Below are 120,973 nucleotides of genomic sequence, written 5' to 3' on the forward strand. Positions count from 1 at the left end.
ATACCAAGAAACAATGCACAAAGCCCTCAGCGGTACTCAGTGAATTAATACGTGAGGATAATCCTTTTTTTATCTTTCAAACTGCACTTTGCCCTCAGCTCTTGGAAATGTTTTGTTGTTATTCCCCACTCCCCCTGCAGTTATATTGATTCTTTGCTCTCAAAAAAGCTCAACAACATTGGATCCCTAAAAAAAAGAAAAAAGCCAGTCAGTTCACTTCCTTCCTTGGTGAGCAGAATTTGGGAAAAATTAACGGCGCAAGGGACATGGAAGTATGAACTTTGCAAAGAAACCAGGGAGCCCTCTCAGGGCAATTGCCTGACGAAGAAGCCCACTGGAGCTGCCACTCCTTGCGTGCACAAAGGTTAGGGGGGAAATACCATTAGCATCCCACCTGAAGAAATTCCCTAAGTAACACAAGACGGGCTTGTAACTCGTTTAGACTTTGTGGTGTGGGAAAAGGTGAGAAAATGACTTGTGCCATTTCTAAAGTTTGTTCTGCCCTTACCCCTCGCCCTGTTCAACCTCTCTCTCTCTGAAACCTGTGTTTTCCAGCTTGTGGGTACATTGAAGGTATTCTGCTGTGGGTGACTTAAAAAAAAATCAATTTTGTCATAAGTATTTGTATATCTGAGAATTGTACAATGGTTTTCATTTTCTACACTACTGGTCTTGAGTAATTATTGGAGTTTGTGAATTTGGTATACAGCGGGCTGGGGGAGCATTTTTTGGTTGGATTTCAGCTCCCCTAAGTGAGGTAAATTGCATTCTGCTACCCAAGTTTATTGGCTTCCTCTAGAGCGGTGTTTCCCAACCTTGGGTCTCCAGCTGTTTTCGGACTACAATTCCAATCATTCCTGACCACTGGTCTTGCTATAACTAGGGATGATGGGAGTTGTAGTCCGAAAACAGCTGGAGACCCAAGGTTGGAAAACACTGCTCTAGAGGCAGGCCTTTTATACACCAATGTGAGGTTGCAGTCTCTGGTGGCATTTTTGGTGCCATTAAGGGACATAGACAGACCTGATCCATCACGGGCTCAGTCTGAAGGGAAGTTCTTGTAGAAGCCCAAGATATTGAAATAAATAGGCATTGTGGAAGAGAACATCTGTTTCATTTACATCAGGAGTGAGGAACCTGTGGTCCTCTACCCTTCATGACCAACAGTCAGGGAAGGTGGGATTTATAGTTCAGCAACATCTGGAAGGCACAACCTCCTACCCCTGCTTCAAATTTTCTGCCTCAGGGTTTGGTTCAGACCCAGTGTCCTGTACCACTTTGTTCCTTGCCAGAAAGTTCTAAATTCCTTGAAGATTCAGTCTTAGAATCAGTGTACGCACAATATTGAAATGTGCTTTCAAAGTTTGCTCCGATGACTTTTTGTGTTCCAAAATCCCTGCTGCCCATCTTGCCTTTTGCCGTCCATTGATTTTCTTTTAAAACACCTGTCTACTTTCCAACAGTTCAGTGGAAAAAATTAAAACTTTTTTTTCCATATAATATGTAAGAGAAGAGTATCTTAGTCTCAAAAAGATTGTGCTTTCCGGAATCAAAGCCTTTTCCCTTGTATGTAAGGACTGGATAGGTCTGCGTTTGTTTTTAAAGACTGTATTTTTTAGAAGTGTATATACAGAACTAGATACCATAGAGCAGTGGTCAGCAACAGACAAAATTGCGAGCTGACTGGCCATCAGTTACGAAGGCAAACACCAGCACCATTCTGCAGCAATGATAACTCCCATGTAAAAGTTTAGAAACCGCACACTTGCTTTCTGTTCTAGGCTCTTTAGCCCCAAAGCAAGGGCAGCTGAGCCCAGGACATGTTGGAATTCTTAAATTTATGCATTCCTATCAGTGCTGCCGCATTTTCCCTGTAGGTCTCTGAAAAGTTTGTTCTTTTGGGGAAATCTCAGAACAGAAGAGCGTCAGCATATTTGCTTGTATACTGCACAGCTGTAAGTCGCTCCCAGCAAAGGGTTGCCAGGTCTCAAGGCTTCAGCTAATGTTTCCACTTTTAAAATGCCGCATAGTCTCTCGCAGGCATAAAAAATTGGTGTATGCCTTGCTATCCTACGCAGAAGAAAATGTTAGAAGCAGGTGGCTTAACCTTCGGAACAGGAGAGCCAGACCTTTGAGAATAGCTTGCCCCCTTGACTTCTCACCCTCAAATAACTCCTTGGCTAACATCCTAAAACTTTGGGTCAAAGCGTGAGAACTGGCAATTTTGTACCTGATTAAAGACACTATACGTATCTGCCTTGCCTGGAGTGCAAACCTGGGCAGTGTGTATGGAGGTCCTGGGGTGCCCAGACAACAAGACAGCCCCCCCCATGTCACTGATGTGGTTCAAAGAAAAGGGCAATATTTGGCACCAAATTGGCCGCAGGAGTTGCTGGAAGGAGACACACAAGGCACCATCCAGCTGTCTTAGGGACTCCACTCTGGATTAGTGTAGGGTTTACTCCTTAGCCTTTTCTTCCAAAGATGTCCCTCAAGGTGGCAGAGGTTTAGGACCAGAGTTTTCCTTCTCCTAGCTGGGCTACCTTCCCAGGTTGATGAGCCCCATCTGCCCCTCACTTCCATCTACTACAGCATGCGCAGAAAATGAACAACTTCCATACACACAAAAGGAGACAATTTACTCCGAGCATTTAACTTCTTTCCTTTATATAAATTGGACCAAACATAAATTCATCAACGTTTGCAGCACGTAAAGTAGACAACAGGAGGTGGTGGGAGGCATCACTGGCGTTCTCAGATCTCCCCCTTCTTAAAGAGTTAGCAGCAGCATTTATGTGTCACTTTGCACTTCAACTGTGACAGATGTGCCAAAGTCACAAATTGACAGATTAGAGAGGTGAAAACAGGGTGATAAAACCCAAGAGCCTAGGAACAGGGTGGAGGCATGAAAGAGGAATTTCAGATTTGAGCTACGTGAGATAGATATTCATGACAATAACTACACAGCAGCTCCTTCAGCAGTGTGGCCTATTATGCCAGAGCTTTCCCACCCCTGTTGTGTTTCATTGGCTGCTATATCGCACTGGCAGGGAAACTTAACAGCATAATCAGGCCATCATATACATTCTGTATTACTAACTAGGAGAGGAGATTGTGCAGGTCTAAGTATGCTAATTGCAAGGGATCAGGGTTTTTTTTTTAAGCATGTGTGTTCATATGAGCAATCTAACCTGAATTAAACATCTCAAGTCCCACAGGTTTGCAGCAGGAGAATTAAGCAAGTATTTCAATCTTGAACTCAACAGATCTTGAAAATGCTTCCTTGTATAGCTGGGTAATGCTTGAGAATAGATGGTTTAGTTGGGGTTTTTTTTTTTTTTAAGTTCTTGCAGTTCTGCAGAGAGAATTATAACCATTGACTAAACAGCTTTGAAGAAGTAAGTTCTCACTGTATCACTAGCCTGTTCTGAACTATGCTGAGTTTCATGCTAGCCTTCAAAAAGAAAAAAGCCAAAGCAACCGGCAGGTAGGTAGACTCAAGTGATGGCAGATCTCGTAAAAGACATGGGCTCTCTTTTCTCCTTTGTCCAAAGATCTGGTCTGGCTTGAGGAGATCTGTTCCACTGCAGGTGACAGCCCTGCCCTTATAGCTGCTATAATAAAAGAGAAGGCCCAAATCTCTGTTGTACAGGTTGCTATGGATCATGGGTGGGACTTGAACAAGCTCTACATCACCATTCTACTGGCCAACCGCGTGGACCTTAACACCAAAAGATGAACAGCTTCAAGCTAAGCCAAGCCTCCACTTTCAAGCCCACATTTGGGCAGCAGTGTGAGACAGAGAAGGGGACAGCTGCAGAAGTGCTGTGGAAATTCTCCTACATATTGTGCGAAAAGGGAACAGCTTTCTACACTAGTCCCTAAGACTATAGTTTGAAGGTGTCTTGAGGTCCTTCAGAGCTTGCTGCACAGTATGAACTCTATCCAGACTGGTTAAGATAGGATTTCAATGAGGGCAGGACAAGATACTAGCTCATCCTGGCTCACAGTTAAAGCGGGTTATGGGGACCTGGCAGGAGGAAGATAGCTTATGTTCCAGGATGAACCACTAAAGATCAGAAGAAAGGAGATGGGGGAGGGCTTCATCCTTGTCAGTTACATATAAGGACAGAAACTCAGCAGTCACATTAAGACAAAATCCATTCTGGTCTTTTTCAAAAACGGGAGAGGCTCCCCAAGCAGGAAGGCTGATTCACCCAAATTAATTTAGCAAGCACCTTGTTCTCCTCACCTCCTTAAAGTGGCTCAGATTCTTGCTTATAAGGCTTCTTGTGTGTTGGCAACCCAAATCACCTTGCTGTGTTTCATCCTCTCCCCACCTACCAAGGTAATTAAACTAGAGTAGGAGGTGGAAGCAGGGAGAGCGAGAATTAAGGGTGGGCGGGCAGGTTTGGACCAGAGAAAAGAGAGACTTAAAGTATGACACAAGGTGGTCGGCTCTTGGTGATCTTCTCGAGGGGCTCCCCGTTGCCAGCCCTGCGGATGGCTTCAATGAGCTGCAAGAAGAGAAGGGAGAAACCCGGAAGTGTGAATTCTTCATATACAGCTAAAGGATCTGAATATGTTATTGAATGAAAGTCACCTGTTGAAAGAACTTCCTCTTAAGGTACTCCAGCAATACATAACCATAGAGTCATAAACACCCATATGCATACTCCTTCCTTCCTTCTCCATAAGCTCACCTCTAGAAACTGAAGTTAGTTTTTGCAACTAATGCTGCACACTTTAGCAGCTGATCAATCAACAGGGTTGTTTCCAACTAAATTTTACTCAGAGTAGACTCAGAGATTAATGGACCTAAGTAATCTATTTATTTAAATGGTGAAGCCCAGAATTAAGAGCATACTAGTTTTTCTATTTTGCTTTTAGGGGATTTTTTAAAAAATCAAATATTAAAGCTGTCTTCATTTTCTAAAAAAAAATTGGAAGTTAGAAAAGCTTATTTTTATTAAGCTGGGACTTATTTCAAAGAGGCACCAATACAGAACTTTTGGTGGCACACAAAGCTATTTAAGTTTAATGAGCTGTCTGCCTTTTAAGATTTTGAAACACCACTTATAATACTCCAAAACTGTGACAGATCTTTAGACCAAGGGAGCCCGATTAAGAGTGCAGCTGTCTTTTTAACAAAAACAAGCATCTTCAAGATGTAACAGATCTTAAAGATGTCAGGAGAAGCTGCAACTACTTGGATTAGGTTCAGCTTTGTATTCTTGTTATAAAAAAGCATGCCTAGACAACCCGTTGCTGTGCCCATAACCCAGGTTTAAGGTGCCATTTAGCTCCTAGCTTTCATATTTCAGTTCCTAACACTGCACGGTGCAGCTGTTACCATAGTGGCTGAAACATCCTCCCCAAACTGTGGACTTGAACTGCTGCAGGGGGTGGGGACTTACATCTTTCTCATAAGGGAATCCTCCATTTTCAAGTTTGGAGAAGATCAACTGCCCATTTATTTCTATTTCAAAAGCACCTGTAAGGGGGGCAAAAAAAAGACAATATAGCACGAGGAGAAACGTTGCTCCAGCTTTATAGCAACCGCTCATCGCCATTTAATTGCCCAGGTATTGGGCAGTATATTAAGAGGACAAAAATATCACAAAGCAAAGACCAAACCCATAGAAGCCACGTGGCTTGAAGAGCAAGAAGGTCCAAGTTGGCAGGGGTGAAAATAGGCTCTTTTTCACCCAGGTCAAAAACCCAGTTTGGAAAAACAAAACAAAACAAAACCGCGCGTGTTTGCATACACATACATACGCACACAGAGGCTGGGAGCTTCAATTTCACCCCTCTGGAGGCTTAACCCGGGGCAGAAACCTAGCTAGCCCACTCCACTCCACCCCACCCCACCCAGCTACAGCTCTGCTAGATGGCACACTAGGAAGTGAGCCCAAGCCACATGGGAAATGAGAAGGCACACCATCTCTCTCCTGTCATTTGGGCTGCGTACACACTACGCCTTTAAGGCACATTTGAAGCACCATTCCGCCCATCAAATAATTCTGGGCACTGTAGTTTGTTAAGGGTTGCTGGGAATTTTAACTCTAAACTACAATGCCCAGAATTCTTTGGGAGTGCAAACGTGCTTCAAATGTGCTTTAAAGGTATAGTGTTCACACTGCCCTACTCTCTCCTTTTGGTTACGAAACTCCCAACTCCCAGGGAGGCCATAGGTTAGGAAGCTTCAGACTGTGTTCCTGAGATGCCTGGGGTTCCGCAATGAGAAGATTAGCAACGGTCGACAAAGGGATCTGAAATACTGCTGGTGCCCATTGCAACTGAGCTTCCTTTGCTAATGGGCAGCCACAGGGGGGAAAAAAGGTTGATTATATTCTAGGGCACAGGTCTTCAGCTGGCGGGTCAACAGACAGATCCCGTCAGATCTGTATGGCTGCCTCCACAACTGGAACCCAGCGATGCTAACAGAACCAACCCATTTCTAGAGCATTATTGAGCACACTTATGAGGCTAACATCCCACACAATCCTCATTTTAACCTCACAGGAATTCTGAATGATGTTCACCCTCATCATACTATGAATGGGGTTCTTACTCACTGCTGCTACTGTCAGCATGGAAAGTTTCAGAGACCATACCTGTCCCTCCAAGCCGGGATTCGATCTCCACATCAGGAAATTCTTCTTTTACTGCACTTTCCAGCTCTAGGTAGGCAGACTCAAAGCCACAAGGTTTGCTAGGAAGAGAAATTTGGTTAGGTTGCCAAATGGAAGCTGAAGATCGCAACAATGAACGGAGAGGAGGACTTGTGAATGGAGTCGGGGGGGGGATAAAATATTTGCTATTTGTATGTGACTGCTTTTGTTTAAAGGCAGCACTGAAGTGGAACACCTGTTCAGATGTGACTGGCCTTTGAAAAAGGCAAAAACTTGCACAAAGAGCTTGATCCTGGCCCACATTCTGCAGGATCCCTGGTTGTGTACCTTTGTAACAGAACAGTGCTGAATGACTTCAGGACAGATCCTGAAGCTGAGGCTCCAATACTTTGGCCACCTCATGAGAAGAGAAGACTCCCTGGAAAAGACCCTGTTGTTGGGAAAGATGGAGGGCACAAGGAGAAGGGGATGACAGAGGAAGAGATGGTTGGACAGTGTTCTCGAAGCTACCAACATGAGTCTGACCAAACTGCGAGAAGCAGTGGAAGACAGGAGTGCCTGGTGTGCTCTGGTCCATGGGGTCACGAAGAGTCGGACATAATGACTAAACAACAACAACAAAAGTGCTGAATGAAGTACAGTTGTGGAGTCTGATCTGAAGTTTCAGGGCTTCTTCCTTCTTCCCAACAACTCCGGAAAAGTAAAATACAATGCAGTGAGCCCAAACCAAGAGGGCAGGCTACCTGTTCCTTGTCTTGTTGAGGGTTCTGCCACTGGCTTCCCCGTCACCCCACCCTCAATCTATACATCATTGGAAGCACCAGGCACTAGGCTAAGCTTTTCTACTGGTTTACATGAGTCATCCTACTCTTGCTAGCTTAGTCCACTTTGTCTGCCCCGTCCACACATTGATCTGCCAGTGAGACTAGACCAAGTGAAGCCAGAATCCATCCATTCTAGCTTTGTCCCCCAACTCTACCTTCTGGCCAAGTTATGTAAAGGCAACATTGATGCTTAGGGCAATGAAGGTGACGTGCAGTGCCAACCCTGGGCTGTTGATAAGCAGGAAGACAAGCAAGTAGCAGGTTAACAAAGGGCAGGCTGAGGTTGGTGGGGCTGTACTCCTGTTCTCCATAATGGACCAGCTTTCCCTGACTTAAGGCTCCCTTTGGTTTTTTCCTAGGGGCAGCCTCAAGTTCATCCTGACTAATGGCAGCCTGTTGATAGCTCTGTCAGGAGAGCATAAGACTACTAATCTCATGGTTGCATGTTGAAGCCCCATACTGGGCAAAAAGACTCCATCATGGATGGGGGCTGGACTAGATGACCCTCACGGTCCCTTCCAATTCTATTATTTTTATTTTTTGGAAGGGGTGAGTGACAAATAAAGGTGTAACACTCGCTTTGGAAGCTTTTCTGGGCAGGCCTTTGTCCTCCTGGTTGCGAGGAGTCTTTCAACCTTGGCTCCCCAGGAGTTGCAGGCAGGGCTGGATTTAGGTTGGATGAGGCCCTAAGCTACTGAATGGGGCCTTTTTATGTCCAGCTGTCCTTTGTAAACAACAAATTGTCGCTGTTTTTGTGTTGAATATATGCTATATGGTAATTTATGGACCTAATAGGTTTCTAAAGCCATTTGCACATAACAAAATATGTATTTTATCAAAGTAATTGTTGAACTGAAATACAATGGAGCCCTAAGCTATAAACTTGTTTAGCTTATACGTAAATTTGGCACTGCTGGACTTCAGCTCTTGTCCCCCCCGTCCCCCCACTCGCCACCATCTAACGCTGAAAAGCGCAGAGGAAGAAAAGAGTGCAACGAGGGAGGGGCGTGGCTAAATCGAAGCTGGGCGGGGCCAAGCAGTCAACCGCGGAGTCTTTCAAAAAGAGTGGGCGTGGCCCGAGACGGAAAGTGGGCGTGGCCATGCACTCCCGAGCCTCCTTGCTTCTTCCTCTCTCACCAGTATTCCACCACGATCCGAACTCCCGCTCCGGTGGCTGCCGGGGCTTCCGCAGCTGGCTCGCCGGATCCGCTCATCGCGCCGCCTCCCAGGGAGCCAGCCAGCAGGCCCAGTCAGTCCCTCCCAAGCCGCAGCGTCGAGAACGTGAGGCGCGCTTCCGTCGGGTGCGGCGTCACGTGCGTGGGGCGGGGAGAGAGGCCGGGTGAGACGAGGGCTTCCGGGTTTCCGCCTCTCGGCGGGAGGTCGGGTTGTGACGCACTCGGGCGCGCCGGCGATCCTCGCGTCACGCGGAAGGGGCGGTTTCCAAGGTTTTCCTCCCCCTCCCCTCTACACGCACGCACGCACATCTTGCTCTCGCGTTCTCTTCCGCCTCCCGCGAAGAGAGCGCCGAGCGTTTTGGTGCCCCCTGGTGGCTCTTAGCGGGAAGTGCAGGCTGCTTTGCCTCGCCCTCTCGCCTTCCACAGGTAGCTACCATGGGTCTGACCCTTTCACTTTGTAGGGTCTGGGTTCTCCCCCCCCCCCACAGACCACTCTTCCCACCCCACCCCCCACAACGGAGTTCAGGCAGGTGCTCCTGCACCGTGAAGGGTTGTGCAAAAGAAGAATTCAACAGGTGTAGCTTGCAAGGCGAGCTGCACCTGACGAAATTCCTTCTGACACGCGCTGTTTGGAAACTGGTCCCCTTAGGCAGGTTCCCTCCTTTCCTTGGGTTCCCTACTCCCATCATCCATGACTACAGGTCCTGCTAGCAAGGGATAATGGGAGTTGTAGTCCAACGACAGTTGAAGACCCAAGTTTAAGAAACACTGATAGGTCCTATGCACCCTTACCAGGGAATAATTCGAGTTGAACTCATTGGGCTTACTTTTGAATAGACACAGATAAGGACGCACAATAAAACCTCATACCTTGGCATAAGCTCTGTTAAACGGTTGTACATACTTAAAGCATGCAATAGTGTCACTCCATATGAGTAATGCAAAACACATGCAAGTGACCATATGCAATGAAACGTGATCTTTAAATTCACAGATGTACAACCATTTGAGATGATATGTGCAGCAAGTTCCATGGTAGACCCATGCTAGACATGTCAGGAGAGGGGTAAGTAAACCAGTATTAAAAATTATTACATGTAAACGTAATCATGGAGACTTCTTCCCTCCCCAATAAATCAGATGCTTAAGAGTCTAGTATTAGGCTACTTCTACACTATGAAATGATTGTAGCCTTAAAGTAGCTTCACTAGTATGTGTTCACCCATGGGAATTTTATAAGGCTGCATAGACAAACAGATTTCTGGCCTTTCCACCAAACTAAACTTTTTGGTACTCCTTGAGAGGAAGGAAGCCATGGGAGATGGGCCAAACAATTGTTACACAGTATTCCAATCTCCACTGAGCATTGTGCAAGATGTCAGGGGTTCCAGGTACTTACTCAGAGTCCGTGTTTCCTTTGGGGAATAAGGCACAGCAGAGACTGTGGTGTCTTTATGATGTATGGTTTATTTACACATATAGTGGTACCTCAGGTTACATACGCTTCAGGTTATATACTCCGCTAACCCAGAAATAACGCTTCATGTTAAGAACTTTGCTTCAGGATAAGAACAGAAATCGTGCTCTGGCGGCGCAGCGGCAGCGGGAGGCCCCATTAGCTAAAGTGGTGCTTCAGGTTAAGAACAGCCCTCCGGAACGAATTAAGTACGTAACCAGAGGTACCGCTGTATATGCTACCTGAGCCTATGGCGGAGGGAGTTCTGAGCAACACATCCCAGGCAGCACCAGCTTCTTCCAAAGGCAACAACACCCCTGCCCTGCAGTCACCATTCTGCATACCAACACAGCTTACAGCCCAAGATGATGAGTTTCCATGACATTTTAAAGCTAGGATGCAAGCCTTGGTACCAGAGCTGCATTATCCAAAGCTTTATTCATTTCCCCTTGTACTCCTGAGGCACGAAGCAGTTTTCAGAAACACGCAAATGCACCTGTAAACCTTTAACACTATTTATTATTTATCTCCCCGAGATTTCTCGCCATTCGCCTTCTCCCTCCAGACTGTCCAGTTTTTCCTCTTTCCCTTTAACTGTTTATTGTCAGAGGGTAGCAATCCTCTTCCGCAAGTGTCAAGCCAGGGCAGAAGAAGGGGTGCAGCATCTCTTGAAAGTCGCCCGTGACCGTGCAGATTTTCACCATGTTCTCTGCACTGTAAAACCCAACCTTGCCGTTTTCGTAGTCTAGGAGCACTCCAACCTTTGAGGGGCTGTGGCTGGGAGCCAGAAGCACCGGGGTTGAGCTCAAGGCATAGAAATGGTCTCCTGGCGCTTTCTTGAGGACCCAGTATCCATTTTCAGGAGTGAGGTTCTCCACTGCCTTGCGGTTGACGCGGCAGCTGGCTACCCCAAGGACCCAGTTGGTTTTCTGCCCAACGCTCACCTCCCAGTAATGCTTACCTGACTGGAAGCCCTGTGAGCAGAGGACATAGAGGCAGGGCTGAAAACGCCATAGGCTGTTCGGGACTGCCTGGCAGCGAGGGCTCAGCTTGACCGATTTCAAGTCTGCAGAAACAATCAGGTGAGGGTGGGCGCTGCTGTCATCAAGGGTGAGGTCCTGCAGTGCGCAGTGCGCTGCTCTCTTCAGCATCTGCCTGCAAATGGAATACTTTAGGGGTGGGCTACACAGCACATCTGGTCCACAGAACCTCATCTCCCTGCTGTGCTTGGCCACCTGCATCCGTAGTTGCTCCAGTCGGATCTCGGTCATGCGCATGTAGTTTCCGCTGGTGTTGTCGGCCACACTGAGGTTGTCCGCCAGTTCCAGAGCAGAGGATGCTGCCTCGGCAACATCCATCAGCTTGTTCTCCAGGAAGCACAGGTGTTTCTCTTCCTCTCGGTCTATTTTGGCCATAAGAGACGACTCCTCATCGTACAGGAAGTCATGCAGCTCCTTGAATCCCGTTGCCACTTTCTCTTGGAAGCAATGCAGAGCTTTCAGAGTAATTTGGATCTTCTCTTTGTAGCCACTGCTGAGTTTTTCTGCTTCCTCATGCAGGCCCAGGGCATTCTGAACCACCTCTTCTGCTTCCTTTCCGCTGTCGGCACCTGCTGTCGGTGATTCCATTGTGGAGGCTGGCGGTTCTTTTTAGCTTCAGGAAAGCTGTTGGAAACAGTGGCGTTAATATAATCAGAAGGATTTTATTAGCTCCTTCTCTAAACCCAGAAAACCGGCCACTTTTTCGAGGTTTCTTCTGACACTTATCTTCTGGCCTTTTATAATCAGCTGAGGAATAAATAGGTTTCCTTTTCCCAGGGTTAATGTCCACACCCAGGTCAGAGTTTCGTTTTCTTCTTCCTGCCCCTCCCCGTAGAAAAGCTTCTTTTACATTCTCAAGCTACATGTTGCTCATTTCAAATGCATATTTTCCTCCACCTGCTTTTGTACTTTAAAATGTCTTAGGCTTCTGAGTGGAGAAAACTGGGCAGATGAAACAATATACATAATCAAAATACAACTTTACATAAACAAAATACAACTGGCTGACTGACCGAACCCAAAGGGTACTCATTAACGGCTCCTCTTCATCCTGGAGAGAAGTGGCTAGTGGTGTGCCACAGGGTTCTGTCTTGGGCCCAGTCTTATTCAACATCTTTATCAATGACTTGGATGATGGGCTTGAGGGTATCCTGATCAAGTTTGCAGATGATACCAAATTGGGAGGGGTGGCTAATACCCCAGAGGACAGGATCACACTTCAAAATGACCTTAACAGACTAGAGAACTGGGCCAAAGCAAACAAGATGAATTTTAACAGGGAGAAATGTAAAGTACAGGATGGGTGACACCTGGCTTGAGAGCAGTACATGTGAAAAGGATCTAGGAGTCTTGGTAGACCATAAACTTGACATGAGTCAACAGTGTGATGCAGCAGCTAAAAAAGCCAATGCAATTCTGGGCTGCATCAGTAGGAGTATAGCATCTAGATCAAGGGAAGTAATAGTACCACTGTATTCCGCTCTGGTCAGACCTCACCTGGAATACTGTGTCCAGTTCTGGGCACCACAGTTCAAGAAGGATACTGACAAGCTGGGACGTGTCCAGAGGAGGGCAACCAAAATGGTCAAAGGCCTGGAAACGATGCCTTATGAGGAACAGCTTAGGGAGCTGGGTATGTTTAGCCTGGAGAAGAGAAGGTTGAGGGGTGATATGATAGCCATGTTCAAATATATAAAAGGGTGTCATATGGAGGAGGGAGAAAGGTTGTTTTCTGCTGCTCCAGAGAAGTGGACACGGGGCAATGGATTCAAACTACAAGAAAGAAGATTCCACCTAAACATTAGGAAGAACTTCCTGACAGTAAGAGCTGTTCGACAGTGGTATTTGCTGCCAAGGAGTGTGGTGGAGTCTCCTTCTTTGGAGGTCTTGAAGCGGAGGCTTGACAGCCATCTGTAAGGAATGCTTTGATGGTGTTTCCTGCTTGGCAGGGGGTTGGACTGGATGGCCCTTCTGGTCTCTTCCAACTCTATGATTCTATGATTCTAACTTCCCTCTTTTGTCCTTTTCTGCCTCAAAAATCGCTTCCTTATCTTTATCACACAGCTTGAAGAGGGTGATTTGCAGCTGGAAAAGGGACAGGAAGGGAAGGGTTAAACAACCACCTGCCACCTGCCCTCCTCCAGGCAGAATTTCACTGAATGTTTAAGAAGAGGGTTGTGGTGGTTTACAGGAGAGGGAAAGGGATGTAGGTGGAGGCCAGGCTGTTTGCAAACAGTTGTGGGGAATCATTTGCAAACCTTCCTGCTGCAGAATTTCTGTAGGCATGCAAAAACCTGTAAGATGCAGTGCAAGATGTTTTTCTTCCATCTAAAATGAAAGATGAAACACGGATAACTCAGGAAAATGATGTTTGAAGCACCTGCTCATTGTTAAATGGCAAACCCAACCCTCTACAGGGAGACTTTTTGGAATTCCCTTCCCCTGGAAATTTGTATTGCTTCTATATTACAAGCTTTCCAGCAATCTGTAATGACTGTTTTCTATTACAGGTATTTGACCTTTGGTTTTGGATTATTATTATTTTTTGCTTTCCTGCTCTGTTGTTGTGATTTTGTAATTCAGTGTTGGTTTTCTGCTCTTCTGCGCTAGAGAAACGTATAGCTTTGTTCACTACGCTTTTGCTTTGCAAACTGCTTGGAGCCGCCTTACAAATTACATTAAACAGGCAGAGGAATCAAAACCCCCCCGTCTACTACTCCAGACAGGGTTCGTATAGGGGCAGAGATGTCCCTTGGCGCAGCCCTGTCTGCTTCCACTGGTCTCTGCTGTTGACAGGCAAGCAAGGAGCGTCCCAATGTGCTCTCCAAAATGGCAGGTGGAAGCTACCGCCAGCGCCAGCGCTGCTGCTGGTAGCTAAGGGAAACCCCAGAGATGAGGCGTTTCAGGGGCAGGGCTGGCATAGATTCCACTGGATGCCATGCAGACCTTTCTCCTATCATGTGATGGCAGTGAGCCTGATCCAGACCATTTCACCACTGGGAGTAGATGCAGAGAAGGGGCCATTCCCCCTCCTTCCCACACCACACCTTCTCCCAGCTGGTGTGAGTGCTGGGCCAGAACCGTGGATGCAACAGGGACTGCTCTGCCCTGTCAAGTCCCACCACTGCCAGCCAGGAGTTAGGATTGCAGCCTAGGTTCCTCTGAGTTCACTAGACTTTACTCCCTTGGGGAATATGCAACCTTTGTTCTCATGTTTTCCCACAGGACGGATGCATATGGGCAGATCTGTTTTACCTAGTGCTGGTGCAAATGTGGGCAGCCTGGTCTGACTGTTATAGGAAAATCCTTGGGCTCACTTGGATTACCAAACAAACAAAGTCACCAGCCAGGAATATAGGAGCAAAACAGCAGCCAGCAGGCCTGGTCTTTATTCAAACAACTGTTGCAGCAGGACTTCCACCACATGGGAGAAACAGGAAGAAGCCCAGAACAAAGGATGGCTCCCACTTTTATCAGTTTCACAAAGATACCCACAACACCCCTAAAATTACATCATGCATACATCACAAATCCATCACACGTTGGGAGGGTCTGGCAACAGAAACCTGAGCGTCAGGGTTTGCCCTCCCCCCTTCCCTTGACCTCCACCATACACCCATCAAGTGATACAAAAGAGATATTTACACTGTTTGTCTTGATCTGGGTTTGCTGTTTTTTCTGGAATGGCTACCTGTCTGGCACTCAGGTATCAGGATGCCAGAGATTATCGCTCAGGCAGAGGGGCTGCAGAGTACTTTAGGGATTATGGCTGCCCCCATTCATGTCTCAAGCTCCCCTCTCGGTAGCCGTTTCCTTCCCAAACAGAACAACGTTGGAAATTGTGTGGTGTCGTGCGTTATGTGGTGCTTTGAGGAGACATTGTGTGTGTGTGTGTGTGTGTGTGTGTGTGTGAACAAAGGGGGGTGCACACTGCGTGCTGGAGGGGCAACCCCCCCATCATTATAAAAATTCCTGTAACACTGACCGAAAACCCTAGCTGTGGGGCAGAAGTGAGGGCAGAAAGCCTCGTAAGCTCATGGAAGCCATTTTGGATTCCCAGATCGAAGCTTTTGTTTATCCCACGTTAAGTCTTGTATTCCCCTTCTCTCCCACCTTTCCTTTTCTTAAAAAAAAAGTCTCCGCTGCACCTAATTAAAAGGAATAGGTTCTACTCCTGCATCACTCAAATCTTAAATCAGTTTGACTCGGTCTAATTATGGCAAAGTCATCAATCATAGCTACCATATTGTGCCTCGAGATTGGGAGACTTGTCGCCTGTTCATTCAGACGGGATAGTTTCCTTCCCTCTTTGGCTGCACCAACCCCTCCCCCTGCTGCCCCAAAGGCCGAGAGCGAAATGCAGCCAGTCTCTCTCTCTCTTTTTTGCAAGAACCATAATAAAAAAGCACCTCCCCGGATAAAGCGGGCATGTTCCCCTTGTTAAAAGTTTATCCGCTGAGGCCTGGTTTGGGAGAGATTTTGTTAACCCTCCCCGTGCCGGAGCAAACGTGGCTCACTGGAGAAGCACGAATGTGCGGCTAAGTGGCCTCGGGTTGCCTGAGCAGCTGGGTCTTTCTTCAAAAGCTGATCAAAAGTCCTGGTTGGCAAGGAAGCCCTCTCTCTCCCTCTCCCTCTCCCCCCACTCTCCTAGCCTGTAGTCCATGCTTGGCCTGACTTGGCCCTGCCAGCCTCAACCTCGAGGCAGACAGAAATAGCTTGGCACCATGTGGCTTTTGAGTCACTCAGCATCTCCAGACAGCTTCTGCTCCATAAGGATACCCAGGCAGATTCTGCCCTGCAGGCCACGCAGCCGACGTCACCGATGCCTTCTTCCCCAGATGGATCCTCCAGGCCGAGCTTGTGCAACGGGGACCGGGGAGCACGAAAACAGAAGTGGGTATGTTTAAGAAAGCAGGAGGAAGGGGCTGCTACAGAACGAGCCGTGCCGCCGGATGGGTCCCCTGCTAAGTCATCGCTATTCCGAACATCCAGCCCTGTCATCTTAGCCGAGTGTGAAGCATATGGGAGGACCAAGCGGGGAGGTGGAACCAGGGGGCGTGGAAAGAGCCCCTTCTGCGCAGCTGCGTGCCGAGTCACTTCGGAGTAAGGTGGGAAGCAGTCGTGGAGTCCCGGGGCCAGCCAATGGGGTGGCTCAGTTAAAGAGGATGACCTGGAGGCTCTCGCTTGTGGACCGCAGTATGCAGGAGACCCGGGGCTTGCGCTGGAGGAGAGCTGTGGGGGTTGTCTTCTGCTGCACCTGCCTGCGGAAGCGTGGCTCCCCAGGCGAGGGGCTTGCCTGCCCCCATCAGAAGAGAAGTCGCAGCTTTGCTCCCTGCTACAAGGTAACTCCCGATTTTTCGGAACTGGTGGCTGGTGTCTTAAAGAGGGTGAAAAAACCAGGTGCGGAAGCCATTCCCTTAAATTTGGAAGCCAACCTAGATGATTTGAAGGGGCTGCCTGTAATAACTCTGGGGTGAAGCAAAAAAGTTTTTGTATCTCTCCTTGCCAGGATGGAATTTGTTCCTTTTCTTAGGCAGTGGGTAATTCTTAAACGGGGTGGGGTGTTGGGACTCAATAGGGCGCCCTAAGCTGAGCTATGTGCTGGGCTGCGGCTGCTGAGATGTGAGGGGACAGCACTTTGCACATGCACAGCGACAGTCTCTTTATTCCAGGCTTGAACCTCAACACAAAATGCAAAGCTAAGGTCCTAAGTCATGCTAAGACTCACAAGAGTTTTAATAATGAGTGTGCACAAAATGACTTCTGTGGAGCACAGAGATTGTTCCCTATTCTGCTTACAGATCCCGAGAGTACTGTATATGAAGCTGCTCTTTTGAGGCAGACGTCAGCCATGAATTTGCATGTTGTCATACCTCTGATAATGTGAGTGGTTGCACATACGCAAGTTTGTCTAGAACGGAGGGGGTCGCAATTCAGCCAAAGAACACAGCTTTGTATGCAGGAGGTCCAAGATTTAATCTGCTCCATAAGTCTTCCTTGAAAAATGTGTTGTGTAACCGTGCTGGGAAAGACCTCTGCTTCAAGGCCTTGGGAAGGTGATGCTAGTTGGTGGTGCTGGCACTGGGCTGAATGGACTAGTGGTCTGCTGCCTATAAGGCAGATTCATACTTTTGCATCTTTGTGTATCTGTGTGGGGAAGTGTGCCAGTGTGGGAGCTGCTGTATGTCTGGGTGGAATTCAACTGAATGCTATGACGAATATTTCGTCTGTGCAGGCGTTGTAACTTGCCATATGAAACAATCCCCCCCTCCCCTCGCTGTTTGGGGGGAGGTTCTCCTGACACTCCCACCCCAAGCCAGTTTTGAGAGGCATGGAGGGGAGGGGGGAAGCCCCCTTTCACAAGTGGAAATCCTTGTGCAATGGATGAAGACTTATTAGGTGAATCCTGCCCCATGGGTTCTAATGAATTATGTCCACCTGTGTAATAGGTCGTGTTGACTGATCTTGCATATTCACGTATTTGCGAATGAAAACATGCTTTCTGTTTTGAATATAGATGCCTCCCCGCTTGCATGTGGTCAGCACACGTGCTTCCGCTGACACGCGTGCCAAAAATGGCGCCAAAAGGGGTGCTTGTTTAGTACCAAGAAACTACACATCTATGCTTTGTTGCTGGCTTATGAACTTTGGCTCGTTCTAACTATGGTCTAGCATTACGTGCAAACCCAGCTCCTTCCTTTAACCATGGTTTGTTTGGCCACCCCCTGCAAACAATGGCCAAGGTAAACAGGCATGAGGCAACAGCTGCTGCAAAACAAACTAAACTTTTTTGGGGGGGAAACGAGACATGGTTTGCTTGATTGCTGGCGCAACAACTTGTGGTTTGTTTAACAAGCTTAGTGTTAAATAACCTTAGTGTTACGCGGGAGCCAGTTTGGTGCCTCTTCCTCCAAATTCTATGCTCAAGCTGTGCATTTCCCTAGTTTTATTTTTGGCATTTTATTTTTTGCTCAAAAATGCATGGCTCGTCCACCATTCCGTTTGGCCTGTGACTTCTAGGGCTGGGTCTGAGAAGTTTTCCTTTTGTTCCTCTGTTTTCCTAGGGTGAATTCTCTGTTTACTGCTGAATTGGAGCAAACATCAACTGGGTTTTCTGCATACTGGTGTTTGATTCAGCAGTAAGCAGTGGGTTTTCCCAGGGAAAGTGGTAGGACAAAAGGAAAACCTCTGGGGCCAGTGCTGAAAAGTCACAGGCCAAACAGAAGAAATTGCGGGACAAATGGAAGTCAAAATGAGTCATTAGGAGGCACTAGGAGGCATACAGGTATGTCAGTGGTTGCTGAGCTAATATGGTACCTGCACATGTTTCAAAGGAGCCAGGCTTGTCACCTTTTTTCCCTCTTGCGGCAGACAGCAATGCAACAGGTGAACTTTCCCCAGCATGTGAGATGAAAAACCTAATTTGTTTAATTTCTGCCTGTATTGCAGCTTGGAATAATAGAATTGTAGAGGGGGGGGACCACGAGTGTCTTCTAGCCCAAACCCCTGCAATGCAGTAATATTTTTGCCCAACATGGGGCTCAAACCCACAACCCTGAGATTAAGAGTCTCATGCTCTACCGATGGAGCTGTCCCAGGGGAAAGCACTGCCTTTGGGGGGAAATGTAGTGACTCTGAGGAAAGGTGGGGGTGGGGATGTACCACAACAGAACCACGAGAAACAACCCTCAAGGTGATGCTATAATGTAGGAAGGCTTATTTTTGCAGCATGAAAACTGGTAGAAGCCCAGTGAATTTTGCAACCTGAAATTCTCTTCCTTCAAAGTGATCATTAATCATAATGTACTGGGTTTTTTAAAATTATTGCCAGCCATAGGGAAAAGCGGACCTGACCTTAATTACACACATACACACACACACACAGAGAGAGAGAGGTTATCTGAAAATGAACTACAGTCATACCTTGGAAGTCAAACGGAATCCGTTCTGGAAGTCCGTTCGACTTCCAAAATGTTCGGAAACCAAAGTTCAGCTTCCGATTGGCTGCAGGAAGCTCCTGCAGCCAATTGGAAGCTGCGGAAGCCCCATCGGACGTTTGGCTTCCAAAAATAGTTCGCAAACCGGAATAGACACTTCCGGGTTTGCGGCATTCGGGAGCCAAAATATCCGAGTACCAAGGCGTTCGGGATCTAAGGTACGACTATTGTAATGCTCTCTACATAGGATTGCCTTTGAAGGGACTACAGACACTTCCACTTATGCAAAACTCCACCACCACAGTGCTTGTGGGGACTAGGCAGTTGGTCACATCACACCAGTTTTGCACCAGTTACATTGATTACTTATTCATTTTCATTTTAACTGCTAGTACTAACCTTTAAAGGGAATTTTGGAGGACTGCCTGGACCTATATGAACCTGCCTGTGCCCTAAGAGCCAGTGTGGTGTAGTGGTTAAGAGCAGTAGACTCCTAATCTGGGGAACCGGGTTCGCGTCTCCACTCCTCCACATGCAGCTGCTGGGTGACCTTGGGCTAGTCACACTTCTTTGAAGTCTCTCAGCCCCACTCACCTCACAGAGTGTTTGTTGTGGGGGAGGAAGGGAAAGGAGAATGTTAGCCGCTTTGAGACTCCTTTGGGTAGTGAAAAGCGGGATATCAAATCCAAACTCTTCTTCTTCTTCTTCTTCTAAGAGGCTGTGCTCAGAGAGGCCCTGCTCTCTGGCCCACCATGACCCCTTTTTAGTGGTGACCCCACACGTGAGAATTCCCCACCACAGGAGGTGTGTATGGCCTCTTCTCTTGTGATCTTAAAGAACCCCCAATTTAGTGTTATCATTCAGCCAAGCTTGATCTTCTTGGTGCCCCCATATATGATGTTTTTGTTGTGTTTATTCAATTGCGTCCATGCGTGTGTTTAGTGTTGTTGTTTTTTTAATTTAACTTTGCCTTAAAGAGCAGGGTAGAAATACCCTAAGTAAAGACGTAACTAAAACCTCATATCATTCGGCATAGCGCAGAGAATGTTTCCGTGGGCTCGGGTGGCACGCTTCAGGGAAGAAAGCGAGGCTGTTTCTTGGTGGTTTTGCCAAAGCTTTGGGTTACTGCTGACTTCAAATCCGAGCAGCGAGTGCAGCCAGCCCATCACTTCAGCTCCAGGATGACACAGCATTTCAACACTCTAGCAAGGCCTTTGCAGCTGTCTTGGCCTTGGAACCATCATCAGATTTATGTGTCGGCTGCATCGCTAGCAGATGCTGCCCCTCTGCTCCCTTCCATTCTCAAAACACATAAGATCTCATTCTTGGGCAGCCCATTTTTGCACCCAGTACCACACTGGCTGCCAGATCACCTTTTTCCAGGCAGCCACAGATCCCAGCTGTCAATTTCTCCCCCAGCCAAGCATCCCCCTTCCCGCTTTTAACATTTTGGGTGTACGGCATGTTCCTGCGGCTTTTGCTCCTGCTGCTTGGAAAGGATTCCGGGAAGAGGCTCCTTGTTCCTGGAAATCTCGTGTAACCTCAGCACTTTTGGCAACCAAACATCTGAGGGGTGCTGTAAATCAACAGCCATAAAAGGGTTTCTGAGGGAGAGGGAGTTGTTGAATGTGGGGCAAAGATAAACTGGTGTCTTTTCCCTTCGCTTGGTGCCCCTCTCATTTGGTCCTGCCTTCTCAGAGACGCAAGAAACAGGCTTTATGGAATCACTGAGCTGAGCAGAATGAGAAGGCTACAACAGAGAGCCTGGGCAGTCGGTTTGACTCCAGAAGTCCTGGACGCTTATCTCCGAATGACACCAGTGCCAACTTCAGATGTTTCAGTGCCTGAAATGAAACTTTTGACCCCTCTCCCGAAGTTGGCTTCTAGGAACTGGTGGCAGAGGGCAGCAGTAGTGTATTAGAGCGCAGGTTTGGGGCATGAACTGAGACGCTGTTGGTTCAGTGGTTGAGTACATAGTTTGCATGCAGAACATCTCTTATTCAGTCTCCAGCATTCTCCAGTTACAAGGAGATTAGGGATGATCGCTGGGGAAGTCTCCTGCCAGAGATCTTGGAGAGTCACTGCCATGCGGCGTCTGTAAGTGCTAAGCTAAATGGACCGATGATCTGACTCGTTTTAAGGCCAGACGGTCTGCGTGCCAAACGTCCTCTGTGTACACATCGCAAGCTCAGCATGACCTGAGGCACAGAAGTGCCACACTGCCTTTTATCCACAGAGCAAGTTTAAGCTCTGTGAAATGTCACCGGTGGGATGTTGGCGTGTTGTAGGGAGGGCTCCGTCCCTTTCCCTACCCATCACTCATGTGGTAGGGAGCCATGCGTGGCCCAGGGTGAATTTGTACAGCCGTCCATCTCTGTGCAAGGTGGTTGGAGAAGAGAGCTTCCTGTGAAGAGTTCAGTGTGGGAACTTTCCAGTGCCTCAGCTTTTCATCACCTTCAAGTGTGTCTTAAGAGTCTTGTGCCGAAACCTGAATCTTGCACCAGGGAGCTGGGGTTCACAAATGGATTGCCGCAGGCTATAGGAGTATGGATGTTGGAGAATTGCAATGCAAAAGGAAGCAGAAACTGCTGCATTTTGTATGTTCGTCCGTGGTCAGGAATGGAAATACCCCAGCGAATATTCGTTCATCAGGAATGGAAATAAGTCCAGCGAATATTCACTGTTGTTTATTAAGTCTGCATACAATGTCTAACTAACGACATGGGGTTTTAAAATTCTGATGATATGATAAAACAGAAAAGCAAATAAAACATTTTAAAAATTAATAATAATACTGTTTTGATTTTTGCACTGAAATGAACATAAGCTTACATGGGTTATGTAAATAGTTACATTACCTACGTACCTTCCGTCTAATAGCAGACAGCAAGGCAAATAACATCGTATTTGGTGAAAACCAAACAGTTGCAATGAAGACGGACCAGAATGGAAACTGCTGCCGCCTTGCACCCCTAGCTGTGCGCCTCAGTGGGCAGGCTTTCCCCCACAGCCACTTTAAAATGAAGTGGTTTTAGATACTCTTTCTCAGGTCTTACCCAGTGGTTTGCTAAGTAAGCAACAAAGCTTGGGGTTTAAACCAGGTTCTGGAGCATTGCACCAGCGAACTTCCATTTTAGTTACATCATGGAAACATACCTAAGCAGACCTTACTGTAAGACAGTGTGACTGGTTTTCCAAGTGTTTGGTTTCTTTTAAAAAAAAGAATCTGAATTTTTATTGAAAGTTTTCAACATACAATACAATAAAAACCAAACTAATCTAAATAAAAATAGAGAAGACAACAAGCAAAGAAAACAGTAAGAAATAAAAGAAAAATGGGGGAGATTAAAATACAGAGCCCTTTATCGGGTAGATCTTAACTCTTATCTCACATAATATGGGATGGGCCCTCCCAGCTCTCACCTGGGAGCTTCTTTTCCCAGCCTCCCACCCTGGGAGTTCTTCCCTTCCCTGCCTCCCATGCAGGATCTTTCATCAGTCATCTTCCTGTATTAGTTAAAAGTTTTGTTGCTCTGGCAGCCTGTTCTGATAAGATAGCTCTTCAAGAGATTACTGCTCACTCCCAAATCAGGGTGCTCTAGCTGAACCTTCTGTTTCCTTCGTCAGGAGAACGTGGGATCGGTTGCGTCGGGACTCCCACTTCTGGAATGGATCCACAGGGGATCGCGCTTTGATATCCAGAGGCCAGGGAAAGGTAGGAGATCCCTTGCGATTATTCCTTCCAGGCCCAAGGCTCACAGATGGGCTCCCTTTCAACTGAAACGTGCTTCAGCAATAACTTTCAAACTCTGCCCGTAGCTGACGACTTATACAATAAAGTTTGTACAGTCTAAAAGGGAGAATATTCATGAAGTAGTGCTTAAATGAACAGTGTTTTCACGCAGAGCTATAATATGTTGTGTTCGCTGCGGGTTGCATTCGGTACGGGTTACGAACGCGCCAAACCCGGAAGTACCAGAACTGGTTACTTTCGGCTTCGGCAGTTTGCGCATGTGCAGACGCATGCAATGGCGTCATGCACAGACACACTGAATCGCAACCCACACGTGTGCAGAAGCGGCACTACGGGTTGCGTTCTGCTCATGATGCGAACGGGGCTCCGAAACAGATCCCTTTCGCATCCAGAGGTACCACTGTATAGTGTATAGAGAGAGAGATCTGTATGTGTGTGTGTGTGTGTGTGTAGATATAAATATGTATGTATTGATCAAAAATATGTATTTTGAGAGTCAGAAAGCTTCTTAAGGGCAATAAACACAGTCAGTCCTCACTTGGCTGCTTTCCCCCTTAGGGTCCCTACACCAGTGTTTTTCAACCTTTTTTTGGGCAAAGGCACACTTGTTTCATGAAAAAAATCACGAGGCACACCACCATTAGAAAATCTTAAAAATTTTAACTCTGTGCCTATATTGACTATATATAAAGTAATTCTCTTGAATTTTTCAATTTTTCCCACGGCACACCAGGCAACATCTCGCGGCACACTAGTGTGCCGCGGAACAGTGGTTGAAAAACACTGCCCTACACACACACACACACACACACACACACACTGATGTGAGGTGAGAATATTCTCTGGAGAATATTCTCGAGAATGAGAATATTCTTGAGTATATTCTCTGCTAGAAAATTCTCCAGAGAATATTCTCCACAAACTGTCAATTCTAATGTAAGAACCAGTTTTACAACCCACATTAAAAAAATCTAGTACCGGTAAATAAAAAGTCAAGGTGTGATATTGCCAGTGTAAGTAATGAATAATGTTTTTTTTTTTTGTTGACCCAGTTACATTACTGGGCATTGTGTCATTCACTATTGGCAGTTCTGAAATGTGAGCTACAAAAAACTTTTTTTTTTTTAGTTTTAAAAATGCTATTCAATTAATTTGATGAACATTTGAATTCATATGTATTTCAACTGTATGTAATAGAAGTGCCAGGAAAAAGTAGGTAAATATTTCCACTGCTGGTGGACTTGCGTAAAAATTAGAGAATACTGGAATATAATATATGAGAAAATGAAAAAGATGTTAAAAATTACTTTTAAGAAAACACCGGAAGCACTCTTGTTGAGCATGCTTCCGGGAGAAGTACCAGAGGATAGAAGAAATGTTTTCCTTTACTCATGTGCGGCCGCTAGAATGTTAATAGGACAACACTGGAAAGGAGAGGATGTCCCGAAACTACAAGTTTGGCATGTAAAGCTGGTAGAGTTTATGAACTTGGCAAGAATGACAGCAGCAATTAGAAATATCTCAAAACAAAAGGTGACAGAAGAATGGAAATATGTAGAGGAATATTTGAAAAAAGAAGGAGTTGAAACAAAACTGGTGGTCTGTTTGGAATGACTCACGCACAGGAACAAAGTAAATATAGTTATAAATAAGAATTTTTTTCCAGGAAATATATGTATAAAACAGCATTGACATAAGTATATGTAAGGAACACTAAGTAGAACTTTAGGAAGTCTTTTAATTTGTAACTTTTACTTTTATTTCTATCTTATTTCTAGTCTGGGTAAATGGATGTGAGCTGTGTGATTTCTCTTTTGCACTTCTGTGACTTTTTTCTGTTTTTGTGGTGTTTTTTGTAATTTCTGGATTTCATCTGTAACAATGTATCAATGTGTGTATGATTATTTGATTAATTGGACTTTATTTTTAAGAATATCTCAATAAAATTTATTTTTAAAAAAGTAAGTAATGCAAAATGGATTAATCCGTTCCAGACTTTTAAAAACAACCCTTAAAACAGTGATTTAACATGAATTTTACTATCTAACGGGACCATTGACCCGTAAAATGAAAGCAGTAATCAATATACTGCAGCCACGCAATCAATCAACCAATCAATCAATCAATCAATCAGTAGCTGAACTGGGTTCCACACAGTCACAAAAACAAAACAAAAAGCCGCAAAAACACAAAATAAATAGCAAAACCAGACAAACCTCAGCGTAACACTCAAAACAGAAGTGTGGCACTCAAATCGGAAGCATAACACTCAAAACAGAGCACGTTCAACTTCCAAAAAAAAGTTTGCAAACCAGAACACTTACTTCCGGGTTTTGCAGTGTCTGGGTTCCAAGTTGTTTGAGTACCAAGGTGTTTGAGAACCAAGGCACCACTATATAGAATCAGTCTGCTAGTGGAGAAGAAGCAATGCCAGCAAGTTTCGCTAGAGGATGCTGGTGGACACAGTCAGGATATTTTCTTAAGAATGGCTGTATTCTGGTCCGAGGTTATAAGGTGCTGGGTAAATCCTGATGGATGTGAATATGCCATTGAATTGCCTTCCGGTGTTCTTTAGCACAGCTGGTTAATGAGGGCACTTAACGGTGGCGAACCAATTGCTGCTCCAGTACTGGCAAGAAATAACATTCAAGTTGTGCAATGAACTTAGAACCTTTACCAAGTTGGGACATGCGAAAAAAAGTGGCTTTTCGCAAACAGCAATCAGAAGGGAAATATTTAGACATCTCAATTCCATATATGGGCTTGTTTGTGTTATTCTGTGTCCCTATTCCCTCCCCTCTTTCCACTGTCAATTTTTTTTTAAAGTGTTGTTTGTATTGTTTTTACAACTATTTTTACTTTTTTATATATATATAAAAGAATGGGACAATTTTCTGGTATAGATTTAAGTAACAAATAACTACTATCCCAGCTTTTATTGAATTGTGAAAGCTATAGAATGTTGGATTCTGACTAAATCGGACACAGTACGGGAAACGATGTTTGAAACCGATCGGATTAGTATGCTTAAAGCAGCAATCCACTGCAGTAAACCTTCACAGATTCCCTGGCGTCCTGTTTTTGCACAGGATCCAGGCAGGAGAAGAGATTGCAGAAGGCAGGCCTTTTGGAAGACTTCGACTGGCGTGTTAAATATGATGGCTAAGGTCAATAAATCTGAGCTGTGAGTTCAGTGCTCCCCAGGGGAGACTTTGGAGTTGTATTTGTCAGATTCACAAACTCTATGGCAAACTTCTGTTGGGTTTGTTATATTCTGCTATTCAAAGAATAAAATGGGGAGGGAAATCCTTCTTTGCACACACAAACAGGGCTGCCATACACCTGGAATTTCCCAGCTGGACATAGCCGGAATACAGCAGTCGGAAACAGTGTCTAGGAAAATCTGGACGTATGGCAACCCAAAAGTCTAGATTTTGCTGAATTTTCTAAAGAATAGTTCAAAAACTTTGCAAAAGAAAATGGCAACCCTAACACAAAGCTATATTTTGTTTCTATTGGCTGTAACCGATCAATCTGAAATGAAGTGTGTGTGCTGGCCTATCCTGAACACTGCCTCTCCCCCCCCCCTTTTTTTTGCACAGATTTCCACGTCAGCACTGGAGCTGGAAATTCTGCCTTTTACTTGGCACAGAATATTTCTGCAAAGTAAAAGGCATTGTTTCCAGCCAACCCCACTCCTGTGTTGGAGTGCAGGGGGGTTGGCAATGCTGATTGTGTATGTGTTTGGGTGTGGGAATGTACATACAAGTGTGTGCAAGAGTGGGAGGTGGTGATGTCTTTCTGCAAGAATGTGTGTGGTCCGTAAGTCTAGGGTGCGGGTACATGTGAGCATCAAACAGCCCAAGACCCAGTGCATGGGGAGATGGCTGGAAAGGGGGATAGCTCATAGATGTCTTACTGTCCTTCTGCATACCTGACCTATCCAATCCCCTCTCCTCTGTGCTGCTACTCTCTCTCTCTCTCTCCCCCTCTCCCCCTCTCCCCCCTACCACTAATGACATCACCCAGGCGCATAATGATTTACAAACAAAGCAGAACCCTTGTTCCGGTCACTAATAACTTAAGAAACAGAGAGGAATTAAAAAAATCAGTTATGCAAAGTAATATAAAATAAATAGATATTAAATAACGTTAAAAGCAAAACAGAATATACTCTCATAAAACAGCCACATAAATCTCGACATTGAAGTGCAAAGTTTCAGCTGATTCTAATAAAATACAGATTATTCATTCATCAGCTATTTTAAAAAAATGTTACTGAGTAGATTAAAGGAATAATAGATTAATAAATGCTAAGACCAGAGGACAATTTCATAAGGGCAACTGGAAAATTTCCATCCATAATAAAGTATGGAATACTCAGAATCAATCAGGCAGCTTTGGGAATTACCAGTTATAACTTGATCCATAATTTTAGAGATTCTAACACCCTCCGGTCTAGCACCTGGAAGATTGCTACGTATAAACACCCATCCTAAAACCAATCAATAAAGTTCAGGGAGGGTGTTGCCTTTGTGTAAAAACCCAAAGTGGTTCTGGAGTGTTGCTCACGTAGGGGATGGGGGCCCACCACTTTCAAACAGACTCCAGGGTTTTCCTTCCAGCCTATGAAATCGATGCAGATGTCATTACCCTTGTATTAAGTGTTTTGTGTGGTTGTTTTAAGCAAATATTAAATGGTCACATAATTGTCCAACTATCTGGATCTAAATGCATGCATGTTGTCCTGCTTCTAACCTCCATGTAGATTGTTGTGTGAAATTTGATGATGTGTCATACGGGTCGAGGGATCCAGCTGTTTTTGTCATGTCCAACTGCATTGGAATGGAGGGTAACTAGGAGGAGCAGCTGAGCTGCAATCACACTCCCCTTCCACATTTGCAGTCTGCAGCAGGGCTAAGGAACCTTTGCCTGCTGGCCTCATCCAGCCTGCCAGTCCTCTCAGTTCAGTCCACCAGACTCTCTCCAAGACATAGCCAACATTGTCTCTGCTACGGCTATTAGGTTGATGTAGCAAAGCTACTGAGAAGAGAAGACTCCCTGGAAAAGACCCTGATGTTGGGAAAGATGGAGGGCACTAGGAGAAGGGGACAACAGAGGATGAGATTGTTGGACAGTGTTCTCGAAGCGACTGGCATGAGTTTGGCCAAACTGCGGGAGGCAGTGGAGGATAGGGGTGCCTGGCGTGCTCTGGTCCATGGGGTCACGAAGAGTTGGACATGACTGAACGACTGAACAACAACAAAAAGCAAAGCTACAAAGTGGGTGGCGCTGTGGGTTAAACCACAGAGCCTAGGGCTTGCTGATCAGAAGGTCAGCGGTTTGAATCCCCGCGACGGGGTGAGCTCCCATTGCTCAGTCCCTGCTCCTGCCCACCTAGCAGTTCGAAAGCACGTCAAAGTGCAAGTAGATAAATAGGTACCGCTCCAGCGGGAAGGTAAATGGCGTTTCCATGCACTGCTCTGGTTCACCAGAAGCGGCTTAGTCATGCTGGCCACATGACCCGGAAGCTGTATGCCTGCTCCCTCGGCCAGTAACGTGAGATGAGCGCTGCAACCCCAGAGTCGGACACGACTGGACCTAATGGTCAGGGGTCCCTTTACCTTTACCTTTAGCAAAGCTCACTACTGCCGCTTTGCCGGACAGTTTAGCTCCTGTGCTGGCCACTGAGGAAGTTAAACCACTTCTTCCACAGCCAATATGGAAACCGGCTGGGCTGGTGAAACAGAGCCAGTGCACTCTGCTTTGTCAGCCTTATCAGGTATCGTTTTCAGCTTCCTAGTGAAAAAGGCATCCTCGCCATATAGCAAAGCGTGGAAGTAAATTGAGCTGTGTGAGTATAAGAGAAGTGTGTGTGTATGTTAATAGGGTGTGCATGTGTGTTTCTGTTATGTGTGCTTAGGAGAGAAGGGTACATGCATGTATTTTCCCTGCATGCTACTGGTAGGTGGCCCCTGAACATAGAATTGTAGTGTTGGAAGGGATCCCAAGGGTCTTCTAGTCCAGTGTTTTTCAACCTTTTTTGGGCAAAGGCACACTTGTTTCATGAAAAAAATCACGAGGCACACCACCATTAGAAAATGTTAAAAAATTTAACTCTGTGCCTATATTGACTATATATAAAGTAATTCTCTTGAATAGGAATCAAATAAACACAAAGAAAGTATTTTATAATTACTTTTCAATTTTTCCCACGGCACACCAGGCAACATCTCGCGGCACACTAGTGTGCCGCGGAACAGTGGTTGAAAAACACTGTTCTAGTCCAATCCCCTGCAATGCAGGAATCTCAGCTAAAGCACCCATGACAGATGGCCACCCAACCTCTGCTTAAAAACCTCCAAGGAAGGAGAGTTCACCACCTCCCGAAGGAAACTCTCGAAAAGCTCTTATTGTCAGAGCAAATATTTGGGGGAATTCTTTCCCCCAAATATTTAATCGGAATATCCTTTCTTGTAACTTGAAGCCATTGTTTTGAGTCCTACCCTCCAGAGCAGGAGAAAACAAGCTTGTTCCCTCTTCCATGTGGCAGCTCTTGAGATATTTGAAGATGGCTCTCATAGCTCCTCTCAGTCTCCTTTTTTCCGGGCTAAACATACCCAGCTCTTTCAACCGTTCCTCATAAGGCTTGTTCTCCAGATCACACTTACAGTATGTGTTAGGAAATAACATATGAAAAGGGCAGCAGACAGTGCAGGAGGTTTTTGCTTCTGTCTAGTTACATCCAGGCAACCTCCCACTTGTAGGAATTGCTCTGCCACTTGTTATTTCTGCATGTGTAGATTTGGACACCACTTGACGGAATCAATAGCATCAACGGATTGCCAAAGTTCTTATGAGGTCCAGCCTTTCCTGTTCTCCCATACCGGTGATAAACCTTTTCTCAATGCGTCTGGTATACCCTGCCACTGAAATCTGCTACATGACTGGTGCTTCTGTTTTCATGGAACATTCATTTCTCATCTACTGCAATCTGAGCTAGAAGAAACTGTAAAATGAGGCCAATCATTTTTCACTTCATAGATTTCCAGATAATTGTCATGTGGCTCATTTAGTCACTTTCCATTCTCACTCCCAATTTTCTCACCAGAGCAAAGTTCCTTCTGATATAATTTCCTGAACTAACCTTAGGATTATTTCCTGTGCAGCTGTATTCTTCTCCCCTGCCTTCTTCCTAACATTTTTCCTTTTGGCAAGGCATCCTTAGATGTGTTCCTCTCCTTCTCCTCTTCTCCAGGTGCTTTCCAGATTGTTTGTTCCCCTGGGCCCTGATTCTTTCCAGAAGGACCTTGGGACTATGTTGTGCTATCCACATTCTGGCACGAATGTTCCCATGTCACTTCTGGACCAGCTCTGTTTACATGCAGCCATGCTAGTTTCTCCACAGAGTTGCCAGAGGCCTTGGCTGGATGGTCCCTGGCAGATACATATAAAGATCTTAAAAAACCGGCTTTTGATGGAATCCCCTAATAAATGTATTCAATTGTTGATGTTCATTTGTTAATTGTAGTTCCGTAACTGTTTTCATGTAAAAATAAAAGTTTGATAATAATTATTAATAAGTTAAACAATATATTTCTAGGGACACAATCCGCAGTTTTATATTCCAGGGGGGTTCAGCAGGCACCTTCATTATACACTTTTAGGCGCGAGATAAAAACTTTCCTCTTCAACCCGGCCTTTGGCTGATTGACATCTGATGTCCTTTCAAATACGTTGAGTTTATTGGTTTGTTTTGTTCTTGTTGTTATTATGCATTTTGTGTTTTTCGTATTGTAATTTTATGTCGTGAACCGCCCTGAGATCTATGGATGAAGAGCAGTATTCAATCTTAATAAATAGAATAATAATAATAATAATAATAATAATAATAATAATAATAATAATTTTTCCCATGTCATTGGTGGCAGCATGCACTACGACCACTGACTCCTCCTTAGCACTATCTACCAGGCTATGTAGGTGATGTGCAACAACCGCAACCTTCACGCCAGGCAGGCAGTGCACCCTGCAGCCTGTATGCCCATCAAAAACCCAACTGTCTACCTTCTTACTGTTCAAATCAGCCACAACCAGAATCCTTCCATCCTACCCCACCCCACAGAAGTATCCTCTGCATGAGACCATAGCTTTTCAGCTCCCAAGGAATGTTTCCCTCCTCCTCGGACCAATGTTCTCTTTCCGCGAGACCCTCCTTTCTCCTTCACAGCAGGGGAGCTGTTGTTGTGGAAGTGCGAAACAGCTGCAACATCCCTGAAGCTCATTGCACCTCAGTCCACAACGTCCGTCGGACAAGGGGATAGTCGTACGTGGAAAGACCCTGTGAGGAGCCGTAGTCAAGCATAGATCAGCATTAAACAAAACAAAAAACAAAAAAAAACGGTGTCAGTGCAGTTAACTCTTTAGTCAAAGAAACCAAAATAGCACAGGCCTAGTGATCCCAGCAACTCTTCCCAGTAGGTCTTGCTCCAATGAAGCATTTGCGAGGACTGACAGTTCCCACCACTCTCTAAGGCTCCTCCTCTCCAGGGTTTTTCCCAAGCAGGTCGCAAACGGCATCTGTACACAACCAATCTCTGCTCTTTTCATTTCTTTGCGTCTTCTAGACAGTGTTCCCCAACCTTGGGTCTCCAGCTGTTTTTGGCCTACAACTCCCATCATCCCTGACCACTGGCCTTGCTAGCTAGGGATGATAGAAGCTGTAGTCCAAAAACAGCTGGAGGCCCAAGGTTGGGGAACACTGTTCTAGGAGACCAGAAGGGATGGGAGCTGGTTGCAGCAGGAAGGGGAGACTCCACGGATTCCTCAGCAGCCTGTCTCAGCTCTGCCTCTTGGCCAGCTTCTTCTCCAGCCTCCACTTCAGCTTCGGAGCCTGAACTGCTCTCCGCCATAGCCTCTTCCTGCTCACTAAACCCTGTTGCCTTTCTAGCTTCCGACACCTCCTCCCCTCCCGAGTCTTCTCCCTCTGACCATTCGTTGTCACCCCACCACCAACCCCCTGGCCCTGAGTCTTCTTCCCCTGGGGGTTCCCCAACTGGTGCCTCCCACCACTCCTCTGCATCTGGCCAGCCCATGACAACACCCCTGCTCGCATTCTACTTGCATAATTGTTTTTGTAGTCCAAGTTGTTTGAGAGCTTAGGGTTTCTTTAGGTCAAGGAAAGGAGGGGCAGGGTGGTGTGCCCTGGCTTCCTCCCCCTACTGCGGAACTCACATGCCTGCTCAGTCCTGTTTAGTATAGCCTATTATTGTTTTTTAGTCCTGCACTGCTGTATGTAGCATGAGGTGGTAGACCTGAGGTGGTTGCCGTCATGGGATTTGTCCCTGTGGAAGGTTATATACATCAAGGCACCGATCAGCAGCCGGCAGGCCAGCTCGAAATGTGATCTTTCCTTCTCCAGCCTCTGCTCCCTGCCCCCATTCCATCTCTACTCTCCCGAAGCTGTCAAGTCTGGTTTTATCAGGCTTACGAGCAACACCAGATGCCCTTCCCTTGCTAGCTGGCAGGGTTTGAGGTGGCGTGGAATATTGTCATGGCCTGATTTATTTATTTTTTTAAAGAACAAGACGAAGGCAAGAGTATTGGAGGGAAGGGAGAGGGAAAAGTTCGGCAAAGTTAAACATCAAACTCTGCATGCTGGGACCGAGGGGGGGGTAGAGAATTGGAAGCTTGGTGCACCTGCTGTCGCGCGGTCGATTCCGGTCTGGGTTTTGTGTGTGTGTGTTTTGACTGGCTGTGATGTCAAGAGAAGGAGGCGTGGCCGTTTCGGAGGCAGGTAGATAAAGGATTCACTAAACAGGATCCCCCAGTTCTGAGAGTCGAGGCTGCAGCGGAAACTCAAATCACCAGGGCCAGGTAAGCAGGCTCCCTTTCCTTTCTGCCTCTTTCTGCAGGCTGCACTTCCTCCTCCCGCTGGGAGTCAGAAAGGGTCACACTGAGGATAACAACTTTGGGAGGGGGAGACGAAATGATTTGAGGCGTCTGTAGCTTGATCCTGAGTAGATGTACACAGACCTAAGTCCCCTGTCTTAAGTGGCGCTTCCTCCCGGTATGTGTGGATTGTATTGTGAGATCTCCACAACGTCCCGATCTCTTTCTTTGTTCCTGCCTGTTTTGGTTTTGACTTCTTTCTTAATTATTATCTACGGTGTGTCATACTAATTTTGAAGCTGACCGCTCCACTCCCACCCCCCCCAATGTTTATGGCAACTTCTGTGTTTTTGTCTCAATATAGCGAGAGATTGACTGTTCTGAGTTTGTGTGTATATATGTGTGTGTGTGTGTGTATTACTGTGTTTCTGACACTTTTGACTTTAATTTTTTTTAAAAAAATATATATTCTCCTTTCACTTGTATCTGTTCGTTAGAGTTCAGTCCTCTTCCTGTTTCCAACTTTACCTTGAAGCAGAAATGAAAAGAGGACCTGAACAAAAGGAAATGATTAGGAAATCACTGTATAATCTGTTTCAATGTTTCTGTTTTCTGGGTTGTTGTTTAAAAAAAAGGGGGGGGGACAATTCCTAGAGCAGAAGCTGGGGCAAATTTTGAGCGAGATTGCAAACTATACAACGGGCATAACTCTCAAAATTCAGCAACTAGTTTCACCAGAGAGTCACTTTACTGTTTTTATATAGACAAATCTGTAGTGGAGGAGAGGTTTATTTGTAGCTATTGTGTATGATACCCAACCAAATGTTCAGAAACAGTGCACCTCAAGCTCAGCAACAGTGTACTTCTGATTACCAGTTGCTGGGGTTGAGGGTAGAATGAGTAAGCAACAGGATATGGTTATTGCCTTCATGCCCTCCATGTAGATTTCCTGGAGGCATTTGGGTGGATACCAAAACAGGATGCTGGACTTGGGACTCAGCTACATTAGTCAAAAAAAAACCCAGAGCTTTGAATGCGTTATAAATATGCAACACCAGATGGTGCTGGAGAGCAAAAAAAAATCTTTGCGATTTTACATAGTGGTTTTTTTTCCCCTTTAGCTATAATGATTTAATTTCTGACATATTTATAGCGTGGTTTTCCCCCCTGTGTGTAGATCCATTAGACTAGATGGCCCCTCGTCTAAAAATGGTTTCCCACGCCTTGGCTAGCTAGATGGAGCGCATGGAATAAATAAGGTTTCTGATTTGACTGCACATAAGCAGTGCCGGATTTACATATAAGCTAAACAAGCTATAGCTTAGGGACCCACTCTCTTGCCCTCCCCCCAAATATACTTCTTCTTAATTGTATTTCACTATTAATATACTTCTTCTTAATTGTATTTCAGTTCAACAATTACTTTGATGAAATACATATTTTCTTATGTGCAAATGGCTTTAGATACCTATTAGGTCCATAAATTATGATATAGGTAAAGGTAAAGGGACCCCTGATCATTAGGTCCAGTCGTGTCCGACTCTGGGGTTGCGGCACTCATCTCGCGTTACTGGCCGAGGGAGCCGGTGTACAGCTTCCGGGTCATGTGGCCAGCATGACCAAGCCGCTTCTGGCGAAACCAGAGCAGCGCACGGAAACGCCGTTTACCTTCCCGCCAGAGTGGTACCTATTTATCTACTTGCACTTTTTGACGTGCTTTCGAACTGCTAGGTGGGCAGGAGCTGGGACCGAGCAACGGGAGCTCGCCCCGTTGCAGAGATTCGAACCGCCGGCCTTCTGATCAGCAAGCCCTAGGCTCTGTGGTTTAATCCACAGCGCCACCCACGTCCCTAAATTATGATATAGCATACATTCAACACAAAAAAGTGGCAATTTGTTGTTGACAAAGGACAGCTGGACTTATAAAGAGCCCCATTACCTTCAGTAGCTTAGGGCCTCATCAAACTTAAATCCGGCCCTGCACAGGTGAATTAGCCACTCTTTGCCACTCTGTCATAGGCATTGGCAGATTCGAGGGTGGCAGGAACTACTTTTTTTTTAATTCCCTCCTTTTTTTTTTTACTACAACGCCAGTCGAAGCCAGGTGCAAAATGGTGGCAGAGAGCCAGTTGCATGCAGCACCCCAGGACCCAAAAAGTGGAATGATCTGCATATGCAGATACTAATAATAATCATAATCATAATCATAATAACGGCGGCAGCAACAATAACAACAATCTACATCTGAGTTACTGCAGGTCAAGAATTCTACCGACTTCATTTGGTGGGGTTGGTGGGAAGAATAAATAGAAGGCTTTTTGTTGCTGTTAAACAATCGGGAGCCTGGAGCCCTTTGCTGATCTCCGTCTGCCAACACTTACTGCATTGAGTAGACACTCAACAATCAGTCTGTTGGATAAAGAGCTGATAACAAGGTAGCCTTTTTTCATGCAGGAAGGCAGAGGAGATGTCAAACAAATGACATCTTATAAGCTTCAATCCATATTCATGGTTGGGAGCATGTAAGGAGTGGGGGGTAGTAGTAGATCTGCATTACCCAATCTGGAGCAAGAGACATGTGTGATCTTGCATGTATTGCCACCTGAGAGCCTACATGGTGGAATTCAGAAATGGTGCATGAAAGCGGTGGGGGGGGGGGAGCGGACTACCGGAGTTGAGATTCTTTTGTTTATCACCCTGGGTGGCGGGGCATGTGACAGGCCGACATGGATTTATATATAGGGTGTGATACAATTTCAAGTTCGGTTCCAAGATTCTCTGTCAGCCTGATTTTGCCCGCAGATTGCAGCCTGTGGTTTGGCTGTCCTGCTTCTTAGGGCCCAAGCAAGTGTGACACATAAAACACAACTAACCAAATCCCACCTGCTTCCTCCCACCCCGTTCCTTTCCAGAGAAGATCCATCAGCAGAGGTGGAGGTGATTTGAGAGCAAAAGAGCCACTTCCTCGTTCCAGGTCCCCTCACCATCACACACTCCCCGCTCTTTCCTCCCTAAACGGGGATCCAAACGCATGTAGGGTTGCCCGATCTGGGGATTTACCCGGCATTGTAGGGTTATAGCCCCCCTCCCAGGGGTGGAGTTAAATTTCAAAGCGAGAAGCCAAAAATAAGGATTAATATTCGTTATTTTTTACACGGCCCTCTAACAAAAGTTCCTTGGGCGACTTCCAACGTAAACACAATAATCGCATTACCGTTAAAGAAAACGAAACCCCAACAGCAACAACATCAAAATAACCAATTAAAGTGGAAAGGGAGATAAAGGCGCAGGACCAGATCAATTGAAAGAGCAGAGGGGTGTGTGTGTGTGTACACAGAATCAAAAAACATGAAATGTTATAGCATGCTTTAAAATGCCTGGAAAACCTGGCAACAGAAATACATTAAAGTAGGTGCCAGGCAGGCCTTTTGTGGGATGGTATTTCAGAGCTGAGAGGCTGCTACAGAAAAGTCCCTTTCCCCAGCAGACATCCACCCTACCTCATGGGAAGAGAGGGGATTTGGAGAACAATGGGTGGGGGGCAAGCTGTCTTCCAATGAGCCCGTTTCCATTTTAAAGTTTAAACCTCGCACCCTCTTTCGAATATATTCACCCCGATCTCTTTCTGTGCAGGAGGGGGTGTGACTGAAAGGAAGGCAGGCATAATTAAAAGGGGGCATAGTACAGGTGAAACTCGAAAAAATTTAATATTGTGGAAAAGTCCATTTATGTAAGCAATTGTTTTCATTAGCTACTGGAGTTTAATATATGAGATAGACTCATGACATGCAAAGCGAGATATGTCAAGCCATTGTTTGTTATAATTGCGATGATTATGGCGTACAGCTGATGAGAACCCCAAAGTTGAAATTGTTAATTTGGGGTTCTCATCAGCTGTACGCCATAATCATCGCAATTATAACAAATAAAGGCTTGACATATCTTGCTTTGCATGTCATGAGTGTATCTCATATATTAGTTTCACCTTTTAAGTTGAATTACTGAAAGAAATGAACCTCTCCACGATATTCTAATTTTTCAAGTTTCACCTGTATGTATATCTTTTAAGACCCTTTGGAAAGGGGTTGATAATCTTGCCCTGAAGAAACACTTACTCAAACGAATCACCAAGTGCTTCTCGGCTCCCCGCTCGACTCCAGAAGGCGGCAACCCCAAAACTCCACACATCGCATCTCAGATGATGAGCATCAGAAGACCTGACAGCCTGGCACTTTAGAAGCATGCACTTTTAGCCCTCTTGGGGGGGGAGGGAAGGGGTCAAGGTGGCATGATTTGGAGAAGAGCAGCAGCAAGTGTGGTGAGTTGTTCACTCTCTCCCAATCTACCCGTTCTTTGTTCCGCCTCTCATAGCGGCTCGTCTCTTTCTCTCTCACACAAACCCCACCTTTTGAAAAGGTTTTTTTTCCACGTTCTTGCACACATTTCTCTGCAATGCTTTGGGCCTTAGGGCAGAACTGCATGTTCTTTTGGCGAGCTTGTGTCCCCAAAGCAGTTTAGGAGGCATTTGTGCAAGAGGACCAGCTGGCACAACGGGTCTGTTTGACCCTCTCCAAATGCCCCTTTGCACAAAGAGCACAGAGGTGGGCGAGGCTGGAAGGGGGGGCAGGGCATGTTTGCTGAAGCAACGCCTCTCCTGGCTGCAAATCCTTCCCTTGCAAATCCTTCCCGTTTTCCCACAGCAGCTCTGTGGGGCAAAACATGGGCCGACTGTGCCATTTAAACGGTGCAAATTCTGCCTTAATCTTAGATGCGCGAGGACCGGTTTTCCTTTGGTGATGAAGGAACCGCCAGACGCAGAGGCATTCTCGCCTACATTTTGACCGAACATGGTTGCCAGGATCCAGCCTGTGGGCTGCCAATTGGCCGCTGGCCAGTTTTAGAAGGACACGGTGATGACTGGGAGAGGTACAGAGTGTTCAGTTAATAAAAGAAAACCCAGGTGGAACCCGGCTCCTGCCGTCAAGTTTAATTAGTTAAGACAGAGCACGTAGCAGATTGATCTGAAGTCACTGAGGACTGCCTGACAAAGGAGGCCGTTCTTTCCGAAGTGGTTCCCAAGTGGTTGGCCTCTGCCGTGGCCTTGTAAGCTGTCTGTCATGGTGGGGTTGGGTTAAACTTTAAACATATTAACTGGAGCATTGACTTGGAAGGGTATATGGATTCTTTAGCAGAGGTATATTAAAAGAGAGAGAGCAAAAATTGCAAGCTTGTAAAAATGCCATTAGGATAAGTTCTGGTGTGGGTTTGTAAAATCATTGTGGAACTGATTTTTAAAAAGATGATTTAAAGATTATGTTACAGGTGGGTAGCCGTGTTGGTCTGCCATAGTCGAAACAAAATAGAAAATTCTTTCCAGTAGCACGTTAGAGACCAACTGAGTTTGTTCCTGGTATGAGCTTTCGTGTGTATCTGAAGAAGTGTGCATGCACACGAAAGCTCATACCAAGAACAAACTCAGTTGGTCTCTAACGTGCTACTGGAAAGAATTTTTTTAAAGATTATGGCTTTTGATACACAAGGTTCCAGTGTTAATTCCTGTCATCTCTGCCTGTGTTGGCAACACTGGCCTAGAGGGAGCAATCCAGGAGTAGGGAGCTGTGCAGTTATGGGGCAGCCAACAAGGACCCCTCTCTGTGCGTCCTTGCTGTTTGAGCCGGGCACTCAGATGGCCCAGCCAGCAGCGTGTGCGCACAGTTGCTCTTAAAGGTTGTGTTGCCCAGCTCTGAGGTGTGTGAGTCCTGAGCCATGAAGGGTCTCGTAGGTCAAAGCCACTTTTTGTTACTTCTGCCCTGCCAAAGGCGCTTGCGGCCTTGGGATTCCAAACCTGTCCTCTCGAAAACCGGTGGGCTGGTTTTAAAACTACCGATAAGGCATTCTATTGCTTCTTTATAGTGCTGTGTTTATTGTGGTAATGACCTTTAGATGAATAATACGGTGGTAGTGATGGTTGTTGCCCTCCCATTGAACTCATTTGGGTTTTATTAGAGATGCCATTAAGAAAAAACAATAGGGAATTGATCATAGCCTTGTTAAGTATAGCCAGAATCGAAACGGCATCTAAATGGAAGACCAGCAGTTGTTCCCTTTAATCCTGGATCAATTTAAAGCCTACCTCAGGCGGGAAGCTCTTTTGGCTAAACTCAGGCTGATAACTGTCTCTCGGCCCAGCTTATTTTGCAGTTCATGGCTACACACAGACGCGAGTGGCGCTGTGGTCTAAACCACTGTGCCCCTTGGGCTTGCCGATCGGAAGGTTAGCGATTCGAATCCCTGTGACAGAGTGAGGTCCCATTGCTCTGTCCCAGCTCTTGCCCACCTAGCAGTTCGAAAGCACATCAGTGCAAGTAGATAAATAGGTACCACTGCGGCAGGAAGGTAAACGGCGTATCCGTGCGCTCTGGCTTCCGTCACGGTGTTGCATTGCATCAGAAGCGGTTTAGTCATGCTGGCCACATGACCCGGAAAGCTGTCTGTGGACAAACGCCGGCTCCCTCGGCCTGAAAGCGAGATGAGCGGCGCAACCCTATAGTCGCCTTTGACTGGACTTAACCATCCAGGGGTCCTTTACCTTTAGAGGGCAATGGGGCTCCCAGGTAAGCAGGGTAGGGTTGTAGCTTTAGAATGTTGTTGTGAATTTATAATGGCCGCACACCACCCAGAGTTCCTTGGAGGAAGTGTGCAATATATGTGTTTATAAATAAAAATAAACTGCTACACGTTGCTGTGCTTAGAGAGGGCAGAGAAGGAAGGAGACATTTCCAGCAACAGTGCAACCACAATTGTTCTCCAGCTTAGGAAACAAAATTAAGTCAAATACATACAGTATGGCTGAATATTTATTTTCTATTGAATGCTTTAATGCCTTTGGATGCTGCTCCCTGAACCCAAATTCTTAGTATCGTGGTTTTGTTGCGATTCACCTGCGCTTAGATTAAGCTGCAGTCCACAAGGGAGTCCTTAAAAACATATTGCCCTGGAGATCGTGTTGTGACTGCACCGTTTACCTTTTCGAAAAGGTGCCATCAGCTCCAGCCACTGCATAGGAGCACTCCAAAGGACGTCCCCTTTTCTCCTGTCCTGAGCAATTAGTAAAGCCCTGGAATCTTTGCATGAGACAAAGTCCCCCCCCCCCACATGGCGGGTCGGTGGGGGGGGGGGTGAGAGGCTGCTGACCTGAGATGCGTAGTGTGCTGGAAAGGAAAACATGCCACATGGACACATACGCAGAGGAAAGATCACAAGTAATAAATGAATGATTAAGCTTCACAATCAATGGTCAACTTCATTTTCCAAACCAGACGTTCTGAAGGGCTGCTTTCTGCAGGTGTCTCGGTGCACCCTGCGCTGAATACGTGCGTAAGGGCAGGGCTTTCTTTCAGCTGGAACTCGGTTCCGGCACCTCTCAGGTGGGCGCCATTGCCATCCTAAGAGAACAAGGGAGGCATTCGTGGCGAGCCGCGGAACCTCTTTTCCTATAAAAACAGCACTGCACATAGGTATAGACTGCTTTCATCCCGACTTGCAATTAATCCAACAAAGATTAGAGGCCAGCATTGCTTTTTAAAATTAGCCTGCATGTACACACATACCTGCAGTAGCAATTCGCGGCTTAAAAGAAAGGGGGGGGGGGAGTGGGCTTGTGTCGGGTTGCCATACCTCAAAAAGTAAAAGAAAAACCAGGAGAAAGTCGTTGAGCTTTTTATTTTCTTTACAAAAATGCGAGTGACTTGCCTAAGATCCAGGACGAAGCGCCACCTTTCGGAACACCCCCCCAGACGTGAATTCCGCCTTTGAAATCCCCGTAATGTTTGGGGAAAATCCGGACGCGTAGCAGCCCTAACTTGTATGACGTCCCCCTGCATGGTTGCCCGCAGGCAGTTCTTGCCTCTCTATAGGCATTTTCTAGTAGCGGTTTTGAATGTCCACTCCAATCAGAAAGTGGAGCTAGAGTTAGGAAGGCCTGGAAAGGCATATGGCAGCGTTGATGCCTGCATAATCCAGATGTTCAGCCAGGAAGGCATTTTTTGCCACATTCCATCACCAGGGATGTTGACTCTGGCAAGGTTCCTGTGTGGGCGGCAGCTTCCCGCCTTCCCACTGTGATAAGCTTATGGCATGGAGACAATGCAGCCCAGTCCTTGGAAGCAAATACTAACGGCACTCCAAAATAAGCTTGTCTTGAACTGCACCCTTAGTCTTGCTTTCAGATGAAAGCTTATCTTGCAATAGATTGTTTTTAAAGCTGCCAGAGGTCTGGTATACCTGAACTCCAAACCTATATTGGTTTTATGCCAGTTTGAAGGAGCCTGGGAACTTCAGTTTGGTGAGGTTGTGGAATATTCTCTGTTGGAAAACTCTCAAGTCACACCCCCCACCCCAGATCTCTGGTTCCCTGGGGAAAGGGCAGTTCTGTTGAATCTGTTTGTCTTGTAGCTATGCCCTTAGCTTTGTTTTCTTCCATTGACAGACACAACCGCGCCACTATAATCTTGGGACTCAGAGGAAATAAATACTTTTTTAAGGGGGGAAAAGCCACTGCATTTACACAACCAGGTTGTTGTTCCACGACATCCGCTGCCTTTTAGACAAAAGCTGGTAGTTCCAAGCATTATGTTAATTAGATTACAGATACTTAGGCCGGTCCTGATCGGATTCATGTTACAGAAGTCCCTCTGCAGACGAAGCCAGCCATGAGAAACGGATGATACCTTTGGGAATATAATTACTGAGAGCGAGGCACAACTGCCGCACTTCCCATCCGCATCTTCAGAAAGAAACACTGCCCCTAAGAAGAGAATTCTTGTTTGGAGGTTTGGCAGCTTCATGAGACAGGATCCAGAGTCTCATCTATAATTAGCATCTCAAGGGCTGGTTCATACGTAAACATTGCTGACCGCTCCGTGGAATGCGTGAACTGCCTCTGTGGAGTTTGAATATTTTGCACATGAGTTGGCACCTGGAGATAGCAGAGTTCCCTCGACAGAATATTATCTGCGCTCACAAAGCAAATCCTCACTTGTCAACGAGCGACGGCTCTGCAGGTGTGAACTGGGCCTCAGAGAAATCAGACTTCCAACATCCCTTGCGTAGCTTCGTCCACCAGAATGTGGGATGTGGCGGCAGCAGGAGCAGCAGCGGCAGCAGCACTCCTGTGTGGCAAGCACACTCAGCAGCCGATAAACAAAATGAAGTGCACATTAGAAAGTGGCACGCCATGCAAGTCTCTTTAACTGGAAGACTGAAGGCTTTGGAAGGTAAAGAAAGAAAGAAGACTTCGACACCGTTTGGTTTTGTTTCATAGGTCGACAGATCGAGTCATACCATAATTCCTCCATCAACCCACAGAGACAGGCGGAGAGACTTGAATCTACTCAACTTCACAGTGAACACTATTCAGTGGCGTAGCATGGGTGGCCGGGGGGGGGCATGGCCCTGGGTGCACATTTCTGAGGGGGTGCAACTAGGTGCCCACATGACAAGCTCCCTCATCAAGGCCAGAGCCACGGGGAGGCAAGCTGTGCCCGGGCCAGGCCTTCTCCTCGTGGCCGGTGAAGGAACGCCTGTGCGTGCCCCACCCCTTGGCCAGCCGAAAAGGAGAGGGGGGAGGGTGGCAGCAACACTCATCGGGGTGGGAGGAAGGGGAAGGCAGGAAAGCATGGCTGTAGCCACGCGCATTGCACAGAGCATCTCATCGCAAGGCCAGGAGGGCGACGTGACACAGCCGTGCTCCTGGCTTTGCGTTTCTCCGCCTTATCTCTGCTCCCAGGTTGGGGCTAGTTTGCAAAAAGAGACTCCTTTGCATTAGGTGCTGGCCAGCAAAGGGACTGACTACTGCCCACCAGTCCACCGGGGGGAACACAGCACTTTCCCCGCTCCGGGCGCCGGCAACTCACACTACGCCCCGTCACTTTTCCAGCAGATGCAACGTGATGCTGCTTTGGGTTGATGTTTGTCGTGTCTACGTTCAGAAAACCATTCAGTGAAAATATGTACAGAAAGGGGGAAAGGCGACACACGCTATTTGTCAAGGGCATGCAGCCAGCGGGAGGATACTTTCGGTCAGGTTTGTGTGTACCGTGTGGGGAGTCTTCTTGGGCTGACAGGCAGCCTTACAAAAGAAGGGAGTAGAAATTGGTAGTGTGAAGAGAGAGGGTGAACTGAGCCCACTTCCTGACAGTGACGGGGAATGGCAGTTCCGAATAGCTCAGTGGTGCACTTCTGAGGTCATTTCCAGGAAGGCAATAGGACACGGCCAAAGGGACTGCTGGTCTGTGCCTGCAAAGAGAGCAGGGGCATTTTGCATGCTAAATGCCTTTATTATAGATTTAGAGCTAAGGGGGCCAACTGGCCTATACTGGCTAGAGTCAAGCTACTAGGCTCAGGTTTAGATCTGCAAATTTCTACTTAAATCTTAAGGACTTGGTGATAGACAGGAATTTTTTAATTGAATCCTTTTTCTTTTGCATTTTCTGCATATGCATCTATCTCTATATCTGTAGAAAGATGTGAGGTGGGTTCGCTTTTTCTCGTGAAGAAGAGGGTTTCTTCATTTGTTCAGTAGTTTGGGGGTCTATTTGGGGACCTTTTAACAGATTGGTGAATGTCGTGGTGGATTTCTTCAATAGAAACGCACCATTGTGCAGCTGGAGATGGAGCAGAATATTTGCCCATGCTTACTTTGGATTTCTTGTCCTAACTAGCAGGGATGCAGGTTTTGAAGGCTACAAAAGGATCTCTGTGTTTTGGAATGGTAAGCATGGCCAGGATCACTGGCTACTGATTATGTGGGGTCATTGGTGTATGTACATGGATGCTTCTGGGTAGGGTAACCTAAACAAAAAGACATGACCCTGCCCAAGTGAGCTTCTTCACAGAACCATAGAGTTGGAAGGGACCCTGAGGGCCATCTAGTCCAGCCCCCTTCAATGCAGGAATACACAGCTGTCCCATACAGGGATTGAACCTGAAACCTTGGCATTATCAGTACTATGCTCCGACCAACTGAGCTATCCAGACTGAAGGCTTACAGTGTAAGTTTTAGCAGAGGAAGAATGAACAAGAGGCAAGGTTAATGAAGTAAAAATGTAGGGGCACATGTGGTTATATTATTTATTCAGTTATATTGTTTATTCAGTTGTGGCTGTCTTCTCCTCTTCCTCTCTTCCCTTTGTCTTCTCCTCTGTGCTTCACCCTATGTGGCATTTGTGCTGCGCTTGCAACTTGTGCCTAATCTCAGAAGAACTTTGATCCTCTGTTACTCTCTCTTTCCCCTGTCTGGGTTATGCCACAAACCCTGGTGATATCTCCCCCCACTTTTTTTCTAATATAGGGAGAGCCGGTGAAAGGGCAACTGATGTGCTGGGCTCAGCTTAGCTGCTGAGCTCAGATCCAGTGCCAGGCTCCTGGTGTGGGTATATCAACTTGCTCCGCTATGTCAGTGCTTGAACGTGACCCTTGCATTGCCTCAGCACAGCTGCTGACTCGGACCTCAAGCAGCTGCATTTATTGCATTGGCAGGCATCAGTGTGCTCCACTGGTGTGAGACAGGGCGGCAGAAAATCCTCTCCTTGGGAATTCTGCGTGGAGCATCCTCCGAGTGTTGTGCTTCCTTGAATTCCCTAAAGTAGGAGTCGTAATAACTAATTCTGATAAAGCACTCATTGTGAAAATGAAATACAGTCTAGATGTCATCCTTGTCATTGTGTCAACAGATGTCGGCTAAGGCATACATAGTCTTTCAGATTACACCAAAGTTTTTATTTCGCTTTTCTCCCCAGTGAAAAACCCTAGGCAACGCAGTAGGGGGCATGTGTTCCATTTTATTTTTACAGTACCACAAAGAACTACTTGTTGCAACCCGTAACCGGAGGCTAGAATGAATTAATAAAGGTTGCACCTCTTTGAAGCAACTTTGCATTGCAAACCTGGGGAGTCCTCTTCAGATGGATGGGCACCCTCAGGCTGTGGACCTCATTAGGCCTGCCAAGCCACACCCATCTGCTCTAAATGTGACATAATATACCAGTGGAACTCCCTCTCTCCCAATACTAGAACCCCAGCATCTTCTGATGAAGCTGAACAGCAGATTCAGGAGAGAGACAAAAGGAAACATGCTCCTTCACACTGCACAAGTTAAATGATGGAATTCGCTGCCGTAACATCAAGATGTAATGATGGCCAGGGATTAGACATACATTCATGGCTATCGATTATTAGTTGTCATAATAGCTAAATCACCTCCTGTATCAGAAGCAATATATCTCTTGAGCATCAGTTACCGGGGATCATGAGCAAGAGAGTGCTGTTGTATTTGTGTCCCCGATTGGGGCATCTGGTTTGCCAGTGTGAGATTGGATAGCTCTTTTGTCTGATGCAGCAGATTCCTCTTGTGCTCAGGTGTTATTGGACTACAACTCTCATCATCACCGACCATTGGCCATGCTGGCTGGGGCTGATGGGAGTTGTAGTCCAATAGCATCTAGAGGACACCACATTGGCTATCCCTGCCCATGGTATGTTGTTCATCCACATTCAGCTTAGAAGGAGTGTTGATAGTAACTCACTTACCTTTGGGTTCATGCCAGGGGAGACTGGTGTGTATTTTCCCGCTCTTCCTTACCACACACAGTTTGAGAAATCACTAGTGTGTGTTGTAGAAACAGGACAAGGAAGTAAACAGAGCTGATGACCAAAGTAGGTTGGCTCCACAGTGAGTGTCTTTAATGCAGATTCAACACCAAGAGAAACACCAGGGTTGAAAGCAAACAGAAAGCCCCATTTAGCCCAGCTTCCTACTCAAATTCTAAACAATCCCCTCCCTCCTCTAACATACTAGCATTTGAACTTGACTTATAATGACAATTAATTGCCAGCTCGTGTCCGGTTCCAATTCAAGGTGCTAACAGTGTTTAAAGCCCTAAATGGGACGCCCCAAATATCTGAAAGACCAGCTGCTTCCCTACAGACCCTCTCATACAGCCAGTTTTTAATCTTTGGTGATGCTACAATTTGAAGGACCCCCCCCCCCCCGATGGGGCTCATCAACCTGGGAAGGTAGCTCATCTAGGAGAAGGAAAACTCTGATCCTAAACCTCCACTGCCTTGTGGGTGAAGTACAGTCATACCTCATGTTACGGCCACTGCGGGTTATGTCTTTTCAGGTTGTGCTCCGTGCCGAACCCGGAAGTACCGGAATGGGTTACTTCCGGGTTTCGGCACTCGCACATGCGCAGAAACGCCGAATCACATCACGCGCGTGCGCAGACGCGGTGCTGCGGGATACAAACACTGCGGGTTGCGGACGTGCCTCCATCACGGATTATGTCCATAACCTGAGCGTCCACTGTAAAGGCCTACACAAAGTAAGCCCTACACAAATCCACTCTGGATTTGTGTCCCCAAGACGGTTGGATGGCGCCTCGCAGACCTCCTTCCGGCAACTCCTGCAGCCAAGCTGGGGCCAAACATATTGCTCTTCTTTGCTTTGGACCACATTAGTGAGGCTGAGATGGGGCTCTTGTTGTCTGGGCAGTCCAGGACCTCCATACACAGTTCCCAGGCTTGTGCCAGGGGAGTTCAGTTTGGTGATGCTAATGCAGCGGGTTGACTTCACCCCTGGAGGTGCACTTTGTTGTCTCTTAAGACAGATAAGTGCACAGCATGGGGCTGTTTAAGACAACTGGAGGTGTAAGTAGCAGCATGTGACTGTTCGCTATAGGTTTTCCACCAGCCCCATGCTTCTTTTTGAACTTCACATTTTTGGAATTTCAAAGAGCAGTGCTGGGAGGAAGACATTTCCCATTAAATGGAGAGCACTTTCCCTTCCTTGTACAACACGTGCTCCAGCAAAGGAAGGAGCAGAAGCTCACTTTAAGCTCCCAATTGCTCTGTTGAGGCCTTGTCCTTACCCATCCCACCATCGACATTGGGTGTCACCCCAGGTGTAGGGCAGGTGGGTGTGGCTTCCCCAAAATGGCCTCATGGGCTAAATGAGGATGCCTGGTGGGCCAAGCTTTCTCCGCAAGCCTAAGGTTCCCTGTCCTTGATATACCCAGTGAGCTTTGCTCTAACTCTGTGAGGTAGATTAGGTTGAAGGACAATGACTGGCCCAAGATTGCCCAGTGAGCTTCACAGCTGAGTGGGGCTTTGAATGCAGGTCTTTCCTCTCCTCACCCTACACTCTAAGCATTACTACACATAGGCATGAGGACTGAAACCCTTTGCCATTCAGAGAGGGGCAAGTGGGAGGGAATCAATGAAATGAGTGTCTGGACTGCAATGGAAAGGGAGTGAGATCGGCCAGTGCCTCTTTTAGCATTCAGGCTTCGGGAACGGAAGATTAAAAAGCCCTTTGTGCAACAGTAAATTAGCAGATTGCCCTTCAGTCTTCGCCTGGTTCAGAATTCATCTCTGTTAGAATTAGCTGCTGGCCAGGCTCGTAGAACCAGCCACGGGAAATTGTGGACCAGCTCACGTGTCCCGGATCAGATCCTCAGCCTCGAAGAGGAGGGTTTCGTGCCCCCTTGTTTAGATCTGCACCCGTCCCCGGAGAGTGAAGGTGCCTTGCTGGCCTCAATCCCTCAGCTCCCCACCTGGCCTGGCCTTATCTCTGCTCCCTCTCAGCGGGGTTTGTTTTGTTAACACAAAACTGAGAGCTCTTGAACTTCTCTGCCTCATAAACTAGGGCAGGGAGCCAGTGTGGGAATTTGCTAACCTACAGCAACAAAACCGCTCTCTTGTCTTGGCTCCTCTCCTGCTCACACCTACTTATGTGGGCCGAATGAATTGAGCAAATGTATGCAAAAGGGCACGACCCACGTGGATTTCCTTGATGCGAAAGGAAGATTTCGGAGGTATAGGAGGACTATGGAAGGAGAAACAGGTAATGCTTTGAAGTAGAAGTTGCCCTCAGAATGTGAGTATGTTGAGGCCTTTTGGCAAAACACTGGGGTGCCACGGGGTTGGGAAGCAGAACCTTGGTCCGGGTGCCAATTTGGGATAGGGAAAGGGTTCTCTGGGAATGGGGCTGAAGAAGGGCCACTCCAGCAACTCGCGCTAAGCAAATGTTACAAGGTGTTCCTCCTCCGCAGTCCAAAATAGGAACAATGCTATAGCAGCCACAGGTCCCAGAGAATCAGGACTTTTCCTGGGTAAATTGGAACAACCGGAGTAAACGGTGGTGGAGGTAGAGTCCCTGTTCCCCCAGCTTTTCCACTCCTGGCCAGCCAGCCCCCACCCCCAGCTGCTTATGTTATGACCTTGAGATTGCTCAGAAACTTGCTCGACCATGGAAAAAAGCCTCCCAAAGGGCACCGAGCCAAAGACAAAAAGCCAAACAAATTTGTTTGTATCGCTCACTCCCACTCCAGGGACAGGGGCTGGGCATCTCGGGGCCTTGTCAATCCAAGCTGTTTCCTGCATAGCTCAGTTAACGCTGTTGTCGTCTTGTATAATTGACCACCTAAGGCAAAAGGGTGGGAGAGGATTGCCCTTAAGGAGGGGGTGTCCATCCCCAAGTGGCACGAAACTTGTTGGAAGAGATGGGAGCAAATTGAAGGATGTCAGTATTTAGCGTTGACGTCGTTCTGTTTTTGTGTGGAACTCCCAACTCCCAGTGACTCATCCCCCTGAAACCTCCTACTGTTGAAGATGACGGGTTCTCGGTGCAACATAGAAAGCAGAAATACAAGTGGGAAAGGGTCCACTGGTGTGTGCCTGACACCACAGGGCAGATCATACTGTAGCTGCACTGGGTTCATTAGGCTGCACTTGTAGCATATGAGTAATGGGTGACAGGTTGGTTAGTTGTATTGCTTTGTGATGGTTCAGCATAGAAGGGAGTGAAAATATCCAAGTTAGGCCATAACTGGAATGAGCTGTAGCTGTAGATAGATACCAACCAAAACTACTCTTTTGCAGTGAGCTAGAGAAATGTGAGACATACCAGGTTCTTGGCGTCCATTGATCTGAGCTGGTGCTATCTGTTGGGAGTGCCTTACCTTCGCACACACAGCTGTGTTATACTGAGCCAGACCATTGGTCCATCTGGCCTAATACTGTGCAGCCAGTGTGGTGTAGTGGTTAAGAGCGGTAGACTCGTAATCTGGGGAACCGGGTTCGCGTCTCCACTCCTCCACATGCAGCTGCTGGGTGACCTTGGGCTAGTCACACTTCTCTGAAGTCTCTCAGCCCCACTCACCTCACAGAGTGTTTGTTGTGGGGGAGGAAGGGAAAGGAGAATGTTAGCCGCTTTGAGACTCCTTCGGGTAGTGAAAAGCGGGATATCAAATCCAAACTCTTCTTCTCTTCTTCTTCTACTTGAGTGACATAAGCTCTTCAAGCTCACAGGCAGAAGTCTTCCCAGTCCTGCTGCCTGAAAAGTGGCCTGGGCAACCCAGCCAAACAGATGGAGTGCAAATAATAAAATTATGATTGTTATTATTTTAACTGAAGATGCTCAGAATTCGACCTGGGACCTTCTGCACATAAAGTATGCGCTCTCTGGCTCTTCTCTCACACATCTGCTCGGGCCTTTAGACAATGTGTAGCCAATGTGGTTCCCATCTAGACATTGTTGGACCATGATCCCCATCAGTTCTGATCGTTGGCAATGCTGGCTATGGCTGATGGAAGTTGTAGTCCAGCAGTACCTTGAGGGCACCACATTGGCCATATCTGCATTAGACAGAGCTCTGCTTTGAGTATGGCAGTTTTCAGGGCCCTTTGGACTCTGATGCTCTCCACCTGAGAGTTATTTCTGGAGATGGCTTGGCAAGATGGATTGCTTGTGATCTCCAGGAAAGGGACAGACACCTTTTTTGTGGTAGGTGATGTGTGGGGAGGGCACCTGGCCGACATTGCTGTCCTCAGATTTTGGCCTGTTGTCGGCACCCGTCTGTCTCTGGAGTGCGACATGTTTTGTTGGAGCCGGGGCAGATGAAGGTGTCCAGTTGTGCTGTTGCAGATACACCATGGCGTTTCTTCTCTCTGCGCTCCTCCCAGTGGTCATTTCTCCTCTGGTCACTGCTGGGGATATGCAGACTGCCTGTCTTCAGGTAACTGCAGTCGTCTGCAATGGATTCCCACATGGCAGGCCTGATGTTGCCAATCTTCATGTCATGTTTGCAGACATCTTTGTAGCACAGAGTTGGTCTGCCACCAGGCCTGGTGCCTGAAGCCAGCTCCCCATAGAGCACGTCCTTAGGGATCCTGCCATCTTCCATTCTGTGGCCTGAATCGCTGGTTTCTCTACAGCCCTTTTTTCAGTGCTGTTGAAGTTTTCATATTTTGTTTCATGGATTTGATTGTAAACTACTTGGGAATGCTTATTTGCACTAGAATGGCTTTGCAAGAAAAGACATGGTAAAAAAGGGAGTAGCTATGCATCATGGATCCCTCGCTCTGAGCTACTGCAGCGTGGAAGAGAGATTCCAGTGTAGGTGAGGTCCCTGTGGTTTGAGCTGACACAGTAAGGCCACGAGATTACAGGCTAGATGGCAACTGTGTTAAGTTGACGTAACACAAAGGGAATGAACACACCAGGTAGGCCTGTGTATTGGGCTCCGTGACCTGAGATGCCCTTTCTCACTCTATAATACTGAAATTTGCTCTGAACTTCTGCAACAGGGGAGAAAGAGGCCTGAGCTCTTGGGCTTGGCAGCTGAGCTCACATCAGCTGACCTGGGAAAGAAAGAGTCCAGACTGGTCCCAGTTTTGTGTAATGGGAGAAGGAAGTTTGAGCTAGCCGTTTGCACCCTGCTTGTGTGAGAAGGTGCAGAAAGGTGGTGGAAAGGGTAACCATTTTAATCTGATTTAAATTACAAGCGCAGTGCCAGTGCCAGTTGGTAGTTTTCTCAAATGCTGTTTACTTCTTTCATTTTTTTTTTTTAAATTGCTATGTTTTCGGTTGTAGCAGGCCAGCCTCTTACGGCAATTTCCTCCTCTGCTTGCCAGCAGCTATCCCCACCTCCATCCATGCCTCTTCCCTCCCTACCTCCACCTCTCCAGCTTTTTGCAGATCCTGCCTCCTGGCACCCAAAAGGAGCCGTCCTCCCTTACTTACAGCGTCCCAGATACCAAGCAGATGAGGTGTTTACAAGGGAGGAGCTATTTGAGCATCCTGCCTGGGAGATCTTGATGCAGAACTGGTTTGACCGGAAGCAAGGAGGCGTATGGGCCCCGGGGTGTGTTGACCCGTGTGTTTGGTGGTGAGCTGGGGGTGGGAGGGAATTTAAATGTTGTGCATTCATTTCTCCTGCTGTTTGGGTTTCATCACCTTCTATGTTTTCGGATCCAGGACCTGCCTTTAATCTCAAAACCACCTCTCTTATCTTTCTCCCTCTCCCTCTAAATGTTTCTTCTCTTTCTCTCGCATTCTGCGGTGGGCTCTCCCTTCTCTGTGAGCGAATACATCCATCTGACCAGAAACAGGGAAAATGCTGGGGAGAAAACTAGGAAAATGTAAACGCCCTGAGTTGCAAGATTGGATGCGGCAACCTACTTATGGATAGCTATTAGTTTAAGAAGCTGCTATTCGACATAACGTTCATAAGAACATTATGTTTCCTTCTTATTTTTTATATATTTTTTAAGCAGTGGTCTAGCGGCTAGACTCCAGTCCCTGTGGCTGGCCCACTGAGCACATTATATATGTTGGCAGTAGCCTAGTGAACTTTCAGAAGCTGTGTGGGACTTGTGGAAGCAATGAGCTGTGGCTTCATTGCGCTGTACAGCTGCTAAATCTGACCAAATTCTGCAGAAAACAGAGTTTTCATGACTTCTTGAGGCTTTGAATGACCTTGACCCGGAATTTGGAACAATTAGGCAGGTCTGATTTGACTCAGATCCTGCCTCAGACCCACACCTCAGACATGTTGTTCTGCACCAAAGCCTTTTGCCTGTCAGGGGTCAGAAGTTCACTGGGAAGGAAAACAGCAAAGTGAAAAATCCTGCGTTGTGAGTCTGACATCCTTTAATCTTTTCGGATGTCACAGTCTTAATTCTGAATAATGATTCGCCTTCATCGTTCTCCACGGCTTGGGCGATGCTGTTCCTGGCCACTCTTAATAGCATGTTCTGTTTTATATAAAGCTCTTCCGGCAGGCAATGCATTCATTATTTCACTCTGTCCCATTCATAGGTAGGACAGTGGAATCTTCACAGATGGAAAACTAGGTCACCAGGTAGGAGGAGCATTTGGAGGCCTCCAGCCAGGCTGGCAATTTGAACTAATGGTCCCTGGCTTTCAGGGCACTTCATTGAGACCACACTAGCTGAGGACAGCTAGTAAGCTTTGAGTTCCCGAGTGCCTGGCAAGCCCTAAATGGGGAAGCATTTGCCTGTCATGAGTTCAGATCATCGCTGCTCAACCTGCCATTTCCCCACTCATTTCCATAAACTCAGTACCAGCAGTCAGAGAAGCGATCCAATGATGAGTTTATATGCAGATTCGGTGTCCGTTCAGCATGTAATGTGCGATTTAACAGCTCACTTCCATTAAAGGAATTTTGGGCCAGCAGTCGCACACCCATCCATGCCCATCTCTTATCGTTACTGTAAGAATCAATTGGATTACTTGTGTGTGTGAACCAGCCCTTAAAGATTATTCATGAACAGGAGTCTTCATGTCTGCCATCAATTTTATTTTATTTTATTTTTTTGCAGAGGAGACCTTGCACACAGCCAACTGAGAATAATCATGTGAAGGGTGTACATGTGTGAATTCTGCCCTCTTGCTTTCCTTCTATGTGACTGAAAGCAGCTTTAAAAGCCCTTTGAACAGCTGTTAATAGGCATCGGCACCCCGTGAATTACGGTAATCTCCCAGCAGTATCTGGGCATTTCCAAATGAAGTTTACCTGTTCCCTTCTCAATCATTTTCTCCATCAGCCTGGCATTGCTAATGGCTCCTGGGACACGTTTGGGAGAGAGACCTAGCTGTGCCCATGCTTTTCTCCGAGTAGGGCGAATAGCAGCTTTGGGGAGGAAAAACAACTTTCAAGAAATGACCTGGGGAGGAAGAATGGACTTTTTCAGCACTGCTGCACTGAGCCGACATGTTCCTCCTCCTCCCCAAGCTTCTTTTAAATCTTTATTTATATATCTGGGATTTTGAGCACAGATCTGCCACATCATGTGTAGCTCAGCACCTTTTAAAAGAAGAGCAGAGAAATTCATGGAGGTTCATTAATGAACCGGAATTCACTGTGATTTGCTCGATGCGAGGGGTAGGACAGGAAAGGCTGTTAGCTCCCTCACTGTTTACATGACCGTCAACTGTTGGAAACGGGACCCAGGGGGCTATCTAGACCCTTCTTTTGTTTCTTCCGCTTGTTGAGAGGATGATTGATCATTTCAGTGGTTTTCGTAGGTGGGGGGGGGGGTAGGTGCTTTCTAGTCCAGGCAAGTGATCTGGAGAAGGCTTCTCTTGCTGTGGTTGGTCAGAGGCATGTGGTTCAAGAACACGCAGGTGCTGTTTGCCTCAGAGACATGGCACCTTTCTCCACCCCCTCTGCAGCCTACACAGACCTCCAAGGTGGGAAAGGACCCAAGGAGTCTGGGGAGGCAAGAAGCGAAGGTGTACGAGAGGACTCAAACGTGCTTGAGCCAGTAGAAAGGGGTGGGGTGGTAGATCTGAGTCACCAGGCCACTTTCTGACTCACCGCTTTGTTTTGATGGAGGGAAGCATGCAGGAGGCAAAAGGGCCGGTTGGTGCCAGGTGATCGCAGGTAAACGAAACAGGTATCTGGTTTTTAGACGCATGTTTCTTTCTTCAGCATTCGCTAGTGTTGACAGAAGCAGAACTCCTCTTTATAAAAGGCGCAGGTGTGCGATTTTTTTGATAAGCCGGATCAAACCGGGCGTTGTGAGGTGGTGATTCATCCCTGACTGGTCTAGTCCCGCTACAATGGAACACAAGGCGATCTTGGCGCCTATATGAAAAAATAATAATGGTCTTGGTGGTGGTGGTGATGATGATAATAATAACAACAACCACCTCCCGGAAGAAAACAAGTGCCAGGAGTGAGATGGTGGTGTTGCCTACCTACAGACATCCTGACTGGAAGCAAGCTTGCCTGTAAAGCCGGAACAAATGTCCTCTGAGCAGCTATTTACCGTATATACTTGAGTATAAGCCTAGTTTTTCAGCACACTTTTTGTGCTTTAAAAGCTGCCCTCGGCTTATACTCAAGTCAACCATTCCTTAAGGAAGTATTTAAACCCCACAGGTGCTCACTTTCCCTGGCTCCTGCTTAAACAGGACAGGATCCCAGCCTTCTCTGTATAACACAAGGGAACATTGCGCTGTGAGTTAAACCACAGAGCCCTAGGGCTTGCTGATCAGAAGAATGGTGGTTCGAAACCCTGCGATGGGGTGAGCTCCACAGCAGCAAAGGAGGAAGAGGAAGGAGCAGCCCAAAGGGCTGCTTTGGGCTGCTCGTTCCTCCTCTACCACAGTGGCAAAGGCGAACCGGCTTATACTTGAGTCAATAAGCTTTCCCACATTTTTGTAGGGAAATTAGGTGCCTCGGCTTATATTTGGGTTGACTTATACTCGAGTATATACGGTATTGCTTCAGCGCTCTGACTTATGCACAGGCACATTTCCAGGTGCAAGAGTATAATTTTGCAAAGCAAGATTTAGGCCCAGCGTGCCTTAGAAGCCTCCCACTCCCTTGTGTCCCGTTGCCACCTCTCAGATCTGCCAAAGGTACCCTCTTAAGGATGCCATACATGTGCCAGCAGGGCATGAAGAGGACCAGTGGCTTCCCCGCCGCCGCCACTCGGTCTCCCTCTGCAGATTAATCAAAGTCCAAACTTGCTAACCTTTTTGAAAGCCTTGTAAAGCCAGCCTTACTTAGTTTGGCTTTTGAGGCTCAGGATTAAGTAAATCAGGAAAGAACCTGGTGCGGGGTGGGGGGTGGGGTGGGGAGAGTCATTGACTTGATTGTAAACTTATACTGTTATTCAGGTTCTTTTAAAAAAAATATTTTTCCAACCTGTCAGGATGTGGCATGCTATAACGATGACTGTGTAGTGTATTTACATTTTGGCAGGCGCTGAGAGGTCTTGAACCTCTCTCTCTCTCCTTCCCCAGCTGCAGACATCAGTCTGGTGAGAATTACATTGCCCAGAATCTTCTTAGTTCACAAACCCTGTGAATCATGAATCTTTTTGCACCTCCTACAGAGACATTTGGGCATTATTAACACATCTCCAGCTTTCTCATTAACTTCCTGCAATGTGCTCTGGTGTTAACTAAACCACAGCGAAGTATAAAAACTGCTTTGAGGGGGTTCCCCCCCCTTACAATTAATCAGCATATAAATTTTATGAAATAAATAAAATGAATATTGTGTGGTGATCCACCTAAAATTTCTGCATAATGTAATGGGAGACTGTGTAATGTCCTGCTTTTTAAACGTATTTTTAAATTAATTTTCAGATATAGCAGCATACGGAGTCAGAAAGATGATAATATAAACCCCACAAACAAGATGCAGTGTCAATGTCCTATTTCTGAGAGGCTCGATGCCTGATTGTCCTATTTTCAGGATCATGTTTCTTCGATGTGATCCCATTATGCCTTTCCAGCAAGTTGTGTTTTTTTTATTAAATAATTCTTATTATTTTATACTAAATTACTACAAAAAATAAAATATACATTCCCATACATTTTCCAATTTTGGCTAACAATAGCCATGACTTCCCTCAGACCTTCCACATGGCTTTCAAAATTTTATCTTAATATTATACTTCTTTAATCTACCATTGCTTACATTATCATAACTCTCATACATACTGTAACTACCATACTTACAATAATATTTCTACACATTAACTACAAAGCTTCTTGAAGTCCTACTAGCGTATTAAGCAAGTTGTGTTTTTAAAGTGCTGCAGCCACATAATATTATTTTCTCCACCCTCCAAATAGGCCTAGTGTTCTCACCCGCTGCGGGACCTGTGACTATCTTCTTCCACTTCAGTTTGCAGACTGGAGTGGGGGGGGGGGTGGACCTCCCATGATTAAATGCTCCCCCATGCCCTCTTGCATGTAAGAAAACAGCACATTGGGAAGAATGCCTGGCTAGAGCCCCTTTCCTCCAGCATGCACATTTTCTCAGTGAAGGGAGTTTTGTTGCGTGGTGGAGCATTCAGTCATGCGAGCTCCCCCCGCCTACAGTCTGAAGTGGTACAGTCCAGTCGGGCTTGTCACCTCAGGGTGAACTAGGAGGTGAAACAGAGGAGCTACACAGTCTTGTCAGGAAAACTATTTGTGAGGAGGAGGGTATTTTTGCCGAGCACCACCCTGACGGAAGAGCGGAGGCATTGCTTGGGATTGGCATCAACTGTATGGCGGCGCTTCCGAGTATGAGGATTCTTGGCTAGACGTCACCTCAGCGGAGGGCAGATGTGTGTTTCAAGGAACCTCTCTTGGCTTCGTTTGGGAGAGGGCCAGAAATCTCTCTGGAAACCGGAAACTCTCACCATGGATAGGGTTTGCCATATTCCAAATTTCCCTGGACATTTCAGCTGTTTCCACCCAGACACAGTTTCTTCCATATTCCAGCTATGTCCAGGAAATTCCGGGCCTATGGCAACCCTAACCATGGAGCAAGGGTGGGGAACCTTTTCGGCTCACCAGGCCGGAACCTTATCAGGATCAGCCTCATGGGCCAAATTTGACAGCTGGGCAAGGCTTTCCACCTGTCAATCCTATGCCATCATTATGATGTCCCACCCACTTGTCAAAATCTCTTGCGGCAGTGTGGGGGTGCCAGAGGCAAGCACGAGAATGAAGCCTGCCCTACCTGCCACACACATGACGTCGTGTGTGGAGAAGCGTTGCTCTCCACAAAATGGCCTGGCATGCCATATGGGGAGGCCTGGTGGGCCGAGTTTTGCCTGAGAGTTGGAGGCACCATCTTTGTAATGGATAGAAGATACTACAGAGTCTCCATCTTTTGCCAGGTTGCTTGTTTGCCTTTTAGGAGACAGGCTTGTAATAGACTCTTTCCTGTTCACATACTGTAGGAATTGTGCCAATTGTTTTCCCAATTGTTGTTGTTGTTTGAAAACCCTTTTGGGGCAGTTGAAGTAACACATATGGCTGCTTTAAAAAATCTTATCCAGTAGTTTTAATGGACTTAATTGTGATCCTCTTGTAATCTCATAATTCTGCAAGCATACTTTGCAAACACTGGATTTGGGAGCAGGCAAAAAATTTAGTGCCTTCTTTTGGTTAATTGTGTTTCTCGTCCTTCCTGTTGCAATGATAAGCCCAAAATTGTAGGGGTAGCACATGATGAAATCTCAAACCCAGAGTGTATTTCTGATCACCAGGGAGTAAGATTTCAATTCCCTACATACAACTTTCTTTTTTACACCCCCACCCCCCATGAATATCAAAAGTAATTTTAAATTAATCAAGTTTTGCTGTTTTGCTGACTGTTCGTATGTTTTTACAGGTCATATAATTTTAGCTGTTCTTTGTGAGACGCTAGCATTTCTTCCCACGCCACCTAAACTGCGTTGTGACCTTTGGCTTCATTGATGCTCTGACCTGGGAAGGAACCCTGAGTCACTTTGCCCAGTTCTGATAAGGAAGCCACAGGTGGCTAAATGAGGGAATGAGGGGTGGGAGGAACCCTGGCACTGGAATTTTTATTATTATTAATATTGCTGAGCCTTTGAAAATTCATCTCTGTCTGAATCATGTAAGAAACTGGTGACAAGGTGGAAATGTGGCCATGAACCTGGTGCCACAATTGCCACCTGCCCGTGTGAGTCCCTTGCAGGGTAGGAACCAACCTACAAAGAGTCTTGTGGCACATGAAAGGCTGGCAGTTTATCGTGACAAGATCTTTGGCAGTAGCTAGGCTGGTTGAGATGCCGCAAAAATGATTTGTCTCACGTGCAGTCTAATGCAGATTGGGCAAAAGCTTCCAAGGTTAGCTGTACCCTGTTCTCAGCGATATTTCTAGGCTTTGCTGACCCTGTGTGACTAAATCTCATTTGCATCAATTGATTGACATGCTTGTATGGTATCCATATTCAGTGTATTTTTATTTGTTTATAATCCTAATTTGTTTGATAATTCCCAATTTCTGTGTACTGTATACACAGGAATACACAGCTATTCCTGCGCATAGCTGTGTTGCGATTACCGGTAATCTCTTGGATAAATTGATTCAAAATCATTTGATTGATTGAAGAGGTGCAGCAGTTATGCAAAACTGCAGTTGTTAGACACTATCTTAGAAATTAGTTGGAAGGCTATCATTACTCTCATTGCTGAGCAGTGATTTGAACCTGGATCCCTCATCTCTAAGGAGGAGAGCAGGCATAGTGTATGTGCCGTATGATTTAGAGCAGGGCGTAGGGCCCCAGATATTGCTGGACTACAACTTCCATCATCCATGCCCTGGCTGGGGTCAATGGGAATTGGGAGTCCAACAACCTCTGGACTGTCACAGGTTACCCAACCCTGCTTTTAAACCTCCTGGTCCCTTTGTAGCAGCTGCTCTCTTGCTCAAAAAGCAGTCATGCCAAAGTCAGGTGAAAAAGACAGGTCCCCCTGGCTTGAGGCACTTACCGGTACCATCTGCTTGCAATTGTGGGGGGAGGCATTATACAATTATAGAGTTGGAAGGGATCCTGAAGATCATCTAGTCCAACCCTCTGCAGTGCAGGAATATGCAACTGTCCCATGCAGAGACTGAACCTGCAACCTTGGCATTCTCAGCACCACGCTCTAACCAACTGAGCTATGCAGGCTCTCTCCATTTACACCTTGAGAGCCTCGTGGTGCAATAAGGCTGAACACTGGGCTTTGTTTTCCCTTCCAGACTATGAGTGGGCTCAGTGCCTGGAAAAGAGAAAGAAAATGTTCCATGCACAGTCTCTGTGGCTGAGCTCTGTGTTAAAGAGGCCTGTGCTAATGTCTGCCAAGGCTATCTACCCTTTAACTTTAAAGACCCAGTAGCTGTTTGACATGGTCAACTAGGCAGGGCTGAGGAAGCTGGACCAAAACTTCAGAGCTAAGGCAGCATGCGCTCTTTGTGTTGAGTCTTAACTTGGCTTGTGGTTAACCATCTAAGACTAAGTGAACTGGGGATTCAACAAGTGAAATTCGGATTCTCGTCTCCATTGGTGTTTGAGTCATTTGTGCAGTCAATTCTTGGGTGCTGTTTATGTGCTCCACCACTTGACCAAGGGACTCCAGTATCTGGAAGGCAGATATCCGGAAGGCAGAATGAGAGCTTTGCCTAAAGCAAAGCGGGCAACCAGACTACTGACTAATCGCAATCTTGGTCAAATAGTTGGGTGGTTAACTTAGTGCACTGCTCAGTTTCCTGTGCTGCTGCAAAGCTGCCAGAGTAAGCCTGGAGAAGGCTTGCCAAAGTCTTTGCCTGTGCATTTCCCCATAAACGTAGATCAATACCATCTTGGTTGGGCCGGCCTTTAATGTGTGGTGCTAAGCAGGCTAGGGGTACATCTTTAATTGTAGTATTTTCAAATGAGTTTCATTGTGTCTAAAATCCCAAATTATGCAATTTAACAAGTGGAAGTTTGCATACTCTGACACTGGCATAAATTTGGCCTGGTGGGTAAGTCTAGCCTATTGTATTTTTAAAAAAATAATTTTTTATTTGTTTTACAAATACAAATACAAATACAAAAGATATATGAACACAAACTGTAAAAACAAATCTGTATAAAGATATTCCAGGAATCTCAAGACTTCCCCCTCCTTCCCCTCTATGGGGTCCCTTTTTAAACATCTAAAACTGCATATTTATTCATACTCCAATTTTTATTGTTGTTGTTGTTCAGTTGTTCAGTCGTGTCCGACTCTTCGTGACCCCGTGGACCAGAGCACGCCAGGCACACCTATCCTTCACTGCCTCTCGCAGTTTGGCCAAACTCATGTTAGTAGCTTCAAGAACACTGTCCAACCATCTCATCCTCTGTTGTCCCCTTCTCCTTGTGCCCTCCATCTTTCCCAACATCAGGGTCTTTTCCAGGGAGTCTTCCCTTCTCATGAGGTGGCCAAAGTATCAAACCATATTATCCATAATAATGTTTACAGTATAAGTGAGTCAAAATCCTGCTGTTGTTTCCATCAGCTTACAGTGGTCTCCTGAATAACTTATAAAATTTTCCTATTCTTTTATAAAGTTTTTATCCTCTTGGTTTCTGAGTTTTCCAGTTAGTTTTGCCATCTCAGCATAATCCATCAGCTTGGTTTGCCATTGAAGAGTTTTTTGATTGTTGGAAACACTTCAAACCAACCTTAGCACAACTGGAGCCCGGCACGCTTCCCCTGCGAGTACCTGCCTGAAGCGTTTTTCCTTGCTGCCGTCTCCTGTGCTATTCAGCAGAGTTTTCTTTTCTTATCTTCTCTCACGCAGCGGGGGGTGTGCATGCCAGCATATTACAGACAACAGAGTCCGGCTTCTTTCTAATCTAGAAGCTTTATTTTACAAGGCATAAATCATTACATTCCGGGAGAGTCGCAAGCCATGTTTGTGGCTTCTCCCTTCTCTCCGTTCTCCGGACACAGAAACAGAAAGTATCACATTACACAGTACAACAGTACACAGAGCATCTGGTGACGCTCTTCCTCCTGTGGGTGGGACAATCTGGTTGAGCTTGTTAACTCTAAAAGCTCCAAACCTCTACACCCCCTCTTGTCCCGCACACAGGGGCGTTGTAAGCTTGCAGCTTACCTCACACAAACCCTCACAGAACTCCCCATGACGTTGGAAGCTCAGGGGCTTCGTGAACCCAACCTTCAGGTTCACCTGACCAGAACAGTACTTCAGCTTCTCCAAGCCGGTCTGAACGCACACGTCTCGAAAGAGAACGTCTAGGTGTTTGGGTCTGGCCTTGACTTGTCCAGACTCTGCCACCAACAAACAGAGTTGGTTGTCCTCCCAAACCATCACGGGCAGGCAACTCTGAACGCAGATCTCTTGGACCAAACACCTGTAGAACTCCAGTTCCCTGCAAAGCACTGACAACGCACTGTACCTGGCTTCTGCACGAGAACGAGCAATGAGGCTCTGGCACCGGGACTTCAGCCCGCCTAGAGCTCCTCCACACTGTACAACCATTTCAGACACAGATTTCCTGTCCTCGGAATTTGCCCAACCGCCGTCGCACCAGCGCGTGAGCTGGGGCTCACCGGTAGCTGACAACTCCGGGCAAAACTCCTTAGTCTCCTGCAAACTCTGGAGCACTCTCACCATGCCATTCCAGGCATGCATGCTGGGATTTGCAGCCTCCTTGCTGAACAGATCCACAGCAACTGCTATGTCAGGTTTGCTCAATCATGACGGAAACAACAGCCTCCCAGGAGCTGACCTAAACACCTCGGGGCTCTCGAACTCAGAGCGTTCCCCGGTCTGACTGTCCTCACCTAGACACGGCTCCATGGGTGTTCTGACATTAGCACATTCAGACACTCTGAACTTCTTCAACAACTGAACTACCTTGCCAGTCTGATTGAGCAAGACACTACCGTCTTCGACTCTGTCTACCTGCACACCTAGGTAAACACCAACAGGGCTTAGGTTCCTGAGCTGGAAAGACTGACCAAGCTCCTCTGCGAACCGTTGCACCTGTCCCCTGGTCTCCACCAGGTAAAGCATGTCCGCACTGGACTGCAGAACTAGACCCTGTTCTGGGCTTACTCCTGCCAGAAACAGGCAGCTATCAGCACAACTCTGGCTGACACCTAGCTTTCTCAAAGCTTCTTGCACGCCTGAGGACCAATCTCTGGCTGACTCCTTCAAGCCAGTGATTGCCTCGTGCAAACTCCACACTTGATTTGGCCCGTTGTCCTCGAACCCTGGCGGAGGTACCTCGTACCTCTCCCCGTCCAGGTCGGAATCCAAACAGGCATCCAAACCAAAGTGGCTTGCCTCAAAACTGCTTTGAGTCGCGACCGCTAACAGCATGCGCGTGGTTTCGCTTCTGAGAGAGGGCGCGTCCAGTACCTCGGAACAATGGACCCCCTCCTCCTGAGTGAAACCTCTGGCTACCGACCTAGCCTTGCACTGCAACTCGCCAGTTGCTGCCGTCTTGAGTCTGCACACCCAACGACCTTCTGACAGCGTCGTGGTTGTGCACACACCCAAAGACCTCATTGAGCTTACCTGCTCTACCATGGCATCCTGCCATTTCTGGGCCTCACCTTGAGATACCCATTGAACCTTCACAAGGCTTTCCGGTTCACACTGAACCAAACAAGCACTCACGCTAGTGGCCGTGAACCTTTCGGGCAGAATCCCTTCAGTGGATCGTGCAGACTGCTGTGATACCACTTCAGATTTTCCCTCTGCTCCAGTTGCACTGGACTCCACCTGCACATCCTTGACGTCAGGCATCTCACCTACAGACTTGCTGCGCCTGTGCATCCTAACTGAACCACCTAAGGATGACGTTGGCGCACCTTTGGGCTCCTGCTTCACTCCCAAAGAACCCCCCTCTTGCCCCAGGACGAGACATGCGTCAGGCTTTCCTGGAGAAGAGTTGCCACACAAAGAGTCACCATGCGTGGCCTGCCTCCTAGTCCTTGACATAGGAGATGCGGGTGCACTCCCAGGCTGCTGCCTTGGAGTTGCCCCTAGCTGCGCTGCACCCTGGTGATGGCCGGGAACTCGGCCCGAGCCACCAGCAGGTGCCAAAGCCACAGCAATACCCCCTCTTGGGGCTGATCCACCTGGACCATTGCCACCTAGTTCCACCCAGAACCCTTGTGGAAGCTCTGCATCCAAGAGCATGTCTTCAGTGGCAGCATGCAGCATCCTTTGCTGCCTCTCTGCAAGACCACATACCTGTGAAGAAAACAAGTTAGTCACACTGTGCTTACTCCCCCTCTCACTGAGGACCTGGGAACAGCCTACTCCAGTAGAAACCTGCTGTTCCACTGCAACCAGTGGTGCTGCCTCAGTTGCCTCCTTGAGCAACGCAGACCACATGTGGTGAGAGAAAGCATCAGCCAAACACTCAGAACAACACGCTCCCCCCAGGTTAGCTTCTGGCATCCCTTCAGAAACAGCCACATGAACCAGGGAAAAGGGACGCGTGGTTTCCCTTTCAGACGCGGGGTAGCAGGATGTCGACTCCTCGACCTTGCAAACCCTGCAATCAAGAAAGCTGTTACATGCCCTTAACTTGCACCCTTCAGAGAACTCAGGCTGCTTCAGCACACTGTCCCAGTGGCGACTTGCCAGCCTTTGGTACCACTGACACAAACATAAGTGGTGCACGGGCACATTGGTGCACTGAGCAAGCACTGCAGCAGCGCTACCACCTTTCGCTGTTCTTGCTTGAGGCCCCTCGACAGCAAACAGCCCGTCCTGGCTGCATTCCATGCGTAGAAGCATCTTCTGGCCCCTGCAAGCAGAACAGGTGATAATCACAAAGCAAACAGCAAAAACATTGGACAGAAGGTTTGATATAAACAAATACACAGCCACGTCAGCAACCAAAGAAAACGCCAGTTCTGTCCCTTTAAGACCTGCAGAGACTGTCTTGAACACGACATACTGTCTCTGGCATCCAACAGTCAGTTCTTCAAACTGCTCTGTAGAAAAAGACTCGCAGTTCCTCACATGTCCACCAGGAGGAACGACGACGACGACGACGGCAACCATCACACGCAGCCCACCAGGGTTGGCCTTCGTTGACACGGCAACTTCACAACAACAGTAGGCATCCTCTTCCGCCTGGGCTGTGGTAGAGCTGTTGCGATTCTCATGGCCAGTACCACACGTCATGTCCTTGGCCTTATCTTCAGCCATGCACGTCAACAAAAGACCAGGTGCAGGCTACGTGCCAAAACACAGATCCACAATCAATGCCTTTACGCTGGCTTCAGACTTGGAAACAGCCCCTCCCTTTCTGGGAGCAAAGCCCACGGCGATCTGGCCCCCCTCCTGCTTTCCATGGCACTGTTGCCTCTCAACAGCCATAAGCCGAGCTGGGGGCGAGCTTTCCAAAGCCACTTCAGCCAGTCCCTCAGCCCCGTGAAACTGGGCTAGGGTCTTCTCCCAGGCTTCACAAGCACTGGCCAGACCATCCTCCTCACAGGCGTTGGCCAGAACATCAACGCTCTCAGGGAACAGCCCTCTGCATTGAAGCTGTGAGGCTGGAGGTGCTTGCAAACAAAAACTTCCCTCCTCCTTGCTGGGAATGCTATGTCTCCCTCCATCTTGCCCAGGGGTAGCGTACTTACGAATCTGTAGCTTCTCACCCGGCTCCACAGATGGGGGTTTCACCAGAGAGGTACAACTGCTTTTGCAGCCCTCGATCTGGGCTTCCCTGCTGCCCTCCAACCTCTGGCAGCAGGTTTTAGGCTCCTGAGCCATTCAGCAGACTGCTGAATGCTCCTGCTGGCAAAGCAAACTTCCCTGGATGCTCCATCACAGTCCAAGCCAGAGAGGCACTTCTCAGCTTGGCACACACGTTCTGGATCCTTGGAACTGCTCCAGAATCAATCCAGAATGGGGAAAAGCTTGAACCCATAACCTGAAGAGTTTTTTGATTGTTGGAAACACTTCAAACCAACCTTAGCACAACTGGAGCCCGGCACGCTTCCCCTGCGAGTACCTGCCTGAAGCGTTTTTCCTTGCTGCCGTCTCCTGTGCTATTCAGCAGAGTTTTCTTTTCTTATCTTCTCTCACGCAGCGGGGGGTGTGCATGCCAGCATATTACAGACAACAGAGTCCGGCTTCTTTCTAATCTAGAAGCTTTATTTTACAAGGCATAAATCATTACATTCCGGGAGAGTCGCAAGCCATGTTTGTGGCTTCTCCCTTCTCTCCGTTCTCCGGACACAGAAACAGAAAGTATCACATTACACAGTACAACAGTACACAGAGCATCCGGTGACGCTCTTCCTCCTGTGGGTGGGACAATCTGGTTGAGCTTGTTAACTCTAAAAGCTCCAAACCTCTACAGCCATTCTTCTCTGGTAGGGACTTTATTTTTTATTTTTTTTAATAAGATTTTATTATTTTCCAATAAAACACCGAAAAACAAAATACAACAACAACACAAGGCATAAAAACAACAATAAAAACAATAACAATAACAATAACAATAAACATTAAGAGAAAAAAGAACATATACATACCTTAACCATTACCTATCTTTATACTTTCCTTGTTACTAACTTCTCAATTTGGGGACTTCCCCCATTCCCTCCACTGTCTTCAAAGTCAAAAACATCTTAAAGGTAGCTTTGTATCTTGTTCATTTAACATTTGCTCAAATTTTCAATATGCTTAACTTTACACAGTCATAAACTTAATCAACTATAAATCTTATCTTAATGTCAAATCTTAACTCCTATTTAACAAATAAATCATTCATACAAAAATTTTCTTTTGCCAGTTTTATCTAATATAACCCTATTAAAGCCTCTAATTTATCTCTGCTCAAATATTCAATTTTGCTGATTTAACTAAATAGTCTTTAAATTTTTTCCACTCTCGTGACACCGTCTCCTCCCTCTGGTCCCGGATTCTGCCGGTCAGTTCTGCGAGTTCCATGTATTCCATCATCTTCATCTGCCATTCTTCCACCGTTGGTATCTCTTCTCCTTTCCATGTTCTTGCCAATAATATTCTAGCTGCTGTTGTGGCATACATAAAAAACACTCTGTCCTGACTGGGTATCTCTTCATTGGTCATGCTCAGAAGAAATGCCTCTGGTTTCTTACAAAAGGTAACTTTCATTACCTTCTTAAGCTCATTATAAATCTTATCCCAGAAAGCATTTACCGCTGGGCACAGCCACCACATATGATAAAAGGTACCTTTCGCATGTTTACATTTCCAACATACATCTGACATTTTGGTATTCATCTTAGCTATCTTAACTGGTGTCAAATACCATCTGTAAACCATTTTCATTATGTTTTCTCTTAAACTATGACAAGCAGTAAATTTGATACCTTTCTGCCACAATCTCTCCCAGTCATCCATCATAATATTATGTCCTACATCTTTCGCCCAATCTATCATTGACGATTTAACCAGTTCATCTTTCGTATGCCACTCTAGCAAAAGATTATACATTTTGGAAAGGTTCTTAAAGTTCGATTCTATCAGTTCTGTTTCCAGTTTTGATTTTTCTACTTGAAAACCAACTTTTTTGTCCATCTTAAATGTTTCATATACCTGATGATAGTGCAGCCAGTCGGGGACCTGACTTTTCACCTGATCGTAGCTTTTTAGCTTAAAAGAGTCCCCTTCCTGCTGCAATATGTCCATATATCTTAACCAGTTTGCAGACATGTTCGGTCTCTTATAGGCCTTGGCCTCCACTGGAGAGATCCATCTAGGGGTCTTTCTCTCTAACAAGTCTTTATATCTAGTCCAGACCTGATACAAGGATTTTCTAACTATATGAGACTTAAAAGTTCTGTGGATCTTAACCTTGTCATACCAAAGGTATGCATGCCACCCAAACATATTATCATGTCCTTCCAAGTCCAACACATCAACGTTCTCTAGCTTAAACCAATCCTTTAGCCAGCAAAAGGCCGCTGCTTCGAAATAAAGTCTTAAGTCCGGCAGGACAAAGCCTCCTCTCTCTTTAGAGTCTGTTAGAATCTTAAACTTAATTCTTGGCTTTTTGCCCTGCCATATAAACTTTGATAAATCCTTTTGCCATTTCTTAAAGCAATCCAATTTATCCAAAATTGGTATGGCTTGGAATAAAAACAGCATCCTTGGTAGGACATTCATTTTTATCACAGCTATTCTTCCCATTAACGACAGTTTTAATCTTGTCCATATTTCCATATCCTTCTTTATCTCCATCCACAGTTTTTCATAATTATCCTTGTACAGGTTCAAATTCTTGGTTGTGAGATTGATACCTAGATATTTTACAGATTTAACAAAGTTGAGGCCAGTGCCTTCTTGTATTCTTTGAATCTGTTCTGCACTCAAATTTTTACCTAAAACTTTGGTTTTCTGCTTATTTAATTTGAAGCCAGCTACAAGTCCAAATTGTTCAATTAGTTCCAAAGCTCTGGGGACACTGCTTTCCGGTTCCTGCAGGGATAGCATCAAATCGTCTGCGAAGGCGCGTAGTTTGTATTCTTTCTCTCCCACTCTAATTCCTTTTGTCTGTTTGTCTTTTCGGATCATATTTAGGAGGACTTCCAGGACCGTAATAAAAAGTAAAGGGGAGATAGGGCACCCTTGTCTTGTTCCTTTCTCAACTTCAATCTCCTCCGATATCACACTGTTTACTATTATTTTTGCTCTTTGTTCTGTGTAAATGGCCTTGATGCCATTTAAGAATTTTTCGCCAACTCCCATCTTTTCCAAATTCTTTTTCATAAATATCCAAGATACTTTATCAAATGCTTTCTCTGCATCAACAAACAATAGTGCCGCACCTGTGTTTATGTCTCTCTCCAGTTTTTCTAAAATGTCCACAATAATTCTCGTGTTATTACTTATTTGTCTTCCTGGCAAGAAACCTGCTTGGTCTCTATGTATATAGTCTTTCAGCACTCTTTTCAGCCTTGTAGCCAAAACATTTGCGAAAATTTTATAATCCACATTCAAGAGGGATATTGGACGGTAATTTTTCATTAGAGTCTTATCTGTGTCTGGTTTTGGAATCAGTGTGATAAAGGCTTCTTTCCACGTCTCTGGTGCCCTATCTCCTTCTAGTATTTTATTGCAAATTTCTCTTAACGGCTGCGATAGCCAATCTTTCAATGTCTTATAATATTTTGCTGTTAATCCATCCGGTCCTGGGGCCTTCCCCATTTGCATATTGTTTATTGCATCTTCTATCTCTTGTGTCGATATTGGGTGGTTGAGGGTTGTTAGTTTTTCCTCTGGGACTTTTTGCAATCCATTCTTTTCCAGAAATCGGTCTATCTCTGCTTCATCTATCTTCTCCTCCTTGTACAGTTGCTTGTAAAATCTCTGAAAACACCATCTGATTTCCTCCGGTTTCTCTACGTTTTTTCCATTTACTACCAAATTGCTGATGACATTTGCCTTTTGTCTTTTCTTTAGTTGCCAAGCCAGTAGTTTTCCACATTTATTAGCAGATTCAAATGTTCTTTGTTTCATCATTTTCACTTTCCATTCAATATCCTGATTCATAATATTCGCATATTGGGATTGCAAGTATTTAATTTCTTTTTGAATTTTGATACATCTGGGATGTCCTCTTAATTCTTTTTCCTTTTCTTTGATTAATTTCAACAATCTCTCCATTTCTGCATTTTGTTGTTTCTTCTTTTTTGCTTTTTCACTTATGAGGAATCCTCTCATTACCGCTTTACTTGCATCCCAGGCAATCCTTTTCTCCACTTCTGAACTCCAGTTGATTTGAAAATATTCTTTCATCTTCTTCGCTGCTCTTTCCACTAGCTTGGTATCCCTCATCAATGCGTCATCCATTCTCCATCTGAAAGAATCCTTGGAAATCATTTTTAGGTTTAACTGTACCGGATTATGGTCTGAAAATGTTTTGGGACCAATTTCTGCCTTTTGTATTTTTGGAGCCAATTCATTCGAAATCCAGATGTAGTCTATCCTCGACCATGACTGCTGAGATTCACTAAAATACGTTGCCTCTGTTTCTCTTGGGTTTTTTAATCTCCAGGAGTCCACCAAATTCAAGTTGTCTACCATTTCAAAAAAAAGTCTTTGGGAGTTTCCCGTCGTTGGTTAATTTAGTTCTTTGAGATCTGTCCATTAATGTGGAAACTGCCCCATTAAAATCTCCCAGGCAAACTACCTTATAATCCAAATAGTCCAGCAGCAGGTCATGTACTTTTTTGTAGAAAATCGACTTTCCATCATTTGGTGCATAAAGTCCCAGAATCAAAATTTTTTCGCCTTGTACGTTAATTTCAATTGCGATGTATCTCCCTTCTTCATCTTTAAATAGCTGTCTTGGGCTATATTTCTCCTTTGCGTAAATCACTACTCCTCTCTTCTTGACCTTGTCCGATGATATAAACTCTTGGCCTAATTTTTTATTCTGTAATAATCTTCTATGACGGCGGGCTATGTGGGTTTCCTGTAAACATATTATGTCCAAATTCTTCTTTTCAATGCTATAAAACACTCTGCGTCTCTTTGGTCTCTGATTCAATCCCCGAACATTCCAAGTCATTAACTTGAGCGCCATTTCTTTGTTTATTCTTCTCCTCCAGTTGCCTGTCCTTTCTTGTCTTGTTCTGGATCCTGGCTTGGTCCTGGTTGTCCCGACGGTGGTGGGTCCTGGCTTGGTCCTGGTAGTCCCGACGGTGGTGGGAATACTTCTGGAAACTTGTAGAACTGTGCTGGATCCAATGGAGTCCCTTTAAAGTGTTCCAGATGCTTGTCCAAGAACTTTTGCTTCTCCGCCAAGGACCTTATTCTTACCTTTTTCCCTTCAAACGTAAATGCCAGGCCTTCTGGAAACTCCCAACTGAAGGAGATCTTTCTTCTTCTTAACTCAGTCACCAAATCGTTATAAGGAGCTCTTTTATCCAAAAAAAATTTGGGGATATCCTTATAGAAAATTACTTTGTTCTGCTGTACCACCAGGTTGTTTCTGTAGTGTAAGTCCAGAAAAAAGTCTCTGTCGTGTCTATCGTGTAGCACAAGCAAACAGTCACTGACTGTTTTGGTGCTTTTCTTTCCTCTGGAGCCTCTAGGTCCAAATCTGAAGGCCTTCACTATGCGTGCTGAGACGTTTACCTCTTCTAATTCCCAATATGTTGAGAATTGTTGCACAATATAGGCTTTTAGGTCTTCCCCTTCCAATTCTGGAAGACCCCTTATTCTTATGTTTCCTTCTCTCTGATGTAGTTGCAGAAAAGCAAGAGATTCTTCAACAGTTCTCTGTCGTGTTCCAATATTCTCTATCTGCTCCAAGTCTATATTGTCCAATTTTTCCTCCACCTTTTTTATTTTTTCTCTGACCACTTTAATTTCCTCTGAGTCTTTTTTCAGAGTAGTCACCTCAAGCCCTATTTTATTAATTTCTTCTCTGTTCTTTCTTACATTCTCCTCAATTTGCCCAATTGATTTTTCCAAAGTCTCAGTAGAATTTTTAATATCGGCTTTTATGTCAGCTTGGAGTTTTTCTATTGCAGAGTTAACTGTTGTATTCACTGATGCACCAATAGTGTTCACTGATTCTTGTGTTTGCTTCAACCTTTCGGTGACACTGTTCAAACCTGCTGCAATTTCTGCCACGCTAACAACCAATTTCTCCATTTGTTCCTGAAGAGTTAAGGAAACAGAGCCTTTTCTTTTTTCAGAGCCAGTTCCTTTAGATCTAAGTTCCATTCCCTGTGGGCTCTGTAGCTGTAATCTCAAGGTCACTCCAGTTGCTGTGGTAACTGTCTCAGACATTCACAGCAGAAGACCAACAGTCCCAAAAGTAAACACCAGGTGGCCTGCAGCTAGCTTCTGAGAACAAAGAGGCTGCTGAGCCAGGAGCCCACACCAGTCCAGTAATCCAACTTTTAGGCAAAGAGTTCAAATTTTCCCAAAATTATACATTCCTTAAAGCCAAGAAGAGTCTATTTTAAATAGCCCAAGTCAGTAACTGTTTCTCACTTGCAGTGTTACCACCGGGTCCTTAAAATAACTTGTATCTGGCTACCAAAGTCAAAGAGTCTCCACTGGTAAACAGTCACTGAAACAGTATCCAGGAAAAAGAAATGGCAACCGTATTTTGCAGCCCGCTACTGACCCGGAATCCTAGTCCTGAGGGCGAGCGGTGTCTTCTTTTGCCATATCCACTATTCCTGAGTCTCAAATCATCCATAAAACAACTTTTAATCAACTTTTAAAAAGTTTGGCAGAGTTCGCAAAACTTTTCCGTTACTCGCGGCTTTAATCTTTTAGCGCTACCAAGCTCGCACAAGCAGTTCAAAGGGAACAGGCTTCCTTTTAAAGTTTCCTCTGCAAGCAGTGTGCTCGAAACTTTTCAAACAGTCCAAAAACTTTTACTTACAGAGTTTCTTTGGAAGTTTCTATGTCGGAAGTGCCGGGTGCTCGGGTCTGGCGGGATCGCTGCTTTGATCCTCCGAAGGCAGACGCTTCTTCAGTCCCGTGTCGGAGCTTCGCTCGCCCGATTTCCCCCCTTACGAGGGTCAAACGGGAGCGGAGACGACACGTCTGGGACCCACGAAGCAGGCAGTCCACGGGACGCTCTTCCCGTGGCTTTAAGGGATCCGTGGCGCAGGCACGGTAGTCCCTAAAGCCTTGCGGAGGACGGAGCCGTCGGACTCCCGTCCGCCATTGACTCGGCACCAAACCGGAAGTCCCCCTGGTAGGGACTTTATCTTCTTTCCAGTTCTGGGCTAATAACATCCGGGTGGCCGTTGTTCCATTCATGAGTAGTCTTTTCTGCTCCTTTGGTATATCGGTACCTGTAATTCCTAATAAAAATGCTTCTGGTTTCCCCTATTGTAAATTTTACTCAGGAGATGGGGAACAAGAAGAACATGTTCAGGTTGGAACCCTTTGGGGCAGCTGCTGAGGTCTCCATGCCTCTGAATGGCCCATCACTCACCAGATCCCTCTGCTATTTGCTGCTCCTGTCACTTACTCGCCATTGCATCTGTCACCATTACCACTCGCTCATACACAGACGTTGATGCTGAGGGGCCACTCCTGCTTGCTCACCTGGTCACTTCCTCTGTGCAGTGGCTGTGCTGAGTCCCCACCACTGCCCTGAAGGAGAGGGCAGGAGAGTGAGCAAGGAGCAGCAAACAGTTTCTGTTGTTCCTCCTCGCCAGGCACACTCGCTTGCCCACAAGCTCCTAAAGTGAGTGAGCTGGTGGCAGCAACAACGGGGAATTACTCCCGTCACAAGGAGGAGTAATGGTCATCCACCGAGCAGGGGCCACCACGTCTGAAGCCCTGCCCCAACACACACACACACACACACACACACACACACACGAGGCAGCACTGCCTGAATTTCTAATTTTGTTCCTTTGAATAAATTTGGAGGCCCAGCAATGTGTCATTTCAAACAGTGCACTTTCACATCTCCTTTCAAGTACATGTAACCATAAATACAAGATGTCCAGAGTAACAGCTGTGGAAAAACTGGTTCAGACTTAAGCTCTGCAAATTGTTTTTGGTTTAGCTCCGCCTAGGGATCTTGTCAAATTTGGATGTTTTGCTGGCTCTTGATTTCACCTAACGTGGAAAGACGGATAGGCAAAAAAATGAAAAAAATGAAAGGGATATTTAGCCAAGTAATGGGGGGTCTCCTCTCGTTTGCTACAGATAATGACATGGACCTGGGAACTCTCCAAAACAACATCAACAGCACTTTGGACAACGTTTATGAGGATGGCCTGGAATCGGACAACAGTAGGCCCCTTTCAAACAGCAACCCTCTCTGTAACGGTGAACAAGCCAGTCTTCTGACCGGAGGAGATGTTGTCAAGCGCTCTCAGCCTCTGCTCATCCAAGCCAATAGGTACGTGGAGATGGAGCCAGGAATTGTGGGAAACTCCAACCATCGCCCCCTGTGATTATTTTGTGTTTAAAAATGAGAAGTTCTGAGCTGATTTCTTTTTATCTCTGGACGTGTGCAGAGTGCATGGCTCAATCTGAGCTGACGTTCAGCCCTGGAACAAGACAAATACAGGTGTGAGGATCTCTGGGCATGAACTGAGTTGATTTCCCTCATTACTGAGGAGTCACAGTCCGCCTACCTGGGAGTAGGAGACACACGTTTCCAGGAGTCCTTGAAACCTGGCGTTCCTCTTTTAAGAAACTGACTGTGCTCCGAGGCACAGTTCCCACCTCAGTCAGGAGCAGGGAAAGAAGTCGTGCAGGTAACCTGCAGGCTGTTTTCTTTGCAAAGCAAGACTACAAAACAGGAAGATGGATTACTGATTTCATTCACGGTGAAATTCATTAGTAGTGTGTGATCACAGTAGAAGCAGGGGATCACTGCTTCCAGACAAAGTGTGAGCTTCCTCCTGTGACATGATAGGAAAGAGGGGCTTGAATAGACTTGCAGTGGACAAGCAGCTTGATAGGATGAATCTAGGTCAGACATTCTGTCCCAGAAATTTGAAGCCCTGAGCAAAATCCAGACTTGGTTTAGTGGCTTCCCCTCAGGGGAAGCATTGAGAAATTCTGAGAGAAGCCAAGAGGGTTTCAATAAGAATTGCATGCATATGTGTGTGTGCGCACGCGTGCACACACACACACACACACACATATAGGTGGGCAGGATTGAAAGTAGGGAGATTCTCTTATCTCCAGTCTGAAGGTACCCAGCATCATTTCATCTCTGAAGCTGAAGGCTGGGCTTAAGTAATTCCTGGAAGCAAGACCACTTGGGATCTCACAAAAGCCACTCTGAGCAGCTTCTCTAAGAAGGCTGTTCGGCCGCTGCAAGAACTGGATGCTGAGATGGGCATTACTCTGATTCAGCAGCCTCTCCTTATGTGCCTCCAAGGCTTGTCTCACAGAGGATACCTCCACAGCACTGTTGACATGCAGTCTTTCAGGCTCCATCACGGCTGTGCACACATAAAAAGTTTGGCGTGCTGTGCCAGACAGATTTCGGACTAACTGCCTGTACGTGGTATGCACTGGCAGGAAAAGGCAACGTGCATTGGAGTTAATCATTAGCTTCCTTCCCTGCTCGAGGGGCCAGTGCCATGGTGAGATGGAGCACAGCAAGATTGCTGAGTTGAGTGACTTTTCTGAGGCTGGCTCGGGCCCTTTGCCCAGCAAATGCAATGCTTAGTGCCAGAGGCTGGTAAGGGTGTGGACTGGATCTGACACACTGAATTGAAATATCCACCTGTATCTTTGGCTGTGGATTGGGAACGTGTTAAAAAGGTGCAAAAAAAATTATGGGTAAATGAGTGCACAGTTCAGCTTCATGAGAACGTTTGCTTTCTTGTTTAAAAAGCAGGTTTCTAAGTATATGGAGAATGCCTTATGAAATCTCAGAAAGGTGGCTGAATAAGATCTCAAGTGGTTGTGGGCGAGGGGAGACCTAGCTCATTATCTGATGGGCTAATGCAGCCCATTATCCTTCCCCATATTCAACAGAACCAGAATACAGTTTGTGCAAAATAAAGAGCAGTCATTCAAATTCGGTGGATTTGTTTACTTTATTCAGGATTTGGATTGCCTAGATACTGAATTTGAATATCTGTAGATCTAGCCCTGGACCTAGATCTCCAAAGTACATAAGGGTTTCAGACTTTCTCTTGAACAAATAGGCTTTACTCACTAACCCAGAAATCTCACTCTTCCCCCTTTATGAGGATACGGTACTTCAGGCCTGCATGATAATCCTTCTGATGTCCTTCTCTTTCCTTTAGAAAGCTGAAAGAGGAGGAGCAGCAACAGCAACAGCGTGCCTTATCTTTGCCCTCCATCCCAAACCCTTTCCCAGAACTCTGCAGCCCCTCCAACTCGCCCATCCTCAGCAACTCCTCCTTGGGACCAGGCTCACCACGAGAAGGAGGTTCCCATGTAAGTGTGCCTATTTACGTTTCAGGATGGAGGGCAATCAGAACAGGGCTTAAATTTGACACAGGGTTTGCTAAGGCATGGTACTAGAAGCTTTCTCTTTTGGTGGTGGTGGTGGGGCACTTGCACAGCCAGCTAGCTTCATGTGAAATCATTGAGAGGGCCCCTGAGAATGTGCAGAGGGTGTTTTCCTTTCCACAATGAGACTGCAAACATCTTAGATGAAGGGCAGGGGCTTGTGGTTTTACAGAGGCTGTGCAGGGTTTGCCCAGAGATACGTTGTGCCCCCATCTCCTCCCCACCATGGGGTTCCTTTCAATACACTGACTTGAGTACAAAAAGAGTACAAAACCCAACCAAAATATGAAGAGGGTTAATGGTGACTGAACGACTTGAAGAACCCGTTGCCATTGTCTCCTGCTCCTGTCCATTAGGTAGGGCTCAGCCAGGCAAGGTTAACTACTTGCACCCCATCCCACAAAATCACTCACTTCAGTTTTCAAACAACACATGTTTTGTAGAAAAACAAACAAACTGCACATAACTCGAAACTGGCAAAGTTGTTTCAAATTGCAAGGATGAGCAATAAGGCAATCTTTGATTATCTTTCTCAAATACTAAAACAAATGTTTTCACACACAAATCATTTTGAACAATCTGTATAAAACTGTGCCCCTCAAAGGTCAGTACTGTGCTACTCCAAGGTCTGGGCCCTTGGCAGCTGCCTAAGTTGGCCTAATGATAACTCTGACCCTGGACTGCGCTGGAAAACATTCAGTAGGGTATAAGAGTTGCTGTTGTCACTCCCCCACTTCACCCCATTTCCTCAATTGCATCCCCTTCCCTTCATTTCCATTTATTGCAAGCCTAGGCTGTATGTATGTAGGTCCTGGACTGCCCAGACAACAGGGCCTCCCTCTTGGCCTTGTTGATGTGGTGCAAAAGAAAGGAAAGCAATACATTTGGCACCAACTTGGCTGTAGGAGTTGCCGGGAGAAGGCATACAAGACACCATCCAACCAACCACCTTACGGACTCCAGATTTGTGTAGCCTTTTCTTCTCCTGAATTTATCCCACAAGGCCGTGGGTACTGATTTTTCCTCTCTGGAGAAAAGGGGTCGCAATGAAGGAAACACAACGTTTCCTCCCCCTTCTTAACACAACCAGATTCTGTGGTAAAGGTAAAGGGACCCTGACCATTAGGTCCAGTCGTGGCTGACTCTGGAGTTGCGTCGCTCATCTTGCATTACTGGCCAAGGGAGCCGCCATACAGCTTCCGGGTCATGTGGCCAGCGTGACTAAGCCGCTTCTGGTGATTCTGTGGTAGCGGCAGCCAAATTAATTCTTGCTTTGGGTAGCAATCCTGTACGAGCTGGCCTTGCATTAGGCTTTTCAGCCTCTTCTAAGAGCTGAGAATCAAACACTTTCCCCCAAACTACGGACAAGAAGAGCCAGAGAGTAATAAGAGTTAGAAATGAGGACTTGTGAGTTAACCAGGCACGATGGGGCAAGGCTGGTTCCCATGGGGACTGTTGCCAAGGTTTCAGGTTTTGTTTGGCTAGCCTCTGGGCCTCCGCTGGGAGCCTGCAATTATGGGACAGGAGGTTTCCAGCTGCCTGGGAAGTTTTTCAATCCACCTGATGCCTCTTGCAGTTTCTATCAAAGGCCAACACAGATGCTTTTCACCTGCACCCAGCAGTGTCTGACTGAGGAAAACATGGATGTTCATTTTTGTGCACAGTATACAAAGGAGCTGATAGGAGACTAGAGAGCAAGACAAACAGGCAAACTACTTCTGTGTTATCTCGTGGTTTACCTGCGCTTGATGCATTTTCTTGAAAAAGAATCAATTTATGTATTTATGCGATTTAATATCCTGCCCTCCAGCTCAAACTTGGGCTCTTACGACGGCTCACGATAAAGAACAAAATAATAATAAGAGAAGGCTTAAAAGAGCAGCAGCAATTTACCAGTAGACACCAATAGAAGATAATAGCTATATATCTATCCTCTGTTGCAAGACACAGACCCGATTGTAACTTTACATATGGCAAAATTTCTGACCTCAGTCCTGACACTTAAGAAACGCAATGGTTTGCTATATACAGTTTGAAATTTTAATTTAACTTTTATCATATTCTACTCAGCTGAGTATTTTTAAAGCTATTTTATTGTTAGTAATTGTAAACCAGTCCGTGATGTTCTGTTTCTGTTTTTGGTTATTGTGTTTATGGGCTTAAAGCCGAAATAAAATGAGTTGAGTTGAGTCTCTCTCCTGCTATATATCTATACACACTTCCTTCAGAGCAAACCCCATTGTAGCAGGGTGAGAGAGCCAGGATGGTGTAGTGATTAGTGCATTGGGCTAGGACCTGCGAGTCTAGGGTTCAAATCTGCACTCGGCCAGGAAGCTCACTGGGTAACTTTGGGCCCTTCACTTTCTCTCAATCTAACCTATTTTACACAGTTGTTGTGAGGATAAAATTGGGCAGGACCAAATTAATAACTTTTAAAAAGTTATTAACTTCCTGTTGGACGAATTGCAAAAGGCACAAAGGACTGTCGCAACCTTGCCATCTTCAGAGGAGCCATACGAGAGTAATTATCAGCCTTTTCTCTGAAGAGGTCTTGTTCATCCTTCTGTCTGGTATTTAAAGGCTCTCAGAATCTTTGCCAGTTTCCAGATTTACTGGCAGCCCAGCCTGAGATTACTGTTAAAGTGTTTATGTGGAGATTGACAACCAACACTCCTTTGCCTTTCATCTGAAGACGGGGTGCCTACTGTTCATGATGGGGCCTCCTAATCCTTCCCCTGGGATTCCAGCCAGGGTGCTTGGCGCTGGTCAGGGAGCGGGAGAGCATAGGTGTTTAAAGACCAATTACTTTCCCACAGTCTTCCCTAAGCAGGTCAGCTTTACCTCTCTGTCATCTCAAAAGTGGAGTGCGTTAAGATATGAAGAGCTGCCGTTAGATTTAACACGGTGTAATTTTTTTTTTTAAAAAAAGAGGTGCCTAAATGCACAGTGAACAAGCAACTTTCCAAAACACATAGTAAATTTCAAACCCAGTCGCTCTTGTCTCATCTCAGCCTGTGGAAATTCCTCCGGAACATTGAAGCAGCATAGCTTGGACCAGCATAGATGGTAAATTAATCCAAAGTCCAGCTTAGCTCCTCTTTTCCCATGATCCTCCTGCGCATGATTGATGGCATTCATTTGCAAGTTTCCATTCCAATGTAGCAGCCAGGTCAGTCTGGCCTTGGGTTATCTCCTTTTTCTGGAAAGAAAGCAACTGACCCTCGGGGACGTGCTGCCCTAACAGATGATAGGTCCTATTAGATGTGTCTGGGTTGTGCAGTCCTTCTTTAAATGGAGCCCTTGGCCCATGCACTCGCATTGTTGGCATGCCGGCATAGCCACAAATCCCTCTTGCGCTATCCACTGCATCATGAGCAAGGTCCTGCTGCATGGGTGGTGCTTACACATGTTGGCTGAACCTTTAAGCCAGGCACTCACAAATGTTATTTGTCTATTGGGGAGGTGGGGGCATGAAGGTAGCACGCACACTCTCCTCAAGTAGCCTCTCCCAGTCCCCCAAATATCAGGATGGCTGCAGCTATTGTCACAGCACTGCATCAGCTCCGACAGGTGGGAAGGTGGGAAGAGGATCTGTATTGATTGAAAAAAATAAAGACCTTTTCATGGCCTGGGGAGGCTGGTTGAAACAAGGGAGAAAGGAGCCAAGTGGTGACTTGTAAACCCTTCCACTTTGGCTTAGGTCAGGGGCAGGGGACCTTTTTCAGCTCAAAGGCTTAGGGAATGTGGCCTTGCGAGAGCCCAAAGAGTGAGATAAAGAGGCTTAGCCCGTATCCCTCAATTGTCCCGCCACAACATCCTGGAATTGCAGAAGCCATTACTGCCTCTGATTGGATGCAGGGATGTCCTATTTTGGCAGGCCTGAGGTTCTGCACACCTGAATTAGATGGAGGCAAAAAGAGGACCCAGTTTCTATACCTCTGAACAGAATCTAGACCTAAATGAATATTCATGTAGCCCCAGGCCTTTTGTTAGGAGCCAGCAAAAGCACTAGCTTTCATTTAAAAACAAAGTTGGCTATTCCATTATTTGCCACCTTCCCCATGAAACGAGCTTAGGAAAAGGAAGAGGCAAATTCTGCAACAACCAGAACAGAAGCCCCACTGGTAAACCAACAAAGGTTTGTGGCACCTTAAAAACTAACAGGTTGATTGTGGTGGAATGGAGTCAGCTTCATCAGGTGCATGTAGTGTTGCCCTGCGTCAGCAGGTGCGTCTGTGTCTATACCCACATAGGTATAGAGGAAGGACATTGTAAACAGTGAGTCAAATGTGAAACGGCCAAGAAATGCAATAAGTACAGTCTGTGCCCACTCTAAAACAAACAATAAACCCTGCTGTGATTCAGACAGATGTCTAGCCATGTAACTCCTCTGCCCCAGAAGGTCTGGGGAATCAATTGTTGCCTAATAATAGAAGAGGAGGCTCAGCCCTAGAGCCTATTTTGAATACCATGTATTTATGAAGCAATAGTAATAGAGAAAATGTATTTAAGATGTGCAGAGTGCATTTCCCTCTCACCATTAGATGCCCATGCCTGGAATAGAGAGTTGGGCTATATTTCAGTGGACAGGATGTGGCACAGCTCCGATAACTCTCATTTAATAAATGTAGCACAAAGTCCTGTAATCTTGTCACACACCACCCCAATCTCTGAGTGGGAGTTCCAGGCGTTTCCTTGGGGTTCATGCTTCCTTCAGAATGAGGCACAGCAGAGACTGTGGTGTCTTTAGGATATATGGTTTATTTACACACTCATATATACAACCTGAGCCTACCATGGAGGGGTTCACGGCATTAACACTCCAAAAGGGTATTGTTTCTCCCACAGCCGCAGGCTTGGATTCAGACTGAAATCGAGCCTTGTTCTTTCTCTCTTGCTTTCCAGCTTGCTGCTTTGCTTTTATCTCTCAACACTGCAACTCTCTGCTCTCAATGCTGGCTTTTCCCTTCTAACTACCTGGAGTTGAAGGAGCCGTCCCTGCCCATTTGCCATCTCCCACAGAGCCCCTTCCGGTGTTCTCCTTAATGGCCCGTTACCCAGGCTGTCACCTCACTAGGAGGCTGACTTGGCTATTCCAAGAATGGGAAGCTTTGGTTTACTTTTAACACTAGCTGGATCCAAACTCACAACAATACGATTGACTCAGTTGTTTTACTTGAGCAATTGGTTTGCTCCCTCTTGTGGAATAGTTGGGTTAAGGAGAGATAATCTCCAGCGGACTAAGAATGTAAGATCATTGCAGTCAAAGGAGGTCAGTATCCTGTTTCCAACAGTAGCCAAAGCAGATGCTTCAGGAGTCCGAGGTTCCCCACTCCTGCTCTACAACATGCAAGGGTTCTGTGGCAAATATTTGTGAGCACAAAATCCTTTTAATAGCTCTCCCCAATTCACTCCTCCTCCCCCCCCCCCACAAACCTCACAATGTCTATGACAGCAGTGTCTCATACTGAATGTAACTGACTTATAGAAAGGACTCTAGGAACTGAGAACAGAGATATTGCATGTACCCTTGCCGCCTGTGAAAATCCATCCACTAAGGGTGTGCTTAACAACTATTAAAAGAATTTATGTTCTAATAGTTCTTAAGTAACTTCCTGGAACAGACCAAGGGTCCATCTAGGCCAGTGTCCTGCTTCCAACAGCAGCCAGTCAGAGGTGCCCAGGACGTCCACAAGCAGGACATGAAAGCAAGGCAGTCTCCCTTTGCTATTTACCTATCAAGGATAATGGCCCCTGCTAGACCTCTCTTAAGCCATCTAAGCCACTGGCCATCCCCAGGGGATATGCTCATAGGTCTGGAACCATCCTTCACTATTTGTGCTTCTCTCCCTCCCCTCTTAACCTCTGCTCGCTTTCTCCCCCACAGGTTGTGAAGGTCTACAGTGAAGATGGCACTTGCCGCTCGCTGGAGGTCACAGCAGGGACCACGGCTCGTCACGTCTGTGAGATGCTTGTCCAGAAGACTCACGCTTTGCATGATGAGTGCTGGTCCCTAGTGGAGGTCTACCAGCACTTGGCTCTAGGTGAGGAACGGAGGGGTCTCCTTAAAACCAGGATTGAGAGGGCCAGGCAGTCTGTGTTTGTGTGTATAAACACGTGCTCTCTCACACACATTTATTATTAGAGGGCATCATGACAGTGTTAGGATTAGGGATGTGGAAGAATTCTGAAAGCAGAAATGGGAGCAGAAATTGCCCATGTTTGTTTATTCGTCCCATGCCAAGAACAGAAAGGAATACAAGGAATGCTATCAGTATTAGATGTTGTTTTCAGTCCAGAAACAATGCATGATGGTATGTGATTGGTGGTGGTCCCCTTTCTGGTTTGCATTGTGTTTCCTTTGCGGTTTGAAATAGCGTAATAATAACATAAATAATTGTAAAGCATTTCACCACAGTGGTCAGTGAGAAAGGGCAATGAAGTTTTTATCAGAAGGTGAACTGCAGCAGAAAAGAAACAAACTGCTCATGATGAATACGGGGTGGAACAGACACACTTTTTTTCCCCTGTGTGCAAGGAATGTTATATTAACTAGCATGCTTAATATCCTTTACTGGAGCTGTTCTCCATATTGGGTCAGCATAGAATAGAAAATGAGATGCTAAATAGGTTCTTAAACCAAAATTGCATTTTTTTTGTTTTAATCTCTCTCTGCTCTTATTTTGCCAGAGCGGTGCCTGGAAGATCATGAGTCTGTGGTGGAGGTTCAGGCCACATGGCCTGTTGGGGGTGACAGCAGGTTTGTCTTCCGGAAGAACTACGCAAAGTATGAGCTGTTCAAGAGCTCGCCAGTAAGTGGAATGGACCATAAAGCCAGGAGGGGAGGCCAGTCTTTCCTTCCAGCATTAAAAGGAAGCTTCCTGCACTTCCGGTTTGGTGCCGAGTCAATGGCGGACGGGAGTCCGACGGCTCCGTCCTCCGTTAGGCGATAGGGATCTCCGTGCCTGCGCCACGGGTCCCTTAAAGCCACGGGAAGAGCGTCCCGTGGACCGACGGCTTCGTGGGTCCCAGACGTGCTGTCTCCGCTCCTGATTGACCCTCGTAAGGGGGGAAATCAGGCGAGCGGAGCCCCAGCACGGGACTGAAGAAAACAACAACCAAATAGCCCCCCTCCCAAAAACACACAAAAAAACATTTCTGCATTACTTGAATTTATATCTCTGGCTGTAAGATACAACAGAAACTTTTTTTATTTTAGTTTTCAAATATGAAACATATCTTATTATACCAACTGATAATGTAAAAAGTACATGACATTTTATATTTTGGGATGTTCTGCTTCACAACTACAAAAATAATGTTTCTATATACGCTGGAAGCCGCCTGGTGTGGCTGGGATATCCCAGTCAAATGGGTGGGGTCCTATCATCATCATCATCATCATCAAGATCCCTGGTCAGACATTAAAAGCCCTCAGCAACTGCCATCATCCCTGATCTCTGGCAATGCTGGCTGGGACTGATCAGAGCTGGGAAGAAGCACCAGGCAGCTTTCAACCTTGGGTGCTGAGTTCGAAGGTCTGAAGGGGGCCTCTGCATGTGCTCAGCTGAACTTGCACAGAAGTCACCCCATAACTGGGAATCCCAATAAAGCAGGGTTTCTGATTGTAGGAAGGTTTCTAAGTACGTTCAGCCAAACAAACTCAGAAACCTTATTCAGACCACTGTAGGTTAAACCACAGAGCCCAGGGCTTGCTGATCAGAAGGTCAGCGGTTTGAATGGGGTGAGCTCCCGTTGTTCAGTCCCAGCTCCTGCCAACCTAGCAGTTCGAAAGCACGAAGTGTAAGTAGATAAATAGGTACCGCTCTGGCAGGAAGGTAAACGGCATTTCTGTGCGCTGCTCTGGTTCGCCAGAAGTGGCTTAGTCATGCTGGCCACATGACCTAGAAGCTGTCTGCGGACAAACACCGGCTCTCTCGGCCTATAGAGCGAAATGAGCGCCGCAACCCCAGAGTTGTACACGACTGGACCTAACGGTCAGGGGTTCCTTTACCCTTTACCTTTCCGTTGCTGAAGAAGCACAGGGATATGTGCTTCAACCTCCCCACCTTATTTATTTTTTATAACAGAGTTTTTCATTTTCATCTTTTCAACAGTTTGGTTGCATCAAGATATATCTATGTTTACATTAGAGCACATGACATCAACAATTACGTAAAAATAAAACAACTATAAACACTCAGATAAACGTTTCTGAATATATTAACTAAGTTGTGTCAAAGTGTGTATACCAAAATGATTACAAATATTGCAGCCATGAAATGATGTATAGTGGCGTGTATTGCTTAGATTGGTGACCATAAGTATTTGTTGCAATAACCATTAGAAATTATATGACTTTATAGGGAGGAGGGAGGGAGAGGACAGCAACTTTTTACTTCCTACTTCCCTTCCCTTTAGGATCTTAGGCTAGAGAGCACATTATTTTGATATTGAATCTTTATCTGTGTTATATTAGGTGTTATAGAGTTATCAGTGTTATAGAACGGGTGCAAGAAAATTTTAAAGAGAGGGAGAGAAACAACTCTCTCTCTCTCTCTCCCTCCCTCTCCCTCTCTCTGCAATTATGAGGATAATAAACTTGTCCTTATTTTTACCTTAAAAAAAAAATAGCATTGAGAGCATTTCCCCTCTTTTGGCACTAGAAACACCAATACTGTATGTGACAGCCAAATATCTCTGTTTAGTTTTGGAGGTCTCACCCCTTTCTTTTCTTCTCCATTGTAGCAGTCACTGTTCCCTGAGGCCATGGTTTCCAGCTGCCTGGATGCAGCCAACAAGGGCATGTCCCATTCAGAACTTATACAGGTACAAAACCCATCTGCTTCCTTTCCTCTACCCATTCAGACCTGCTCCCATTCCCACGTCTTCATTTATTTCCAGAAGGATAAAGCACTGTTCTTGGGTGGCCATGCTCTTATGCCTAGCACAATTCCACTGGGAAACACTAGGCAGCCAGGAGATGTTGCTGGGGTCTTCTGTATCCCCAGGGCTGCACTCCTGAGTGTCTCCCACACAGCTGTGCCCTAAACTGGAGGGCTAGTTGTTGCTGCCAACATGAGCTGCCAGCAGCATTGGCGATACCACTTGTCTACTCTTGCCATCCTTTTTTTAACTGACTGCCTCTTTCAGAATGTGCTGAATTCAGGAAGCTGCCCCGAAATCCAAGGGTTCATGCACCTGAAAGAAGTTGGACGCAAAGTATGGAAAAGGTTTTACTTCTCCCTACGGCGCTCTGGGCTCTATTACTCAAGCAAAGGCACATCAAAGGTAAGCGGTGTGCATTGTGTGGGTGGAGGGGTTGGTGTTTTAGTTCAGTCATCCAGTCCTGTTTGCAGCCTGTCAGGGCAATATTGCTGCGCTCTATCGGAAAGAACAGCAGCTGTCAAGGAGACAGAAACACCTGAACCACCGGGCGGTCTAAATGGCAGCATGAAGCTTGATACCAAGACCAATGGCTTAGGATGTGTTTTGCCAAAAGCAAAAAGTGCCATACAGACTGCAAACTACCGGAAGCAAAATCCACGCCCTTCCATTTTTCTTGGTGTCTGCAGTTAAATGAATCTAAGTTATGCACCACAGAAAGAGAAATTATTGAACCTGAGTAGAATACTCAGTAATGATTTCCCCAGCCCTTCGCCCACCTTAGAGCAACAATCCTTACAACACCTTTGTAAGGCAGGCTTGTATTATTTTCCCGCATATTACACATAGGGGGAAGGCACAGGTTGAGAGATAGTGGCTTGTCTATGGTCACCTATTGAATTTAAGGCTGCGATGAGTTCTGAATTGCTGACTTCTTTCTTATTCACAACGAATTTATATTAGTTAGTGCTGGGGTGAAGTATTTAGCCAAGTGATTTTTGCAAATGTCAAGGGCTGTGTGTGTGGGTGTGACGATATCCCCCGAAGATTGGATTAATCTTTGGAGGCCTGGCTAAGTTCAAGAATTTTTGTCTTAAGCATGAGTTGGCTGAGAGCTTTTTGTTTTTCAAAAAGCCTTCCACACCTTGGGGAAAACCTTCCCACCTGGGAAAGAATGCCAGGGGAGTGATGCTACATCTTGACCTACCATTGTTCCTAAGGATGCTCTTAGATAAAAGATAACTGCCCTCTCAGTCAATGGTGGCTTTGTTATGAGAGAGAGAGAGAGAGAGAGAGAGAGAGAGAGAGAGAGAGAGAAGAAAAGCCTTTGCATTTAAGCCAAGAAGAAAATTCTTTAACCCCCAGAAATTTGCTAAATATCCACTTCCTACATTCATGGAGGAATAATGGTCCTGGGGGAAAGGGGGAGTCCCTCCAGATAGTTTCTATTATCCCTGACTATGCTGGTTGGCGCTGATGGGAGTTGGAATCCTACAATATCTGGAGGATATCCTACAATACCTATCCTTGACCTATGCTAAATTCTGTGCTTGGCCTAGCACAGTGGTTTTCAACCCATGTGCTGTGGCACCGTAGTGTGCCTTGAATGATGGTCAGGGGTGCTGTGGGCAACACTTGTCTCTGTCCCTTTCTTTCTTTCTTTCTTTCTTTCTTTCTTTCTTTCTTTCTTTCTTTCCTTCTTTCCTTCCTTCCCTCCCTCCTCTAATGCCCTCTCGCATCTCTGCTTCCCAAAGGCTTGCACAGCTGTTTATTGCAGCAGCCCTGGCTATAAGCCCTGCAGGCCAATGGTGCCTCTGGGAAGCACCTCTCTTTGGTGTGGGGGCAGCTCAGAGACCAGGGATGGCAGCAGCAGCAGCAGTAGCTGCCCAGAGAATTCCCAAGGAGAGGGGAGAGGAGAGGGAGGCTGAGGGAACCCTCCACAAGGGCGAGAGGTTGCCAGCTCTGCAGGCAAGGGGTGACATAACTGGGCTCCTGAGCCTCACAGGGGTGCCACAGAAAAAATGTAGTTGGTTAAGGGAGCCATGCACTCAAAAAGGTTGAAAACCTCTGTCCTAGTGTAATCTGGATGCTAAATTCTTCCTTTAGGCTAATGTGACCACACATATACAGAACATACCTGGTACCTACCTCAGCAGGCAACTGAGAAGTCAGGGTGGGTGGGGTAGACCCTCATGCTGTGGAGCACAGCTTCACACTTCTTCTGTTCTTGGTCTTCCTCATGCCAGGACCCCCGACATCTACAGTATTGTGTCGACATAAACGAATCCAATATCTACTACATCACCCAAGGCAAAAAGCAGTACAGCACCCCTACAGAATATGGCTTTTGCATCAAGGTAAGAAGAGTGAAAAGCACTCATTTAATTGGCATAAAGAGAAGTGCCCGGTGGTAATACAATATGGTACGCTTAAAATATATCCATGGTTAGACCAAGCAATGAGATGTCTTGGGTAGATATGCAAAATCAAACTTTACCACAGCCTTTCAAGATTATCAAGATACCTGTACACACACACAATGATTTTAAATCAATACAGTCAAATATTTTAATCTTGACTATACACCAGTGTTTCACACAAGTGTGATAACTGAGGCACACTTATTTAAAAAATAACAAAATTGGAGACACATGTCACTCTTACACCTGACAAGCTTACTTCCAGCATGTGTGTGTGTGTATAATCTGTGCCCACCATCCCAGGATCCCTCCCTCCTATTTCTGCATGAATCACTTTTCTGAGCATGCCTCGAAATGGGAAAGAGGCAAATCCAGAGCACTAACTCATGCAGAGATGTGGCAGGTACCATCCCCTGAGGGTGGGTTATCTTGCTGTGTCCCTGTGTTGGGATTGATTGCTTTTTCCAGCCAAGCCCAGAGCAGAGAAGGGACAGACAGAGCCCCAATGGAGGTTGATTAGAATAAAGGAAAGCCGGAACAGTAAATCAGAATAGCGAATTATGCAGAAATGCAGACTCGGTGGATGTATACTTTTGGAGAATTTAATTACTTAATCTCTCGATTTGGTTGATCCAGATGGGGAGTGGGTTCTGTGGGTCAGGGCTCATCCCTAGAGCAAATGAGTTATGGCACCTTTCAAAAAATGGTTGGGTGGGGCAGCCTTTGACCATCATTTCCTGCATGTGATTATTGCTCTTACCTCTGCAGCCATGCAAGGCGCGAAGTGGGGCCAAAGGCCTGAAACTCTTCTGCAGCGAAGACGAGCAAAGTCGCACGTGTTGGATGGCTGCCTTCCGCCTCTTTAAGGTACAGGGAACTCTTCTAAAATATGACGTCCATAGAAGATTCCTCCTCAGTGCAAAGAGCCACTTTAAAGGAATGGTTTTCATCAGGATTGCAGAATTAGAAGGAATAGTTATGCTCCTTGCTCCTTGTCTGTTACAAATACAGGGGTGAAGGTCATGCTGTGGTCTAAACCACTGAGCCTCTTGGGCTTGCAGATCGGAAGGTTGACGGTTCAAATCCCCATGATGGGGTGAGCTCCTGTTGCTCTGTCCCAGCTCCTGCCAATTTAGCAGTTCGAAAGCATGCCAGTGCAAGTAGATAAATAGGTACCGCTGTGGCAGGCAGATAAATGGTGTTTCTCTGCACTCCGGTTTCCGTCACGGTGACCCATTGCACCAGAAGCGGTTTAGTCATGCTGGCCACACGACCCGGAAAGCTGTCTGTGGACAAACGCCAGCTCCCTTGCCCTGAAAGCGTGATGAGCACCACAACCCCATAGTTGCCTTTGACTGGACTTAACCATCCAGGAGTCCTTTACCTTGCTACAAATACTAATTAGCCTGCCCACCGCCAAGTTTCTATTTGTACTAAAAAACCCTAAAAACTGTACATGTTAAATACAAATACCCATTTAATGTCGCATCAAGTTGGCCTCTTAATTGGGATTTGAACTTTGACATACCAATGTTCAGACCCAGCTATTCCCCTTTTCCGCAGTATGGCATACAGCTCTACCGAAACTACCAGCAGTGTCACGCACGGCAAAGAGAAACAGCGTGGATCGGGCCTGTACCCCTGGTAAGCTACCTGCTATGATGGTGTTTCAGAGATTTTCATTATCAGTGGATAAAGGCAAACATAATGTCTGTAGAGTGAGGATGGACACACCTCCCTGTCAATTTCCGTTTCTGATTTTCCCAGTCCTAAGTTTCATTCCACATCCGCTTGGAAATTGGTTTCAGAAGCCTGCACACAAATTCGTACACTGCACATTTCTCCGAATGGACGCGTTTTTGCTTAAGATGTGCAATTTTGCTTAAGATAGGTGTTTTTCCTAACAGTTTTCCCCAACACAAAACATTTTTATATGTTGCTTTCACTAATATGTGGGGTTTTTCCTGCACTTTCCCTGATGGGTGTATTTTTATACACTTGAGCATTTGCCTTGGGCCTTTAAGGCTAGATAAGAACATCTCCTGCCAGGAGCTAATTTGGTGTGCCAACAGAGGGCAACCCCAACATTCAGCCCCAAAGGATCCCTATCTGCTTTGTGATACTTTACGATCCTTAAATTCAACTATGAGCTGTCAGTAATAACCAATCTGTACCAAGACATGACAGCAAAAAGAAGGCACTAAATCTAGAATACTCTCCCATTGGAGACTCCCCAGGATTGCAAGCCTTCCTCCCCCGCACTGGAAATAGAAGGATTTATTTATTTTAATTGGCAGGTTATGTTCTTCTATTTCAGGTATTATTAATTTGCTTTTCACTGGCTCTTGTGTATGTGTTTTTGACTCTGTCATTTCCTGGCCCGGAGATATTCGTCAAAACATGATTAAACACATCATTTTAGAAACTGAATTACGATTTGCATGCTGCCATTTGGGACCGGTCACTTATTATTATTGTAGAGATCTGTTGCTGAACCCTTTCTAAAAAAAAAAAAAACAATCCCATAGCGGAGCGTGTCGGATAACACCTTGGTGGCCATGGACTTCTCGGGTTGTACGGGCCGAGTGATTGAGAATCCCAACGAGGTTCTGTCAGTCGCTTTGGAGGAGGCTCAAGCATGGAGGGTGAGTCTGCTGTTTGGTTCCTACTTAGAGATCACAGGGAGAATGGTGGTTAGTTGGGGAATGGGGATCACCATGTTGGGCGAATTTATTTAATCAGGTATTACATGGGGCGGCCTCTTAAACTCCAGTTTGAGCTCCACCCATGTGGAGAGCCAGTGTGGGATAGCTGCTCTCCATGCAGAAAAAAGTACCCACCACAGAGCGCCAGGCAGATTAGATAGCAAAGATAGATAAAGCTGAGTTCCATAGCAGGATTGTGGATTGTCTTGGGACAAGTAGGTCTAGAATAGCCTCCCCCAATCCAATGCCTTCCGGGTGTTTTGGACTACAGTGCTTATCTTCTCCATGCTGGCTGATGGAGGTTTTCGTCTAAAACATCTGGAGGGTAGCAGGTTGGGGGAGGTTGATCTAGAAAATAGGCTGAGGAGTTTTGCACATGTTTTGCACCCACAACGGAGGGTTTAAACACCAGCAGCCTCTCATCTTTTCCCATCCTCATTTGGTGATGATGGAAAGCTGGGCTGGAATGCAAGGTTCACAGAGGAAAGGTTTGGTTCCTTAAAGAAGCAGACCCTAAAACTCTAGGTGGGCATATAGAAAAGTAGTGTGTTACAGAGAAGGCTAAACTGGAACCGTTCTCCCAGATATGCTAAGATTTCTATGTACAAGGAACTTTTTTTTAAATAGAGGAGTATTCTGCCACCTGTACTCTGAAATGGTACATCCAGACACAGGTTTACCATGTCAAGTGAGAACCAGGGACAGATTAATCATGCAATTATACAGAATGGGAAAATTTTGTTCCATCCTTCTTGACTCCTGTCTTGACTGCCTCCTTAACTGAGTCATATTTCCGATTGAGATTTTGGAATTTTTATGACAATGGGAATTATTATGCATCCACTTACAGTAGGAGACACCAAACTTGTTCTGATGCACACATAAGTAGCCTTTTGTTGGTACGTCTACCTTTTTAAGGGTATAGTTGTTGCCTCCCCCCAAACTGCATTTTTGCCCAATTTTTGTAACATAATAAGGAAATGGAAATGTTTTATTGTTTTGGGTTGTATGATGGTATCCATCCCTTGGTGCTGTTGCAGTAGCAACTTGTGGGTAGACAACTAAAGGTGAGAAAATTTACGGCACCTCGGAGGCTATTGAATTGCAGTTACCGAGCTGCTGTGGACCAGAGCCCGCCTTGTCAGATGCATCCAATGAAGGCAACTCTGGCCCACAACAACTTATGCCGCTCCTCCATTAAATCTTGTTCGTCCCTCCAAGCTCAATGGGGCTTCTTCCCTAGGAGGTGGTTTTTAGCTGCCAGTGCCACAATACTCTTTGTTCTTTGTGCTGCAGCAGACTGCTGGCATGACCACCCGTCCAAATTTGGAATTTAACATAAACAAATGTATTGCTATTTGGGGGGGGCACTCCTATATGGAACAGGGAAATGATAATTAACATGGCAAGCTTAACATACCTGAAACAACCTCCACTGTTTTCCCCACCATGCTTCAGAAGAAGACGACACACCGATACAGCCTGCCCACCCCGTTCCAGAGCTCCTCATTCAGTGCTGGTGAGTACCGAGAGACCCTGGGCGCTGCCTTGTGCTCCAACCACTTGGAGCTGCTGCCTTCGGCTCCAACCAGCACAGTATCGCCTACAACTGACTAGCGGCAGTTCCCCAGACAGGCCATCTCTCCCAGTCCTACCTGGAAATGCCAAGGATTGAAGCTGGGACCTTCTGCGTGCTCTGGCACTGAGCTATGGCCCTCTCGCCTGTCGCAGATCACTGGCGTAAAACACAACCCCTTCTTTGTTTGAAAATGTAGTATAACAGCCGGTGAACGGTTGATAGCAGAGGTTCAAGAAGGGGGGCAAGGATAGCTCAGTCTGTGGAGCTCGAGACTCTTAGTCTCAGAGTCGTGGATTTGATGTTGGGCAAAAAGATTCTGGCATTGCAGAGGGTTGGATTACCCTCACGGTCCCTTCCAATTCAACAATTCTGCCCTAAATCGACTCTTCATTTGGCTGTGCCACCATCTATAAATTCCATTGCATGAAACGTTGAACATGTGAAGGAGCAAGCTGGATAAGTGTGTCTCTGCACATGTGCAGATTTATATGGTTTCATCTGAGCTACAGCATAGCCATGGAGCTTGACCCAATGTTGGCTCATATGAAGTGATAAGAAGGAGTACGCAAGGCTGCTGAGGATGTAAATGCTGCTTTGCTCTATCTGCCAGTGCCAAATAATCCTGGCCAGCCCCACATGTCTAGGACGAAGGGATGGGTTTTCCAGTTATCTTGAACCCCAGCAACCCTCATTGCAGAGACTAGGGGTTGCAATTGCAACAAATACCAGTACATTCTTAACACTCCGATCAAGGCTGAGTTTCTGAAAGAAAGCTCTTTCCATTCCCTCCACAGCCATCCACAGAACCCAGCCGTGGTTCCACGGACACATTTCTAGAGAAGACACCCAGCGCCTTATCGTTCAGCAGGGACTGGTGGACGGGTAGGCTGCTTGCTGCGTCTCTCCAACGCACAACGCTTGTGCAACACAATCCTATATGCATGCGTACTCACAGATAGTGCCATCCTGTTCCTAACCCTTCCCATCCCAGGGATACTGTACAGAACAGGATTACATCAATATTGCTAAAAGCCATTTGACCCGGGCTGGAGCTGGGAGAGGCAGGCAGTTGCAAAGACAGAACCTTCTTTCTCAAACAACTGAAGCCCATCCCAGCAGAGCCTCTGCCAGGGTTAGGCTGTGAGCACTATGCCGGCTTAAAACACAGTTGGCCGTTCTTCTTCTCAATGCGGATTAAGAATGACTTTGGTGAAAATGCATCAGTATGGAGTATTTCATAGGAAACAACAGGATAGATGAGGGTTGTGGCTAACCTTGTGTTCACACCACTTCCCAAACCAACCTTGGGGGTGCAGTCTTGCACCTTAGGGGAAGAGAAAGCTGTCTTTCTAAGTGCCCACCTGCCTGCTGCCTCTTCCAGTTCTTGAATGAATTACAGTTGTACTTTGGAAGTCGAATGGAATCTGTTCCGGAAGTCTGTTCGACTTCCAAAATGTTCAGAAACCAAGGCGCAGCTTCCGATTGGCTGCAGGAAGCTCCTGCAGCCAATCAGAAGCCACGGAACCCACAATGGACGTTCAGGTTCCAAAAAACATTCGCAAACAGGAACACGCATTTCCTGGTATGCGGCGTTCGGGAGCCAAAACGTTCAAGTCGCAAGGCGTTCGGGATCCAAGGTACGACTGTACGTTCATTCATGATTTTGACTTCATGTAGTAACTCTCTTTTCTTGGTTATGGTTTATAACGGACTATAATCTACAAAGTCAGGCTTAATTGGCAAATAGATCACATTAGGGGTAGAGAACCTACAACCCTGCCAAATGCTGTTGAACTCCGATCTATCCCAGCCAGAATGGCTGATGGGCAGTGATGATGTGAGTTGTAGTCCAACAACGTTTGGAGCACCACGAGGTTTGCGTGGTTATAAAAATGGCGAATGAGCCACAGGCTAAGAGTTGGGCTTAATTTGAAATGAAACCATCCCACTTCCTTCCTCCCCACTCACCCCCACTTTAAGCACTGAGTAATACTGACTGTGTTTACTCCCAGGTAGGTGCAAATAATACCTGCAGTCTTAGAGACTTGAAGGTCAGCTTCCCAGAGGCAGAGCCATTTGCCCACCACCATAATGATCCCTTCCTACCCTCAAACAGCCCATGCAATCCAGATCATGCACTCAGCAAGAGGTATCTTGACAGCAATAGCTCCAATAGCCTGAACTGAGTGTTAGTGGTGTGATAGTCATGAGCATGGAGCCATGAAGATGTTAGTGCGAGAGGACCGCAGGGTTGGACCTCGGCTCACATACTGCACTGCTCCCCCTTGTGGGCGGAGGAAGCGGTGCAACGTGCCTTTAACAGCCTTCCTATTGTCTTGTCGATTGCAGGGTCTTCCTGCTGCGGGAGAGTCAGCGGAACCCCAAAGGCTTTGTCTTGTCCCTCTGCCACCTGCAGAAGGTGAAGCACTATCTTATCCTTCCGGTAAGTGGTCGCATTAAAGAACGTACAGAGCTTGCCTTTATAACAGCTGCATTTGGCCAGTCAAATCCTGGCTTGGGAAATAAACCAAGATATGCATGAGCTCCTTGCACCTGCATGCAGCCCGCTTTGCGTGAACAGGGAAACAAACTTAGAAGCTGCAAAAAAAAAAAAGTGTGCACGAGAGAGAGTGAGAAAGAGATAGAGATATCTTGAGTTTGAGGGAACGTGGTTACCAGACAGGCTTCTAAAGAATAAGCATAATTAAGCAAACCAGCCTGGTATAAGGCAGGAAAGACATCTCGGCAGTACCCCTTCCTGCCAGCAGTGGGAGAACTGAACAGTCACCCAGCCAGGAATGCTTTGGAGACCTGCACCTTTTCCAGCGCTTATTTTTTTCAAGCCAGCCAGGACCATAATACTAGTTGTGGAGAGCAAAGGGGGTGGGGAGGTTGGAACATGGCCCTGGCTTGCAGCACAGTTACTACTTTGTGTGCTCCCGAAAACTGAGCCCAGACTCCACTGCAGCCTTGCTTTATTCCAGGGGTAGTCAACCTTTTTATACCTACCGCCCACCAATGCATCTTTCTTGATGGTAAAATTTCCTTACCGCCCGCCAGTGCTCAGTGGAAGGAGGATTCAGCTTGTGCCGTAGAACCCCCTACCTACCGCCCAGCTAGAATCCTGAAACGGCCACCAATGGGCTGTAGGGAGCAGGTTGACAACCCCTGCTTTATTCTCTTCTGCGCCTTCCCCTCTTGCCAGTGGCTCACCGTCTTTTATGGGTTTCAGAGCGAGGAAGACGGACACCTGTACTACACCATGGACGACGGCCAGACTCGCTTTGCTGACTTGATCCAGCTGGTGGAATTCCACCAGATCAACCGCGGCATCCTGCCTTGCAAGCTGAAGCACTACTGCACAAGCGTCGCCTTATGATAGGCTCTCTTCCTAAGCGGCCTTTCCCTGTGCCCCACAGATTGGTGACGGGGGGGGGGGTCTGGGGAGCAGGTCTTTTTTTTTGGAACTCTGTACACCGGGATCAACTCCGAACTTTGAATTGCTCCTTAATAAACTTCAGCCACTGCAAGCGACCCGATTCGGACCTTCCCATTCCACCACCCCACCGTCATCGAAAGCCTCTGGATTTTGAGCAGACTCGAGGATGGATTCGAGGTCGCTGCAATTGCACTTCACTTCTTAAAGAGGACACGACTCTGTCGGTGGGCGGCTTCCGCCATGAAAGGGAACCGGTGTCCGTTTGACTGCCGAGTGTCCCGCTCCATTTCGGGGCTTTGTGCATCTCTGATCCAGGGCTTGTTTTGGCACCGCACGCAAGAGATTTTGCTGCTACTTCAGTCCCCCTGCCTCGTCATGTGTTCCCATTTTCTGGGAGTTGCCTTGTGGGATTGTTGTGGGTTTTGCATCGCTTCGAAAACCTCGTTTGAGCAGAGGCAACAACGGGGGACAAAAGAAATACTGGATGCACATGCCATGGGAAGCGATGCGTCTTGCACTCTAACTTCCAGCTCTCTTTTAACAACAGCGACAGAGGTTTGCCTGCCCCAGCACTAGATTTTTTGGGAGCTCTCCCACCTTTGTTAGGAAAGGTGCTTGGCATCGCAGCTTATTTAAAGTAGCAGTCTCCTGTTGTGATGCTGGGCCCATGGGCAGAAGGCTGGTGGAGAGTCAGGAGGGAATCCAGCAACAGTGGCTGAAGATGAAAAGAAAAAAGACCCTGAGATTAGAGTTTTATGTTCTATCAAATGAGCTGTTCCCTCCCCTCCAGCTGTTGTCCAGGCACAAACCAAGCCTGCACTGGAACTTTTTATAACTCTACCAGATTAGAAGAGGCACACAGGGTAGGTGGGTGGGTGATCAGCATTGCCCTGGAGGCTATCCTTTCCCAGGGATCTCTTCAGTCTGCAGTCCCAAGCGTCTTTTCGCACAGAAAAGCAGAGGAACACAGATCTGAAGTTGCTTGGTTCTAGTCCACTTGAACACACAGGGATATTCCTTTCAGCACTCTCTCTGGACACCCCATTCTGAAAACATTTAAACCCAAAGATCTCGCCACACACACACACACACACACCGCCAGCATTCTTATTGGATATTTGGTGCAATATGGCCAATACCACTGTGCTATAATCCCCAACTCTCATCCTCTCAAGCTGTTGGGTTTTGTCGTGAGTTGGCTTGTGCTATTGCATCTAAGCATCACAGGCAAGGAATCGAGGTAGGAAGAATTGGTTTTCTCCCCTTACATGAAAGGGGTTTTACAAAACACCCTGGGATGGGGAGGAGGGGAAGCAGGAAGGCTCTGCCACTAACGTCGTGTAAATCTATAAGGCCAGTATCTACTGTGATGAGTTGTGTGTATATATATATATAAGCGATGATAATAAATTGTATTTTTTTCATACATTTGCTTTGACTTTGTACACAAGATCACTTGTGAGAAAAGAACAAGCTAAGAGCAGTCAATTAAATGAATAGCAGAGATCACCCTGTAAAGAATCAACAGATTATTTTATCTCTTTATTTATCTAAGACACACAAAACTTCTTACTCATAAATAAAAGTTTATGTTTGATAACTTTTTGTATCCCTATCCTTAACAGCCCTTGTGGCAGGAATATGCTTCCTTCGTTTTCATTGGGCCTCTCAGTGCTATCTTTGGCCTCTCTAGAAACTGAATCACCCAGATACCATCACGTAAAAAAAAAAAAAAAAAGACTGCGTCAGAAAGGAATGTCACTGTTTACTTCCCCCTTCCAGCACCATGACATTGGTTACACTTGAAATTTCGGTATGGGGATCCTAAAAGCAAAGCATGCTGGGTGATGCTTCTCGCAAGGCACTCTGGGCAATGTCATTTCCCTGTTCGCATACCATATGCCAAGTCTCGTGGTTTTGTTTGTGCATCACGAGTGGTCGGGCCTGGAAGTGATTAGGCAGGATTTGCCATGCAAATCCATTTGGGATTTAGCAATGGCCAGGAGATTAAGGCCTTGGGAGTTGGCCAATTAGGTCTCAAGCTGGCCTTTTTTAAGATCCTTGAAGAGGGACCCACTGGGGAAGATGTGAGGGCAAATCGCAGAGCTGCCAGAAGCTCACAGCCTTCTCTATAGGAGTCAGAGAGGCCACTGCCCGGTCTCTGGAGGCTACATTTGCCTCCTCAGCACAAGCCACCATGGCTCCCAAAGTTGTATTGATAACAGGATGCTCATCCGGGATTGGGCTGGCATTGGCTGTGAAATTAGCACAGGACAAGCAGAGGAGGTTCAAAGGTGAGCTTCTTTTAAGCAGTACTTTGTGAAACAACAGTTTTTTCAAAATGTCCACAGTATAGATAATTAAATTGTTTTTTCCCCCTCTGCCTAGCTTCCTTTTAATCTGATGCAGCTACACATAATGACATGATCAGGTGGTTTGCTTTTCCAATTTATTTCCTGTTGGAATCGCTTCTATGTCTCCAGCATTTAGCATGGATGGTGGTGGTGGTGTAGAGAGCCCTTTGCTAGCCTGGATGAGGGTATTCAGGGTATTCTATCTTATCTTCAACTTCTTACCCTCCCTTCACCATGACGTCCCAGGGTGGGCAAGAACAAAACAATTACACAATTTGAAAGCAAATACTTAACGCAACACCAAAATGACAATTTAAAATGGAGCGGAAAGGTAAATTCCAAATGAAATGCATAATTCTGTTTAATTGTTTATACCCATAGTTGCCAGCATGTTGATCCAATGAACTTGCTATGCATATGAGAAATAGTTACCTGAAGGCCGTAACATGCCCTGTACCCCTGAGGCAGGACCATCTCTTAACATCCTGTTTAGGGAAGTTTTTAATGTTTGATGTTTTATCGTGTTTTTAATATTCTGTTGGGAGCTTCCCAGAGTGGCTGGGGAAACCCAGCCAGATGGGTGGGGTATAAGTAATAAATTATTATTATAAATTATTATTATTATTATCCTGACACCTGACTGCACAGTGCTGAGCTTCCAATTCTGGTTTTGAGTGTTTCCTAGAATGAGTGTGTTATCAAACAAATGCAGGAATCATTAGTAGTCTAGCTGTGAGCTTTTTTAATTAGCTGCTGATTGTATTGTGGTAGCTTTTAAATTTGATTCTGGTGATGCATCGCCTTAGAGCTGCTAAAGAATTAAAATCTGTCGATTTTGTCTACTGCCTTCTATTCTCTAGCTCCAGTTTTAATTGGAAACTCAGACTTAAACTACATCTAAAAAAAAAAACACCACACCAAACCTCTGTGGGTGTTTTCCTGTTCAGCCATTTTGAAAACCTGCACTTCCAGGATAGAAATTTGGAACTGTGGTTTAGGGTTGCCAACTTGAACACCAGGAAAAGGGGTGGGGGGTGGGGACAAGCCTGCCATTGTGCCCTTAACAGCAGCACGATACACTGAAATTAGCAGGTGAACTATATAAACATTAACCATCAGCTGAAGGCTTTAGGCCACACTGTTGTTGAAAAACACAGCTCCTACATCCAGTTTAAAAGTTGGCAACTTAGGTTGGGCACTTTGGAATTTTTTTTTTTAAAAAATGTCCTTTATAGCCCCGGCTATGAGGGTCTGGCAATTTGGGCAAGGTGCAATGTAAAACTTTGGTCCCAAAGTTGGAGTGGAACTGAGGATGGTTTGGGACTGAGTGAGGAAAGCTCCTGTGTTCCAGTGATTGCCACAATGAGGAATGTAGCCAAGAAGGAGAAGCTGGAAACGGCTGCGGGGGCTGCTCTCAACAAGACACTGGAGATCAAACAGCTGGATGTCTGCGACGAGAAATCCATCCGCAGCTGCATCAACAGCATTCCCCAACGGCATATTGACATCCTCAGTGAGTATCCGAAAGATTTGCTGCATTATCTGTCGCCCGGAGTAAGGATTGTGTTAGAAGGGGGGAGCGCAGTGAATCAGGACCCCCGCCCCACCAAAAATAAGTGTGGGCTCTCTCTTTTTCCTTTCTTTTTAACCCAGAAGGAATATTTGGGGTGAAGTAGCAGCAACAGCAATAGGATGATGGGGATGGAAGGACTTGTTTGGGACTTCCCTAGATGTTTACATTGTGCACATGTATGCTAATTCCTACACACACACACATACAGTGGTGGACCTACATTTTTGGGGCCCCGAAGCTTGAACTATTATGGGGCCCCTTCACAACCAGCAACGAAGTCTAGGTAACCACTGTTACCTTCTTCAATGGGTTTGTTCCGCAACACATTGCCACAGATTTTCCATGAGTTTGCGTTTTGGGGTATCCACTTATGAACTCATTTTTATTCCTCTAGGACAGGGATCCCCAAACTAGGCCCTCCAGATGTTTTGGGACTACAATTCCCATCATCCCTGACCACTGGTCCTGTTGGGAGTTGTAGTCCCAAAAGATCTGGAGGGCCAAGTTTGGGGTTGCCTGCTCTAGGATCTTGACCACTTTTTAAAAAGTGGTGGCAGCGGTGGAGAATACATTAGCCACAGCAGAACAGACAACTTACCGCAGCACTCCACATTGACATCATTTGTGCTACTAACTCTCAAACTTTGAGATTGTTGAATTGCATGCAGCAAAACATTAGTCAATTTTTTATTTGACTCAAATTGGGTGACTCAATTTGGGTCTACTAGACCCATTTTTTTAAAGCAACGGGGACTCAAGTCATTTCTGGGGGCCCTGAGAGATCCACAAGATTCCAGATTGGTTCCTAGTAGAGCCTCTCGCAAGTCTGGGACTGTGATTAAAGAAAAAAAGAAGACATTGCATGTCAGATTATTGTGATCTATGTAGGTCAGGAATGTTAACCAGAGATGGAAGGTGGTAGGGATAAATACAGTAGTGTGTGTGGGGGGGGGGTTGTCCTCTGAAAAATTATGGAACAATAGGGTCCAGTGTGACCATTTTGCCTACACTCCTTAGACCCACATTATGCTGAGCCAATCTAAAGCCTTCCGGATTGGATTAGGAACTAACTAGCACAACACTCAAGCCAAGGGTTGCTTAGGTCCTTAGCAAAAGATCACAGTAATGCAGGGAAGTGTTGAGGGAAGGAGTCCACCCAATAATGCTCACTCTCCGTGGGTGGAAACAGACATTCAGAAACCACACGGTAGCTGCTTAAAAATTTGCAGTGAGCTGGTGTGCATGTGCACAGTTATTGCTTGAGACTGAAGAATCAAGGAGCGACTCTCGTGACTGGACGACCACAGGTCAAACAACCCCCAGCAGAGCGCTCATTTTACCAGATGCAATGTCATCTTTGCTACTGCTGCTCCCCACCTCACCCCAAATAAAACCCCGGCATTCCAGAAATGGAAAGGCAGCTCTGGAATCTTGTCTGGTGGGAAAGAGTGTGGGTGGAGAAAGGGTTAACCGTTCCCCTGCCCCCCTGAAGCTGCCTTGCTCCCATCATGTTTCTTTGGTGGAAAAGCAGCCAAATTTCCCAGAAAAGTGTGTCTGCACCATTAGGTAGAGAGAGGCAACTGAATGTAGGTGTCATAAAAGGCCAGTAAATGGTTAGCTGTTACATTTTTACTAGCATGGTAAGTTACTTGTATGGCCCCTATGGGATTTCCCACCTCAGCTGTCCAAAAATAACTTGACCAGTTTTAGGTATTCTGCACAGTGACTTTGGGAGGCGGAGGGGAGCATCGCCACTTTCCGATTGTCTCAGGCAACAAAATGTATTGGGATGGCCATTCCCAGACATGCAACTGACAACAAACACACAGCTCTGGCCTAATATGATGTGAAAACGCCAACTGGATTACCTGTCGTTATCTCTACATTTACACACTCGTAGTTTAATGTGGCAATCGTTTAGTCATCACGTGAAGCAGTTCTCAGTTTCCCCAAGTGTCTGAGAACATTGGAAGGGGCTGGAATGGGGTAACATTGGCTCTACCATAGAGCTGGAGCAGGAATGGGGAAACGGCAGCCCTTCAAATGTTGCTGGACTCCAGCTCCCTCAGCCCCAGCTACCCATTGGCCAGGGATGATGGGAGAGGGAGAGCTTTTTAAGGACTGCCTTCCTATTTCCCAGACGTCTCACTGAACACCTATTTCCTCTCACTGAACACCAAGGGTGGGGCTCGCAATAAGATCTTTTGTCTGCCTGTTGCAGTCAACAACGCTGGCATAGGTCTTATTGGTCCCATTGAGTGCCAGACCATCGAAGAGATGAAGGTCATCATGGAGACCAACTTCTTTGGCGTGGTGAGGATGATTAAGGAGGTCCTCCCTGACATGAAGAAAAGGCGGAGCGGCCACATTGTGGTCATCAGCAGTGTCATGGGTTTGCAAGGTAAGGTTGTTGTTGTTTTTGCTAGGTCTTCATTCACACAAGCTTTTTTCAGCCTTGTTCACAAGCCCAGATTTTAACAAGCAATTTCCTTTCTGTGTGGATAGTGCATTATGCAGCTTAGCCACTAGGTGGCACTGGGCTGATTTGCATCTGGGTGGAATCAGGAGTTCCCTGTGTCTGTTTTCTTCCTATGAAGAGAGACAGTAAAGGTTTGTTTTGCCAAATTCCTGACTGGTGCATCTTCCTCTAAGTCTTCCATGTCACCTGCTTTCTGTGACTCAACCTCAATGCCTTACTTACTTATTTATAAGTAAGCTGTTTATACGCTGCCCTCTCAATTAAATACCGTTAATATATTTAAAAGAAGAAGAAGAGTTTGGATTTGATATCCCGCTTTATCACTACCCGAAGGAGTCTCAAAGCGGCTAACATTCTCCTTTCTCTTCCTCCCCCACAACAAACACTGTGAGGTGAGTGGGGCTGAGAGACTTCAAAGAAGTGTGACTAGCCCAAGGTCACCCAGCAGCTACATGTGGAGGAGCGGAGACACGAACCCGGTTCCCCAGATTACGAGTCTGCCGCTCTTAACCACTACACCACACTGGCAGAATAATTATTACAATGGCTGGCTACTGCATTCATAAGAACATTGCCTGCTAAGCTAAATCAATGAAAGGGTACATATAGGCACTTTCCCACCTCCTGGGAAACACACGAACAGCAAAACCTGATGGCCATTCTGTGTTGTTTGTCACCAGTGAAATAAACAAATTAGTATCTGATCTTTTGAGGTAGGCCACCTCCAGAGACAGATTCATGGAGGATAAAGCTCTGTTCTGCTTCCAGTGTCCGAGGCAATATAGCTCTGAATGCCAGCAGCTGAGAATCACTGGTGGGGAGAGGGTAGCTGTCCTAGGCACTCTGAGGTGGGTCTTTCCCCGGATGCAGTGGGCTCTTGTGATGTTCTCTGAACAGAGGCTCCCTTTAGATTAGGATCAATAGCCACTGACACACCTAGCCTCTTAATAAATCGCCTAGCAAGCTAAGGCTTTGTTTGCACATGTGCAGCAGAATGAGATGGGTAAATCCCAAGGGGGCAGAAGGACAGACTAAAAAAAAACCCTGCAAGTAAACAGCTAGCACATATGGGGAAACTGAAATTTTTTATCCCAGCCCATTTTGCCATGCCAGTTTTCACTTGCAGGGAGTGGGGTGTGAGAGAGAGAAACCTTCAAAATGTGGCTTATTCACCTGCTGCCTGGAGTGCCGAACACTTTAGCTGCAAAGAAACTCCATGTGAACGCAGCAAAAAGGGATCAGGGTGGCTGGTGTAGGGCACTTCTAAGCAGATAACAGGTCTTTTTTTGTTCAAGTTAAGATTTTATAGTACTCTGTATGTGCACACATGCCCCCTCTCTCTGTATATGTGCGTGTATGTGTATACACACACACACACACCGCCATTGTAACTTGTGTAACTGGCATTTTATATTGAAATGTTGCCTGAAAGTTGTCAAAGCCAGTGGCTCATACAATAAATTTGACGCCTGAATAAACGAGGACATAATTAATTTTGTTTGACTTGGCCATCACAATGGCTTGGACCAGCCAGTAGTCTACCTGCTGCAGGATTTGTCTATGTCCAGCCTCTTGCTAATCTCTTCTTTTTTCAGGCATCGTGTTCAACGACATCTACACAGCTTCCAAATTTGCCATTGAGGGCTTCTGCGAAAGCCTCATCATCCAGGCGCTCAAGTTCAATATCTTGTGAGTGGCTAATCGGAAAGTGATGCTGTTAGACCCCCTTCTCCTACCCCCCCCCCATGCCTATACAGTTAGGGTTGCCTTCTTTTGCATTTCTGGCAAGTCTCCTTAGGTTTCGACAGCTGCAAAAGCAGGAGGAGTTCAACAGGGGTAGCTTTTTCTGGTTGAAAGAGTCTAGTGAAAGGAAGAGCTTCACTTAATGAATTTCTGGCGGGGGGGGGGAAGTGGCAACTTTAAATAATGGGGAATAGTGGCACTATTCACAGGATAACACAGCTGGTGGTCAGGCGAAATTCACACAGACCAGATCAGAGTTCGCATATCCCTTTGGGCAGTTTAGCTCTTCAGGAGGGGTAGTGGGGAAACAGGGAGCGTTCAAGTTGGTTTAGTGCTCATTTGTCTCAAAGCAGGGTGACAACCTCACCTCACATTTAAAGCAGTACTACAGCGTGGGTGGCGCTGTGGGTTAAACCACAGGGCCTAGGGCTTGCCGATCAGAAGGTTGGCGGTTTGAATCCCCGCGATGGGGTGAGCTCCCGTTGCTCAGTCCCTGCTCCTGCCAATCTAGCAGTTCGAAAGCATGTCAAAGTGCAAGTAGATAAATAGGTACCGCTTCGGCGGGAAGGTAAATGGTGTTTCCATGCGCTGCTCTGGTTCGCCAGAAGCGGCTTTGTCACGCTAGCCAAATGACCCAGAAGCTGTACGCCGGCTCCCTCGGCCAGTAAAGCGAGATGAGCGCCGCAAACCCAGAGTTGTCCGTGACTGGACCTAATGGTCAGGGGTCCCTTTACCTTTACACCACTTTAAGCATTCATGGCTTCCCACCCCCCAAAGAATTCTGGGAACTATAGTTTATTAAGTGCGCTGAGAATTGTTAGGAGACCCCTCACGGAACTTCAATTCTAATAATACTATGGGGGGGGGGAGGATTGATTGTCTAGAGTTCCCTTTGGACTTTTTCTTTTCTTTTCTATTCTTTTTCTTTTGCTAACAGGCCATGTTGAATCCAGCCAGCTTTTTAAAGAATCACAAATGGGAGCTAAGACATGGGGGGGGGCCCCTACATAAACAAAGGATTTTGAACAGTGTATATTTAGGGTTGGCATTCTCTCTCTCCCCCCCCCCATATAGCTTCCAAAAATTAGCCCCTTTTTCAGTCATGGTTCGCTACAGTCATACCCAGAATAGACAGGGTGACATAAATGAACTGAGGTTAGTCATCTGTATTGATCTGAATGGGCCTACTCTGCGTATGACTTAGTTGGATCGAGTGCAGCCGTTTCTCACTGCCACTTCCACTCCCTCCAACAATTGCTCATAACCTGACTTGGCCTCTTCTGTGCCTCTGGAACGTGGTGGCTCCCTTCCTCACAGCCAAAATGGAGGGAGGAACCCCCAGGCACCAGAAAAGAATGCCTGGCTTAAGGATGAACCTTACATATTGTGTGCTTGGCTTTTAGTGTCAGTTTGATAGAGCCTGGCCCAGTCGTGACCGAGTTTGAGATGAAGGTCTATGAAGATGCAGAGAAAGCTGACTACTCTCAGACGGATCCCGAGACAGCAGAAATATTCACCAATGTCTACCTGAAAAATTCCAAGGTCGTCTTCTCCAGCTTGGGCCAGACCCCTGAAGATGTAGCTGAGGTGAAAAAACCCCCCACTAATGTCTTCTTTATGTGTGACAAGAAGGGCTGTTATTTTTTATTATTATTATTATTATTATTATTATTATTATTATTATTATTATTATTATCATCATTTGCAGGAATTTCTATGCTGCTCAACACACAAAATTCCAGATCACTGCACATTTTAGGATTGGAAAGCACTTGCAGAACCAAGCATACGGGAAAAACAGCACAGCATATACAGTAGAATGGACAACTGGGCTGGTTCACACCACAGACAAAGTCTGTGAAAATATAAAAGCTTTAAGCACATGTCATAGAATCATAGAGTAGGAAGAGACCACAAGGGCCATCCAGTCCAACCCCCCACCAAGCAAACTTTGGAATGGTCCAAAGCAACCATTCTGAAGCTTGGGCCCCCCGACATTGTTAGACTACAACTCCCATCATTCCTGACCACTGGTCCTGCTAGCTAGGGATGACAGGAGTTGTAGTTGTTAGGCTATCCCTGTCCAGGTAAGGGTGGTGATGGGAGGCACTCCATGCCACTGAGGCCACCTGAGCCTCAAGCAGCAGCAATGAATCCAAAATTAGCCCCAAACTGCCTACCCGCTCCTTCAGAAGGAATGTAACCCCATCGAAAGCAGCCAGCCTCCCATCCAGCGGGTTAGATGCAAATTAACAGTCCCACCCAATGTTGCTCAAGAATTCGAAGAAACAAAACAACAACAGCGCAGTATTGAAAGGTGCAGTCTGCCATCTTGATTCAAGTTGTTTCCAAACACGGGTGGAAACCTGCTCCTTGATCACAGGAACCATCTTGCAAAATTTGGTTAAGGTATCCAAACACATACAGAACAGACAAACAACTTTCCAAAATATATAGCGGATGTGGTCAACTGATCAATCGTAAGAGTTTTAGTAGGTTCCATTGATTAATCAACTGAGGATGGATCTACACTGACGTTTTTAATGTTATTAGAATGATATTAGGTATATAGTTCTAAAACGTCACAGGGCATACTGGCAAATAAAAAATGCTCCTTACCTTGTTTTCCACCCATAACAACAGAATTTCTCTATTGTAGGTTCCTGCTTGCTCAGCAGCTCATCTGGTGTCAATTATTATTATTATTATTATTATTATTATTATTATTATTATTACTTACTTACTTACTTACTTACTTACTTACTTACTTATACATACCCAATGATCTGGCTGGATTTCCCCAGCCACTCTGGGTGGCTCACAAACAGAAATAATAATAATAATAATAATAATAATAATAATAATAATAATAATAAGCAGCGATAAAACATCAGACATTAAAAGCTTCCCTAAACAGGGCCACCTTCAGATATCTTCTAAAAGTCAGATAGTTGTTTATTTAATTGACATCTGACGGGAGGGCGTTCCACAGGGCGAGTGCCACTACCGAGAAGGCCCTCTGCCTAGTTCACTGCAACCTCACTTCTCATAGTGAGGGAACCGCCAGAAGGCCCTCGGAGCTGGACCTCAGTGTCTGGGCTGAACGATGGGGGTGGAGACGCTCCTTCGGGTATTAACATTACAAGCATTATGAAAATCATTCCTTAACCCTTTCTTAACGTTATAAATGATGAGTGTAGATTCGCCCTATGATTCCTTTAACTGAGTGACAGCGTCAACGGAGTAGCCACAACCAGCAGCCACACACACCTAAAATTAGAGGCCTCCTTTTCTGGCACCTCAGATTTCAGCAATCTCTCGATAAATAGGCACCAGAAGAGCAAAATAAATCATTGTGAGGCTGGGGGGGGGGGTTACCATTGCGAGGGAGGATGGGCTTTGGAGTGCAACCACATCTGCAGAGCCACAGGTTTCCCAGCTCTGCCTTTGTGCGGATGTCCTCTGGCATTTATTTACGTGGGTGTCCTGCGTTTCCCCCTGCAGCACACGCTGAAGGTCATCACCACGGCCAAGCCGCCCTTCCGCCACCAGACCAACGCCATCTACACGCCCATGACGGCTCTCAAGCACGCCGACCCCACCGGGGCCTTGATGACCGACTCGTTCTACAAAATGGTCTTCAAATATGACACCCTCTTGCACGTAAGCCTGAAGGCCATTCGGCTGATCCGCTGGCAAGCCCAGAAGATGAGGCAAGGCGCCAGGTTGTTGGGCTTCAGATGAGGAGGCCCTTTGGGAGACCCGAGAGAGAGAGAGAGAGAGAGAGAGAGAGAGAGAGAGAGAGAGAGAGAGAGACTGGGGAACGGAAGATCCCTAAACAGATTCACTTCTCTTTTTACCAAACTTTCTGTTCGCACATTTGAAACACCTTAAAACCCTCAGTTCTATTCTCACTACTTCTGACTAGGTTTTTTGGTTGTTGTTTTTAATAATTCACACCCTGGAGCCCTGCTTTGTGTTTATTTGCATGCTTTAACCCCTGTTCTTCCTTTGAATTGCCCCAGGGATGAGGTTGAAAGGCCCTTGTTCATGCAGAAGCTGAGTAGGATGGCCAGGAGCAGTCCCAGGGCAGCAAACCACTTGGAAATCATCTGTGAACTGGTCTCACCTCTTAGGACAAAGAGAAGCAATGAAAAAAAACCAACACCAAATAAATCTGAACTGCGCCATATGTTAAATACAAGTGGCTTGCAGCCACATGGGGGGATTAGAGAAATTAATCCCAGGCAAGGTGGGGGGGGGGAATTGCCACCCAGATTCGAGGTTTAACCCTCCCGTCCCCTGGTGTGATTCTGACAAAAATCCTCTCTCCCCGCCCCCTCCTTGCTGCAATTAGCAATAGCAACAAAAAAGAGGTTTCCTTGCTGCTCTTTTTGTTTGTTTGTGGTAAATGTGATAGCAGTAAAAAAGAAGAAGAAGAAAAGAAATAGCCTACCCTGTATGGACTGGGAAAGCATAATTCACACACCTCCCACAGATGTGAATTTTACTTTTGTAGAGGAGTTGCTACATGCACTCGGGCATCCCTCTGTTAGCTTCCCTGCAGGCAAGCAAGAGAGTTCAATGACACATTTCAGCCAGGCAAAAGCACTCGAGGATGGTGCAAAGAAGCAGGGCTGGTGAGGGGGTGTGGCCTAGGGAGAACACTGAGGATCAGATGCAGGGGTCTGGAGGCCTGCATTTGACCTCCCACCCCTGCTTGGGAGGAACAGAAAGGTGGTTGGGGAGAGAAGGAAGGAAGGGACCACGGAGGCGCTGCAGGAAGAAACCCATTTATTACATTTTGCAAAAGCCTCTGAAAGACATGGCCTCCAACATTTCTCCAATGAAAATAGGGGTGTCCCATTCCATAATGGGATAATTTTATAATTTTACTATTTGTACCCCACACATCTTACTGGGTTGCCCCAGCCACTCTGGGCAGCTTCCAACTTATATAAAAACATAATAAAACAGTAAATGTTTTTTTAAAAACCTTCCCTATTACAGGATTCCCTTCAGACGGCCCGGGGGGGTCAGATAATTCCACACCCTCCAACATTTCTCCAATGAAAATAGGAACATCCTAAGGAAAAGTGGGGCATTCCGGGATCAAATCAGAAACCAGGACGGTTTCTCTAAATCAGAGACGTCCCTGGAAAATAGGGACACTTGGAGGGTCTGCAAAAGAGTGAAGCCCCAGGTGATTGACTCTACCATCCAGCAGCAGCAATAACACAATCGGAAGGAGCTACTCCCCTCTCCATCTCAACCTTTACAAGTTGTTGCCGCTACAAACAGAAGATGCACCTGAGGCACAAACAGCCACGCTATCCATTCTGGTTCTTTGTGTGCCAGCATTTTGGGGCTATCTCTCTCTGCTCTGGCTAGGATCCGCTGTGGTGTTGAGGCAGGGGACCCCTGTGTGTATGTGTGTACCCACCCAGATCCATCCCTTTTTGAGCTCACAGAGGCGCTTGGCACACACCTTGGCAGTTGGGAAGAAACCAGCCCAAGGAAGACTCAGTTTGTGAATCATGTGGAGAGTGGGGATGGGTAAATTTTGTCCATTTCGGATTCACATGTTTTCCAGTATAACGTTCAGTTCTCCCCCTTTTCCTCATCAGTTTATGGTTTATAGGGAACTGAAACCAAAAGTGACAGATTCGTGTATCCCTCTCCACAGTACACTTTGGAAACACTCTGCCCCCCCCCCCAGTGGTACCACAGTGGGGTAACTTCAGTCTCTGGTCTTCATGGTCTGATGGGAGGGCTCTTTAAATGGTCATATGACTTCCAACACACACTGGGCCATTAGGGCGAATGGGAGCCTGCCCCACCAACCTCAAGCCCATCCTCAGCCAGACCCCACCACCACCCGCCTGCTTTCTTATTTGCACCCAGTCAAGGATTGGCTCTTTCTACCACCAGTTCCAGATCCACCTTCCGTCCGTCTCTCTGCCTTCCTACCTACCAATTGCAATGGGCACCAGTCATCACTGCCTTCTTCAAAATGTGGCAAGCCAACTGTCATCCTCCTGTCATTCTCCAGAGTGGGGCTGTGGCCTCCTGCCCCAAAGTCTTACCCCCATGGTACCACCCGGTCTTTATCCTTTAGCATTTGAGAGTCCTGAATCAAGGTTTACTTTTTGGTTGTTTTCTGGTTGTTGTTGTTGTTGTTGCTCTTAACAGTTTTTAAATCACACACAAACACAATGCAAAACCATGGCAAGGTTGCCCTTGTGGAGCCAGTGTGGTGTAGTGGTTAAGAGTGGTAGACTCGTAATCTGGGGAACTGGGTTCGCGTCTCCGCTCCTCCACATGCAGCTGCTGGCTGGGTGACCTTGGGCTAGTCACACTTCTCTGAAGTCTCTCAGCCCCACTCACGTCACAGAGTGTTTGTTGTGGGGGAGGAAGGGAAAGGAGAATGTTAGCCGATTTGAGACTCCTTTGGGTAGTGATAAAGCGGGATATCAAATCCAAACTCCTCTTCTTCTTCTTCTTCTTCTTCTTCTTCTTCTTCTTCTTCTTCTTCTTCTTCTTCTTCTTCTTTTCTGTTGTGTTGCCCATTTCTCTTCAATCTCTCTCCTTGTCCTCTTTCCCTAATCACCCTCAAACAGCCCTCAAAATATGTAATAGCAGAAGTCAAACGAAGAATCCTTTCTGGAAATTATAAAAAGGAACAACGTAAACATACCAGTATGTTTCCAAGCACAATTCAAAGTGTTGGTGCTGACCTTTAAAGCCCTAAACGGCCTCGGCCCAGTATACCTGAAGGAGCATCTCCACCCCCATCGTTCATCCCAGTCACTGAGGTCCAGCTCTGAGGGTCTTCTGGCAGTTTCCTAATTGTGAGAAGTAAAGTTATAGGGAATCAGGCAGAGGGCCTTCTCGGTGGTGGCACCCACCCATCAGATGTCAAGGAAATAAAGAACTATAAACTTTTAGAAGACATCTTAAAGCAGCCCTGTATGTGGGAGTTTTTAATGTTTGATATTTAATTATGTATTTATATTTATTGGGGGGGGGGGCCCAGTCAGATGGGCAAGGTAGAAATAAAACTATTATTATTATTATTATTATTATTATTATTATTATTATTATTAAGGAACAAACAAATAAGTGCTTTTCCAGTTGGTATGCAGCAGTCTGAGTGAATTTCCATACACAATGCACACAGAGCAGCTGTAGTAGTTTAGTGATAACAAGAACCCTGGAAGTAGAAGGAAACCCCAGTGGTGGGTCATTGGGTACAGGAGGACTAGACTTCTGCAAGATAAATCAATTCTCCTGGAAACACAAACCTAAGAACCTTTGCTTCTAGATTATCAGTTGCCCTGTTTGCTGATTATAATGTCTCTAGATTATCAGTTTCCCTGTTTGCTGATTATAATGAGAGAGATGACACCTAGCGGCCCATGCAAGTATGTCTTATCTTGACTTTTTGCCAAGAGACCTATTCTGATAACAACGGATTTGATTATGATGACGATGATTCGATCATTTGACATAGAACTCTTGCACGGCACGTAAGGGGGGGAAAAGGGAGGAGAAGGAGGAAGAAGAAATCAGAAGGTTTTTGTCTTGTTTTTGCTCCACATCCTCTGGACTTCTACTTGTAGATTGAATACCTGGAAGGTCCTCTTTACTCATCTGTACCCTTGGTCCCATAGGCAGAAGGGGGTGACATTGGGGGTGGCCATGTGCTCTCATCATGTTGGTTGAGTCACATGATCCTGAGGTAGACAGCCCATGACCAGCCTTAGGGGTTTCAGTTCCCAGTCCCAGACAGAAATATCTCCAGCGAGCTGCGCTTATTAGACCCTGACGCGATATTTTTAGCCACTTGGGGTTTAAACTGTAAAGAAATGACTGAACGGCATCTAATTCTGATGACTGCGTGGACTGAAAAAGCAGATACCACGCAGAAGGAGGGAGCAATGGTTGTGGCTTGTAAGGCGAAGGGAACCTTCAGTCTAAATACAAGAGAGTTTTTCAGGGAGATAATCGGTGATGATAATGGAGGGGACGGTTTCTTTGAAATGGTGTTTTTAGGAAAAGGTAGCTGTTTCCCAGAACCAGACTTGTTTTACGTAAATCATAGAATCATAGAATTGGAAGGGACCACGACTCCAACCCCCTGAAACACGGAAAACTTTTGCCCAACATGGGGCTCGAACTCACAACCCTGATATTAAGAGTCTCGTGCTCTACTGACTGAGGAGGCTCATCTGTATGTACCACAGTCAGCCTTGTTTTTCCTGTGACAAATCACAACTATTTGTGGGATTATGAAGATGGGCAGAGCAATCCTAGATTTCCATTAGGCTGGGCCTTGAGACATGCTGTGGAATGGCCACTTCCCATGAGCCCAAAGGCAGCATGGCCAGATATCAGGATGGCAGGAAGTCCCTTCCAACTCTATGATTATCTGGAGGGCACCATGTTGGCCACTCTTGCTACACATTCTCAGCCTGGGGGACACACGCAGACAAAACTGGTGTAAAATGTAGATAGCCCTAGTGGGCTGAAAAATACCACCAGTCTGGGGCTGTGCTGGCAAAGACACCTGCATGCTGCCTCTACACAGGGGGAGCCAATGAGTGTATAATGTTATGACATCACAGCACACACACCATGGTGCCACAGCGCCCCCTGTCTACCAGTCCAAGCAGCACGGGCAGCAGCAACCCCTGCTACGACGACACCCCTGGTGTCCATACAGGCAGGGATTCAGCGACCACACAAACCCCTGTCATGTTCCTCAGAAACCAGTGGGGTGTAGTGCTTAGGGTACTGGGGCTGGGGCCTCACTTGGCCATCAAGCTCAGTGGGTGACCTTGGGTCAGTCACCATCTCTTAGCATAAGCCTACCTCACAGGGTTGTTTTGAGGATAATATAGGAAGAGGGAGAAGGCTGTATACCACTTTGAGCTCCTCGGAAGAAATAATAGCAATGATGATGCTGATGGTGGTGGTGGTGGTAGTAGTAGTAGTAGTAATAGCAGTGTTTTGGAGCCCAACACAAAAAGGAAGGAAAGAGAGTGAAGTAATAGTACCATTCTATTCTGCCTTAGTCAGACCACACCTGGAATACTGCATCCGGTTCTGGGTACCATAATTTAAGTGGGATATTGACAAGCTGGAGCGTGTGGAAAGGATGGCAACCAAGATGATCAAGGGTCTGGAAACCAGGCCTTATGCGGAATAGTTGAAGGAGCTGCTTAGCCTGGAAAAGAGGTGACTGAGAGGAAATTGGGTAGCCATTTTCAAATATCTGATGGGGTGTCGCATGGGAAGGGGAGCAAGCTTGTTTTCTCCTGCTCTAGAGGGTAGAACCTGAAGCAATGGTTTTGAGTTCCAAGAAAGGAGATTCCAACCAAACACCAGGGAAACCATTTGGACAGTGAGAGCTGTACGACAGTGGAATGGTCTTCCTCGGGAGGCTGTGGACTCTCCATGTAACGCAGGACCCGCATAACTCCCTGAGACCCATTGTGGTGTAGTGGTTAAGAGCGGTGGACTCGTAATCTGGTGAACTGGGTTCGTGTCTCCGCTCCTCCACATGCAGCTGCTGGGTGACCTTGAGCTCTCAGCCCCTGTACGCATGATCGGGTCGTGAGCCCGCAACGCCACCTCCTGCGCATGCGCGGCAGTGGTTTTGTGGGGGAGGAAGGGAAAGGAGAATGTTAGCTGCTTTGAAACTCCTTCGGGTAGTGATAAAGTGGGATATCAAATCCAAACTCCTCCTCCTCCTCCTCCTCCTCCTCCTCCTCCTCCTCCTCCTCCTCCTCCTCCTCCTCCTCTGAGCAGGAAGACTGGGCAAAGCGCACACTATTTTCCTGGGACAAAGATTGAAGACCTACCCAAGGAGGCAAAAACCTTTTTGCCAGTAAGCCAAGGGAAGCCATGGATAAACACCGACAGCAGCCTCACCGAACAGGACATGGGATTGGGAGACAAGAGATGGGAGTTCAAACCTCATTAGGGTAGAGGGTAGAGGGTAGAGGGCAAACACGTCCCCTCTCAACTGTTGCATGTCTACAAAATCCCACAGAGCAGCATCAGCAGTGAGCCACAGTCTCAGACAGAACTTAATCACCTCATGGAGTGTTGTGGGCTGCTGCGAGAACAGACTGATGAACCAGATTGGCCCTGGGCCTGATCCAGCACGATGCTTATGTTTATTTGACTTTCCCCCCTGGCCTCAGCACTGAGTCACAGACACCTGGATGAGCCCTAAGTAAAGCAGCTCACATTGCACAAATGGCGGTATAGGGATGGGCTGAGAGACATTTAAAGGTGAACCTAATTCATACTTTCCAGAGCGAGATGTGAAGTGAAACGCAACCAACTTCACGCAGTGCCGTTCTCCAGCCAAGTAATGCGTACAAAAATGCATGCGCTAAGTGGAGGGCGCATATAAATGCATATATTAGTGGAAATAGCGCACACAAATGACAAAGTGTTTTCCCATCAGGCAAAACGATATACGAAATGGCGTATATTAGGAGAAATTAACAACAGAATGTTATTGAGGACTTTTCTTCTTTTCTTAAGCAAGCTGATGTGGAAATGGGGAGAACGGAAATTCAGATTTGAAAAATGAGAAACGGAGAGAAAATAAAACTGTGATAGATTCCTTCGTCCCTACAGTGGGGTCCTTTGTTCAAACCCAGGGTTCAAACCTACACTAGAAAACATAGGCTGCATTGTCTACTCTGAGGGCTTGTCCACTCTTCCCTTTGCCCTGCCACGTTCCCCCAGGAAATCCCATTCTTTACTGCTGAATAGGAGCAAATGTCAAGTGGGTTTCCTGCAGATTGATGTTTGCTCTGATTCTGCGGTAAAGAGGGAGTTTTCCCAGGGGGAAAGCGGTACGACAAACAGACACGTCCTTTCTAGACATGGAACCAGAGGAGCTATGGATGAGCTGGAGCTGGCAGCAGTTCTCCTGGGTTTCAGACAGGGCTCCCTCCCAGCTCTATCTGGAGATGCCAGGGATTGAACCCGCGACCTTGTGCATGCAAGGCTGGTGCAACCCTGCCCCTGATCTACAGCCCTTCCTCAAACACTTTTGCATGTTGCACACCATAGAGCTTTGCAGGGGTACAGGAGCCTGGAGGAAGCATGTTAACAAGCCCACAGCCTGTAGCGTAAGGTTACCAGATTTTTTTTCAATGAATCTGGGGACACTTTAAACAAACAAACAAACAAATAAATAAATTTGTGTGTGTGTGTGAAGTTATTTTTAAAAATTAAGAAGTAGTATCTTCTCTTCTGTGGTCTCCTCTGTTGCGCGGCCTTCCCCTGGGTCCCGGCCTGCTTTCTTGGAGCGCTTGCCGTGCTTCCACTCCCTCCCTCTCCCTCCTTGCACTGCGATCCCCTACAGGCTTACTCAGGAGTAAGGGTTTAGCAGAAACCCCTTCCTCCTGCTGCTGCCTTGCCCACCTGTGGGCGTCTCCTGCGCAGGCATCAGCGGAGTTTAGAATACAACTGTGGGATGATCACAGATTTGGAAAGGACCTCCGAGGGGCATCTGGGGCCACCCTCACAATTGCTGCTGGCCCTGGTGTGAGCCTCCCTCCATGGAAAATGGTCGCGCCATGGATCCTGTAGCTGCAGGAGAGCAAGGGAGATGCAGACAGAGGACGACAAGCAGCTGGAGCCCGTTGCCCCTGGCTCTGGATGCCCCGTAGGCGTTTGTGAGGAAGTGAGAGAGAAGAGGGAGCGGCGCCACCTGAGCGCACACCAGGCTCACGCCACAGCCTTCCCCTCCCCCTCCCCCACACTCTCTGTTGTGGTCAGGGAGGAGGAGGAGGAGGAGAGGAGAAGGCAGTGAACCCATCTCTCTCAGGGCTTGCAGGGAAGCTCCGTGATGCAACAGCTTGCTCTGCTCTCTCACAGCATCCAGGCTGTGACCTTGCAAGGCAAAACCGCTCTGCGGTGTTTGGGTGGCAGTGAGCAGGGTTGCTGTGGGCCACCCAACAGAACTTCCCTGCATGTAGGGATGAGTGCTCACAAAGTGTGGGCGATGCCAGCCATCTTGGGTGGATTTAAAAGAGAATCGGACAAATTCATGGAGAAAAAGGCACCCGCTGGCTACTCGCCATGCCAGCTAGGTTCTGCCTCCACCCAGTGAACGACTTTGGCTCTCCAATTTCAGCGGTGCCCTGCGCAGCACTGAAATTTGGCGTGCATGAGGTCCTATATTATCATCTGAGCCATGCTGTCCAAGCGTGAGGGTTTATCGACTGGTGCTTGGGTGCTGAGGTTACGCCATGTCCAGTTCTCCATCATGGAGACTGTGGTCGTTCGCACAGGGGTAATGCTTGAAATAATTTTTCTTCCCTGCCAAAGAGCAACCCTGCATAGACAGTGAGGGTGTGACTGTGGACTAAAGTGGTACAGGATTTGGTAAAAGCATGTACATTTAGGGCATGGGCTGTAGCTCAGCGGTAGAGCCTCTGCTTTGCAGGCAGAAGGTTGCAGGTTCAATCCCTGGCATCTCCAGTTAAAACCTGGAATTGCTCCTGTTTCAAACTATGTAGTGCTGCTGCCAGTCAGAGCAGGCAATATTGACTTGGATAGAACAATGGTTTGACTTGGTGCAAAGCTAGGTTTCTACGTTCCTCTGAATTTTTTAAGACCCACTGATTCCAACTGGAGACTCAGGCGTGACCTTAGGGCTCCCATCCTAACCTCCCTTACATCCCATTGAACTCAGTGGGACTTGGGTTTGGTTTTTTTAGTAGCTGCATTGCACTAGCGACCTACTGAGCCTTTCAAAGCTGAACCCGAGCAAGATTGTTCCTCCTCACTCCTCTTGCCTCTGTCCTTGGGTGCTCTGTTCAGATTGCTTGCCTCCTCCTGCACTCCCTACATTTCTGAAGAGAGGAAAGTTTTATTCAAATTCTCAGAAACCACAGAGTCAGGGCTGGCTGCACCTTTTTGGGTCTTTGATGGGAACACTTCTGAAGTGTGGCTCCGGCAGGTGTTCTTCCTGTTACTGCGGTGGAGGAGGAGGAGGAGGAGGAGGAGGAGGTAGTCGACTGCAAAGCAAGCGCCAGTCATAATTTGTGTAGAAGAAATGAGAAGGGCTCCTCTACTCTGTGGATAAGGGACGGGGGGGGGGGGAGCAGGATGGAAATGCAGTAGTGCACAGTTCCAGGAAAATCACAGAAATTGTGCCTTCCATATGCTGCAGCACTACAACTCCCATCATCCTTTGGGAGCATCATCCCACTGTTGGGGCTGATGGGAATTGGAGTCTAGCAACTTATGGAGGGCACCAGGTTGTGGAGGACAAGGGGTGCCATTAGAGCAAGAGTACAGACATGTTTGCCATTCCCTCCACCTGCACTTCAGGCAAAAACCCTGGACCATCCCCTGATCAGGGAAGGGGAACCTGATCTATACACTGTCTGGCATTAGTTCCCCAAAGTCAACATTAGCAAATTTCCCCAGGACTCCTACCTACCCAGGGAGCGTGGCCATGTGTCCTATATGGCAGAGGACAGTTCTCTGTTTGAAATGCAAGACCAATTTTAAAAATACTAACCCAGTGAAAGGAGACCAGGGACTTTGAAACTGCCTATGAACAGATAAGGCTGCAGATCCATGGGTCTGCTGGTTAGAGTCTTCCCCACTATGGTGACATACACCATATTCCTATTCATCTTGTAGTTAATTACTGTATATTAATATTTCTAAATTTGCACCTATATATCTTGGCAGGTGCAAATGCCATGCAATATCTGAGCCCTCTTTCAGTGAGGTGTAAGTGGCCATTCTCCCCCAAATCCTTTCAAGATGGAGATTCTGGGGCCTTCCGCTTGAGAAACATTTGCTCTCTAAACCACTGAATTATGAGCTTTCCAGTAATATTTTTGACATTCCACCCATAACTTCATTCAGTGCTTGCCTTCTCCGGCCTAAGGACTCTGGGATTGAAATAATTCATTTCATTGTGTCTACCAAGAAAGAAAACTGCAGCCTTTGGAAGGCACAGAATGGTGTCTCTGCCGAAATCCTCCCTCCTCCCTCACCTTGCAAACGGAGAGGAAAGTGTCTTCTAAGGGCTGTGAAAACCTCTTTAAAGAATGTTAGAAGATACCCATAGGTCTTAACTTCTCACCTTTTTGGTGATTGCGTGCTCACTCGAAGTGGGAAAATGTGTGTGGGTGGCCTTAAGGTGCAGCTTGGGCCAAGGTGGCTGGAAGAGGAAGAGAGAGAAAAGGCTGCAAGGCAAATTCTCAAGGATGGTGAGAAGACACTAAGTGGCAGGAGAGGAGCAGCTTGGGGGGGGGGGGTGTTAGTGGTCTTCAGCTGCTCACAGAAACTCAATGCAAGCTGAGTTAGCAGTTAAACTAACCTTATTTCTGATGAGGCCGGGGAACCCGCACAGAGCAGTAACCAACCACTCTAGCCAGGCCACGCCTCTGAGTCAGCTCTCTGCTGCAACCCTTCTTAATGCCCATCCATGATTGTTTGTGCTCAGGATGCTCGCAGGGCAGTTACACGCGATTTCAATATTGCATACCCTCCAACTGCCCCAATTTTGCTGGGATGGACCCTGAATTCCTAAAGCTGCAATGGCTTCCGACTTGATTACGGAACGTCCTGATGGCCCATGCCAGCAGACGGGGCCCATGGAACAGCTGCAGTGGCACTGGGAAGCAGTGGCATAGCAGGGGCGGGGGCATTTTTTGGAATGGGTGTGACCAGCCGCCCCCATGACAGGCTCCTTCATTGGAGCCTGGCTCCAGCATGCAGCTAAAGCTCGGCTCCCAGGTCAGGTGGAAAGAAGAAGGAGAGTCCGCAGCAGCGTTGCTGCCCCTCTCTTCCATTGGGCTGTGGCATGTGAGTGTGCCCAGGCACTGCTTTGCAAGGCAAGCCGCAGTGGGCTCCCTCTGTGCCATGCCTCCTTGGGGCAGTGGCAACTGGGTGTTGTTAAGCTGTCTCCGCTTTGAAGCATCTCAAATATCTTTTGTACACGGATTGCATCTTCTGGTTCAGGAAGATGTGCTCCAAACCATGTGCTGCCTCCCCCTTTATTACCTTGGTGGGGGGGGGGAAGAAACCAAAACATACAGAGCCATGGGTACTGAAAAAAAGCACTTTGTATTAAAAAACAAATCCATCACTTTACACTGTAGATAACACTTTTTGAAAACAAACACACTCGGAATACTTGACAGCAGGTTCCCGTTATTCTTCGGCTGGAACGAAAGAACTCCAGGACGAGTGCAGAGACCTATTTTCGAAGCAGAAACACGCCAGCGTGCTGTCTTCAGAGTGACAGTCACGAGCGACGAGTAGTCAGAAGCAGCAATGTTAATGCAGAGGCACATTCGCGGCCCCCCAAGGTAAGGCAATGGCGCTCTCAGTTTCTACGGAATGGGCTGTGGAGGGATATCACGAGGCAACAGTGGCTTCCTTCTGCCAACTCTCAACAGAGGCAAGAGCAACTCCCAAGGAAGGTTCACAAGCAAGGATACAAAGGGCTCCCCTACCCCCCACCCGATCCTGCTGGGAAATTTTGCTAGTCTTTTACCAGTGCTTTTTGCTGTCCTCAAAATCTCTTCCAATTTCCCTCCCTTGAGAGACCCAGGAGCAGGAGCAGCAACAACAATGCTGGCAACAGTGGGGTGAACCTTCCTCACTGGGAAATTTGGCTAGTCATCAAATTTCTTTCTGCTCCTTCAAAATTAACCTGCCATTTTTGCCCCAGCGAATGCCTCCACATTTATCTCAAAATAAGACATCAGGTGAAACTGAACCCTTAATTTCAGAATATTTTCTGATGACTTCTTTTCACCAAATCCAGAATGTGGGTTTGCCAATGCCACAGTTTACTGTGTTTGCGGATGTTTGTGTTCCTGTTTAATTTGTGCAGCCCTCAGGACGTTACAACTATCCCAATGCTTTCCCTTTGTAAATCCAGGTTTCCCCAATACAGGGATAATCCAATAAATTTGGGGTGAAGCCAGGCTCCAAACTGCTACACTCAGGGGTCCCAAACAATTTGTCCCTGTGTTTTTGGGCGAGTGGAGTAGCTGTCCCTCTCCATGCCCCCTACTTCCTAAACGTTTTCTTTCCTTTTCCCTTATTTATAAAAATATTTAAATTCATTTAAAAACACAAAAAATAAAGGTTATAAAAAATTCACAGCAGTTTACAACATTCATACATAAAATCATAAAATAAAGAGACATAAAATGTTAATCAGCTAGCGCATATTCTTAATTGCCTGCATAAGCCTTATAGAGTGGGAAAGTTTTCGGCAGGCATTTAAAAGTTGAAACAGAAGTTGCCTGCTGAATCTGTTGGCAGAATATTCCAGAAAACAGGGCCAGTGACCCTAAAAGCTTGGTTTCTTCTTGTCAAATGAGCCCTGCCAACTTGGGGAACAACCAGTAATGCCCAAGCAGATGACTTTCAGCTGTGCTTCTAATTAATTCATAGAATCATAGAATTGTAGAGTTGGAAGAGACCCCAGGGGTCATGTAGTCAACCCCCCTGCAATGCGGGAATTTCAACTAAAGCACCCATGACAAATGGCCATCCAAACCTCTGCTTAAAAGGTTCAATGGGAAGGCAGTCCACCAACTCTTGTGGGAGTCAGTTCCACAGTCAAACAGCTGTTACTGTCAGATGCTTAGTCTTCTTTAGTCTTCTTTAGTTTAGTCTTCTTTATTGTAACTTGAAGCTATTGGTTCAGGTCCTACACCTCAGAACAGAAGACAAGAAGCTTGCTCCATCTTCCATGCGACAGTCCTTTTGATACTTGAAGACAGCTATCATATCTTCTCTCAGTCTCTTTCCCAGGCTTTGTTGTTGTTGTTGTTCAGTCGTGTCCGACTCTTCGTGACCCCATGGACCAGAGCACGCCAGGCACGCCTATCCTTCACTGCCTCCCGCAGTTTGGCCAAACTCATGTTAGTAGCTTCGAGAACACTGTCCAACCATCTCATCCTCTGTCGTCCCCTTCTCCTTGTGCCCTCCATCTTTCCCAACACCAGGGTATTTTCTAGGGAGTCTTCTCTTCTCATGAGGTGGCCAAAGTACTGGAGCCTCCCAGGCTAAACATACCCAATTCCCTCAACCATTCTCAGAGCTGTCAACTTTCCCTTTTTTTTGCAATGGGAAACGGCGCTGGAATAAGGGAATTTCCCGCAAAAAAGGGAAAGTTGACAGCTATGCATTCTCATAAGGCCTGGTTTCCAGACCCTTGTTCATCTTGGTTGCCTTCCTCTGCACATATCCTTAGCTCTGCTTACTGACCCTTTTAAGAGGTGGGGTCAGAACTAGGGGTGGGCGATAAATGACATTAAGTTCACCTTTAAATGTGATTCTACCTATCTCACCATTTCTGAAACAATTCACAGGCTGAAACACAGCCACCTTTTGAAAGTTGCACTTCTCTGAATTTTGCAGTGAAGTTTTCAAACCAAGATATACATATACAGGGGCAACACATACGTATGTGTTGTGTATGAAAATAAATGCATTGTCTTAGGGGAAATCGCATTGTGAAAACTGCATGCAAACACATATACCGTATTTACTCGAATCTAATGCTCACCTTTTTTGGCCAAATTACGTTGCGAAAATTAAGGTGCAGATTAGATTTGATGGCACCTTTACATTCACCAGCAAATACTCTTTTTGTTCCAAGGTTCTGAAAATTGAGGTGCGCATTAGATTTGACAGCTGATGTGGAAATATTGAGAACTGAACACATGACTGGAAAAAATAAGAAGCTGAGGGAAAATGAAATTTGGTAGATTCACCCATCCGTAGTCAGTACTGTCTGAAGTTGCAAGCTGGCAACTCTAAATATGCAGGACTAGTGATTTGTCCAGAAACAGAGGTGTCCCTGAAGAATAATGACATGTCAACTGAAAGTCAGGGAGGAAGAGGAAGGAAGGAATGTATATATATATTCTCTCTTTTACACACACACACACACACACACACACACACACACACACACCAAGAGAGAGAGAGAGAAAGAGAGATGGAAATAGCACAGATTGCCATTAAGGCATATATAAAAAGTGTGACAAGAACAAAAGACCACTTTTACATCTTTGCTACTGACAGAATAAAACTAAAGTCACATCTCTGCTACAAACTAGCTGGTTGAACGGCTCCTCTACCAAGGAGCACCGGGAACTGCAGCAACTGAGAACTCACCCAATAAAGAAATGTAACTCACTGAGATCAGGGCTCAATCTTAGCCCAATAACTGTGGGCTTATCCACATCTACATTTCCTCCACTTTTCCCAGACACCACCTGCTCCCTGTCCGAGCGCCCCTTTTTGGTTTTGCTTTAGACCTTTTCCGCTGAAAACCTGCTCTTTAAAGCTCAATCAGAGCAAACAGCCATCCACAGAAAACCCCAACTGATGTTTGTGCTAGGGCAACACCCCCCAAATGTTTGGGCATGGAGCTTTTAAGCGTAGACCAGCGCTTGGAAGGAACAGGGAGAAAGGTAAGTGTAGATAAGCCCTCTTTTTCATTGCCAGGGCGCCAAGAGAAGAATGTGGGTTGGACTACTTTAGGAGGCCTGCCTTTGGGGAGGGAATCAATGGACTGAAAGCTCTCTGACAGAAGAATCTCCCCACTCCCCACTGGAAAACAGCATGCTAGGGAGATGGCCTGCCGTCTAGCCTTGTTTCTGGCATGCTGCTTTTCTAAATGCAAGGTGCTGTTTTGTGTTCATAGGGTGAACCAATCAAACATGCGGTTCCCACAGGCTATAACTATAGCTCCATGCTTTGCAAACAGATGGTTCCAGGTTCAGTCCTCAGCCTCTCCAGCTTTAAAAAAAAGAAAAAGAAAAAGAAGGAGGAGGAGGGTCAGATGATATAAAGCAGTGTTTTTCAACCTTTTTTGGGCAAAGGCACACTTGTTTCATGAAAAAAATCACGAGGCACACCACCATTAGAAAATGTTAAAAAAAATTAACTCTGTGCCTATATTGACTATATATAAAGTAATTTTTCAATTTTTCCCACGGCACACCAGGCAACATCTCGCGGCACACTAGTGTGCCGCGGAACAGTGGTTGAAAAACACTGATATAAAGGACTCTCCACCGCCTGAATCCCTATAATAATGGGCCAGGAAGACAATCAGGGGCAGCTTCCTTCGCTTGCAACATGAGGTGGAAAAGTTACTTTCTTAGTTCGCTCTGCAGATTATATAAACTGGCCTGAGGTCTCGTCTCAGAATAATTGAAAAACGAACAAAAAGCACCTGAGCCTTCACAAACCCATTGCCACAGGGTTAGGTCCAGCCATCTCCAAGCACCTAATGCTGGAAACTAAGCCCCGACACCCTTTCTCCCCCCTCTGGCATTCTTGTTGTTTTCAGAAATTAAGCACTGTTGGGGGCAGCCATCTTAGTTTCAGGTCTGCATTGCAAACCGTGTGAGCCTAACCCAGGGCTGGGTCACTG

At 46.4% G+C, this 120,973-nt stretch overlaps 4 protein-coding genes across 8 annotated transcripts; 2 read left to right on the plus strand and 2 right to left on the minus strand.

The window, feature by feature from the left end:
• Positions 1-2,646: 2,646 nt before the first annotated feature.
• On the minus strand, positions 2,647-8,758 carry MIEN1 (migration and invasion enhancer 1). The gene is made up of 4 exons (XM_033168842.1): positions 8,597-8,758; positions 6,618-6,715; positions 5,418-5,494; positions 2,647-4,517 (listed from the first exon to the last, which is right to left on the minus strand). The coding sequence occupies exons 1-4, from the start codon at positions 8,671-8,673 to the stop codon at positions 4,434-4,436; spliced, it is 336 nt and encodes a 111-aa protein (XP_033024733.1). The 5' UTR covers positions 8,674-8,758; the 3' UTR covers positions 2,647-4,433.
• An 875-nt stretch (positions 8,759-9,633) lies between these two features.
• Positions 9,634-93,346, plus strand: GRB7 (growth factor receptor bound protein 7). 5 transcript variants are annotated; one of them, XM_033168837.1, is made up of 16 exons: positions 9,634-9,700; positions 22,695-22,782; positions 72,030-72,225; positions 74,099-74,252; positions 80,215-80,371; positions 81,018-81,139; positions 83,076-83,156; positions 83,481-83,618; positions 85,460-85,570; positions 86,402-86,500; positions 87,197-87,277; positions 88,162-88,278; positions 89,797-89,857; positions 90,712-90,799; positions 92,267-92,360; positions 93,150-93,346. In XM_033168837.1, exons 3-16 carry the CDS (start codon positions 72,038-72,040, stop codon positions 93,294-93,296), a joined length of 1,638 nt encoding a protein of 545 aa, XP_033024728.1. In that variant the 5' UTR covers positions 9,634-9,700; positions 22,695-22,782; positions 72,030-72,037; the 3' UTR covers positions 93,297-93,346. The 5 variants fall into 5 exon arrangements, with proteins under 5 accessions (XP_033024728.1, XP_033024727.1, XP_033024729.1 ...); XM_033168836.1 differs by lacking the exon at positions 9,634-9,700 and adding an exon at positions 15,983-16,472; XM_033168838.1 differs by lacking the exons at positions 9,634-9,700; positions 22,695-22,782 and adding an exon at positions 32,553-32,697.
• Positions 10,630-11,919, minus strand: LOC117057998 (zinc-binding protein A33-like). Its single transcript, XM_033168841.1, has one exon. It carries the CDS (start codon positions 11,716-11,718, stop codon positions 10,681-10,683), a length of 1,038 nt encoding a protein of 345 aa, XP_033024732.1. The 5' UTR covers positions 11,719-11,919; the 3' UTR covers positions 10,630-10,680.
• A 1,794-nt stretch (positions 93,347-95,140) lies between the features above and the next one.
• On the plus strand, positions 95,141-105,256 carry LOC117059308 (retinol dehydrogenase 8-like). The gene is made up of 6 exons (XM_033170939.1): positions 95,141-95,650; positions 97,062-97,223; positions 99,505-99,684; positions 101,358-101,451; positions 102,909-103,092; positions 105,010-105,256. Exons 1-6 carry the CDS (start codon positions 95,554-95,556, stop codon positions 105,247-105,249), a joined length of 957 nt encoding a protein of 318 aa, XP_033026830.1. The 5' UTR covers positions 95,141-95,553; the 3' UTR covers positions 105,250-105,256.
• The last annotated feature ends 15,717 nt before the right edge of the window (positions 105,257-120,973 follow it).

Source organism: Lacerta agilis, chromosome 14 (genome assembly GCF_009819535.1).
Source record: "Lacerta agilis isolate rLacAgi1 chromosome 14, rLacAgi1.pri, whole genome shotgun sequence".
Lineage (NCBI taxonomy): Eukaryota > Metazoa > Chordata > Lepidosauria > Squamata > Lacertidae > Lacerta > Lacerta agilis.

Excerpts from the sequence above, each read along its gene's own strand:
- GRB7 (XM_033168836.1), top strand. The coding sequence starts at position 16,152 with ATGGGAGGACCAAGCGGGGAGGTGGAACCAGGGGGCGTGGAAAGAGCC. Across the intron at positions 83,619-85,459 it reads CAAGCAAAGGCACATCAAAG|GACCCCCGACATCTACAGTA; the intron begins GTAAGCGGTGTG and ends TCCTCATGCCAG. Across the intron at positions 87,278-88,161 it reads GGATCGGGCCTGTACCCCTG|CGGAGCGTGTCGGATAACAC; the intron begins GTAAGCTACCTG and ends ACAATCCCATAG.
- MIEN1 (XM_033168842.1), bottom strand. The coding sequence starts at position 8,673 with ATGAGCGGATCCGGCGAGCCAGCTGCGGAAGCCCCGGCAGCCACCGGA. Across the intron at positions 6,716-8,596 it reads CGGATCGTGGTGGAATACTG|CAAACCTTGTGGCTTTGAGT; the intron begins GTGAGAGAGGAA and ends TTCTCTTCCTAG. Across the intron at positions 5,495-6,617 it reads ATCCCGGCTTGGAGGGACAG|GTGCTTTTGAAATAGAAATA; the intron begins GTATGGTCTCTG and ends CCCCCCTTACAG.
- LOC117059308 (XM_033170939.1), top strand. The coding sequence starts at position 95,554 with ATGGCTCCCAAAGTTGTATTGATAACAGGATGCTCATCCGGGATTGGG. Across the intron at positions 97,224-99,504 it reads ACGGCATATTGACATCCTCA|TCAACAACGCTGGCATAGGT; the intron begins GTGAGTATCCGA and ends TGCCTGTTGCAG. Across the intron at positions 101,452-102,908 it reads GCGCTCAAGTTCAATATCTT|TGTCAGTTTGATAGAGCCTG; the intron begins GTGAGTGGCTAA and ends CTTGGCTTTTAG.
- LOC117057998 (XM_033168841.1), bottom strand. The coding sequence starts at position 11,718 with ATGGAATCACCGACAGCAGGTGCCGACAGCGGAAAGGAAGCAGAAGAG.